The sequence below is a fragment of the Oncorhynchus mykiss genome, chromosome 26 (assembly GCF_057628025.1).
Source record: "Oncorhynchus mykiss isolate SJ-2025 chromosome 26, ASM5762802v1, whole genome shotgun sequence".
NCBI classification, from domain to species: Eukaryota; Metazoa; Chordata; class Actinopteri; order Salmoniformes; family Salmonidae; genus Oncorhynchus; species Oncorhynchus mykiss.
In genome coordinates this window covers 16,177,311-16,321,489 of record NC_143047.1, presented here as the reverse complement: position 1 = coordinate 16,321,489, position 144,179 = coordinate 16,177,311, and the positions used below count along the sequence as shown (strand labels likewise).

The following is a 144,179-nucleotide window of genomic DNA, read 5'->3' as shown; positions in this document are numbered from 1 at the left end:
TAAAGAACGAGAGACCACGGTGAGGAGACGGCGAGCGAGAGGCAGGAAGAAGAACAGAGAACACGATTGGTTTGCGTTACTAATTAATTTGGGATATCATTGTGTCTCCATTTCCTCGTTGTAAAACACTATTAGGCTGTATAGAGAGAGGAGGAAGAGCTGGAGAGAGGGAGAGAGAGAGAAGAGTAACAGAAACAGCCCATATCAAATACATCTTTCCCTTTTCTACTGTTTCCTTACCAACCGCCTTTACTTCTTTGTTTGACTGAAATGGTCTTTTTCTCACCGCCTGTGTCTCTCCAATCCCCGCTGCCTTATTTGTGAGAACACAGTTGACTGGCAACAAGCCGTAGGGAGGGGCTGGGAGCAACAGAAATTCTACCCAGGCGAACACTCAGGGAGATGTTAACACGGAGCCCTGGCACCTCGGTTGAAATGAGTTAGCCTCAGTTGATGTTTCAATGTTGATTAAGAGACACAGGAGGAAATAGGCTTCAACTCCGTTTAGTGTGCAGCAGCAGGTGCAGGTTGAGACATGCAGCAGTAGCAGTCTATCTCTGGAGGATCTGAGTGTATAGAAGTATATATTCTCTCTCTCCCTCTCTCTCTCTCTCTCTCTCCATTCGCTGTAACAGCCTCCCTGAGCATTTCATAGCTGCATATGCTACTGCTTAAAGCGCCTAGGAGATTTACACCATTGTCAGCCCACAAGGGTACAATCAGGAATAACCTTCCCATAAACCCTGCTGATGTGTCCATAGGTACAGTACAGCTAGGTGTTGCTAGTTGAGAGGGAGGGAGAGAGTGGGGGGGCTGTAAATAAAACAGACAGCAAATGAAAGAGGGAGGAGAGTGAGATTAATATTGAAAATGTGTGTGTGTGTTTGTGTGTACGCATATGCTTCTGTTTGTGTGTACGCATATGCTTCTGTGTGTGTGTGTGTGTGTGTACGCATATGCTTCTGTGTGTGTGTGTGTGTTTGTGTGTACGCATATGCTTCTGTGAGTGTGTGTGTGTGTGTGTGTGTGTGTGTGTGTGTGTGTGTGTGTGTGTGTGTGTGTGTGTGTGTGTGTGTGTGTGTGTGTGTGTGCGTGTGTGTGTGTGTGTTGGGCACAGCCTAGTGTGAGCCCACCTCTCTGTCTCTCTGCAGGTTACATAAGAGTGTGTGAACCCTTCAGGGGGACTCCCTCGCTGCTCCCTGACTTCTGTTCCTTACCTTACTTTCATGAAAATGTATTCCATTCGTTTATATTGATTGATCTATTTTGCAGATGGTCTTAACCGGGGTGACTACCAGAGTTTAGTGTATATATGCTCAGACCGTGGAGAGAAATCACTTTTTCATTCTGTTAGATTTATGGTGAAGTTATCTGACTTTATGGCTGGCTGGCTACACTGTATTTAGCCTGCCTGCCTCTGTCTACTATGAGGAGAAAAACAACGGTCCAACCAACACATTTCTCAGTAGCATGGTCAGTGATGGGAGCTGTATTGGTATGGATGCTGAGGTGTGACGTGAGCTATCTCTGTCTGGCAGTTAGCTCTGGCCTGTCTGTCTGCCTGTCTGCCTGCCTGTCTGTGTTGCTGCAGAGCATTAATCAGAGAGGCGCCTGCCTGCTGGCCCTGTCAGAGCCCTCCCACTGCCATAGACCCAGCAGTGGGGCGGCTCAACCCCCATCCTGAGCCCCCTGGGCTTTTAAAAGCCCCGTCTGTCTATCCACCACGTTGTGTCGCCACGCCGACAGCATCCCCTCGTCTCCCCATCAATCCCCCTGGCCAATCATGGCTCTCCGATCACACCCCGGCTCCCCAGCCAGTCAGCAGCTGCCCGACTTTGCCAGCCTGACAATCGCTTACCCCACCGCCTTCAAGTCTGTCAACTCTGAGCCTGTCAAATTACTGTCAGTGGGAGAGAGGGGAGGAAGGGGAGGAAGGAGAAGGAAGGGGAGGGCGGGGCACAGGGCTGGGGGGTAGGGGGCATACAGCCCTGACATACTTCACTCTCCCATCTCCAGCAGCACACTCTTTCACAGCCCCATCAACTCTTTCTCTCTCTTTCTCTGCCTCCGTCTCCTCTTCTCTCTCTCGCTCTCTCAGGTAACTCCCCTGGCCCCATCAACCCCACTCATCTGTACCCACCACCCCACCCTACAGCGCATGCCCTCCCCCCTCCGAGCACAGGCTCCACATCAATTTGATTCAGAAAAAAAGTAATGGGCAGAGAAACGAAATGACTTTCTAGGCCGTTGTGTGAAAGCGTGGCTCTCCTGCACGAGGCAATACCGCTGCAATTATCGGCACTCACAGAACCCCTTCACCAATGGATGAAGTTTTAATTCCAGGCCTGCAATAAAATGGATGCCCCAGATATCATGTTGAAATAACTCAATGTTTCAGACTTCCTATTCTGCAGTGCAGAGAGAGTAGCGTAGCAACGTGACTAACAGCGAGAGGAGCTGATGTGATGATGATGATGATGATGATGATGGGGAGGATTGATATTGACATGACACTAGCCATGAGGCTACAGCTGAGCCTGGGATCAACATGTTGCCAAGTCGGTCTTTAAGTTCACTGCCCTCCCAGTCCATCAAACTAGACACATTAACTCATCAGACACAGCCCTTCTGGCTATCGTGCAGTCTGCACCTGATGAACCAACCTCTACGGTACATTCCAGACTACAGCCTGCTATGCCTATACATCGGCACATCTTTTCCAAAGATCTATCCAAGTACACTATGCCCAGCTATGAAAATACGAGCTTGTTGCTGTGCTGCTGTTTGACTGAATAGAGGGTTTGTGGGTGGCTAGATCCAGAGTAACATGTGGGGTGGGGTGTGTGTTTGGGTGTCATGTGGGGTGACGTGCATGTGATGTGCAGTACCAATGGCAGCCCCAGTGGTTAAGGGGCCTGATCCCTTGTCCTCTGCCCTCCCTGGGGACACACAGTGTAATGACTAGAGCTGGCCCTGATTGGATGAGCAGGGGGAGTGTACCTGCTCTGCGTAGACGACAGCTCTGATAATTGGTGGAGGATTGGGAGTCATCTGGGCTGAGACGTGCCTGCCCTCCTGGCTGCCCGGCCCGCACTGCTCCTTCCATTAATGCCATTTTAATACTTCTGCCACCTTCTAATTTTAATCAGACCTTGAGGGCACAGGCGCACCGCTCCCCCTATCCCCACCCCCACCTCTGCTCAAGGGCAGGGGTCTCTGGCCCATCAGCAGCCAGATCCGCACCACTGACAACCCAGGAGGAGAGGACGGGAGGACAGGGAGGGAATTAAGCTTTCTACACCATGTTTAAGAAAAACTCAACAGGAGCGAGAGAGAGAGAGAGATAGAGCTGCTTTTTCTTGGCCTGCATGTCTCTTGTGGAGGGCTGGTCGATGGTTTAAGCAGTGGTAGCCAGGGTGTGTGGAGCAGGGAGTGGTAGCCAGGGTGTGTGGAGCAGGGAGTGGTAGCCAGGGTGTGTGGAGAAGGGAGTGGTAGCCAGGGTGTGTGAAGCACGGAGTGGAAGCCAGGGTGTGTGGAGCAGGGAGTGGAAGCCAGGGTGTGTGGGGCAGGGAGTGGTAGCCAGGGTGTGTGGAGGGGGGGGGTGGTAGCCAGGGTGTGTGGAGCAGGGAGTGGGGGCCAGGGTGTGTGGAGCAGGGAGTGGTAGCCAGGGTGTGTGGAGGGGGGGGGTGGTAGCCAGGGTGTGTGGAGCAGGGAGTGGTAGCCAGGGTGTGTGGAGAAGGGAGTGGTAGCCAGGGTGTGTGAAGCACGGAGTGGAAGCCAGGGTGTGTGGAGCAGGGAGTGGAAGCCAGGGTGTGTGGGGCAGGGAGTGGTAGCCAGGGTGTGTGGAGGGGGGGGGTGGTAGCCAGGGTGTGTGGAGCAGGGAGTGGGGGCCAGGGTGTGTGGAGCAGGGAGTGGTAGCCAGGGTGTGTGGAGCAGGGAGTGGTAGCCAGGGTGTGTGGAGCAGGGAGTGGGGGCCAGGGTGTGTGGAGCAGGGAGTGGTAGCCAGGGTGTGTGGAGGGGGGGGGGGGGGGGGGGGGGGTGGTAGCCAGGGTGTGTGGAGCAGGGAGTGGGGGCCAGGGTGTGTGGAGCAGGGAGTGGGGGCCAGGGTGTGTGGAGCAGGGAGTGGGGGCCAGGTTGTGTGGAGCAGGGAGTGTTAGCCAGGGTGTGTGGAGTAGGGAGTGGGGGCCAGGGTGTGTGGACCTGCTACAGTTAGGCAGCGACCGACGCAGGCAGGAGGTCAGGGCACGGCAGGATGGCCTTGCATGGGTTTATCACCACTTCCTGCAAGGCTCTGTCAGTCACAGCTTAGGGCTACACACTGACTGGCTGTGTGTGTGTGTGTGTGTGTGTGTGTGTGTGTGTGTGTGTGTGTGTGTGTGTGTGTGTGTGTGTGTGTGTGTGTGTGTGTGTGTGTGTGTGTGTGTGTGTGTGTGTGTGTGTGCGTGCGTGTGCGTGTGTGTGTGTGTACCTGAACAATCTGGGCCAGGCGAACATTGCATTATCGGCTGAGTGTTTCAGTTGTGCATGCTGATATTATGTGATTCACACTGGCATCTACGAAAAGCCCCAGGAAGCGGAACGGCTGTTCTTCTGCTTTTGTGTCCCTCTTCCTCACAGGGCTGGATACAGCAATCAGAGCAAAATGGCCGGAATACGCTGCTCTGTGTGTGTGTGTGTGTGTGTGTGTGTGTGTGTGTGTGTGTGTGTGTGTGTGTGTGTGTGTGTGCGTGTGTGTGTGTGTGTGTGTGTGTGTGTGTGTGTGTGTGTGTGTGTGTGTGTGTGTGTGTGTGTGTGGAGCCGAGGCTGATGCAACGTGCTGACCCCTCATTCTGCTGAGGTCCATTTGGCACAGAGAGATGACATCATCAGCCAGCCAGTCAGCCCAGGGCTGAGGGCCACAGCTGGGGATACTGCTGTAGTGGAGCCAGAGTCAGGGCTGATGCACACTAGCAGTCATAAATACACACAAAGATACACAGAAACCCACAAACACTTCTGAATAGAGACAGAAAAACACACACACATAACCACAGATGCACAAACAGTTTATAAAGACAGACAGACAGACAGACAGACAGACAGACAGACAGACAGACAGACAGACAGACAGACAGACAGACAGACAGACAGACAGACAGACAGACAGACAGACAGACAGACAGAAAGAAAGAACATGAATGCATATTGCAGATGCGTACACACACAAATTCACAAGCACACCTACTATGTTTGTGAAAAACTAATTGTGGATGTTTGTTGTGCATTCAGACAGGCCTCTTGTGTTCTCTGTCTCTGCCAGTGAATCCTGAAGGATATTGATGTTGGCATCCACACAGGGAGGATCAAGGCACTGGGATATTTTCAATCATTTGGTTATTTTCCATCATAAAAGCTCCTGAATAAAATCATATTAGGTTTTCCGAGGGTTGTGAGTGATAGCTGACTGCCTTAGTTTTTTTTCTCACTTACCCTCCTGCTGGTGCTGACACCTGGCGACACCCAGCACCAGACTCTCTCCCCACCCCCAGCATCTCTCCCCACCCCCAGCCTCTCTCCCCACCCCCACCCCCAGCCTCTCTCCCCTGTCCCAATCTCTCACCCCATCCCAAGCCTCTCTCCCCAGCCCAAGCCTCTCTTGCCAGCCCCAGCCTCTCTCCCCAGCCCCAGACTTTCTCCCCAGCCCCAGCCTCTCTCCCCAGCCCCAGACTTTCTCCCCAGCCCCAGCCTCTCTCCCCAGCCCAAACCTCTCTCCCAAACCCCATCCCCAGCCTCTCTCCCCTCCCCTAGCCTCCCTCCCCAGCCCCAGTTTCCCTCCCCCCAGTCTCTCTCCCCACCCCCAGCCTCTCTCCCCGGCCCAAGTCTCTCTCCCCACCCCCACCCCCAGCGTCTCTCCCCAGTCCCAGTCTCTCTCCCCAGCCCCAGCCTCTCTCCCAACCCCCAGCGTCTCTCCCCAGTCCCAGGCTCTCTCCCCACCCCCAGGCTCTCTCCCCACCCCCACCCCCAGCCTCTCTTCCCTGTCCCAATCTCTCACCCCATCCCAAGCCTCTCTCCCCAGCCCAAGCCTCTCTTGCCAGCCCAAGCCTCTCCCCCCAGCCCCAGCCTCTCTCCCCACGCCCCGGCCTCTCTCCCCAGCCCAAACCTCTCTCCCAACCCCCAGTGTCTCTCCCCAGTCCCAGGCTCTCTCCCCACCCCCAGCCTCTCTCCCCACCCCCACCCCCAGCCTCTCTCCCCTGTCCCAATCTCTCACCCCATCCCAAGCCTCTCTCCCCAGCCCAAGCCTCTCTTGCCAGCCCAAGCCTCTCCCCCCAGCCCCAGCCTCTCTCCCCACGCCCCAGCCTCTCTCCCCAGCCCAAACCTCTCTCCCAACCCCCACCCCCCGCCTCTCTCCCCACCCCCAGCCTCTCTCTCCAGCCCCGCCTCTCTCCCCACCCCCAGCCTCTCTCCCCAGCCCCAGCCCAGCCTCTCTCCCCAGCCCCAATCTCTCTCCCCACCCCCAGCGTCTCTCCCCAGTCCCACTCTCTCCCCAGCCCCAGTCTCTCTCCCCAGCCCCAGCGTCTCTCCCCAGTCCCACTCTCTCTCCCCAGCCTCAGGCTCTCTCCCCACCCCCAGCCTCTCTCCCCAGTCCCACTCTCTCCCCAGCCCCAGCCTCTCTCCCCAGCCCCAGACTTTCTCCCCAGCCCCAGCCTCTCTCCCCAGCCCAAACCTCTCTCCCAAACCCCATCCCCAGCCTCTCTCCCCTCCCCCAGCCTCTCTCCCCAGCCCCAGTTTCCCTCCCCCCAGCCTCTCTCCCCACCCCAAGCCTCTCTCCCCAGCCCAAGTCTCTCTCCCCACCCCACCCCCAGCCTCTAGCCCCAGCCCCAGCCTCTCTCCCCACCCCCACCCCCAGCCTCTCTCCCCACCCCCAGCGTCTCTCCCCACCCCCAGCGTCTCTCCCCAGCCCCAGTCTCTCTCCCCACCCCCAGCCTCTCTCCCCAGCCCCAGTTTCCCTCCCCCCAGCCTCTCTCCCCACCCCCAGCCTCTCTCCCTGGCCCAAGTCTCTCTCCCCACCCCCACCCCCAGCGTCTCTCCCCAGTCCCAGTCTCTCTCCCCAGCCCCAGCCTCTCTCCCAACCCCCAGCGTCTCTCCCAGGTCCCAGGCTCTCTCCCCAGCCCCGCCTCTCTCCCAACCCCCAGCGTCTCTCCCCAGTCCCAGGCTCTCTCCCCACCCCCAGCCTCTCTCCCCACCCCCAGCGTCTCTCCCCAGCCCCAGTCTCTCTCCCCACCCCCACCCCCAGCCTCGCCTCTCTCCCCACCCCCAGCCTCTCTCCCTACCCCCAGCCTCTCCCCATCCCCAGCCTCTCTCCCCACCCCCAGCCCCTCTCCCCATCCCCAGCCTCTCTCCCCACCCCCAACCTCTCTCCCCAGTCCCACTCTCTCTCCCCAGCCCCAGCTTCTCTCCCCAGCCCCAGACTTTCTCCCCAGCCCCAGCCTCTCTCCCCAGCCCAAACCTCTCTCCCAAACCCCATCCCCAGCCTCTCTCCCCTCCCCTAGCCTCTCTCCCTAGACCCAGTTTCCCTCCCCCCAGTCTCTCTCCCCACCCCCAGCCTCTCTCCCCGGCCCAAGTCTCTCTCCCCACCCCCAGCGTCTCTCCCCAGTCCCAGTCTCTCTCCCCAGCCCCAGCCTCTCTCCCAACCCCCAGCGTCTCTCCCCAGTCCCAGGCTCTCTCCCCACCCCCAGCCTCTCTCCCCAGCCCCAGACTCTCTACCCACCCCCAGCGTCTCTCCCCAGCCCCAGTCTCTCTCCCCACCCCCAGCCTCTCTGCCTACCCCCAGCCTCTCCCCATCCCCAGCTTCTCTCCCCACCCCCAGCCTCTCTCCCTATCCTCAGCCTCTCCCCATCCCCAGCCTCTCTCCCCAGCCCAAGTCTCTCTCCCCACCCCCACCCCCAGCCTCTCTCCCCAGCCCCAGCCTCTCTCCCCACTCCCAGCCTCTCTCCCTACCCCCAGCCTCTCCCCATCCCCAGCCTCTCTCCCCAGCCCAAGTCTCTCTCCCCACCCCCAGCCTCTCTCCCCAGCCCCAGCCTCTCTCCCCACCCCCATCCCCAGCCTTTCTCCCCACCCCCAGCGTCTCTCCCCAGTCCGAGTATCTCTCCCCAGCCCCAGCCTCTCTCCCCACCCCCAGCGTCTCTCCCCAGCCCCAGTCTCTCTCCCCACCCCCACCCCCAGCCTCGCCTCTCTCCCCACCCCCAGCCTCTCTCCCTACCTCCAGCCTCTCCCCATCCCCAGCCTCTCTCCCCACCCCCAGCCCCTCTCCCCATCCCCAGCCTCTCTCCCCACCCCCAGCCTCTCTCCCCAGTCCCACTCTCTCTCCCCAGCCCCAGCTTCTCTCCCCAGCCCCAGACTTTCTCCCCAGCCCCAGCCTCTCTCCCCACCCCCACCCCCAGCCTCTCTCCCCACCCCCAGCGTCTCTCCCCACCCCCAGCGTCTCTCCTCAGCCCCAGTCTCTCCCCCCAGCCCCAGTTTCCCTTCCCCAGCCTCTCTCCCCAACCCCACCCCCAGCCTCTCTCCACAGCCCTAGCCTCTCTCCCCACCCCCCACCCCCAGCCTCGCCTCTCTCCCCACCCCCATCCTCTTTCCCCACCTCCAGCCTCTCTCCCCAGCCCCGGTCTCTCTCCCCATCCCCAGCCTCGCTTCTCTCCCCACCCCCAGCCTCGCCTCTCTCCCCAGTCTCTCCTCTCTCCCCAGTCTCGTTTCTCTCCCCAGCCCCAGCCTCTCTCCCCACCCCCAGCCTCTCTCCCCACCCCCGGCCTCTCTCCCCAGTCACAGCTTAAGTGTTGCAGAACAGAAAAGACCGGGGTGGTGAACGAATTTTTAAAAAACACTACAAGTATCTCCTAATTAATCAGCTACACAAAGAAATGATAATAAGGTATTTGGCATGCTTCAGTGGTTGGAGCTGGGCTGGGTATAAATAACTCAGGGGTAGGGGAGAGATAGAGCCAGCGCGGCTTAGAACCCAGATAAAGGCTTTACTTCCATTACAGATGCTCAGGATCAGCAAGGAGCGCCAGGCCCACTCTGCTCTGCTCCACTCGGGATTCTGAGCACGACCATAACTTGTCAGTTCTGGAGAATGCTGTAATAGTCGCGTAATGGCAGCTTTTTTAAAAAAAGAAGCCGAGACACCAAGAACAAGAGGTGGGGGGTAGGTAGAATGGGGGGGGGGGGGGGGGGGGGGCAGCAGAAGGCAGGTCTGAAAGACGGTGTAAAAATGTCTGCAGATGGAGGGTGAAGCAACCATACATCCTCATTAGACCCCCCGTCTCTGTGGTGGCCGGCCCCTGGGCCCCGACAGGCACGCAAAAACAGCCAGCAACACAGCACAGCAGCCCTGGCTCTATCATCAAGACACACACACACAGGCATGCACATACACACACACACGCACGTTTCTTTCTTTCACTCTCATAGACGCACTCTCGCTTTATCTATCTGTCTCCTTTTATACACACATGCAAGTACACACTCTCTTACACACACTCCTTTCCCCCTTACATACAGAAACACACAGGGTAGCAAATCAATACACACTGTGAACAAAGACCTGGCACACACTGCTTGCCTGACTTCCTGTATCTGAACCAGGACAACAGTTAATGTCCCTTCAGATGTGGTTATAGTTGATCTACAACACAAGTCACTGCTCTAAGGACAGTTGGCAGACTACAGCGCTGTTAACAAAGAATCAATGGTCATTCCAGATAGTGCTAGAAGTTGTGTACCTGCATTCATTCCCTCTCATATTTTAACACACAAAACATCTCACTGAGAAAGTGTCACATCTTCATCTGTTATTGGCCGTCAGGCTCATACCTCTGCCCTGGTTAAAGCTCTCTGTGTTGGTCTGGTCTGCAGGAAGAATAGAATAAGAGGGAAAGATGAATAGGGTGATTCCAAACCATCGTAGCACGGAAATATTTTTGGGATCTCAGATGGTTCTGGCAATTCTCACATAACAACTTCATTGGGAGGCCGGATGTTTGACATGTTTCTTACATTTGTATCACAAACCACTTTTGAGAAAATCATGATGAAAGTGACCATTTTAAACCCTTTTTAATCCTATGATCTATGATCAGTTCATGATACAGAAAACATATTGGTATCACTACAGTGTGCTCTAACATATGCAGTACTTCTTGATTCTGAAATACACATTTTTGTACCTTCATTTATTCAACACTAACATTTTGTTCATTTTACATATTGTTTGGAACAATATACTCTACAAGTACATCACATTTCCAGAGTGGGCTCTTGACTAATTCTGAAGGTATGATCAATGGATCAGTGGAATTGCCCAAGATTGAGTTTGTACTGTATGCCCCATAGAGCACTCCCAGGCACAACGTATAAAACAGTCTGTCTGACAGGAGCTGTCTGTCTGTTAGGGGATTGGTTGTAACTCTGTCAATCAATACTCTGATTTGACAATAAGATAAGTTCAGTCTTGCACTGCTGTAGGATTTGAAATCCCTTATCTATCTCTACAGCATTGTGTTGGATGTAAGCATTGTGCTGGATGTAAGCATTGTGTTGGATGTAAGCATTGTGTTGGATGTTAGCATTGTGCTGGATGTAAGCATTGTGTTGGATGTAAGCATTGTGTTGGATGTTAGCATTGTGTTGGATGTAAGCATTGTGTTGGATGTTAGCATTGTGTTGGATGTAAGCATTGTGTTGGATGTTAGCATTGTGCTGGATGTAAGCATTGTGTTGGATGTAAGCATTGTGTTGGATGTTAGCATTGTGTTGGATGTAAGCATTGTGCTGGATGTAAGCATTGTGTTGGATGTAAGCATTGTGCTGGATGTAAGCATTGTGCTGGATGTAAGCATTGTGTTGGATGTAAGCATTGTGTGGATGTAATCATTGTGTTGGATGTAAGCATTGTGCTGGATGTAAGCATTGTGTTGGATGTTAGCATTGTGCTGTATGTAATCATTGTGTTGGATGTAAGCATTGTGTTGGATGTTAGCATTGTGTTGGATGTAAGCATTGTGCTGTATGTAAGCATTGTGTTGGTGTATGTCTGTTCTTGTCAGTATTTCTCATATTAACCACATATTCAATAAGAACGAGACATACAGCTTTAATCTTTCATCTTAGACTGGTAGAGCATTGGGTTTGATATACAGCTACAACTTTCTAGTTGCAAACTTCCTAGACTAGCATTAGAGCAAACAGCATGGAACATCATGGCTCTAGCAGTCTAGTCATTCTGATGACATCCCTCCCACTGTGTCTCAGCCCAGTGTGTGTCCAGCCCATCTACACAGACAGACAGACAGGCTATGGATGGCCCCACCACCATTACTGATGCAGCACCACGCTCTGCCTTGCGACAAATATAAACAGCCAGCTCGCTCTCTCTTTTCATCTGCTTCAGCCCCAGCTCAGCCATAATCTGCCATGGCCAAATCTATTTAGTCATGTAGCTCCTCTGATAGGTTGGCATGTAATTAACTCCCTGGCATACACCGTGGGTTGTCATTTGCATGGTAATAAATCTCCACTGCTTAACTGTAGGTTGGGAGACAGACAGACGTAGGCAGAGTTGTGTGCTCAGCTTCGGTAAACAGTCACATCTTCCACCTGAAGACACAGCAGCCGTATCAACTATTTCCGACGACTATCATTTTATCCGGGGAGGAATAATCAATATATTCAGTTGGCAGACAGTATTGATTAAACAATATGTTTAGTTTTATTAATGTATTTAAAGGTGGAAGAGCTGACTAATGAACCTTCAGACTATTGATTGTTAATGCAATGGTAAATCTGGAATGATACATTTATTTGGTTAAATAGCCCTCCTGCTATCTTTGAAACACTTCCTTTGGCTGACTTTATCAAACTGGAGTCACATCTTTCCTGGAGATTCCTCGCTCCAACCCAACAATGACTTATCTATCAGCCCTGACCACAAACACGAGACTGTGTGTGTGTGTGTGTTCATGATAATACATTGACTGGGCGTAAGTGTTTTCGTACATACAGTATGCCCTGTTGGTAGGTGTAGGGGTGTGTAGGTGATTATGTGCGTGCTAGTGTGTGTTTTGAGTGATGGATGAACAGTGTAAAGATTGCAGTCATTCGTCATGGTCCAGTAGCTCCATCAGGTATAATGAGTGTCCCGGGGTGACCTCAGGCCGTGGGTTCAGAGAGCTGATTAAACATCCCTCTGTGTCAGGGGACAGAGGCGCTAGCTATCCCCTCCGTCTTAATCGCACCTTCCCATCTAACCCCCATCCATCTCTATCACCCACCCCTGCACCCCTCCTCTCCTCACACAGATCACAGTCCAGGGAGCAGGGGGGAGAAAGGGGGACCAGGGGGGAGAAAATGGGAGCAGGGGGGAGAAAGGGGGACCAGGGGGGAGAAAGGGGGACCAGGGGGGAGAAAGGGGGTACTGTGGGGCCATCCACCAGGGGGGAGAAAGGGGGACCAGGGGGGAGCAGCCCCCTTCCTCTAACTTTAACACTGACATTTATTGTGTCTGTGAAACACATCAATCCTAGAGGATGTTCATGTTATTGCACAGCTAGCTAGATCATGATGAGTAGCAGGCTCTGTATTAGACAGGGGTGAGGGGATCAGTCATGTTGATAGGCAGATAGATAGGCAGACAGGCAGAAAGGCAGACAGGCAGACAGACAGCCAGACAACTGACAGGGTTATCTGACTGTGTTGTGTCTGATTTAGTCTGTCATAAGGTCCATACATTGTCCGCACTCTGTCCTGGTCTGGCAATCCCCACTCTGACAGCGGAGGCTGGAGTTTTCTGTCTGGAGTGGCGGAGCAGAGAGCAGAGCCGGAGACATGTCGTTAAGACGGGGTCACTGACAGACTGTTTTTAATCTGTTCTGTTCCACTTTGATCTAGGAGACTTCAGAGGAAGCTGCTCCAATCATCACATATACTATTTAAAGGGCTGCAATTAGGGGCCAAATAGCTGGACTATTTATCAGGGTCTTTCATGTTCCACCATTTTATTTTATGAAAGCCATCGATTGTCCCTGTGGTGCCTACGGAGCCTGGTCACCTATTGCCTGTTGTTGTGTTGCTCTGTGAATATAGGCAGGCCATTAATCCAACAGTGAGTAAGTGGAGAGAGTGCCCTGGAACAGTATCATTATATATATATATATATATATATATATATATATATATATATATGTATATATATATATATGAATATTTTGAGAAACAACAGATATTAGAAACAACTGAATTTTGGACAAGGGGTCCATGGAAAAAGTTCAGCGGTTGCAATACAATGTAATATTATTTATGCACAATTTATGACCCTGGGAGGCTCACTGGGATACTGATATCCACAGTACTCTATCAATGACACATTTTTCAACTCAATTGTTCTTGGGTTCCCCAAAAATGTTGTCTTGAACATAAACGCAGTGTAATTTAAGCTTTATACTGCAAAATGTTCTCACTGCCCCATGGCAAAAGGTGCATTTTCTTTTTTGAATGACAGAAAATTAGTTTTAAAAATGCAAAAAGACAAGGCCTTTAAAATGCTCTTTCCCAGGGCTTGAGACTTGATTAGTCTGACCATGCACTGCAGAATTCACAATAAAACTGCTTGTATGCTATTTTTATCACACTCTTAAAGCCCCATGCAGGCTTTTACATTTCATTTTTAAATCATCACTGTATGTAATAAATCAACCGCTTACCCCTTTATAGTAGGAAGATGCACATGCAAATAAAAGATGACTGGTCATTGGTCAGAATAATCAGATTAGATTGTGATGTCCTGCCTTGGCCAAAAACTTCCATCCCACCTGAACAGGCTGAAACTTACCCGTAAAGGGCATTGTCATACTCTTCACAATTTCAGAGTGTTATTTTGACCTCATAGTGTGGAAATAAAATGTAAAAAATAATGCACTGCCCCGTTTTACCTGCACTGCCCCTTTAAGTAGGAGTTGTGTTATGATATTATGAAGGGGGTCCCTGATGAATTTCCTCTCACAAAACAGGTCTCCAACACAAAAACTTTGTGAAATCCTGCTCTAATAGACGGACAGAGGGAGGACAGACGAGAGGACAGATGGACAGACGAGAGGACTGACGGAGGGCCTCTCCAACATAATCCATGTAGAGTCAGACATTCCCCACGGCAGCTGTCTAGGCCCCTTACTATTTTCTATCTTTACTGATGACCTGCCACTGGCACTGAGTAAAGCCTGTGTGTCTGTTTATGCTGATGACTGAACATTATACATGTCAGATACCACAGCAAGTGAAATCACTGCAACACTTAAAGAGCTGCAGCCAGTTTTAGAATGGGTGGCAAGTAATATGCTAGTCATAAATATTTCAAAAACTAAAAGCATTGTATTTGGGACAAATCATTCACTAAACCCTAAACCTCAACTATATCTTGTAATGAATAACGTGGAAATCGATCAAGCTGAGATGACTAAACTACTTGTTGTAACCCTGGATTGTAAACTGTCATTGTCCAAAGGTATTGGTTGATGCAACCATCACAAAGCACAACTCTGCTTTCTTGACATTGCTATCAACAAAACAAGTCCTACAAGCCCTAGTTTTGTCGCAACTGGACTACTGTCCAGTCATATAGTCAAGTGCCACAAAGAGGGACATAGTCAAATTACAGTTGGCTCAGAACAGAGCAGCACAGCTGGCAGGGAGAGCCAGCATTGATAATATGCATGTCAACCTCTCCTGGCTCAGGGTGGAGGAGAGATTGACTGCATCACTGCTTGTCCTTGTGAGAGGTATTGTCAGATTGAAATCACGAGATGTCTGTTATAGCAACTATTGCACAGCTCAGACACCCATGCATACCCCACACGTCATGCCACCAGAGGTCTCTTCACAGTCCAAGACAAACTACGGGAAAGGCACAGTACCACATAGAGGCATGGTTACATGGAACTCTATTCCACATCAAGTAACTCAGTCAAGCAGTGAAATCAGAAAAAAATACAAATAAAACGACACCTTATGGAACAGCGCGGACTGTGAAGACACACACACACACACACACAGGCACACACGCAGCATTCGCAAACACATGCTAACACACGCACTCTACACACACATCATTTTAATATTGATTTTCTATTGTAGATATGTTATTGTAGTGTAGTGTGTAATAATGTGTTGTGTCATGTACTGTTTTATTGTATGTAATTGTGATTGGACCCCACCCAGGAAGTGTAGATGCTGCCTTGGTAGCAGCTAATGAGGATCTGGAATCAATACCAAAAATTATATATATACAAACGTACACAAGAGACAGCCCAGTCGCCAAAAAGAATAGTGGCTAGTCAAAATGCCAGGAGCACCGGCTGGGCTTCTATGTTTGTTTTTAGGAGAGGCTGCATATTTTTTTTTACGCCCGGCTGGGGAGAGGAGGGAGCAAGCAGTACGCCAGGAGTGGAACAAATGGAGCCAGTGAGTTGTGTGTTATTTACAGATGGCTACAAACCAAAGAGTCTACACGCTACAGCTCAGCACAGACAGAGAAGAGAGAGGAGGCACATATACAGATCCACACGGAGATGTTCTAGAACCACAGGCCTATACAGTGCAACACAGGCACACACACAGAGTGAGGCCGACTCCAGCAGAGCAGGTTGGGAGGCTACAGGTCTGACCTCTCCTACAGAGAGATCATCAGGGCCTCCAACATTGCCGTGCAAATACAAAACCCTCTGCTCCCTACCATGAGATCGACAATGAGATGGGGGGGGGGGGGGGGGGAACAGAGAGAGAAACAGAGAGAGAGAAAGAGAGCGAGAAAGGGAGAAAGATATAGTAATGAGAGAGGAAGAGAGAACAAGAAAAAGAGAATGAGAAAGAGAGAACAAGAGAAAGAAAGAGAGTCTGTTTTCCACACATGAATGTGCAGGCTGGTTGCCGTGGAAACCCTAGCTGCATGGGATTATGAGCTGATTAGCTGGCCTCTTCCTTGTCCCCCTCTCACTAGGGTGTGTGTGTATGTTGTGACACGCTCGGGTGAACACACACACGCATGCACTTGGACACACACACACATCAGGAATGGTTGCCCACAGTCACCATCACAGGAGGCTGCTGAGGGGAGGACGGCTCATATTAATGGCCGGAACGGAGCAAACATGTGTTTAATGTATTTGATACCATTCCACCTATTCCGCTCCAGCCATTACCACGAGCCCGTCCTCCCCAATTAATGCGTCACCAACCTCCTGTGGTCACCATATCTATCTCTATGCCAATGTCTCAATCTCCGCCTCTCTGTTGGGCTCTCTCTGACTCTCTCTCTCTCCCTCTCTCTGTGTGTGTCTCTCTCTCTCTCTCTCTCTCTCTCTCTCTCTCTCTCTCTCTCTCTCTGTGTCTCTCTCTCCCTCTCTATCTCTGTGTGTGTCTCTCTCTGTGTTTGTGTCTCTCTGTGTGTGTCTCTGTGTGTGTGTATATGTGTCTCTCTCTGTGTGTGTGTCTCTCTCTCTCTCTCTCTCTCTCTCTCTCTCTCTCTTTCTCTCTCTCTCTCTCTCTCTCTCTCTCTCTCTCTCTGTGGCCTGCTAATCTGAGCCTTATCTCAGTCCACACCTCTGCTCACATTCCCTTTCCACAGCTCCTTATCTGCCATCACTGTCAATCAGAGCAGATCAGCCCCACTACCTACAGCTGAGCCCAGGCTACACCAGTCTCCCTCTGCCCTCTCTCCCTCTCACCCCCTCTCCCTCCATCCACGATCTATCCTTCATATCACCCAGCCAACGGCATTCAACACATGCAAGCACACAGACACACAAACACTCACTCTCTCTCTCTCTCTCTCTTTCTCTCTCTCAAAAACTCACATTCACAGGCATAAGCACACACACACTAAAAATAAAATCACCCATTAGGTCAGATCTAGGATGTTCCTCCTGCACAGTTCACCACGCCACTCCAATCACCCCGTCTGTCTGAGTGTCTACCTCCCACCCTGGGTTGAGTGTGATGATCCTCCACAACCCATAAACACACACAGACACACACACACACACAGACACACACATCACAGCCTGTCTAATCAGCATTACTAATCCACAGTGCAGCCCTGGCGGTTAGTTCACAAGCCTCAACCAGAGGGCAGCTGCTCCACAGGAAAAACACAAATCCCCTTTGGGCAGGATTAATATTTTTAGGTGCTAGTGCTTTTATGTGAGGGCAGGTGTGCTCTGGATCCCTAATGCTGAAGTAATTGTAGATAATGGAGTTTAAAGGACAGCTGCTGATGCGGGTTTAAGTGGGATTTGGGTAGAGAGTTATTGTGGAGGAAGCAGCGAATTGGGCGAAATGTTGGAGAGGTTTCGGAGAGAGAGAGAAGGAGGGAGGTGGAGGTTGGGGGTCTAACTGCCTGGGCTTATCAGACTAGAAGGATAGCGAGGGAGAGAGCGAACGAGAGATTGGCAGCAGAGAACTGGTCTATCTTCTAGGTCAGTGTTTTCCAACTCCAGTTCTCCAGAACCCCCAACAGCACACATTTTTATTGTAGCCCTGGACAAGCACACCTGGTTCAACTTGTCAACTAATCATCAAGCCCTCGATTAATTAAATCAGGTATGTTTGTACGGGGCTACCAACATGAAGCCCACATCCAGGCTGTATCACATCCGGCCGTGATTGGGAGTCCCATAGGGCGGCTCACAATTGGCCCAGCGTCGTCCGGGTTTGGCTGGGGTAAGCCGTCATTGTAAATTAGAATTTGTTCTTAACTGACTTACCTAGTTAAATAAAGGTTAAATAAAATAAAAACATTTTTAATTCTATAGTGTTTTATGGACTGTAGTATACTGTAATATTCACTGTAGTGTTTTTACGGACTGTAGTATACTGTAATATTTACTGTAGTGTTTTTACGGACTGTAGTATACTGTAATATTTACTGTAGTGTTTTATGCTGACATTACTGTAGTATTTAAAATGTTGTGTTAATTTATTATCTTTGACATCAGCAATGGGGGTTTTCTCCTTGAGGAATCCTACTGGACAAAACACAAAGAGCAAATGTTCCATAACCTGCTTGTACTGAGGTCTGAACAGATAGTTCAACACTTCTGCTCTCTTCTATAACCTGTAGGGAATACAATATATGGTCTATACTTGTAGGTTTCTCACTTATGGGAGTCACAAATTGGGATATATATATATATATGTATATATATATATATATATATATATATATATATATAATGTAGTATTTACTGTAGTGTTTTTGCAGACATTACCGTAGTATTTACTGTAGTGTTTTTGCAGACATTACCGTAGTATTTACTGTAGTGTTTTTGCAGACATTACCGTAGTATTTACTGTATTGTTTTTGCAGACATTACCGTAGTATTTACTGTAGTGTTTTTGCAGACATTACAGTAGTATTTACTGTAGTGTTTTTGCAGACATTACTGTAGTATTTACTGTAGTGTTTTTGCAGACATTACAGTAGTATTTACTGTAGTGTTTTTGCAGACATTACTGTAGTATTTACTGTAGTGTTTTTGCAGACATTACTGTAGTATTTACTGTAGTGTTTTTGCAGACATTACCGTAGTATTTACTGTAGTGTTTTTGGAGACATTACAGTAGTATTTACTGTAGTGTTTTAGCAGACATTACTGTAGTATTTACTGTAGTGTTTTTGCAGACATTACTGTAGTATTTACTGTAGTGTTTTTGCAGACATTACCATAGTATTTACTGTAGTGTTTTTGCAGACATTACTGTAGTATTTACTGTAGTGTTTTTGCAGACATTACCGTAGTATTTACTGTAGTGTTTTTGCAGACATTACCATAGTATTTACTGTAGTGTTTTTGCAGACATTACTGTAGTATTTACTGTAGTGTTTTTGCAGACATTACCGTAGTATTTACTGTAGTGTTTTTGCAGACATTACAGTAGTATTTACTGTAGTGTTTTAGCAGACATTACTGTAGTATTTACTGTAGTGTTTTTGCAGACATTACCATAGTATTTACTGTAGTGTTTTTGCAGACATTACTGTAGTATTTACTGTAGTGTTTTTGCAGACATTACCGTAGTATTTACTGTAGTGTTTTTGCAGACATTACTGTAGTATTTACTGTAGTGTTTTTGCAGACATTACTGTAGTATTTACTGTAGTGTTTTTGCAGACATTACCATAGTATTTACTGTAGTGTTTTTGCAGACATTACTGTAGTATTTACTGTAGTGTTTTTGCAGACATTACTGTAGTATTTACTGTAGTGTTTTTGCAGACATTACCATAGTATTTACTGTAGTGTTTTTGCAGACATTACTGTAGTATTTACTGTAGTGTTTTTGCAGACATTACTGTAGTATTTACTGTAGTGTTTTTGCAGACATTACTGTAGTATTTACTGTAGTGTTTTTGCAGACATTACTGTAGTATTTACTGTAGTGTTTTTGCAGACATTACAGTAGTATTTACTGTAGTGTTTTTGCAGACATTACTGTAGTATTTACTGTAGTGTTTTTGCAGACATTACAGTAGTATTTACTGTAGTGTTTTTGCAGACATTACTGTAGTATTTACTGTAGTGTTTTTGCAGACATTACCGTAGTATTTACTGTAGTGTTTTTGCAGACATTACTGTAGTATTTACTGTAGTGTTTTAGCAGACATTACTGTAATATTTACTGTAGTGTTTTTGCAGACATTACCGTAGTATTTACTGTAGTGTTTTTGCTTAGCATGTGACAAATGTACAATTGTTCTTAACGTTTAAACTGCAATTTTTGTTATCGTTTAAACGAGAAGAAATAATCCTAAATTGACGTGAATTCACAATTCAGATATGGCCCTGTGTATGACCCAATGATGTATATAAACCATTATAAAACCTCTAGGGGGCAATTCAATCTAGCGCAGTCCTGGCTACCTAACAGACAGACGACACCTTACTGCTGTCCCCCGCTCAGCAACGATGGTAGTTAATACCGTGTTAGGTTCTGTGCTGTGTCCCTCTCCTCCGTCTTCTCAGTTGTCAGTACATGGGACTTCATGTCCCTCTCCTCATAGAGGTCCAACAAGTTGTTGTTAATGCCAGCCACGTGAGTGTTTGAGAGCTCACGCTTTTTATTTGCAGAGCAATCACTGTACAATTGTTCCATTGAGGCCGTCACAGTTTTTCGATATGGCATCTTGTAGTCTGGTTCTAGATATACCATCAGGACAGTGAAGCCGACATTCCTTACCATTGACAATGGCTGCAATACAACTACAATCATTTCTGTAATCAGTGCTGTGATTCGTTCATTCTGTCCCTTATCGTAAGCATTGCACCTATACTGCCACTGTAGCTCATTCCACCTTGCAAAGTGTGCATGTATTTCCCCGCTGTCACGTTCTTCGTATAGATCAGACCAAGGCGCAGCATGGTATGCGTACATTCTTTATTATATATACAAAATAACAAAACGAAACATGAAGCTATACAAACGAGTGTTGACAGGCAACTACACATAGACAAGAACCCACCAACAATAAACAGCTGTCTCTGATTGAGAATCATATCAGGCCAATATAGAAACACAAAAACCCTAGACAACCCTAGACATACAAAAACCCTAGACAATACAAAAACTAGCGTACCCACCCTAGTCACACCCTGACCTAACCAAAATATAAAGAAAACGGAGATGTACAAACAAGTGTTGACAGGCAACTACACATAGACCAGAACCCACGAACACAAAAGGGAAAATGGCTACCTAAATATGATCCCCAATCAGAGACAACGATAAACAGCTGTCTTTGATTGAGAACCATATCAGGCCAACATAGAAATACAAAAATCCCTAGACCTACAACAACCCTAGACATACAAAAACCCTAGACAACCCTAGACATACAAAAACCCTAGATATACAAAAACCCTAGACAATACAAACTAGCGTACCCACCCTAGTCACGCCCTGACCTAACCAAAATATAAAGAAAACAGAGATAACTAAGGTCAGGGCGTGACACCCACCTTCTCATTTAACTTCTCAAAGTATTGCCATACAGGACTTTTCTGCTGTCACTTCCCTGTCTCACTCACGGACATGTTTCCAACTGTTAACCATGATGATCTTCGGAGCGCTTTATATTCGTTTTTGCGGACTGTAGGATTTACTGTAGTGTTTTTGCTGTCTGTATTACTATAGTTTTCTACAGTATACTACACAATTCTGTAGTAAGTACTACACATGATCAAGGGATACTACAGTGTGTAGTATAGTATTCTACAGTATGCTACAGTTTACTACATAATTCTATAGTGAGTACTGTAGTAGTTTCTAGCACTGTAGTATTCTTTCATGTGGGTACAACAGAAATGTGTGCTGTTAGTGTGCTGTCCTCGAGGACTGGATTTGGGAAACACTGTATGTGAGCAGTTTCTACCCAATCCTGCACCTGTGTGTGAGGCTGTGTGAGAGGGTTGGAGAGGGCAAGGAGTTGAATGACCAATTTGAGAATATAAGAAAGAAGGCATGACTCAATCTACAGCAGTGGTTCCCAAACTTTTTTGGTCACTGTACCACTAACTGAATTTTACTCTGCCTGGAGAACCCCTGAAGTACGCCCTCATGTACATTTTATCACTAACCCTATGGTCTCATGAGTCTTCTCAAGACCCTCTGTGGATAGACCAGGTACCACCCAGGGGTCCTAGTACCCCTGGTTGGGAACCACTGGCATACAGCCTTAACATCTACAGTATAATAGTCCAGGTCATATTGAATTGTCTCCCAAACAGCCCGTTTCTCCTTTTTTGTTACGGGCTTATTGCCTGTTGGAAAATTTGACGGAGAGAGAGTTGATATGGTAAACTCTCGGAAGGGGTGATGGAGAGAAGAAAGAAAGAGAATGAGTGAGTCACACAGCATAAAGAGGTAGAGATGAACATTATTTCGGAAGAAATAAGAAGAGGGAGAGTTGAGAAGGAGTTTAAAAGTGTGTGTGTGTTTGTGTGTGAGTGGTTCTGCAGTGAGCGTGCCGTAAAGGCGGCAGTACGGCCCACTTCCCCCGGCGTGGCACTCACACTTTATGAGGTGTGGAGGGGCCGTCTCCCTCGCCTCTCCACCTACTTTAATGATACAGTTTAAATGGAAGAGCTGGAGCTCAATCTGCCTGCACCAAGGACTCAGACGGCCCCTCCACACCCTCTCCGACTGGGACTGATGTAGAGGTAGCGGGGGGTGGATGCTAGAAGTATATACTGTAAATGTTTATGGGGCTGGGAAAGGAAGTGGAAGGCCAGGATGTGACAGCTAGGAGGTGGCTGTCACTACTGAGGAATCATCTCAGATCGGTGCTTTGGTTAGATCTAGTGGAGAGACAGCCAGGGTTCACCGTCACTCACACCTATCACTGTACCCCCTCAGGAGAAAACACTACCGTAATGCAATATTGATCTGACAATGTAGTGTGTGTGTGTGTGTGTGTGTGTGTGTGTGTGTGTGTGTGTGTGTGTGTGTGTGTGTGTGTGTGTGTTTGAATCAGCAGAGAGTTTGCACCCGTCTGTGTGTGTGTGTGTGTGTGTGTGTGTGTGTGTGTGTGTGTGTGTGTGTGTGTGTGTGTGTGTGTGTGTGTGTGTGTGTGTGTGTGTGTGTGTGTGTGTGTGTGAGAGAGTCAGTAATTGTGTGAGAGGGAGGGAGCCATTAATAAGCAAGAGGTGGGGTGTTAGCCTTGGTGCTATTTTCTATTTTGTGACACCTTGCTGTCATATCCCTGCAGTGTCCAGACTGCAGAGGAACCAGCCTGGGCTTGCAGTTTCCCTGACTGTGCTACTCTCTCCCCTTCTTTTCTCTATCTCTCCCTCCCCCTTCCTATATGTGTGTGTATATATACAGAGGTTTACATACACTCAATTAGTATTTTGTAGCATTGTCTTTAAATTGTTTAACTTGGGTCAAACATTTCAGGTAGCCTTCCACAAGCTAACCCACAATAGGTTGGGTGAATTTTGGACCATTCCTCCTGACAGAGCTGGGGTAACTGAGTCAGGTTTGTAGGCCTCCTTGATCGCACACGCTTTTTCAGTTCTGCCCACAAATGTTCTATAAGGTTGAGGTCAGGGCTTTGTGATGGCCACTCCAATACCTTGACTTTGTTGTCCTTAAGCCATTTTGACACATCTTTGGAGGTATGCTTGGGGTCATTGTCCATTTGGAAGACCCATTTGCGACCAAGCTTTAGCTTCCTGACTGATGTCTTGAGATGTTGCTTCAATATATCCACATCATTTTTCAGCCTCATGATGCCATCTATTTTGTGAAATGCACCAGTCCCTCCTACAGCAAAACACCCCCCACAACATGATGCTGCCACACCCGTGCATCAAGGTTGGGATGGTGTTCTTCGGTTTGCAAGCCTCCTCCTTTTTCCTCCAAACATAACGATGGTCATTATGGCCAAACAGTTCTATTTTTGTTTCATCAGACCAGAGGACATTTCTCCAAGATATGTGTTCCCATGTGCAGTTGCAAACCGTAGTCTGGCTTTTTTATGGAGGTTTTATAGCAGTGGCTTCTCCCTTGCTAAGCGGCCTTTCAGATTATATAGATATAGGACTTGTTTTACTGTGGATATAGATACTTTTGTACCTGTTTCCTCCAGCATCTTCACAGGGTCCTTTGCTGTTTCTCTGGGATTGATTTGCACTTTTCACACCAAAGTACATTCATCTCTAGGAGACAGAATACGTCTCCTTCCTGAGAGGTATGACGGCTACATGGTCCCATGGTGTTTATACTTGCGTACTATTGTTTGTACAGATGAACATGGCATTTGGAAATTGCTCCCAAAGATGAACCAGACTTGTGGAGGTCTACAATTTTTTTCTGAGGTCTTGGCTGATTTCTTTTGATTTTCCCATGATGTCAAGCAAAGAGGCACTGAGTTTGAAGGTAGGCCTAGAAATACATCCACAGGGACACCTCCAATTGACTCAAATGACGTCAATCAGCCTATCAGAAGCTTCTAAAGCCATGACATCATTTTCTGGAATTTTCCAAGCTGTTTTAATGCACAGTTAACTTAGTGTATGTAAACTTCTGACCCACTGGAATTATGATACGGTGAATTATAAATTAAACAATCTGTCTGTAAACATTTGTTGGAAAATTACTTGTCATGCAGATGTCCTAACCGACATGCCAAAACTATAGTTTGTTAACAATATTTTTTTTAGAATGGTTGAAAAACGAGTTTTAATGACTCCAAACTAAGTGTATGTAAACTTCCGATTTCAACTGTATGTAAACAAAAACACAAATACGGCCCAACAAAACAGAATGTCCTCTTGGACGGCAGCATGGGTAAGAGACATTGGCTAAGACTGAGAATTAGTCAATGAAAGAATGAGAATTTGAGAAATATATCCCATTCTTCTCCCTATCTTTTTATAAATGTCTGCTGACTGAAACAAGCACAGAGAAAATATAGCAATAATTAGTGGCAAGGCTATCTGATCACATCTGGCCTGTCTGTTCCTGTCTGCTTCTGTCTGCTCCTGTCCTCTTAGAGGATAAACAGAAGAGCATGACAGTGACAGGAACACTGGCTCCGCTCTGCTCTGAACAGCTCTGCTCTGGGCTAAACACAGAACAAAGACAGATGGAGGAGAGAGAAGAAGAGCAAGAGAGAGAGTGAGAGCAAGTGGTGAATTTGAAATAGAGAGATGGAGTAGGAGATAAAGACAGGGATGGAGTGATAGCAGGAAAGAGAAGAGAAGACAGAGAGTGATGGGAGTGAACGAGTAAGAGTGAGCAAGACATTGGGGAGAGAGTGTGTGTAAGAGAAGGGAATAGACAGAGTGAGAGAGAGAGAACAAGAGAAGGGAATAGACAGAGAGAGAGAGAGAGAGAGAGAGAGAGAGAACAAGAGAAGGGGATAGAGAGAGAGAGAGAACACGAGAAGGGAATAGACAGAGTGAGAGAGAGAGAGAGAGAGAGAGAGAGAAAGAAAGAAAGAAAGAAAGAAAGAAAGAAAGAAAGAAAGAAAGAGAAGGGGAGAGAGAGAGAGAAAGAGAGAGAGAGAGATAGATAGAGATGGGATAGAGAGAGAGAGAAGGGGATAGAGAGAGAGAAAACAAGAGAAGGGGATAGCGAGAGAGAGAAGGGGATAGAGAGAGAGAAAACAAGAGAAGGGGATAGAGAGAGAGAAAACAAGAGAAGGGGATAGAGAGAGAGAGAAGGGGATAGAGAGAGAGAAAACAAGAGAAGGGGATAGCGAGAGAGAGAACAAGAGAAGGGGAGAGAGAGAGAGAGAGAGGGAGAGGGAGAGGGAGAGAGAGAGAGAACAAGAGAAGGGGATAGACAGAGTGAGAGAGAGAGAGAGAGAGAGAGAGAGAAAGAAAGAAAGAAAGAAAGAAAGAAAGAAAGAAAGAAAGAAAGAGAAGGGGAGAGAGAGAGAGAAAGAGAGAGAGAGAGATAGATAGAGATGGGATAGAGAGAGAGAGAAGGGGATAGAGAGAGAGAAAACAAGAGAAGGGGATAGCGAGAGAGAGAAGGGGATAGAGAGAGAGAAAACAAGAGAAGGGGATAGAGAGAGAGAAAACAAGAGAAGGGGATAGAGAGAGAGAGAAGGGGATAGAGAGAGAGAAAACAAGAGAAGGGGATAGCGAGAGAGAGAACAAGAGAAGGGGAGAGAGAGAGAGAGAGAGGGAGAGGGAGAGGGAGAGAGAGAGAGAACAAGAGAAGGGGATAGAGAGATAGAACAAGAGAAGGGGCTAGAGAGAGAGAACAAGAGAAGGGGATAGAGAGAGAGAGAGAACAAGAGAAGGGGATAGAGAGAGAGAGAACAAGAGAAGGGGATAGAGAGATAGAGAACAAGAGAAGGGGATAGAGAGAGAGAGAGAACAAGAGAAGGGGATATATATATATATATATATATATATAGAGAGAGAGAGAGAGAGAGAGAGAGAGAGAGAGAGAGAGAGAGAGAGAACAAAAGAAGGGGATAGAGAGAGAGAACAAGAGAAGAGGATAGAGAGAGAGAGAACAAAAGAAGGGGATAGAGAGAGAGAGAGAACAAGAGAAGGGGATAGAGAGAGAGAGAGAGAGAGAGAGAGAACAAGAGAAGGGGATAGAGAGAGAGAGAACAAGAGAAGGGGATAGAGAGAGAGAGAGAGAGAGAGAGAGAGAGAGAGAGGGAGAACAAGAGAAGGGGATAGAGAGAGAGAGAGAGAGAGAGAGAGAGAGAGAGAGAGAGAGAGAGAGAGAGAACAGGATAAGGGGAAAGAGAGAGAACGAGAGAGAGAGAGAGAGAGAGAGAGAGAGAGAGAACAAGAGAAGGGGATAGGGAGAGAGAGAGAGAGAGAGAGAGAGAACAGGATAAGGGGTAAGAGAGAGAACAAGAGAAGGGGATAGAGAGAGAGAGAGAGAGAGAGAGAGAGAGAGAGAGAGAGAGAGAGAGAGAGGGAGAGAGAGAGAGAGAGAGAGAACAAGAGAAGGGGATAGAGAGAGAGAGAGAGAGAGAGAGAGAGAGAGAGAGAAAGAGAACAAGAGAAGGGGAAAGAGAGAGAGAGAGAGAGAGAGTGTGTGTGTGTGTGTGTGTGGTGCTATCCCAGTGCAGAACGCTGAGCTCAATGTGTGCAGACAGCAGTGTGGTCCAAAGTTCCAGGAGAGATGAAAGGTAAATACAGCTGTATCCTGGGCCCTCAGCATCACCTACACAGCTAATTTTGAAATTACAGCAGCAACAGTCTGACTACCCGTTCAATCACACACACACACACACACACACACACACACACACACACACACACACACACACACACACACACACACACACACACACACACACACACACACACACACACAGGCAGGCAGGCAAACTCACTATTCTAATACCATAGTCTACCCTATAAACTATTAATACCATATTCTACCCTATAAACTACTAATACCATATTCTACCCTATAAACTACTAATACCATATCCTACCCTGTAAACTACTGAAACCATTACTACCCTGTAAACTACTGATACCATATTCTACCCTGTAAACTACTAATGCCATACTCTACCCTATAAACTACTCATGCCATAAATCTACCCTATACTCTACTAATACCATAATCTACCCTATAAACTACTAATAACATATTCTACCTCATAAACTACTAATACCATATGCTACCCTATAAGCTACTAATACCATATTCTACCCTATACACTACTAATACCATATTCTACCCTATAAACTACTAATAACATATTCTACCCTATAAACTAATAATACCATATTCTACCCTATAAACTACTAATACCATAATCTACCCTGTAAACTACTAATACTATATGCTACCCTATAAACTACTAATACCATATCCTACCCTATAAACTACTAATACCAAATCCTACCCTATACACTACTAATACCATATTCTACCCGATGTAAGATTGCGCCCGGAGAGGAAGGCAGAAGTTTTACGCATCCCCAACCTATTGTGTTTTTTTGTTCGTTTATTTGCGTTGTTTGTAAGATATTTAACTTATTTTGTACATAATGTTGCCGCTACCATCTCTTACTACTGAAAATGACTTCTAGACATCAGGACTGCGATTACTCACCACGGACTGGCAGAATCCTTTTTTTCCTTTCACGACTGACAAGCCCGACGTGAAGGATGTACTGCTTTCTCGGGAACAGGTGCAGATCCCTGCGATTTGCGTGTAGAGGATGCTGAGAAAAAAGGGCCAAAGGGCAAGCTGCCTTCTGAAAATTCATAGGTGATCGAATAAACCCCACTTCCCTCCATTCTGCTAGCAAACGTGCAATCTTTGAAGAATAAAATCGACGAGCTACGTGGAAGATTATACTACCAACGGGACATTAAAAACTGTACATCTTATGCTTCACGGAGTCGTGGCTGAACGACAACGCTATCAACATACAGCTGGCTGGTTACACGCTATACCGGCAGGATAGAACAGCTGCATCTGGTAAAGTAAGGGGCGGTGGACTATGTATTTTTGTAAATAACAGCTGGTGCACGATATCTAAGGAAGTCTCGAGCTATTGCTCGCCTGATGTAGAGTATCTCATGATAAGCTGTAGACCACATTACCTACCTAGAGAGTTTTCATCTGTATTTTTCATAGCTGTTTAAATACTACCAGAGTCAGAGGCTGGCAATAAGACAGCACTGAATAAGCTGTATTCTGCCATAAGAAAACAAGAAAACACTCACGCAGAGGAGACGCTCCTAGTAGCCGGGGACTTTAATGCAGGGAAACTTAAATCTGTTATACCAAATTTCTATCAGCATGTTAAATGTGCAACCAGAGAAAAAATACTCCGGACCACCCTTGCCCTCCACGCTCTCCATAGCCCTCCACTTGGCAAATCTGACCATAATTCTAACCTCCTGATTCCTGCTTACAAGAAAAAAAATTAAAGCAGGAAGCACCAGTGACTAGATCAATAAAAAAGTGGTCAGATGAAGAAGGTGCTAAGCTACAGGACTGTTTTGCTAGCACAGACTGGAATATGTTCTGGGATTCCTCCGATGGCATTGAGGAGTACACCACATCAGTCATTGGCTTCATTAATAAGTGCATTGGTGACGTCGTGACCGCACAAACTACTAATACCATATGCTACCCTATAAACTACTAATACCATATGCTACCCTATAAACTACTAATACCATATTCTACCCTATAAACTACTAATACCATATTCTACCCTATACACTACTAATACCATATTCTACCCTAAAGTGACCCCAACCAGAAGCCATGGATTACAGGCAGCATCCGCACTGAGCTAAAGGCTAGAGCTGCCGCTTTCAAGGAGCAGGAAGCTTATAATAAATCCCGCAATGCCCTCCAACGAACCATCAAACAGGAAAAACATCAATACAGGATAAAATCGTACTACACCAGCTCTCTAGCTCCTCGGATGTGGCAGGGCTTGCAAACCATTACAGACTGCAAAGAGAAGCACAGCCGAGAGCTGCCCAGTGACACGAGCCTACCAGATGAGCTAAACTACTTCTGCTCGCTTCGAGGCAAATAACACTGAAACATACATGAGAGCACCAGTTGTTCCGGAAGATTGTGTTATTACGCTCTCAGCAGCCGATGTGAGTAAGACCTTTAAACAGGTTAACGTTCACAAGGCCGCAAGGCCAGACGGATTACTGCGAGCATGCGCTGACCAACTGGAAAGTGTCTTCACTGACATTTTCCACCTCTCCCTGTCCGAGTCTGTTTAACCAACATGCTTTAAGCAGACCACCATAGTGCCTGTGCCCAAGAACACTAAGGTAACCTGCCTAAATGACTACCTCATGTCTGTAGCCATGAAGTGCTTTGAAAAGCTGGTCATGGCTCACATAAACACCATTATCCCAGAAACCCTAGACCCAATCCAATTTGCATACTGCCCCAACAGATCCACAGATGATGCAGTATCTATTGCACTCCACACTGCACTTTCCCACCTGGACAAAAGGAACCCCTATGTGAGAATTCATTAACTACAGCTCAGTGTTCAACACCATAGTGCCCTCAAAGCTCATCAATAAGCTAAGGTCCCTAGGACTAAATACCTCCCTCTGCAACTGGATCCTGGACTTCCTGACGGACCGCCCCCAGGTGGTAAGGGTAGGTAACAACACATCCGCCACGCTGATCCTCAACACAGGGGCCCTCAGGGGTGCATGCTCAGTCCCCTCCTGTACTCCCTGTTCACACATGACTGCATGGCCAGGCATGACTCCGACACCATCATTAAATTTGCAGATGACACAGTGGTAGGCCTTATCACCGACAACGACGAGACAGCCTATAGTGAGGAGGTCAGAGACCTGGCCGTGTGGTGCCAGGATAGCAACCTCTCCCTCAACGTGATCAAGACAAAGGAAATGATTGTGGACAACAGGAAAAGGAGGACCAAGCACGCCCCCATTCTCATTGAGGGGGCTGCAGTGGAGCAGGTTGAGAGCCTCAAGTTCCTTGGTGTCCACATCACCAACAAACTAACATGGTCCAAGCACACCATGACAGTCATGAAGAGGGCACGACAAAACCTATTCCCCCTCAGGAGACTGACAAGATTTGGCATGGGTCCTCAGATCCTCAAAAGGTTCTACAGCTGCACCATCGAGAGCATGTCTGACTGGTTGCATCACTGCCTGGTACGGCAATTGCTCGGCCTCCGACAGCAAGGCACTCCAGAGAGTAGTGTGAACGGCCCTCTACTGGGGCCAAGCTTCCTGCCATCCACTAATACCAATACTAATACTACTAATACCATATTCTATCCTATACATTACTAATACCATATTCTACCCTATACACAACTAATACCATATTCTACCCTATAAACTACTAATACCATATTCTACCCTATACACTACTAATACCATATGCTACCCTATACACTACTAATACCATATTCTACCCTATACACTACTAATACCATATTCTACCCCATAAACTACACCTAAGACAGAGCAAACATCAACAACAGCCCAGGCTTATCTTCCATTAACACTTATCTTCCATTATCTAGAACAACACACAAGTTTAGATTGGAAAACAAAGTCATGCTAACACACAGTCTACACACGCAGTGGGAGGGGCCTTTGATTACACTTTAACTTTCAGCACTCTTCAAGTCTTTAATTAATTGGCATGTAAACAGCTGCAAGGTCACTTTCTTAAATGGAGGGGGAGATAAGAGGAGAGGAGGGGAGAGGAGCATGGCGCTGGGTGGAGTAGTTAATCCTTTAGACACGACGATGGAGGAGTTTGTCCTGGTGATGCTCCGTATTAATTATGCAAGCCCACTCCACTCCAGTGTGTCTACACGCTAGCTCCCTGATGACTCATCACTTTAGCACCTCACACTAACTTTAAAGCCACGCTGACGCCCTCCCTGTACAACGCCTGTACACAGGACAACACACAGCACATTTACTGTCCTGGCACAAATAAAAGCCTTATATCTCTTCTGCTTTCTGGGAGTGTGTGTGTGTTTGTCTGTGTGTGTTTGTCTGTGTGTGTGACCGTGTGTGTTTGAATCAGCAGAGAGTTTGCACCCGTCTGTGTGTGATTAACTGCACTGTTTGATGAGTCTGTCTGCTCTGTTCTGCTCTGTTCTGCTCGGTTCCTGCTTCTGCTGAACTCAGCAACACCACGTTTTTTTTTAACAAACAGGCGCAGATTGCCTTGATGTCTTTGGTGATTGCTAAAGTGTGCTGGGAATTCGAATGGGTTGGGCACTGACCTGGCCTGTCGGCACAGCATACCACAGTGCCACATAGCACAGTACAGCACAGTGCAGTACAGTACAGCACAGCACAGACAACACAGCACAGGGAGGCTCAGTAAAGAGTCACAGAAGAGGAAGAGCATGGGGAAGAAGAGGAGTGGGTGACTAGGTCTATCTGTCTTACGACACCACAGCATCCAGGCCCTTCCCATTACTATCCATCCCAGTGAAGCAGCAATGTTAACAATACTGTCCTCACATTTACCAGTTCTGCCTCATTAGAGCCTTGGAAGCAGATACATTAGAGCAGGCTGCCATGCACCAGTAGAGTTGGGTTCCGGCTCCACCTGTCAGCTACAAAGAATGTGGGGATGGGTGGTGGATGCGTGCATAAGGGGAGAGAAGCTGGGAGGGGTGTGTGAGGAGAGAGGAGAGAGGAGCTGGGAGGGGTGTGTGAGGAGAAATGAGCTGGGAGGGAGTGTGAGGAGAAAGGAACTGGGAGGGGTGTGAGGAGAAAGGAGCTGGGAGGGGTGTGTGAGGAGAGAGGAGCTGGGAGGGATGTGAGAGGAGAAAGGAGGGGTGTGTTTAGGAGAGAGGGGAAATGAGCTGGGAGGGGTGTGTGAGGGGAAAGGAGCTTGGAGGGGTGTGTGAGGAGAGAGGAGAGATGAGGTGTGTGTTTAGGACAGAGGAGAAAGGAGCTGGGAGGGGTGTGTGAGGAGAAAGGAGCTGGGAGGGGTGTGTTTAGGAGAGAGGAGAGAGGAACTGGGAGGAGTGTGTGAGGAGAGAAGAGCTGGGAGGGTTGTGTGAAGAGAAAGGAGAAAGGAGCTGGGAGAGGTGTGTGAGGAGAGAGGAGCTGGGAGGGGTTGTGAGGAGAGAGGAGCTGGGAGGGGTTGTGAGGAGAACGGAGAAAGGAGCTGGGAGGGTGTGTGAGGAGAAAGGAGCTGGGAGGGGTGTGTTTAGGAGAGAGGAGAGAGGAGCTGGGAGGGGTGTGTGAGGAGACAGGAGAGAGGAGCTGGGAGGGGTGTGTGAGGAGAGAGGAGCTGGGAGGGGTGTGTGAGGAGAGAGGAGAAAGGAGGTGTGTGTGAGGAGAGAGGAGGTGGGAGGGGTGTGTGAGGAGAGAGGAGCTGGGAGGGGTGTGTGAGGAGAGAGGAGCTGGGAGGGTTGTGTGAGGAGAGAGGAGAAAGGAGCTGGGAGGGGTGTGTGAGGAGAGAGGAGATGGGAGGGGTGTGTGAGAACTATGGCACTGCACATTCCTGAAAGGTAATTATGGCTTAGGTCACCTTCATTGTACCTGATACAGTCATTGATCATACAGTATATGCTTCCATACTAACAACCTGGCTTTGAAGTCTTTGGAGATTTGTAAAGTACTGAGAGGACAAATGGTTGCAGTTCTCGGTCCTGTTCTCTTTCCACTAAAGCTCTGTAGCCCTGCGGCCTTTAAAAAACACTATTTCTGCCTTTCATCTGTCCAGCGCCCATGGCCTGCCATCTTTACGCTCTGGTTAAGGGCAACTTCACTGTGACTGATGTTGCCCTCCTTCCAGTTGATTGTAAAAGGAGGCTCCCCATGCAGGCTGGTAGGAAGAACATTTGCACTCAGGAAGGTTGAAAATCCCATCAGATGGAACCAAATTAATTTGTAAGGCATAGTGTTCAGGACAGGGTTGCAAAATTCTGTGAACTTTAGATCAATTTTAGATCAATTCCCGGTTTACCAGAAAATCCTAGTTGGAGGATTATGGATATTCTGCTTATTCCCTCTTGATTTAGAAAATCCCCCAACTAGGATTTCAGGAAAAACCAGAGAATTTATTGAAAGTTACCAGAACAACCCTATTTCAGGAGCACTGGCATCATAATGGAAGACAATATGGAGTTCCATCCCTTCATTGTGATTCTATTCACTCTTTAAATCGGGAGGACGGCCGTAGTCAGGGCAGCAGTGTAGAAAATGGTTTCATCCCAGGGGGCTAAGAAAAAACACATTTTTAATTTCTCCTCTAAAGCGGCCGGGGAAAAGAGAGAAACCGATATAGATGTAATTGATGGTGTGGAGCCAGGCGGGCGGCTAGCCGGGGCAGCCATAGAAGACTTCCCTCAGTTTTCTCATATCTGGATCCAGGCCTTTTTTACTTTCTCATAACAGGAAAGGCTCGTGGGCACTGGAGGGTGACAAATCTTGCACAGAGGGCAAATTGACCAGCAACAGAACACAATTTGTCCTTTAAAAGAATGACGGGCCGGGCCCTGTATGGCTTCAGTAATTAGTTTAAGCTGCCTTGAGGCTGTGGTGTGGCGGTCCAGGGGTGGACCCTGTCGAAGGAAGCTTAGTGTGTCCTCTGATAAGATACGGTGATGCTGCGTCACAGACAGACAGCCTTACCCTGAATCCTGATGAGGCTCCGCCACTAAATATATCAATTAACACGTCTTTACATAGAGATAAAGAGGAATGTGAGCAGGGATTAGAGTTGAGGGGTGTCAATGATGTGTGTGTGTGTGTGTGTGTGTGTGTGTGTGTGTGTGTGTGTGTGTGTGTGTGTGTGTGTGTGTGTGTGTGTGTGTGTGTGTGTGTGTGTGTGTGTGTGTGTTTGTGTGTGTGTGTGTGTGTGTGTGTGTGAAGGGGAAGCTTAAACAAAGATGATGGGAAATGAGAGTGATGGAGTCTCCTACTGGCATGTTCTTACTGATATGTACAAAGACAAAGACTAAAATGTACACAGAGCTGTTCGGACAGCATCTGTATCGTAAAGCTGGGAGTGTCACAAACATGTATGAACTGGTCTGTGGAGCGTGTTTAGTGACATCCGACATCTCCCCCTGACCCATTTTTATGTTTGTGACACAGTAAAGACAATTTTCTCTGCCTTTCCTAGCCCCAAAAATATATCATAAATAAGAAGGGAAGAAACTACAGGGAAAACATTATATTCTGTTACTCAATTTAGTGGAAGCAGAACCTTCAGGCCCTTCGAAGTTTGAGGATAAACAGTTCTGAACTGCTGGGTGGGGAACCTTTCCTCCTTTCTACTTACCTCCCTGGCTAAAGTCAGACAGCGGTTGCGCTTGGCTGCCTGGTTATTAATAAAGGGGTCAGGTGCATGTGGAGCTCTCAGTCAGAAAGCAAGAAATGTGGATCTCTCTACAGACACCGCCACGCATGATGAAATGACAAGCATGAGGCTGGGGCAGCACCTCAACACACACATCAGCCAGACAAAAAGACAGGAGGAAGGTGGAGTGAGAGCTGTAGAGACAGAGAGAGAAAGAGGAAGGAGGAGTGAGAGCTGTAGAGACAGAGAGAGAAAGAGGAAGGTGGAGTGAGAGCTGTAGAGACAGAGAGAGAAAGAGGAAGGAGGAGTGAGTGCTGTAGAGACAGAGAGAGAAAGGTTGGGAGAAAGAGGAAGGAGGGAGGGGGATACGAGTCAAAGAGAAACGTATGGTATAGAAAGGAGGAGGATGAGAGTAAAATAGAAAGAGGTGCTGGGTCCTTTTCCGCAGCAGACTTTATAATTGGCTTTTGGGCTTACGTAGCGTCAATTAACAGGCCTGTTTCATCCTCCACCAGCAGCTAATTGGAGTAGAGGATGCATCCGCCACACGGCCTGGAAGGGAAAGAAGAAGAAGCGGCTTCTTTTCAAGATTCTACCGGCTCCAAAACAAGCGTGATGGGAGGCCATTTGGCAAACAGCGGAGAGATGTTCTGGAGCGTGTTTATAGGGAAAGGGGTAAATGAATCGGATCCGTGGAGAAATCATTCACAGAGATGACCTAACCTGTCCAAAGACCACACTGCATGCCCTACATTGGGGAACATGCTGAATGGGCATGTAAGCGTAACGCCCTATAAGCATTCCAGAGGAGGCTGTTTAGCCTCTGATGACATTACTGTAGAGTACACACTGACTCCTGCCTGGCAGATCATATCGACGGGACATAAAGACACCATGATGACACTTACATGTTGGTAATCACTAGATACAGTTGAAGTCGGAAGTTTACATACAACTTAACCAAATACATTTAAACTCAGTTTCACAATTCCTGATTTAATCCTAGTAATAATTCCCTGTCTTGGGTCAGTTAGGATCACCACTTTATTTTAAGAATGTGAAATGTCAGAATAATGTCTTTCATCACATTCCCAGTGGGTCAGAAGTTGACATTCACTCAAGTAGTATTTGGTAGCGTTGCCTTTAAATTGTTTAACATGGGTCAAACGTTTTGAGTAGCCTTCCACAAGCTTCCCACAATAAGTTGGGTGAATTTTGGCCCATTCCTCCTGACAGAGGTGGTGTAACAGAGTCAGGTTTGTAGGCCTCCTTGCTCGCACACACTTTTTCAGTTCTGCCCACAAATGTTCTATAGGATTGAGGTCAGGGCTTTGCGATGGCCACTCCAATACCTTGACTTTGTTGTCCTTATGCCATTTTGCCACGGCATGATAGTGCCATCCCCGTGCTTCATGGTTGGGATGTTGTTCTTCGGCTTGCAAGCCGCCCCCCTTTTCCTCCAAACATAACAATGGTCATTATGGCCAAACAGTTCTATTCTTGTTTCATCAGACCAGAGGACATTTCTCCAAAAAGTACGATCTTTGTCCCCGTGTTTAGTTGCCAACCGTGGTCTGGCTTTTTTATGGAGGTTTTATAGCAGTGGCTTCTCCCTTGCTAAGCGGCCTTTCAGATTATATAGATATAGGACTTGTTTTACTGTGGATATAGATACTTTTGTACCTGTTTCCTCCAGCATCTTCACAAGGTCCTTTGCTGTTTCTCTGGGATTGATTTGCACTTTTCGCACCAAAGTACATTCATCTCTAGGAGACAGAATACGTCTCCTTCCTGAGAGGTATGACGGCTGAGTGGTCCCATGGTGTTTATAATTGCGTGCAATTGTTTGTACAGATGAACATGGTACCTTCAGGCATTTGGAAATTGCTCCCAAGGATGAACCAGACTTGTGGAGATCTACAATTTTTTTATGAGTTCTTGGTTGATTTCTTTAGATTTTCCCATGATGTCAAACAAAGAGGCCCTGAGTTTGAAGGTAGGCCTTGAAATACATCCACAGGTACACCGCCAATTGACTCAAATTACGTCAATTAGCCTATCAGAAGCTTCTAAAACAATGACATAATTTTCTGGAATTTTCCAAGCTGTTTAAAGGCACAGTCAACTTAGTGTATGTAAACTTCTGACCTACTGGAATTCTGATACAGTGAATTATAAGTGAAATAATCTTTGTCTAAATAATTATGGGAAAAACTATAGTTTGTTAACATGAAATTTGTGGAGTGGTTCAAAAACGAGTTTTAATGACTCCAACCTAAGTGTATGTAAACTTCCGACTTCAACTGTATGTAAACAAAAACACAAATACGGCCCAACAAAACAGAATGTCCTCTTGGACGGCAGCATGGTTAAGAGACATTGACTAAGACTGAGAATTTGAGATTCCTCAGAATTTGAGATTCTCAGTCAATCTGCACGACACCTCTGGTGACTCCTTGCAGATCACACACATACCATCCCGTCCTCTTCCCCGTCTCCCCTCTCACTCTCCCAGCTCCAGAGAGTCCTCTTCTCAAACAGACTGACAATAATGATGGAAACATGGCACTTTGAACATCTACAGAGGAATTTGGAAAGCTCTTATCGTCCCTCACCTTCTGCCCTCAAAAGGCAATTCTCTTCAAGACAAGCCAGTGAGCCATATTGCTCTGGCCCTGCCTGTTTTGGTCCCTGGCAGACCGCAGACAAGGACTGGCCGGCATGATAGCCTTCATTCATCGAGTTCATGTGCAATTCAAGCCCTGTTTTTGGTCGACTGGTTTTATTTTCCAAAGGGCCTGCAACCTGCCTGATGATCCATTTTAAGGCCTGCACATTTAGGTTTCCTGACTGTTTGAGGCGCACGCATCCAGACTGCACAGTCAGGCCCGGAACAGCCAGCCCAGTCTGGACAGTCTGGAAGAGCAGGAGCATCATAGGGCTGCCGTGAAGGACCTCAGAAGGCCTGATAAAAAAAAACGTATGACGGTTGGCCTGCCACCTCACACAGCCTCTTTATTAAGGAGGGCAAGGGAAGGATGGGAGGATGGATCTCTATGTGGTTCTGCTGCAGATTGAAGGACTGACCTCTTGCTGGGAGCTATTCACTATAGTACAACTCACGTTTACCCAAATCTCATAACATTGGCCCTTATCCAGATGCGATTAAGGCAGGAACCTCTACAGCAGTGGTTCAAAAACTTTTTATAGCCCCGTACCCCTTCAAACATTCAACCTCCAGCTGCGTACCCCCTCTAGCACCAGGGTCAGCGCACTCTCAAATGTTGTTTTTTGCCATCATTGTAAGCCTGCCACACACACAATATACAATACATTTATTAAACATAAGAATGAGTGTGAGTTTTTGTCACAACCCGGCTCATGGAAAGTGACAAAGAGCTCTTATAGGACCAGGCACAAATAATAATATAATAATAATCAATAATTTTGCTCTTCATTCAGCCCTCTTACATATAAAATCTTGTTTGTTCATCGAAAATTGTAAATAACTCACCACCGGTTAATGAGAAGAGTGTGCTTGAAATGATGCACATAACTCTGCAATTTTGGGTTGTATTGGAAAGTCTGAGTCTGAAATCATTTTCCACACACAGTCTGTGCCTGTATTTAGTTGTCATGCTAGTGACGGCCAAGAATCCACTCTCACAAAGGTACGTGGTTGCAAAGGGCATCAGTGTTTTAACAGCGCGATTTGCCAAGGCAGGATACTCTGAGCGCAGCCCTATCCAGAAATCTGGCAGTGGCTTCTGATTAAATAAACATTTCACAGAACCTCTTGTTACAATTTCAATGAGGCTCTCTTGTTCAGATATCAGGACTGGAGGCAGGGCATGAAAAGGATAACGAATCCAGTTGTTTGTGTCATCCGTTTCGGAAATATACCTGCATAATTGTGCACCCAACTCCAGTGCTTCCATATATCACATTTGACATTTTCCGTAAGCTTGAGTTCATTTGCAATGATACATACAATGATGGAAAGACCTGTGTGTTGTCCTTGTTAATGCAGACAGAGATGAGCTCCATCTTCTTAATCATAGCCTGAATTTTGTCCCGCACATTGAATATACTGTAGTTGCGGAGAGTCCCTGTAATCCTAGATTCAGATCAGAAAAAACATCACCCAGATAGGCCAGTCGTATGAGAAACTCGTCATCATACAAGCGGTCAGACAAGTGAAAATTATGGTCAGTAAAGAAAACTTTATGCTCATCTCTCAATTACAAAAAACGTGCCAATATTTTGCCCCTTGATAACCAGCGCACTTCTGTATGTTGTAAAAGCGTCGCTTGTCGCTGCCCATATCATTGTATATTGCAGAAAATACACAAGAGTTCATGGGCCTTGCTTTAACAAAGTGAACCACTGCTTGCACGCGCGTTATCACTCCACTATGTCTCCCTGTCATAGCTTTTGCACCATCAGTACTGATACCAACATGAGCAGCAGCTACGTTTGGCTACATACATTAGTGGAATTCCCAGAAGAGAGTAACGGTTAAGGTGATTGGATGTTAACTATTTGACTAGCCTACATGTATTTGACATTGTGTTGTTATTTCGCTGAACACTAGATTGTTTAATTTTATTTTTGGCAGTTAAACAAGGCCACTCAGGTGAGAAAAAAATCTCACCCAAATCCATAGCCCCGTTGGAAAATATCAATGTTTGACAATGTGAAGGAAAAACAAAGTTACAAAGAAAATGTATTATTTTTTTTTTTAAGTGAATAAAAAATGAATTTGGCGTACCCCCGACGGCATTGCGTGTACCCCTGGGGGAATACCTGCACTACAGTATATAAACCAATCACAACAATCACCTCATTAGAAAGCAGTGAGAATTAAAAGACAAGAGGTGGTCTCAGAGGGACTCCATTACAGCAGTGTTAGTGGTGTGTGGAACGAACGCTCAATGTATTACCCAGGAGATCCAGACAGAGCACTGCAAACAGCTGACTAATCTACCACAGAGAAGCCCCCAGCCCCATCCACCTCTCCCCTGCCGCCCTCCCTGGGGACCAGGATGGATGCCCAGAGACTCTAACCAGGCTCTAACCAGGGAGAAGAGGGAGGGGATCTGGAGACATAGCAGGGGGCCCTCTCCTCTGCAGGGGCCACAGGCTGGATTCATTCAGACCTCTGATTCCCAGGATGTTATGTCTAGAACGATACATCCCCATGTACATACTGTACTGTATATAGACATAGGATCAGAAACATATCCAGCATACTGTAGGTCCTGGATGGGCTTATGTGTGTGTGTGTGTGTGTGTGTGTGTGTGTGTGTGTGTGTGTGTGTGTGTGTGTGTGTGTGTGTGTAAACATTTTGAGAGAGGACGAGAGGACAGAAAAAGGACAGGATGGACCATCATGCCTGTCTTATAAAAATATATATATAAATATTGTGAGCATAACACGTTGTGCAAGGCGTCAGTGTGGCTGACTTCAGTTCAGTATGTGTGAGTGAGTGTCTATGTGATGTGGTCGTGTTAAGAGTAGTAACATTAATGCAGACATGTCCCATGCCAGGCCCTGGACCCGGGGGCCCTAGCCTCTGACAGAGGGCAGATCAGGGGCACTTACCCCTGGCAGAGTCTTCTGTTCATGGAGGGCGCTCTGGGCCTTCAGTGCTGACTCTCTGGCGCAGTACGTTAGAAAGGCACATCCTGCAGAGAGGACAACACAGATGAGAAAGGAGAGACACACATCCTGCAGAGAGGACAACACAGATGAGAAAGGAGAGATACACATCCTGCAGAGAGGGCAACACAGATGAGAAAGGAGAGACACACATCCTGCAGAGAGGGCAACACAGATGAGAAAGGAGAGACGCACAGGGTTGATTATTACACGACAAATGACTGGATCACTGCACTCTAGGCTGCTACTGGTATACTGCAAAGTGCAAATAAAGGGTGATGTAAAATACAACCCCACTCTTTGAAGAGCTAAGGGAACATCCATAGCATTGTTCCTAGATCTGCATATTACCACTTGATGAATGATCACATTCATGATTGTTGAAGAAAGAGGACTAAATGTGCCTGGCATGCATTTCCTAGCGTCGCAATAATTAAAACCCTATGGTGATGAGCCCCAAACACTGACCCCTCACATCTCAGGAGACTCCTCTCAAAGATGGAAACCCCAACAACAATATATGAATGTCCATTAATAACTTCTGCACTAACAAAAATGTGACAGCTTTCATTAAAGGCTGAGTGGTTGTTCTGTTACACACTTGGTTGAGTTGACAGTGGGTGACCCCTTTCCGAAGAGTTTTGCACCGGGCAGCATAATTTCCCATTACGGCATGTCACACCTGCTGCCAAGACTCCCCATGGGAGAAGAGGGGCGCACACACACACATACACACTCACACATACACACTCACGCACACACGCACGCACGCTCGCACAAACAAACACACACACACACACACACACACACACAAACACACAGGACACAGACACAGCACCCATCACCCCTGAAACAGAGCCCTGCTCTCTGGCTCCTTGCCAAGAGAGCTCCCTTTCACTACAACCTTCATCCACCTCCACAACCAGGAAGTTACTCAAGAGGAGAAATCAGCTAAACGACACTGATGAAACAGCATGCCACACAGCAAACCCGCAAAAATAACGCTTTGAGAGCCTGGAAGGAATTAGCTCCTCGTCCTGTGTGACATTAAAGAACTGAGCTGAGGAGATGGGACTGGACCTCCTAGCAGGCATAACCCACAGCAGGCTAATGAGATAGAACCACTGGGACCGGTCTAGCCTGGCCCTCTAACCCCTTCTTATCATCCACCCGACCATTCAGTCAGGTCATCCTCAGTTTGGGGATGGATGTCATAGTTCATGGTTCCAGGAGATGTTTTTTTATCATCACATGATATAAGGGTTTTGAAATGTACAACAGATCAATGCACAAACTGGTGAGACTGTGGCACTTTATCAGAGTTCATGTAACACTTTAAATTGATTTGCTTCATCTAGGGAGTGAACCTAGTCATGCAAGACAGGAGCCAAGGCCTAAGTAGGGGGAGACTCAGCCTAACATAGTGGCTCACTGTTAATATTCAGGCCAGGCCAGCTACATGGCTACTTATGGTAGGTCCCAATAAGTCTCTCTTGGCCAAGGGGAATTGGAAGACTTCATGAAAGACTCAATATCCAATATATTGCTGGCTCAAGGAAGAACTTGGACCCGGGGGACCATGATAAAGGAGCACAATATGGATCAGACACGTTCAACTTGGTGGTGAACATGAAAAAGGATCACAATTACTGAGTGAGGCTGAGAGTGGGAGACAGCAGATGAGCCAGATGGGGATGCAGGAAGTGGAGGATGTTGCCATGGTTATAGAATGATTCTGAGGCTTGCTTGTTAGCGATGGCTGAAAGCAGTGGTAGGCTGATTCCACTGATGAGAAGGTTAAGTGGAGTGAAAATAATACTTTGGTAATCTTTTTCAAATTTGCTGCTGCACAATCATTTCTGAAAGGAACAAAAGTTCAATGAATTGCATTAAAGCGAAATTAACATGTAAGCCTAGAAAAGTGTATTGGAATAGGAGCTCCTTCCCTTGCATTATCATTTTTGACGTTTTACCCAAGAGCACTTCTGAACCATTTCCATGGATGTATTAACAGCTAATCTGTTAAACAGTATTTAGTAAATTACTCACTATGGAACACCATGCTTTACGAGCTAAATCAAGGGCTTCATCTCCTGACAACAAAGCGCTAGCTTCCATGCTAGATGAACTTATGGCAAAATAATGAATTCATCGCCTGTGAGTTTACTGGAGTACAAACAAAGTTGGATTTTATTCAGGATGACGTTTCCAAGCGAGTTACTGATCTTAAAAGATTTCGAGCTGAGTGCACAAAGCTTGGCGATAGAGTTGACAAATGTGAGGAGATGTCAACTCAGGGCCAAATCAGAATGGACCGGTTTGACTCGCTACCAGGACTTGCAACGTAGAGACAACATGAGAATAGCCAATATACTCAGCAAAAAAAGAAACGTCCCTTTTTCAGGACCCTGTCTTTCAAAGATAATTTGTAAAAATCCAAATAACTTCACAGATCTTCATTGTAAAGGGTTTAACACTGTTTCCCATGCTTGTTCAATGAACCATAAACAATTAATGAACATGTACCTGTGGAACGGTTGTTAAGACACTAACAGTTTACAGACGGTAGGCAATAAAGGTCACAGTTATGAAAACATAGGACACTAAAGAGGCCTTTCTACTGACTCTGAAAAACACCAAAAGAAAGATTCTCAGGGTCCCTGCTCATCTGCGTGAACGTGCCTTAGGCATGAGGACTGCAGATGTGGCCAGGGCAATAAATTACAATGTCCATACTGTGAGATGCCTAAGACAGCGCTACAGGGAGACAGGACGGATGGCTGATCGTCCTCAGAGTGGCAGACCACGTGTAACAACACCTGCATAGGATCGGTACATCTGAACTTCACACCTGCGGGACAGGTACAGGATGGCAACAACAATGGCCCGAGTTACACCAGGAATGCACAATCCCTCCATCAGTGCTCAGACTTCCCGCAATAGGCTGGACTGAGGGCTTGTAGGCCTATTGTAAGGCAGGTCCTCACCAGACATCACCGGCAAAAACATTGCCTATGGGCACAATCCCAGCGTCGCTGAACCAGACAGGACTGGCAAAAAGTGCACTTCACTGACAAGTCGCTGTTTTGTCTCACCTGGGGTGATGGTCGGATTCATGTTTATTGTCGAAGGAATGAGCGTTACACCGAGGCCTGTACTCTGGGGAGGGATCAATTTGGAGGTGGAGCGTCCGTCATGGTCTGGAGCGGTGTGTCACAGCATCATCGGACAGAGCTTGTTGTCATTGCAGGCAATCTCAACGCTGTGCGTTACAGGGAAGACATCCTCCTCCCTCATGTGGTACCCTTCCTTCAGGCTCATCCTGACATGACCCTCCAGCATGACAATGCCACCAGCCATACAGCTTGTTCTGTGCGTGATATCCTGCAAGACAGGAATGTCAGTGTTCTGCCATGTCCAGCGAAGAGCCTGGTTCTCAATCCCATTCAGCACGTCTGGGACCTGTTGGATCAGAGGGTGAGGGCTAGGGCCATTCCCTCCAGAAATGTCCGGGACTTGCAGTGCCTTGGTGGAAGAGTGGGGTAAACATCTCACAGCAAGAACTGGCAAATCTGGTGCAGTCCATGAGGAGGAGATGCACTGCAGTACTTAATGCAGCTGGTGACCACACCAGACACTGACTGTTACTTTTGATTTTGACCTCCCCTTTGTTCAGGGGGAGGGACACATTATTCCATTTCTGTTGGTCACATGTCTGTGGAACTTGTTCAGTTTATGTCTCAGTTGTTGAATCTTGTTATGTTCATACCAATATTTACACATGTTAATTAAGTTTGCTGAAATGAAAGTCAGTTGACAGCGAGAGGACGTTTCTTTTTTTGATGAGTTTGTCTCGGAAACGCGGATTCCACACATTTCTGCTGTGTCCTACACACTCAAACTCACTCGTGGTGCGGAAAACGTCACGTTCCAGTCCAAAGAAGACGCAGGGGATTTTCTCAATTTGCAGCGAGAGGTTGACGAAGATTAGCGGGTATGGATGTGTCGCAGGATAGTTTATATGATTGCCAGCATTCAGACTTGTTCTCCGGCTGGATTACTAACAAACTGACCAGTATGACTGTTCAGATTGATTTCGATTTTTTCACATACTACATCATACATCAGTACTAGCCTGGACTGAGTTGAAAACAGTAATGGAGAGAGCTGGCTAGAGCAAGAAGATGGACATGAGTGAAGACGGTCTGGACTATATTGTTAATGGCCGATCATTTACAGACTGATCATTCCTTGACTGTCAGAAACACAAAAAAGTTGATTTATTTGTAATGTGGCCACGACTGACACGGTATGTTCATTCAATAAAAATCCTCGACAGGGTCTGAGGATGGAACTATTGAAAGAGAATGAGTTATAATGTTGTTCAGGTTAACTCAGATAGGAGCTCTATAACCTAATCTTGATACAGTAGGTGTGACGCTCGTCGTTGGAATGAGGTGAGGACCAAAGCGCAGCGTGGTAAGTGTTCATCGTTATATTTATTAAACAGAGAGCACTCAACAAAATAACAAAGGAGAAACTAAACAGTTCTGAAAGGTGACATACACATAACAGAAAATAATCACCCACCAAACACAAATGGGAAAAGGCTACCTAAGTATGATTCTCAATCAGAGACAACTAACGACACCTGCCTCTGATTGAGAACCATACCAGGCCAAACGCAAAACACAACATAGAAAAAGGTACATAGACAACCCACCCAACTCACGCCCTGACCATACTAAAACAAAGATTTAACAAAAGAACTAAGGTCAGAACGTGACAGTAGGGATGCGATGGGGGAATTTTGTGCAGTGCTCCCTTGTTGTTATGAGACGTATTTTATCAGTGACTGTTCTGGAAAAATATGGTGCAGACGGTAGGATATCATACACTGAGTGTACGAAGTGAATGTACAAAATTGAGTTACATCCCCAATTTTCAGAACAGCCGCAATTCGTAGGAGCATGGAGTCTACAAGGTGTCGAAAGAGTTCCACAGGGACGCTGGTCCATGTTGACTCCAATGCTTCCCACAGTTGTGTCAAGTTGGCTGGATGTCCTTTGGGTGGTGGACCACTCTTGATACACACGGGAAACTGTTGAGCGTGAAAAACCCAGCAGCGTTGCAGTTCTTCTAGTAGGTGCTACCATACCCCGTTCAAAGGCACATAAATCTTTTGTCTTACCCATTCACCATCTGAATGGCACACATACACAATCCATGTCTCAATTGTCTCAAGGCTTAAAAATCCTTAACCTGTTTCCTCCCCTTCATCTACACTGATTGAAGTGGATTTAACAAGAGACATCAACAAGGGATCATAGCTTTCACCTGGATGTCATGGAAAGAGTAGTTACAATGTTCTGTACACTCAGAGTATATCAAAACGGTAATCTCAGGTAGGAAAATTGCTCCAACCCAGTATGATCCTACATGTGATAATCTAACGGAGTTTCTGGCAAATATTACAGATTTTTCTCTGATCATAGGTGCGGATATGAATGCCGTTTTATCAGCTTTGGACTGCTCTGGCCACGAATCTCAAACAGCTCCTGCACCTGTGTCAGTGGCATTTAACAACTTGGTCAAGGATTTTAATCTCACTGATATATTTCCATTTTTTCAATCCTACGTCTAGACAATTTTGTTTTTACTCTGCTAGACATACAGTACATGACACATTTTCAGTACATGTTGTACATGCAGTACAGAAGTACAGTATGTGGACACCCCTTCAAATTAGTGGATTTGACTATTTCAGCCACACCAGTTGGTGACAGGCGTATATATTGAGCACACAGCCATGCAACCACCATAGACAAACATTGGCAGTAGAATGACAAGCTCAGTGACTTTCAACGTGGCACCGACATGCCACCTTTCAAACAAGTCAGTTCATCAAATAGCTGCCCTGGTCAACTGTAAATAATGTTATTGTGAAGAGGAAACGGCTCAGCCGCGAAGTGGTAGGCAACACAAGCTCACAGAACGTGTGCTGAAGCGGTTGCATTACTCACTATTGAGTTCCAAACTGCCTCTGGAAGCTACGTCAGCACAAGAACTGTACATTGTGAGCTTCATGAAATGAGTGTCCATGGCCAAGCAGCTACACACAAGCTTAAGACCACCATGAGCAATGCCAATTGTTGGCTGGAGGGGTGTAAAGCTCGCTGCAATTGGACTCTGGAGCAGTGGAAATGCGTTCTCTGGAGTGATGAATCACGCTTCACCATCTGGCAGTCTGACGGACGAATCTGGATTTGGCAGATGCCAGGAGAAGGCTACCTGCCCGAATGCATAGTGCCAACTGTAAAGTTTGATGGAGGAGGAATAATGGTCTGGAACTGATTTTTTTGTGGCTGAATAGAAGCAAGTCCCCGCAGCAATGTTCCAACATCTAGTAGAAAGCCTTCCCAGAAGAGTGGAGGCTGTTACAGCAGCAAAGGGGGGACCAACTCCATATTAATGCTCATGACTTTGGAATGGTCAAACTAACGATTCCTGATACCTCTCAGAGCATCACGCTGGCGTTTCAATATAGAATTACTATTTGAAAAGTAACTAGATGTGTTCCTAACACAGAATGTTGGGTCTGTTGAAGATACCCATAGCCTAAGCAAGTCTATAAAGGGACTATCAGGAACTTCTCAGTTGTCATTTGTGTCTCACCTTAATAAAACCAGAATGAGAACAATTAACGAACTGTAAATATCTTTGGCTAAGCTGGAACAAGAACAACAAAACTCTTACTCTGATGACAAAAAGAAAAGAGTAGATGCAGTTAAAATGCAGTTAGAACGTAATTATTTGCTCAGACACAGGGCAGAATTCTTAAATCATCCAACCAGACATAACTATTATTTTAATGGGGCTAAACCAAGTCATCTTTTAACAATGAGACTCAGAAGCAGTTAGAAATGCTCTAATATTACAGCTATTAAAGCACAGAATGTCTTGTTAACTAATCCTTTGGAAATCAATGCAGAGTTTGGATCATTTTAATCTATGCCAGGAGTATTCAGCTCTTACCCTATGAGGTCCAGAGCCTGTTGTTTTTCTGTTCTACCTGATAATTAATTGCACCCACCTGGTGTCTGAGGTCTAAATGAGTCCCTAATTAGAGGGTAACAATGAAAGAACACAGTGTAACTGTCTTAAAGGTCCAGAGTTTAGTTTTAGGGCTCTATGCTCTATAAATCTGATATTACCTAGATATTCCTTACCTCTCCAACGAAGCATCACAATCCCTTGGGGAAGCCATTTCATTGGATGAACTTAAATAGGCACTAACAAATATGAAAAAAGGTACATCCCAGAATTCTACCTTGCCTTTTGGGATAAATTAGGCCTATTTCTACATGATTTGATTCTGACTTCTGTTGACAAGGGATCTTTTCACAATGGTGTAAACTGCAATGATTGTGGTACTTCTGAAGCATAATAAAGATCACACTCTAATAGGTAACTATAAACCTTTGTCATTGTTGTGCTCGGAAGTTAAATTGTATGCTAATGTTCTCTCAGCCCGTTTAGAATCCTATGTGACTACACTAGTGCATCACGATCAGACAGGGTTCATTAAAACTCGACTAGCCTTAGATAATCTGCATCGTTTATTACATGTTGTTCATGCCACTAATGACATTAGATCGCCATGCACCGTTCTCTCCTTGGATGCCGAGAAGGCGCTTGATAGGTCAGAGTGTGATTTTCTATGGTCGGTACTAGAGCGATTTAATTTAGGAACCGAGTTTATCAGCATGATTAAAGTTTTATATGCAAATCCTTCTGCCATGGTGACAACAGGGGCCAATTGCTCCACGCAATTCCCCGTATCCAGAGGCTGTCGCCAAGGATGCCCAATCTCGCCTTTGCTCTTCACCCTTTTCATCTAACTGCTAGCACAGAAAATCAAACAGCACCCCAAATGTTGAATAAAACCTCCCATCGCATATCCTTATATGTGGATGGCAAACTTCTGTGCACTGATAATGCTGTCTCTTAATTACCACACATACTCTCTACATTTGATTTTAGTGCCCTCTCTGGGTACAAAATGAACGAGACAAAATCAGCTATGATGTCATTAAGTTTAGGACTCACTCTGTCAATGGTACCCAATGACATCCCATTGGTAAAGAGCTTTAAATATCTGGGTATACTACATAGATATTTTCCTCAAAACATGGATTGAAATCATTTCCAAGAAATATATAAGTGAGTAGAAGCGTACCTCTCTAAATGTTTACAGCTTCCCAACTCTCTACAAGCTAAAATAACCATCATTAAGATGAATATTCTTCCCCAAATTATCTTTTTCTCTGCAATGATTACACTAGCTCCACCTCAGAAATACCTGGACAATATCTAGTCTTTAGTCTCTAAATTCATATGGAAAGGAGAGCGACCTCGAATTAAACTCTCCCGTATGCATCGTGACAAGGGAGATGGCGGGCTTTCTCTGCCTAATTTTAGTTTCAAGTTTTATTAGTGGTATGTACGGGATACGCGTGGTACACATCGTCCAACTAAATACTTACTTGCAGGTTCCTTCTCGACAATGCAACAACAGTAAGATAATAAAAAATAAGAAAAGATGAGAAACCAAACATAAAGTAAATGGCTCAGTAAAATAGCAGTTTAAGTTTTGGGCTTTGTGCTACACCCCCTGTCAACATGGTTTGATTCAAATGCTTTAGTCTCATGGAGACTATAGAAGAGAATTTGGCATTACCACCCAGACTTCAGGATCTTGTGTATTCTGCAGTGCCATTAAAACAAGCTAAATTACATTTTGGAACCCTAATTTCCTTCTTACTCACAACATTGCGCTTAGTAGTAAAGGAATTCTAACACAATACAGAAGTGGCATGCTCAGTCACCAAATTTCCACAATCATTCCCTTCTTTCTGGCAGTATCCCCTTTTCATTCACTCAATGGGAGGATAGGGGTGTTCATGTTTTGGATTATCTATTTAGAGATGAAGGTTTGCACACATTTGATGATCTTAGGGCTATATTTAAATTACATGGTACCTCTTCTTTATTTTATCTATGTTGAAGATCAGTGATTCCGGTGTATGGTGTCCCTTTGGGCTCATCCCTCCCACAACATGAACTACATAGAATTTTAGATAGACATGGTAATTCAAAGGGTTTGATCTGTATACGGTTGTCACGCCCTGACCTTAGAGAGCCTTTTTTATGTCTCTTTTTGGTTTGGTCAGGGTGTGATTTGGGTGGGCATTCTATGTTCTATTTTCTATGTTTTTGTATTGGGCTTGTGGTAATGGCTGGAGCGGAATCAGTGGAATGGTATCACATATACCAAACACTTGGTTTGATGCCATTCCATTCGCTCCGTTCGAGCCATTATAATGAGCCGTCCTCCCCTTAGCAGCCTCCACTGCTTTGGCTCCCTTATGCATATGTACTGAGAATGGCAAGGTTGTGGCAAGGTTGTGGCAAGGTTGTGGCAAGGTTGTGGATACATTTTGAAAAGAGGCATCCTCTGTCTTATCTGACGTACTTGATATCACTATACCTTGTTCCACCAAACCGTCATCACTTAATGATAATTCACCACTTATCTTGTCATTACAGCGAAGACGTAAAGATATTGGCACTAAGATGGCAACCTCCACATTCTTTGGCTATGTCCCATTGGATCCGCCCTTTTGTAGATATAATTTATTTACAACTATCCACTGCTAGGATCCATGGGGCTAGCCAGGCAACAATTGACAGCTGGTTATCTGCAGCTGAAACCATCAAACTACTACAGTGTGTATATTTCCCAACAGATTGCCTGTTACTCGTTAATTTTTTTGACTCGTGTGCAAAATTGTACCCAGCTGATTTTATCACAATTGCTTGATTTTGTTTTAAATTTCATGGCGATCAGGTTGGGTGGGTTGGGGTGGTCGCCAGGAGGAGTTGGATGGTGGGTTGATGCAGCTTGTGTATGGGCTATGTGGTCTATTCTACTGTAATTATATTTACCTACTGCATAACCATTCCTGCTGCTTTTTGGTATTGTCTGTGTTCCTTTGAAAATTAATACAATGTTGATCACAAAAAAGGAACAGGAGCCAATAAATGAAAAATACTGATTTTGTAATAAGAAATAGGCTTTTATTTCTAATGTTTCTACTGTTAACTTGTACATGTTAATTACAGCACAAAGACATTGCTGTCCTTCAGGCATTTTTTAATTACAATACATTGTGTTTACTTGCATCAAGTATTTTTAATTGACAAAACAACAAAACAAATTGCAATTCATTCATTAACATTGGTGTCATGTTCAATGAAAATTGCTATTCTTGGATTGCTTCTTTCTTAGATGTCTGATGCAGCAATGTTCTTCTGAAAACTATTACAAACTAATTTCCTAAAAGATAAACCTGCCTGCCTCAGCATAAGTGCTTAAATTCTCTAAATTAAAATAGTCAACTGAACCCAGCAACTGTGGGGTGTCTGTCTTTTATAGGCAGTGAGACGGTGAAGAGCAGAGACAGCAGCTACATCACTGTACACGGCCATGTTTGGTCCAGGGTAACAAAGACCTTCAGCTCGAATCGTTGCCCAATAGAACTGTGGCAGCATTCAACAGTGTGTGGGTATCTATCTATTTTCATGCAGTAAAACAGGGCCCTGTTTCCCTCACACACTCTCTATCTAATGATCAGAGAGGTCATCTGTGGACTGGCCTACACCCGTCATTCAACTGAGTACCTGCCAATCACTGTCACCCACCTGCTCCGTCACTGTGTGATTCATGTAAAGGTAGAACCAGCTGCCTGACCATGAGACTGCACATCTCACAGCAGTGCACTACACTCTAAACTAATGGCCACGTGTTAGCGCACAGACATGTTCCTGAAAGAGCAGTGGATTACAGACACAGTTATTAAAAGACTGTTAGGATGGCTTGCTCTTCTAGCTCTTTGCTTCACATTTGTAATGATGAGGCTTTTGGCAAGTTGAAAGATTGTTTCAGAGTTATAGTCCTTCTCTCTCTCTTGCTTTGACATTTAAATGCTTTTGTGGATTTTAAAGTAAAATTGTCAAAGGCATTTATAGCCAATTATACACTCTGGCCTGCCTGTTGGGGAGGGGAGAAGGAATGACAAACCTAAATTACTCTTAGCATCTCATCTCCCTAGCTGCGTGTGGTGGGGCTCCACAGAGTGCAATCCACCTCTCTGAGCTGCTGGAGAAGGAAGGAGCGAGTGATAGATAACGCTACTCAAGCAGAAGATTTGCCCCCCACCAATATCCAGCATGTCTGAACAATGGATGTGTTCCCAGACTGACACTAACCATTATGATAATGTGGGGCTCATAGGGAATGATTGATGCTAAGGCAGGTCAAGTAGCTCGACCTGGACAATGGCACTGCCACTCAAATACACTATCTGTATCCCATCCAATAGTGTCAAATACTGCATAGACTACACTGTCCAGTCCCCATAGACTACACTGTCCAGTCCTTACTCCCTATAGCATCCATAGGATTCACCCCATGACCAAAACACTGAATCACCATCAAATCCCCTTAACAAATCGCAGTGTCGACCAGAAGTGGGAAAAATAAGCTATTGTCACAAAAATGAATCCACAGTCAAACATTTAAATGAAAAACATGCTAAAAATGTGCTAATGTTTTCACCCCATTAACATTTGGGAAATGCATTACCACATAAATGGAACTTGAGGAATTTAAATGAAATTCACATTAGGCAGTAGAGAAATTTAAAAAGCCCAAAGTATTCATGACACACAGAACTGTTCAGGTTGATACCCCACAATCCACATGCATAAATCCTGAGTAACAGCATTACACCCCCCCCCCCCCCCCCCCCCCCAAAATCATGGGTAACAACAAATGATGGTGCAACCCTGTGTTAGATCACTCTGAGTATGAATGGTGTAGCAGAAGATGATCCATTAGTTGAATAATGAATTAATCATTAAGTCTAGACGGTGATGACACACTCCTTAACAACCTGAGGCATTTCAATGACGTATCTTTTGGTCTGAGGGAGGGGGTGTCACATTGCTGAAACAAAATGTGCTGAAGGCCTATGCATGGCCAATGTTGGTAGACTTCTACAACAGTATTGGCCTGCTAACATAGCCTACTATGCTTGTTAAGTCTAGGTTATGTGACAAGGTTATGGTTCAATATAGCCTGTGGCCTATTTGAATGCAACACACATTTAGTTGAATGTGACAGAGACATAAGAATAGGATACTTGTTTGTTCTTATGTTAATAGGTCGTTATCACGAGAATGTCACAATAAGGTACAGAGCGTTCAATTTGCCTGCTGGGGGGCAAGGAGACCCGCAGCTCCACTATAACTATTGACAACTGCGTTCCGTTTTCAAGGGATTGTTGAATAAATGTGAACTGTGAGCATTTTCTGTGAGCTAAGTCAGAACTACACATGTCCGATAATTCCATGCAACACAATTGTGCACATTCAGCTCTATCATCAGAGTTATACAGCATGCTTTTCGTGGGCTCTCCCTGTCAAGCAGCTGAAGGCCGCGTTTGCTGAAAAACTGTTAGCTGATAATGTTTACTTTGCAAACTACAGGTAGAAATTTTGTACAGTTGGCTAAACATAGTGCTAAGTAGACCTAATGTACTTTTTCTCCAAACAATGTAGACCTACCTAGTGAAGTAGGTCTACAAACTAACTTTCAGGGGATAAACCATATGGCTGTATATCCAAATATTGTTTGATTTGATTGCCATCTATAGTGGTGATGACAGTAGTCCGACTGACAGCTTTACCAGGATGAGGACTTGCCGATGTCAAGCTATTTCTAAAAGTCTCATCTCTGATGACACAATGTTGTTTGCTAGCTAGCTAGCTACATGCCAAATGGATAGGCTACCCTCACGTATCTGAAATTACATGATCAATTGATGTTTACTAAGCATGAAAAGCATGCAGTTACTGTATAAATCTGATGATAGAGCTAAATGTGGAATAATTGGAAATGTGTTGTTCTGACTATGCTCTTCAAGAGCTGATGATATTAAAACCAAATAGTTAAAACGTTTATTTAACAGTACCTTGAAAACAGCACGTAGTTGTCAATGGTATTAGCGGAGCTGGGGGTCTCCTTGCCCCCTAGCCCCCTAGCTGTCAAATCAAACTCTCTGCACCGTCCTGTGATGTCTTATTGATAACAACCTAGCCTTGCAAAAGTATTCATCCCCCTTGGCGTTTTTCCTATTTTGTTGCATTACAACCTATAATTTAAATTGATTTTTATTTTAGATTTCATGTAATAGACATACACAAAATAGTCCAAATTGGTGAAGTGAAATTTAAAAAATTACTTGTTTCATAAAACAACAACAAAAAACATGGACAAGTGGTGGGTGCATATGTACTCACCCCCTTTGCTATGAAGCCCCTAAATAAGATCTGGTGCCATCAATTAGATTCAGAAGTCAGATAATTAGTTAAATAAAGTCCACCTGTGTGCAATCTAAGTGTCACATGATCTGTCACATGATCTCTGTATATATACCCCTGTTCTGAAAGGCCCCAGAGTCTGCAACACCACCAAGCAAGGGTCACTACCAAGCAAGCGGCACCATGAAGACAAAGGAGCTCTCCAAACAGGTCAGGGACAAAGTCATGGAGAAGTACAGATCAGGGTTAAGTTATAAAAAAATATCTGAAACTTTGAACATCCCACAGAGCACCATTAAATCCATTATTAAAAAATGGAAAGAATATGGCACCACAACAAACTTGCCAAGAGAGGGCCGCCCACCAAAACTCATGGAGGGCATTAATCAGAGAGGCAACAAAGAGACAAAAGATAACCCTGAAGGAGCTGCAAAGCTCCACAGCGGAGATTGGAGTATCTGTCCATAGAACCACTTTAAGCTGTACACTCCACAGAGCTGGGCTTTATGGAAAAGTGGCCAGAAAAAAGCCATTGCTTAAACAAAAAAATAAGCAAACACATTTGGTGTTCACTAAAAGGCATGTGGGAGACTCCCCAAACATATGGAAGAAGGTACTCTGGTCAGAAGAGACTAAAATTGAGCTTTTTGGCCATCAAGGAAAACGCTATGTCTGGTGCAAAACCAACACCTCTCATCACCCCGAGAATACCATCCCCACAGTGAAACATGGTGGTGGCAGCATCATGCTGTGGGGATGTTTTTCATCGACAGGGACTGGGAAACTGGTCAGGATGGAAGGAATGATGGATGGCGCTAAATACAGATCAATTCTTCAGGGAAACCTGTTTCAGTCTTCCAGAGATTTGAGACGGGGACAGAGGTTCACCTTCTAGCAGGACAATGACCCTAACATTACTGCTAAAGCAACACTCAAGTGGTTTAAGGGGAAACATTTAAATGTCTTGGAATGGCCTAGTCAAAGCCCAGACCTCAATCCAATTGAGAATCTGTGGTATGACTTAAAGATTGCTGTCAGATAGCATAGGCAGAAGCTCTATAGAGATGAGATGACTTTGAATTAAATAATACCGTTTTTAAATAAAACAAATGTAATATGTAACAGCTGAAATATTTCATTAAAGTAAAGTAATATGAATAAACAATGGTTAATAAGTTATAGCGGAAATGGGCAGTCACTACCATCATGGGACTTTAATTAATTGCTGTATTGTGTGTTGTTACAGCATTTAACCCACATAATGTATATTACATTTAATGTTTAAAAAAATAATCTCAACTGAAATTGAAAACCATGATTATTGTTTAATAATCTAACCAAAACCGAACTGACCTCAAAAAGCACTAATCGCTCAGCACTAATATTAGGCAGCTCTCAGTGAAAGACAAAGTACAGCCGACAGATGTGCCTAAATATACACTGAGTGTACAAAACATTAGGAACACCTTCCTAATGTTGAGTTGCATCCACCTTTCCCCTCAGAACAGCCTCAATTCTTCGGGGCATGGACTCTACAAGGTGTCAAAAACGTTCCACAGGGATGCTGGCCCGTGTTGACTCCAACGCTTCCCACAGTTTTGTCAAGTTGGCTGGATGTCCTTTGGGTGGTAGACTATTCTTGCAGTTCTTGACACACTCAAACCTGTGCGCCTGGCACCTACTACCATACCCCCGTGCAAAGGCACTGTCTTACCCATTCACCCTCTGAATGGCACACATGCACGATCCATGTCTCAATTGTCTAAAGGCTTAAAAATCCTTCTTTAACCTGTCTCCTCCCCTTCATCTACACTGATTGAAGAGGATTTAGCAAGTGACATCAATAAGGGATCATAGCTTTCCCCTTGTCAGTCTATGTCATAGAAAGAGCATGTTTTGAATAGTCAGTGTATTTGCATGATTTTAGTGTAAGCTATTACAACTAACTAACCTGCTGACCAAAATAAATGTACACATACATGTTATTCAATCATTGCATCCACACTGCTCGCACACATCAACGAGCGTATGCGTAGCCAGACGCTAAAATAGAACTTGGTTCTATTTGCAAGTCCCGCATATACCCACGTGGGTGATTGAACGATGAACTGAGGTCCACACTCCAGTCAAATTGGTGGTGGTAATGCACCTTAAAATTGGTTGCCAACCGCCATATAAAGTCCAAAGAAGAAGAAGCCTGAAGGAGGAGAGATTACTAAAAACTGTCTCGGTTTAACCTTTTATTTGTGGATTTATTGTCAAAGTAGAGGACCTTGTGTATTTCAGGTAAAATAACAACCCAATGTTTATATCCCAGGACAAATTAGCTAGCAAAGGCAAGCTAGCTAGTTAAATTACAATGAATGTTTAATGCTTTTCCACCAAGCCCCAAATTAATATAGTTGGTTCAGAGTTCGTTTGATATTTCAACCTGCTTGTCCTGATCGCATCTGGTGTGGGTGGACAACATCAACACATTAGGATTTTGTACATTTCAAAACGCCCTCATATGAGCCCAAAGACCAATCACAATTGGAATAAGAAACAAAGCATGATGTGATTGGTTAAATCGGTTGCAGAAATGTTACCAATTGTTTTTGACATAGATTGACCAATAGACTAAATTAAGATTATGGACGATAAAATTATTGTAAACACAAATCCCAAATGTATTTCAAAAGTCTTACAATCAAATCGTTTTTATTACAAGGATGTACTATTTTATTTGAAGTCCGGCTTTTTTTTGTATAGCATGTTTCCTAAAATACGGAATCAACCATTTCTTATGAACTATGCATGCCTATTTTAAAGTAAAAACAAACTCACATGCCAGTTGTGAGTCTATAGAAATATATTTTATTTTCTGTAGGGAACATTTACAGCTTTTGACATATATCACAGGTGAGAAGACCATACGAGGGGAAAACTCATCCATAAAATGCATTTATGAAATCTTATTAGACAGCACGGATGTAGCCAACTCCCGCGCACTCCCAATGTGACTTTGAGTCGGTGGGTAGTAATACATAATATGTCCTACATTATAGGCTACTAGTACACCGGAGTGGCCTCGGCGGATGCTGATTTGACTGGGCAGACAGTTTGGCTTGTGAACAGGATTATCTTTCTTTAAACAAACAGCCCTAGAGCTTTGACATTCATGGTGTTCGAGGACAGGCGGACGTAAACAACACACGCATAGAGAATATTGTTTTAATCGACCATCATACTCGAAAGAGAAACGTGCATGTATGGGTCCAGCAGCAGTGATTGATAACTCACGGAAAAGGTGGCGCGCAGAGACCTTCAGGTCACGGCGTACTGCGAGACCTGGGAGCAGGACACTGCTGGGCGGATGCGCATTTCTGTGTCACGATTCCCTCTCTGTCTCTTTGCGGCTTGTAGGCTCATTGGCAATAGGACCAATTCATGTAAACGAGTAGCTTTAATTATATACTGCACTGTATGATTTAGCTGGCAGCGGTCCCACGACGAACCCAGCGCTGTACCTGTATTGCAGTGATTAGTGGAAGCGCGCTCTTCTGGAGAAGAGATTAGGGAAAGCATTAGAAGAGAGACTTTTGTTATAGCTTTACACACATATTTAAATGTCATCCCACATGAGGAAATTAAACACATTACATAACTGTAGGCTATATTAGACCTGCTTTTAGTAATAATACACATAGTATTTAAAATTAAATAATAATACCACTACTACTACTACTAATAATAATAATAACAATACCACTACTACTACTACTAATAATAATAACAATACCACTACTACTACTACTACTAATAATAATAATAATAACAATACCACTACTACTACTAATAATAATAATAATAATAATTATAATAATAATAATACATATCCTTTAAGTAACTTTTTAGTATTTGCTTTCGGTAGGTCTATAACACTAACACAAATAGACTACAACCTCGATTCTAAGACATAGCCTAAACTTCACAGGACATTGGGATGTTCTGTTGATATAGCCTACCGATAGACCACATTTTCAAACAATGGCAGCGAAATGTAACGGGTTTTAATATTAGTTAAGAAGTGAAACATAAAGACACCACTTGTATAATTAATCACATTTAGTCTGTATTCAACGCTCTGAAATAATTAGAACATGCCATGAGAGTATCGCTCCTGATCATTGTGGACAAGAAGGTGACGCGGCCGGGGAAAGCGCACGAGAGAGACCCCATGCTGTTCCCATGCCTCTGCTATGCCACATTGGTTGCTTTGTATTTCCCGGGACCCGCCCCCTGAACTGTCCTACACTACAATACTTGGCAGTGATCTAAACAGTTATTTTGGTCTCTTAATTACGTCTAAAACGTATACATTAGCCGTCTCAAAATGCCACATCAGCATCGTCACACAGCCCTAATAACTAACATCTCATGCCCAGTGGTGATTTCCGTCCTCCTTCTTCCGGAGCATCTTTTAGCCTATCTGTCTATGACGATCTAACTATCAGACACCGTGAAGCAAACAGACATTCCTTGTCCCACCCCTTAACTTGGAGCCCAGCACATGAGCGTCAATGTAAACATACACAGACATAGGCTACAAAGCAGTAGTATCCTAGCGGATGTTGGGTTGACACTTTGACAATTGACCCGCTCTCACTCTTTCGCACACGTGTGTGTGTGTGTGTGTGTGTGTGTGTGTGTACCGCAACAACCTACTACCTTGCAGGGAACTCCCACATGCCACAAACATCTACAATAATTACACTTTTTATGCTCTCCTTAGAGCCTCGAATACTTAATATATATATATATATATATATATATATATATATATATATATATATACTGTTTTTGAAAAGGGTGTTGCTGCGTGCATACGGAAGCAATGAAACGATACCAGAACCGACCTTTATGCATTCCCGTAAACCTGTCTTTCAGCACAGTGAGTTCGTATATCTTTCCGAATTCCTCAAAAAGGGGCTTCAGATCTTTCTCCTCCAGGTTTCTGGGAATCTGTCCGATAAACAGCTTGATGGCGTCGTGGTCCTTCATTGGAATGGTGTTCTGACCGATTGTGAGCCCGTTCATCCTGGCGGCGCTGTTCGTGGTGCTGAATCCATTCTCTTGCTGCACTCCGTTTGCAGTGACTGTAGCCATCTTTCCTAAATGGGCCGGCGGCTGGTCTCTCTCTCTCTCTCTCTTTCTCTCTCTCTCTCTCTCTCTCTCGCCCTTTCTCCCTTTCCCTCTCTCTCAAGTCAACTGCACACTCCCCCTACTTTATTTTTCTCTTCTTTCTCTCTCCCTGTCCCTCTCCCTTTGTAAAAGGTCTCTCTCTTCTTCTTTCTCCTTTCTCTCAATCTATCCTATTGCTTTGATTTCGCTTTATTTATGTTTGATGTATTTTCATTCCTCTTCCCGTTCTCAATCTGTTTCTTTCTCCCTGTGTCAGCTGCCACTCTGCCTAGTGACGTCAGCTCGTAGGCTTCTGACTAGACCCCTAGCTAATTTGCATAATAAACCTGGTTTAGCCAATTGGAGAGCAGAACGACCGAGAGCCCACAGGGTGTAGTGAGAATCCAAACATTTGTGTAAAGGGAAAGCTCGAGACTTTTAAGAGGAACAAAGACAGGAAACTTGCCGCTGTAGGCTACGTATTATATTGAATTCTGTAGATAATCATTCTCACAGGTAGCTTTGTTCTGGCTCATAGGAAAGACACATTTATATATGTGTGGGCTATTGTCTGCTGTGTTTTGATGTCGCGCGTTCAAAGTAAATATTGTATCTACATTCCTAACATGTTGCTGTCCATGGTACTGAATTGGCGCTACCGTTTAGTTTCAACAGCTTTTGGACTGATCTACGGGTTCTTTTCACCGCTTCCGAATCAACGGGGCTTTGGTAATACATATCCAAAATCCACATAACTTTGTGAAAATGTATATGCTGTCATATTAAGGTACAATTAATGTAGTTTTGCTTTCGGACATCATGGTTTATGAAAGGCTCAACTGTTTGGTCGTAATTAGGTCAGAGATCCTAAGTGGTGGTGATGTGTGCTATTATGGTAGAGATGAGATTATCGATTGGATGCTGAATGACTCCACTACTGTAAGGCTATTTTTGGTGGTGGAAAATATTCTAGAGAAGGATGTCACTATCTAGAAGGAATATATAACTAACTAATGGTTAACATTCAGACATGTATAGTTATATAGGCGCAGCAAATATTATTTGTTGGTCGGTCGTATATATATATATATATATATATATATGGTTTGTCAATTCAGTATTTAATACATATCCCAAGCATATCCTCTATGTTGAATGAAATCAAAACAGATCTTGCAGATGTTTTCATATTTGTCTCTTTATGGGAAGGTTATTCTCCTAGGTATGCAGGAATGTGGTTGTGGTTTGGGGAGAGGAGTGGTATTTAAAAGGCTCTAGTAACATCTGGCATTGCATTGCTTTGGTTAGCTTTAATTATTTATTTTCTATTTAATCACATCTTTGTAGATCGTTTTTAAAAAGATCCTGCAGAGTTTACATGCTGAAGGGGGTATAAAAGCACAACAGGCCCCCTTGTCAATACCATCAGAGGCATTCATTGCCATAAAGGCAGAGCTAATGTAGCATCAGTGTCGCCCTTTGGTTTTGTGATTTTTTTTGTTTCCTTCTTTTTGTCGTCTCTCAGTGGGGAACCTTGCCTGCACAGCTGTGAAGACTTCCAAACTGCTTGGCAGGGGAACAGACATGCAGGTACTGCTGCCTGGCTGCATGCTATCTCCTATTATGCTACTGCTGCTGCTGCTGCGTATACATCTTTTTGTTTGAGTGCGGGGAGGCGTCTCAGAAAGGTTGACAGGGTTCTCAGGCTTGTCGCTGCCAAGCCTCACCACCTGTACTGAAACGGAGGGAACCGACGTGCTTGGGCCTCTCACAGATGGAGTGCAGTCAGATGAGTTCCAAGCTGTGCTTGTGGAGGCATGTGAACTTTTCACAAAGAAAGAATGCACACAAGAAGAATATTATGTTTCCTCCAGGATTTTTCACACCTGAATACCCCATTTCCCTTCATCCCTTTTTCATGACAAACATTATTCACAACACATTCAAGGTGACTCGATGGAAAAGTCACAGGCAAGCTATTTGAAATATCTCCAACTAGACTCACTGCCTTGAATTTCCCAAATCAGAGATGGACAACCCTGGGAGTGTATAATGGTTTTAGAGGAAATGACCTCAGTGTGTTCATTATTAACCAATTAAACAGATCATGGGGAGTAGACGAGGTGTAATGCAGTCAGGCATGAACACATTTCACTGTCCATCTTGTAAGAATGAGTCAAATTGAAGATAGAAAAGAGCCATTGATATTCATGGAGTTCCTCTATGAGGTGTGACAGTATTTATGTGAATTTAGGAGTGGTATGGTAATCCTGGAGCTTTCTCCAACACACAGGCTCTATCTGTTGCTGGCTGCCTCAGGGAGGGGTAGTGCTGTCAGTGCACTGTTTTCCGATGCCCCAGGAGAGAAAATCACTCTCTCTGAAGCAATCATTTGCTTTCAAAACTTGACTTTCCTCAAAATTCATTCATTTGCCTGTGCACAATGGAAGTGGCAGTATACCACTTGTTGGTCCAGGCCTGGGCTGCGTATAGAGGGATTTTTTAGGCTTGGTTCATTTTCATTTATAAAGGCTGGATTACATCTCATTGATGAGGGACTTATATCCTTTATGGTGGGCGTCCTCTCTAGTGTTAGTGCCTGGCCGTTCCAGTGAATGCCAAGCAGGCATCTTGCATTGCACATTAAAGATTTGCAGTAAACAGAGGGAATGAATAAATGAGAGACAAACAAACAACAGGTCATGGAGACCGCCATGAGTCATCTTCTTCCTGGCAGCTAATGAATCCCACAATCCTCTCTGCCTGCCTGGTTCCCAGGAGTATGTTGTGCACTCAGGCATTTTGCTCTCTCTGTATGGTTACATTTCTCCATTTAACCATATCGGAATAGGCATTTTATTGTTGCATTATGTTCGATGTAACAAAGCGACTCCTCTTTTAAATGGTGAACAGACTCAGCTATATGAATACACTGCTGTTGTGTTATTGCAATGTCACAGTTTGGTGGAGAAAATCTCTCCCTCACACACACACACACACACGCACGCACGCTCGCACTCACACACACCGCTGTGAGTCAGATGAGGACAACATGGTCATCTACATAGTACTGTGAGGTGAGTAGTGAGTAGAATGGAGGACACACAGTCCATTCACACCCAACGGTGGGAGGGTTCCACTGAGGCATCACAGTAACAGTACTGACGTACAAGCAGCCAGCAGGATCACTGCCTGGCAAGCCCATTCACAGAGAACAAAGAATCATCACCATGTTTTTCTCTCAATGCCCAATATGTAGAAATAGGCATTGTATTCTGTTTGATGAAGGGTATGAGGAGAATGAGTCGGTGTTATGGTGACAGCTGGAGGTGAGGCGAACCAGAACTTTCAACAGCAGCATCACATAATGTTAATGGACTTCTTTACGGCGCCGAACGTACAGTTGTCATGGCAGTCTATTTTCACTTTGGTGGAGGCCCAGCAGGATCAGTGGCTCAGTGTGGTGTTTGAAGCTCACACCGATGAGATGAGTCACACGTATAGCAGCCCGGCTTCACAGAGCCCACTCAACTAGTTCACAAGCTGTTCTCGCTAGCTGCTGGCGCACATGTTGTTCGGCTTCCATCGTCTCCTCGCGTTTGGAGAGAGAGGGAAGAAAATAAACTTTTTTCACCAAATCTATTTTTCATTAGCTTTTAGCGCTTCTCTTGTATGAGATGTTTGATTTCAGCAGAGATGTCTCTCGAGCGGTGTATTGTAGTGCCGTGTAGTGAGTTCTGGTTGTGCTAAAGAGTAGCTTACAGACGTTTGAAAACCTTTGGTGGATCTTGCTTGGCAGGCATAGGAGCAGGCTTTACTTTGAATGCAGATGTAGAACCATGAGCAAAACGGTACTATTTCAAAAGCGTGTAAATGCATATTGTGGGGCGGAGCCACAATATTATGGAACGTTTTTTTGGTAGCACTTTATTTGGATAGTCCATCTGTAGATGCTCTACAGACTCACTAACATTTCAACTAACTATCTACTAACCCTAAACCTCTAATCCTAACCCTTATCCTAAACTTAACCGTTACCTTAACCCTAGCCCTAACCTTCAACCTTACCCCGTTAAAGTGTGACCGCTATTTTATTTCAATACATTTTCTACATTTACATTTTAAGTTTGGGAAAGGTTGATCATTCACATATCACAGCGTTCCTAAAGTCAGTAAGATAGTTCCAGTCTTGTCAATGTCAAGGTGAAGCACCAGTGGGTTGTAAACGTGGGATAACAATCTCCTTGGATGAGAGGCAAGTAAATATCCTCTTGCAAAGACATCAGAGAATGAAAGATAAACAGAGGGGGCCAAAGACTAAACGTACCCACATCACAATATGACTGAATTACGAATGTCTCCTCAGTCAGTATGTAGGATACTTTTCTCTGGAGGCTTCACAGAATCATCCATTTGGCTATTGGGCAGTGGTATAATGGGTGACTCAATCTGTCCTTGTGTGTGTGTGTGTGTGTGTGTGTGTGTGTGTGTGTGTGTGTGTGTGTGTGTGTGTGTGTGTGTGTGTGTGTGTGTGTGTGTGTGTGTGTGTGTGTGTGTGTGTAAACTGCAGCTCAGTCAGACCACTGTATGATTTACATAGATAAGTCTACCTGTTAGGATGCCTGTGTACCTCATGGGTTCAGTGCAGCATTGTGCAGTTCCTCTCATTTCATACCACACAGAATAACAGGACAATGTGCCATTACTGTATTTAGGCCTAGTTTATGTCAAATAGAAACGTTAGCTTTTCTCACAGTTAATACATTTTCCTCCTACAGAGTAGACCGATAGTGAGTTCAAGGTTGCACATGAATAAATCTGCAAAGAATTGGTACTGTATGTTTGGGGTGATACAGAGGTCAGTATACTGTATGGTTCTCTTATGCTAATGCTTGTTGGAATATTGAGATGTAGTATGGCCAGCTACAAGAGGTTTTAACTGTCACATTCTCAGGCCCTGTTACCCCTGCCAGCCAGTCATGTTGACCTCTGGCCAAACTCCTCTGGTCAACCTCCAACTACCATCAGGGGTTTTAATGGCTGTAAGGTCACTTCTGGCTATAAATACAAATGTATTAAGCGTTTCTGTATAATCATGTGCTAACATACCCATATGTATTTCCTGTGTATTTATACATATTCGTGTCTATTCATGGAGGTGACATGTTGTAGCTGAATTATTTTCCAGTCTACTCTGCTAGCCTCCCTCCACCGAGTCCCAGACAGAAGCAGGACTAATGTCTGGTCCAGTGGGTTCCTTGAAGATCTCCTGCAAGTTAATACATTCTGGGCCATCTGTTTCAACACACCTCCTTTCCATTACCATGTGCCCCCCTCCCTGGCCCACAGTCTAATTAACTTCGGTCCCTCTCCCTCTCCCCGTGCCCAGACTCAAACTGCCTCTCTGAGAGAAGGGGAGATGGAGAGAGAGAAAGAGAGACAGAGAGCATATTCCCCAATATTTGGAACGAAGGCCTGATCACCCCAATCCACAAAAGTGGAGACACTTTTGACCCCAATAACTACTGTGGGATATGAGTCAACAGCAACCTTGGGAAAATCCTCTGCATTATCATTAACAGCAGACTCGTACATTTCCTCAGTGAAAACAATGTACTGAACAAATGTCAAATTGGCTTTTTACCAAATTACCGTACGACAGACCACGTGTTCACCCTGCACACCCTAACTCGCAAACAAATACACCAAAACAAAGGCAAAGTCTACTCATGCTATATTGATTTCAAAAAGCCTTTGACTCAATTTGGCATGAGGGTCTGCTATACAAACTGATGGAAAGTGGTGTTGGGGGAAAAACATATGACATTCTAAAATCCATGTACACAAACAACAAGTGTACAGTTAAATATTTATTTCCAGAGGGCCGTGGGGTGAGACAGGGATGCAGCTTAAGCCCCATCCTCTTTAACATATATATCAACGAATTGGCGAGGGCACTACAACAGTCTGCAGCACCCGGCCTGACCCTACTAGAATCTGAAGTCATATTTCTACTGTTTGCTGATGATCTGGTGCTTCTGTCACCACAGACCTGGGTCCTGACAGTAAATCTCAGTAAGACAAAAATAATGGTGTTCCAAAAAAGGTCCAGTTGCCAGGACCACAAATACAAATTCCATATAGACACCGTTACCCTAGTGCACACAAAAAAAACTATACATACCTCGGACTAAACATCAGCACCACAGGTAACTTCCACAAAGCTGTGAACGATCTGAGAGACAAGGCAAGAAGGGCCTTATATGCCATCAAAAGGAACATAAAATTCAACATACCGATTAGGACCTGGCAAAAAATACTTGAATCAATTATATAAACCATTGCCCTTTATGGTTGTGAGGTCTTGGGTCTGCTCACCAACCAATAATTCACAAATGGGACAAACACCAAATTGAGACTCTGCATGCAGAATTCTGCAAAAATATTCTCTGTGTACAATGTAAAACACCAAATAATGCATGCATAATTATCAAAATCCAGAAAAGAGCCGTTCAATTCTACAACCACCTAAAAGAAAGCGATTCCCAAACCTTCTGTAGCAAAGCCATCACCTACAGAGAAATTAACCTGGAGAAGAGTCCCCTAAGCAAGCTGGTCCTGGGGCTCTGTTCACAAACACAAACAGACCCCACAGACCCCCAGGACAGCAACACAATTAGACCCAACCAAATCAATAGAAAACAGAAATATAATTACTTGACACATTGGAAAGAATTTACAAAAAAACTGAGCAAACTACAATTCTATTTGGCCCTAAACAGAGAGTACACAGTGGCAGAATACCTGACCACTGTCACTGATCCAAACTTAAGGAAAACTTTGACTATGTACAGACTCGGTAAGCATAGCCTTGTTATTGAGAAGGCCACCGTAGGCAGACCTGGCTCTAAAGAGAAAACAGGCTATGTGCTCACTGCCCACAAAATGAGGTGGAAACTGAGCTGCACTTCCAACCCATGTTTATGTTTATTTATTTTCCCTTTTGTACACCGTTACAACACTGTATATAGACACAATATGTCTTTATTATTTTGGAACCTCTGTGAGTTTAATGTTTACTGTTCATTTTTATTGTTTATTTCACTTTTGTTTATTATCTACTTCACTTGCTTTGGCAATGTTAACATATGTTTCCCATGCCAATAAAGCCATTGAATTGAATTGAACTGAGAGAGAGGGGCAGAGACTGAGATGGTGCATAAGAGAGAAAGGATAGGAGAAATATATATTCAGTCAACCTGGTGTTTTGAAGAGGACACATCTCTCAAGGCTACACTTGTTGTGGTCCACACTATTTTGAAAGACGTTTCATTGTTCGGGGACAATGTTATTAAATAGCATGTGTTGTCATGTATTGTCATGTTGTGTCTTGTTTCTGTCCTTTCTCTTCACCCTGTCTCCCTCTGCTGGTCGTACTAGGTTACCTCTTCTTCCCCTCTTTCCCCCAGCTGTTCCTTGTCTTCTCTGACTACCTCGTTCACCCCTTTTCCCACCTGTTCCCTTTTTCCCTCTGATTAGGTCTCTATATCTCTCTCTGTTTCTGCTCCTGTCTTTGTCGGATTCTCGTTTGTGTTACTCATGCCTGAACCAGACTATCGTCGTGTTTGCTGCAACCTTGTCCTGTCCTGTCGGAATCTGCATGTTCATCTAACCTTGTCCTGTCCTGTCGGAATCTGCCTGTCCATCTGAGCCTACGTGTGTTTCGTCATTAAAGAAACTCTGTTTTGTTAATTCGCTTTTGGGTCCTCATTCACGCACCTGACAGAAGAATCCGACCAAGAATGGACCCAGCGACTTCGGATCCTCTCCACTCAGCCGTCGAGATCCAGGGAGCGATGCTAGGCAGACACGAGCAGGAATTGTCTGCTGCTCGACATGCCGTTGAGACCCTGGCCACCCAAGTCTCCAACCTCACAGAACAGGTTCACCATCTCCGCCTCGATCCACCGGCCACTTCCAGGGCTTTCGAATCTCCGGAGCCCAGAATCAATAACCCGCCGTGTTACTCTGGGGAGCCCACTGAATGCCGCTCGTTCCTCACCCAGTGTGATATTGTGTTTTCTCTCCAGCCCAACACTTACTCCAGGAGCACTGCTCGTATCGCCTACGTCATATCTCTCCTTACTGGACGGGCTCGTGAGTGGGGCACGGCAATCTGGGAGGCAAGGGCTGAGTGTACTAACCAGTATCAGGACTTTAAGGAGGAGATGATACGGGTTTTTGATCGATCTGTTTTTGGGGAGGAGGCTTCCAGGGTCCTGTCTTCCCTATGTCAAGGTAATCGATCCATAACAGACTACTCTATTGAGTTTCGCACTCTTGCTGCCTCCAGTGGCTGGAACGAGCCGGCTTTGCTCGCTCGTTTTCTGGAGGGTCTCCGCGCAGAGGTAAAGGATGAGATTCTCTCCCGGGAGGTTCCTTCCAGCGTGGATTCCTTGATTGAACTCGCTATTCGCATTGAGCGACGGGTTGATCTTCGTCACCGAGCTCGTGGAAAGGAGCTCGCGTTCTCCGTTGCCCCCCTCTCCGCATCACTACCATCTTCCTCTGCCGGCTCGGGTGCTGAGCCTATGCAGCTGGGAGGTATCCGCATCTCGACTAAAGAGAGGGAACGGAGAATCACCAACCGCCTCTGTCTCTATTGCGGTTCCGCTGGTCATTTTGTCACTTCATGTCCAGTAAAAGCCAGAGCTCATCAGTAAGCGGAGGGCTACTGGTGAGCGCTACTACTCCTGTCTCTCCTTCAAGATCCTGCACTACCTTGTCGGTCCATCTACGCTGGACCGGTTCGTCAGCTTCCTGCAGTGCCCTGATAGACTCTGGGGCGGAGGGCTGTTTTATGGACGAGACCTGGGCTCGGGAACATGACATTCCTCTCAGACAGTTAAGGGAGTCCACGGCCTTGTTCGCCTTGGATGGTAGTCCTCTCCCCAGGATTCAGCGTGAGACGCTACCTTTAACCCTCACTGTCTCTGGTAATCATAGCGAAACCATTTCTTTTTTAATTTTTCGTTCACCTTTTACACCTGTTGTTTTGGGCCATCCCTGGCTAGTTTGTCATAATCCTTCTATTAATTGGTCTAGTAATTCTATCCTCTCCTGGAACGTCTCTTGTCATGTGAAATGTTTAATGTCTGCTATCCCTCCTGTTTCCTCTGTCTCTTCTTCACAGGAGGAGCCTGGTGATTTGACAGGGGTGCCGGAGGAATATCACGATCTGCGCACGGTGTTCAGTCGGTCCAGGGCCACCTCTCTTCCTCCACACCGGTCGTATGATTGTAGTATTGATCTCCTTCCGGGAACCACTCCCCCCCGGGGTAGACTATACTCTCTGTCGGCTCCCGAACGTAAGGCTCTCGAAGATTATTTGTCTGTAGCTCTTGCCGCCGGTACCATAGTCCCCTCCTCCTCTCCCGCCGGAGCGGGGTTTTTTTTTGTTAAGAAGAAGGACGGGTCCCTGCGCCCCTGCATAGATTATCGAGGGCTGAATGACATAACAGTGAAGAATCGTTATCCGCTTCCTCTTATGTCTTCAGCCTTCGAGATCCTGCAGGGAGCCAGGTTTTTCACTAAGTTGGACCTTCGTAACGCTTACCATCTCGTGCGCATCAGGGAGGGGGACGAGTGGAAGACAGCGTTTAACACTCCGTTAGGGCACTTTGAATACCGGGTTCTTCCTTTCGGCCTCGCTAACGCTCCAGCTGTCTTTCAGGCATTAGTCAATGATGTCCTGAGAGACATGCTGAACATCTTTGTTTTCGTTTACCTTGACGATATCCTGATTTTTTCACCGTCACTCCAGATTCATGTTCAGCACGTTCGACGTGTCCTCCAGCGCCTTTTAGAGAATTGTCTTTTTGTGAAGGCTGAGAAGTGCACTTTTTATGCCTCCTCCGTCACATTTCTCGGTTCTGTTATTTCCGCTGAAGGCATTAAGATGGATCCCGCTAAGGTCCAAGCTGTCATTGATTGGCCCGTCCCTAAGTCACGCGTCGAGCTGCAGCGCTTTCTCGGCTTCGCGAACTTCTATCGTCGTTTCATCCGTAATTTCGGTCAGGTGGCAGCTCCTCTCACAGCCCTTACTTCTGTCAAGACGTGCTTTAAGTGGTCCGTTTCCACCCAGGGAGCTTTTGATCTCCTCAAGAATCGTTTTACATCCGCACCTATCCTTGTTACACCTGACGTCTCTAGACAGTTCGTTGTCGAGGTTGACGCGTCAGAGGTGGGCGTGGGAGCCATTCTTTCTCAGCGCTCCCTCTCTGACGACAAGGTCCACCCTTGCGCGTATTTTTCTCATCGCCTGTCGCCGTCGGAACGTAACTATGATGTGGGAAACCGCGAACTGCTCGCCATCCGCTTAGCCCTAGGCGAATGGCGACAGTGGTTGGAGGGGGCGACCGTTCCTTTTGTCGTTTGGACCGACCATAGGAACCTTGAGTACATCCGTTCTGCCAAACGACTTAATGCGCGTCAGGCGCGCTGGGCGCTGTTTTTCGCTCGTTTCGAGTTCGTGATTTCTTATCGTCCGGGCTCTAAGAACACCAAGCCTGATGCTTTATCTCGTCTCTTCAGTTCTTCAGTAGCCTCCACTGACCCCGAGGGGATTCTCCCTGAGGGGCGTGTTGTCGGGTTGACTGTCTGGGGAATTGAGAGGCAGGTAAAGCAAGCACTCACTCACACCCCGTCGCCGCGCGCTTGTCCTAGGAACCTTCTTTTCGTTCCCGTTCCTACTCGTCTGGCCGTTCTTCAGTGGGCTCACTCTGCCAAGTTAGCCGGCCACCCTGGCGTTCGGGGTACGCTTGCTTCCATTCGCCAGCGTTTTTGGTGGCCCACCCGGGAGCTTGACACGCGTCGTTTCGTGGCTGCTTGTTCGGTCTGCGCGCAGACTAAGTCCGGTAACTCCCTCCTGCCGGCCGTCTCAGGCCGCTTCCCATTCCCTCTCGACCGTGATCTCACATCGCCTTGGATTTTGTCACCGGACTGCCTTCGTCAGCGGGGAAGACTGTTATTCTTACGGTTGTCGATAGGTTCTCTAAGGCGGCTCATTTTATTCCCCTTGCTAAGCTTCCTTCTGCTAAAGAGACGGCACAAATCATCATCGAGAATGTTTTCAGAATTCATGGCCTTCCGTCAGACGTCGTTTCGGACAGAGGTCCGCAATTCACGTCTCAATTTTGGAGGGAGTTTTGCCGTTTGATTCGGGCTTCCGTCAGTCTCTCTTCCGGCTTTCACCCCCAGTCTAACGGTCAAGCAGAACGGGCCAATCAGACTATTGGTCGCATCTTACGCAGTCTTTCTTTTCGCAACCCTGCGTCTTGGTCAGAACAGCTCCCCTGGGCAGAATACGCCCACAACTCGCTTCCTTCGTCTGCGACCGGGCTATCTCCTTTTCAGAGTAGCCTCGGGTACCAGCCTCCGCTGTTCTCATCTCAGTTCGCCGAGTCCAGCGTCCCCTCCGCTCAGGCTTTTGTCCAACGTTGCGAGCGCACCTGGAAGAGGGTCAGGTCTGCACTTTGCCGTTATAGGGCGCAGACTGTGAGAGCTGCTAATAAGCGTAGAACTAAGAGTCCTAGATATTGTCGCGGTCAGAGAGTTTGGCTCTCCACTCAGAACCTTCCCCTTAAGACAGCTTCTCGCAAGTTGACCCCGCGGTTCATTGGTCCGTTCCGTATTTCTCAGATCATTAATCCTGTCGCAGTGCGACTTCTTCTTCCGCGATATCTTCGTCGCGTCCACCCGGTCTTCCATGTCTCCTGTGTTAAGCCCGTTCTTCGCGCCCCCGCTCGTCTTCCCCCCCCCCCCCCCCATCCTTGTCGAGGGCGCACCTATCTACAGGGTCCGTAAGATTTTGGACATGCATCCTCGGGGCCGTGGTCATCAGTACCTAGTGGATTGGGAGGGGTACGGTCCTGAGGAGAGGAGTTGGGTTCCCTCTCGGGACGTGCTGGACCGTTCGCTGATCGATGATTTCCTCCGTTGCCACCAGGTTTCCTCCTCGAGTGCGCCAGGAGGCGCTCGGTGAGTGGGGGGGTACTGTCATGTATTGTCATGTTGTGTCTTGTTTCTGTCCTTTCTCTTCACCCTGTCTCCCTCTGCTGGTCGTACTAGGTTACCTCTTCTTCCCCTCTTTCCCCCAGCTGTTCCTTGTCTTCTCTGACTACCTCGTTCACCCCTTTTCCCACCTGTTCCCTTTTTCCCTCTGATTAGGTCTCTATATCTCTCTCTGTTTCTGCTCCTGTCTTTGTCGGATTCTCGTTTGTGTTACTCATGCCTGAACCAGACTATCGTCGTGTTTGCTGCAACCTTGTCCTGTCCTGTCGGAATCTGCATGTTCATCTAACCTTGTCCTGTCCTGTCGGAATCTGCCTGTCCATCTGAGCCTACGTGTGTTTCGTCATTAAAGAAACTCTGTTTTGTTAATTCGCTTTTGGGTCCTCATTCACGCACCTGACATGTGTGTGTGTGAAGGGTACTTAACACTTTGAACAAAGAGAGGGGACATTTGTGAGCCAGTTGTTTCACTGCTATTCGTAATAACCAACGCCTTCGTTAGGGGAGGAATACTAATTGTGGGGGGATGAATAAATGAAAAGCCACAGAACAATTGAAACAGAACAATTGAAAAATGGAGACATTCTCTGTGAAGAATAGACTCACAGAAAGAAGGCAAAGGGAAGTCACGAAAACTCATTTGATCTATTCACATTTATGCTATTCTCAAATAAACATGAAGACATGAATTTTCGTATTTTCTCTGGATCTATTCTTTTTGTAAAGAACTAAGATGTAAATGGATGTGCAAACCTGGGGTGGGAGTAAGAACAGAACCATATAGGGTTTTGAAAAAAGCTAGTAAAAAAATGTTGACCTCTTTAGATAATCGCGTGGTACAACCACTTTCAGCTTTTATTCCAGTTTAAATTATCTAATCTTTGTTTTGCCATTGATCTCTAAAAAGTCACTCAAAACATGTAAAAATGGGAGTTTTGCAATAAAATATACACAATTTGTCACCCAACAAGCTTAGTCGACAGTACTGTATGCTACCTTACCCCGGTTCAGCACCTCCATTAAAGATAAATGCAGATTTTATATGCAGCCACATTAAACTGTAATAGTCTAGGAGGAGATTATACCACTTTCAACAGCTGGCCTGTTGACTATGGAAGGAGGGTGTATACTGTAAGAGTTTTCTGACACCTTGTTGAAGAGTCTGGTATTTGCATGAATCCCATGCATATTATATCGTACAGACCGGTTGTCAACCTCGGGAAGTCTCTTCATGGGGAAGCATGGCAATAAGTTACTGCTGCTTGTCATATGCCAGCCTGGTTTGCTATTCATGTTTGTATGCAGGACCATTGTCTGTTGGCCCAGAGGGTATTCTGTTTGAGGGTGATTTCAGCTTTATGACGCAGACAGACAGAGAGAGCCTTTACAAATACTAGGGAGCAGGCAGAGCCTGAGCAAACACCTTCATCTCCTCTTCAAATTAATATTTCAATTCCCCTCCAAATTGAATATGTGAGATGCAAAAAGAGGAGAGGTGAGTATTTGCACATGACCATCAGTGGTGGGAGAGTAGGAGGAGGAGGGGGGATGATGAGGTGTTTAACACCTCTGAGGAGCCTATCAGGAAGGGCACGTCCCTCATTACCTGGTGTTTGAGAGAGATGCAGCTGCAGCATGTTAAGAGGCCCATTTCACCCAGACCTCCACCTGCATCAGAGAAGGGAGGGAGAAAATCTCTGACATGACCTCCAGCAAGGCGAGCGTGTTGGCAACCGCTGGAGACGGGGGTTGGAACGGATGGAGGAGAGGGGGATAAACACATGCCTCGCAATCAGCCATAAAATGCAACCTGGCAGCTATTGGGCTACGGCCTGAAGGGGGCCTCTCTCTACAGAACCAACTGAGGCCTGTGGAACAACACTGAGGGAAACTGAGAGAGGGAGGGGAGAGAGAGCGGGTGAGGAGAGAGATGGGGGAGAGGCGAGAGAGGGAGGGGAGAGAGAGCGGGTGAGGAGAGAGATGGGGGAGAGGCGAGAGAGGGGGTGAGGAGAGAGAGGGGGGAGAGGAGAGAGAGGACAGAGCGAGGGGGACAGAAGAGAGGGCACGCCACCTCACAGGGCTGTTTATTAATGTAATTAAACACAGGCTGGCTCTCACTACACCACTCCTGACCTCCACAGGAGAGAGAGAGAGAGAGAGAGAGAGAGAGAGAGAGAGAGAGAGAGGGGGGGGGGGGAGAGGTGGAGTGTTGTAACTGGGACAGGATATTGGAAGGATAAGGCAGGAAACAAGAGAGGACAGGCAGAGACAAAGGACAGGAAGAGAGTAAGATGTGACGTGATGAGAGAGAGGAGAGATGTGGACACAGAGGATGAGAACCAGGGACAGAAATAGAACAGGCAAATAAACAGATAGGATAGAAAGAAGATGCACGGGTGGAGAGTAGATCACAAACCAACAACAGAAGAAGACATGACAACAGAGAGCCACTGAGAGGTAAATAAGAGGTCAAATGGAGGGAGAGGGAAAGGGAGAGGGAGAAGGCCAGGGCAGATTGTGGCCTAGGGGCCTGTGTGAAATATGAAGAATGTCATGTAATCACATTAGACAAAGTGCACTTCTTTGTCTAATCACTTCCCGTCCTTCCTGTCTGTCCCTCTCTCCATCCGCTCACCTGTAGGCGGAGGGACCCAGTGAGGCAGACAGGGCGGCAGAGACGGGGCTGGGCTGTGAAAGGGTGGGGGGGATGTGAGAATGTTGAGTGGGGAGGGGGGTGACAGCTTGAAGCACACCCTGTCACGATCCATTTCTCGTCTCCACAGCCCACATTAGACGCATTGTCACAATAATTACATTTCTCTGTATTAATTGACGACTTGTAATGGAAATGTGAGCAGTCGGGGAATGTATCAAAGTACAACAACAACAATAGCAGAGGCAATAACAAAACAAATATCATCTGGACAAATGAGGGAGGGAATTAGACATGATTGATGAGTATTGGGGCCTCAGAGTCAGCCACACACTGCCTGTGTGCTCTGGGACTTCCAACACTGTGTATTTCACTGTCTGTGTGCTCTGGGACTTCTGACACTGTGCATTTCACTGGCTTGTGCGTGTGCGTGTGAGTGTACGTGCCTGAGATTATGTGCATTTGTCTGTTTGTAATGTGGGCTAAAGACTTAGCTCAGAGGGAAATTATACCAGCTAATGAGGAATTGGTAATCCACGGCAGAATTGAATTACCATGCAATAATACTTATTTCTATAACAAACAACAAACTGACGTTTTGAGGAGCTTAATCCCGTTCATCTGTAAGCTTTCCTTTTGTCATCAGTGGTTACACAAAATCATTTGAGCGTAGAAACACAGAATCATTACCTTATTGGCACGAAAGCCCATTTCTCTCACGTTCTACATGTTCAATGCAGTTGAATGTGACCCTATCTGTTATTCTAGTTCTAGCACTAGATTCAGCAGTCTGATCATAGGGACAGGTTCTGCAGAAGATTAACATAGTTGCAGAAAGTTTCTCAGGGACAGGGCCACATGTTTGACTGACTGACACCATTCCCACGTGGCTCGTCTCTATATAGGTAGAGTGGTTTAGGACTGTGAGCTGCTACCTTCTTTCAGCCTCTCAGCGAGGATGTGGGTTTGCAGGTTTGCAGTGCGTTGGAATGTCTATGTAGACAGGGGGACTTGAGTTCAGTGTGGCCCAGGGAGAGAGACGGTGACCAATGAGTGGAACATCTGGCTGGAGACAGGGGGCTGGAGACAGGGATAGGGACAGGATGGGAGTGGGGGTACACTTGTTTGGCACATCTCCTCTGTCCCAGCCTCTCTTGGAGCACAATCTCTCCTTCATTGTTTCTGGCATCTTTATCTGAGACTGACAGATGAATCTCACTCCCTCGGTACATGCTCACACAACTTGTGCCCACACACACGTGCGCACACACACACACACACACACACACACACACACACACACGCAAACACACGCACACATATCCATCCTTACTATTCTCTTGAATGCTTTGGAGAGAATGGGAAGCTGCGCAAACATGCCTGGCACTTATTCCAGGGTTCTGAGTGAAGCTCTAGCCACCACAGCAAATATTTCCCCCCACAGTTTAATCTTCCTCATAACCATGGCGATGCAGCCGAAGCCCTGGCGAGGGGAGGCTCAAGTGCTTTCAGCATGGCCAGGAAGCTCTCTCCCTGTCTCCCTGCCTGCTCCAGGAAACAGCTGCGTATTGGGGGGAAATGTGTGAGAGAGAAGGGACCCAGTCTGTCCCCGGGGAAAATTAAATGTAGATTTTGTGACATGGGCTCATTTTCTGCAGTCTGGAGCAGTCTGATAGGGCCTGACTGGAGGCTTATTTGATTTGTTTATTTCACAGCCTCGTGTGGTTCTCGGCAGCAATGTTCCTGGAACATTTGTTAGAGCATTAGGCACCCAGGTAATTAAAAGCTCAACAGTGAGCTGTGTGTATGTTGGCTTCACAACAATGTTCATAGTTGTGACACCTACACAAGAGGTGGAACAATCATCTTTTTTATTGCTGCCATGATTTGATGACTCCTGAGAGTGTCCTCTTCTCCAGCACGTCAGTGCCTCATCACTGTGAGATAGGGGGGTTTGAGGCTCTGCAGCAGGCAGCATCACATCAGGAATCACTCCTGAGTCACCCAGCACATCGTATTTCCTCATACAGTCTCGTACATGCCAGTGTGACTAACAACAGGAGACAAAAAACAGTAACAGCATGCACTCTTAGAATTAGGGGTGACTCGAAGAACCCTGGAGATCCTCAAGGAACTATCTGAAAGCCACACCTCCAATAAGCCACACCTCCAATAAGCCACACCTCCAATTGTCTGATATTAAAACGGTTATTAAAACGGTTCAACATTTAACCCGTCCCATTTTAAAAAGGTTCCTATTTGAACCTTTACAAAAGGGGTTTCTTTGAAATAACCTTTTCAGAGGGATTCCTCAAAGAACTTTGAATTGAAAAGGTGCCCCCATACTGGCAAACGTTTTGAACCCAAAAAGGTTTTTCAAGGCTCCTTTTCTTCTTAGAGTGTACAGTAGCGCACACACACACACACACACACACACACACACACACAGGAACAGTGAGGAAGAAAATGGAAAACAATGCATGATGGGAGGAAGGGTTTGGCAGCATCCCCTTCTGAATTCCATATCTCAGTCCTCAAGCACTGTGAAATTAGTATACAAATGAAGACTAGACTATTTTGCGATCTGGAGGCACAATTAGAAGTGACAATGGGCAAAGGGGGCCCAGCTCAGTAAAGGGGGCCCAGCTCAGTAAAGGGGGCCCAGCTCAATGCAATATCTACTGTATCTCTCCTACCAAACGGTTTGAAAAAAGCAAGTTTCACTCCCTCTGCCCTTCTCCTTCTGTCTGCACCCTCTCATTTGTCACATTTACAATGGAAACATCCAAATTTACAGATGCTATCAATTAATCACCTCCGGTCTAATTACAATCCAATTAACCTCTCTTTCTGTGCTCCCTGCCTGCTGCAGGATGGACGCTTCTCTGTCCCAGTTCCCTCCATACTCAATCACTAAGCACACATACACACACACACAGAAAGGAAGTGAGGGAGAGAGACTGGAAAGAAAATGAGAAAGAATGAGAGAGAGAGAGTGAGAGAGAGAGCAAGAGAGAGGGAATGAGACCACGAGCTGGAACCAGTGTCTCTCTGATGGGGAGACACAGGTGTGTCTTGTGAGAGAGAAGAGCTGGATGAGCACTATCAAGAGGAGGGAAGGATGTGTTCAATCTTTAGGCTTTGTTTTCCTCTGTCACCATGGGATACGGGAGGGAGTGTTGAGGGGAGGATGTGTATGTCTATACCAATCCTCTCACCCAGACCCCAACCACCATCACCTCCATCCCCTGCTCAATGCTCTAACCCAGATATACTCCATGACTATAGAGGGTGGATGTGTCTCCCCCTCAGTTCTAACCCAGATGGATATACACCATGACTATTACCTGAGTAGGCAGGCCGGGATTTACAGCGGGCTGTCAGCCGGGGCTTTTAACGCCACACTGGGGCTGTTTTACAGCTCTGCCCGAGGGCCCCAATCGGCTTTCAATTAGCAGGTGAGCTGCAGCCCTGCTACCAATCAATAGCCTAGTCCAGCCCAGCACACTGAAGCACAGGCAGGCTGGCTGACTGGATGGAGGGGACCCAGGGGCTGGCAGGGGGGAGTATAGGAGGGGCTAGGTAGACTCATGCCACAAAGCCAGAGGGCTGCAGACAGAAAGGGTCTGTCATTCTCTGTCTCCCCTCTCATTTTAAACTCAGTCTGCAACCTCCAGTGTGTCTCACTACTGAGAATACAAAACCGAGGGAAGGGAACTGAGGAACAGAGAAAGAAAAGACAGAATCTCTCTCTCTCTCTCTCTCTCTCTCTCTCTCTCTCTCTCTCTCATTCTCTCTCTCTCTCTCTCTCTCACTGCCAAGCCAGTGCATGGAATTACATGCAGCTCTTTCCTTGCATCACACTTGATTTTTGAAAGCGATGCTGTCATACCATTTCTGTTCTTATTCTGCTCACTTCAGCATTCTGTCTCTCCAAAGTCACAGCTCAGAAACAAAGAGAGGGAGAGCAGTAGAGTGTCTAAGGGATGAGGAGCTATGGAAAGAGGAATAAGGGAATAAAGGTCTCTTTGAACGCTCCACAGTGGTGGGGGTTGGGTTAGGGGAAAGGGTTTTGGAGGTTGTTGGGGGGTTGAGGTTGGGAGTGGGGCCAGGGTATGCCACCCTTCCACGCGGGGGAGCTTCAAGGGGGAGAGGCAACACGGGCGTCTTTGAAGGCACCTCAGCAGGGGGGTAAGAGTGTGTGTGTGTGTGTGTGTGTGTGTGTGTGTGTGTGTGTGTGTATGTGTGTGTGTGTGTGTGTGTGTGTGTGTGTGTGTGTGTGTGTGTGTAGAGGGAGGGAGGCCGTTGGTAGAGGAGCATGGTAGCTATACATCTCACTCTGAGCAGAGAGAACAGAGCTGGAAGGGGAGACAGGCAGCTCTTCCCTCCACACATCTCTGTTCAAAGGCGCCATCAAAGTCTGGCAGAAATGTCAGTGCTGTAGGCAGGGGACCGGCCTCTGAATGTCACTCCTTCTCAGGTCAGCACCGAGCGTGCCTGCCATGCTCCAGAGGAGGAAATCGAGAGAGGAAAAGTAGAGAAGGGATAGTGTCTGCGAGAGAGTGAAAGAGGGACAGAAAGTACATGGATACTCAGTCTATCATACAATATTTCTGTAATTAGAGAGAGGTTTCTGAGATAGGTTTGACACCTACAACATACTTGTTAACCACAACCGATCCCACAACTTTAGAGAACATTCCTTTCAGTCTTACTAGGTCATTTTCTAATGTTTTCTCTGAATGTTCCTGTGATGTGCAAAGGAATGTTTCCAAGAGACCTTTCCCTTCATGTCAATTAGAACTTACTCAGAATGTGGTTGCCATGTTCTCAGAACTTAAGATATGAATGTCCTAGACACAGTTTTCAGAGGTTTAGGAGAATATCCCATCAAAGCCCCACCAAACACACACAGGTATATGGTTGCCGTGTTCTCAGAATATAAGATAATGGGGCATCCCGAGTGGCGCAGCGGTCTGAGGTGTCCCCACAGACCCGGGTTCGATCCCGAACTGTGTCACAACCGGCTGTGATCGGCAGTTCCATAGGGCAGCGCACAATCCTCCCTAGGCACTTAAGTAGATGAAACAATTGCATAGGTGTAAGCAAAAGGGTGAATGCACTTTTAAGTAAATCTCAGTTTTGTTAAAAGTACACTCAAGAAAAAATGATTTTATTGATCACAGTGATTCAGGAGTATCTTTAAAACAGGTTAACACTCGCCACCAACATTCGACAACTACACTGAAAGCTCTTAAATGGCTGAAATAAGTCAATCAAATTAATTGTGAAAATAGTCAAATTAACCGATAAATGACACGGACATAGTGGCCTGGCAGAGTACCATGAACCAAGAGGTTGTGAGTTCAAATCCCAGGTGAGGACATGATATAAATTAACATGCACAATGTAATCATGTAATGTGAAATATGTCAGTTGAAAACACTATGTTAAAAGGCACTTTGTGTGAGTTTCCCTAACCTTGCCAACAGACAAAGAGCTACGAATGGATCAGTGGTTCACCAATCAGGGCCTTGATTGGCTCGTCGACAGTAACAAGGCGTGTAATTACATTTTTGGGGGAGGGGAAGAACTTTTCTTTGGAACCATCAGGCGACGTCCTGAGAACAGATATACAGAAATGTTCCAGCAACATTGCCATTAAAAGTGTCTTGAAAATGTAGTTCTTATGTTCTGAGAAGATGGCAACTATTTTCTGTGTGTTTGGTGGGATGTTGATGGAATATCCTCCTAACTCTCAGAAAACTGGACACATGAATGTTCTTGTAAATGTTCTCATGAAACACGTGTAGAACATTAAGATATTGTCTTTGAACGGTGTTATTGTATTTCTTTAAACAATACAAAACACACGCATACAAACGACAGCATCACACAAACATCCACTACATCACGCCCAGACCCACATATGCTCACACCACCATCTCAAGCCCCTCATCACTCTCTGCCACAGGGCCTCAAACTGCACCATTTTGTGGCTCTCCATCACCAACAAACTTTCAACATTTAGATAATTTGACATTTGACCTTTCCATTGTGTTAACGACAGACGATTGGTTGATTTCCAGTTTTTGTGTCAACGTTTGATTGACGAGAAGAGTATTGTCCAACCCATCGGGTATCTCACTGCACCCTCATACGCCATGTCTTGAAATATGCAGACAGATGGATTAAAAGTGAATTTACACTGTAATACTTCTGACAGCCAACTTTCTACCTCTGCCTGTCATTTTTGGTCTTCATAACGTTCCCAGAAGGCATGGATTACTGAGTAATTGTTAGTTTTACACTTAAAACATGACTCTGCTGTTATGCTGTAGAATTGTATTAAATTCTAAACTTACTTTGTACTGGATGAAGCATACATTTTCGTTAACTGTAATTGTGTTAGCTATGTTCCAACATTCCCTCCATCTTGTGCCAATATCAGTTATTTTTAAGTCTTGGTTCCAATAGGTTATATTTTTGTCTAAGAGATTATCAGTTGGATAGGCTACTGATCACATGAATATCCTTTTCTGACTCAAATAGGATTCCCTCAAGATTTCTCTGATGTACAAAAGATTTCAAAAGAAAATGATGTGAAACGTTTAAGTTCTACATTGTTCAATCCAAAATGGCTTTTTAATGTTGTCATGGAAATAAACGTCCTTTAAGGTTTTTCCATGCTTTTAGTTTTCTATGTGCACTAATTTATTGGTGAATTCTGAAAACCTATTCAAGGATTGTTCCATAGGGATGGGTTTTAGGGAGTGATTTTGGTTCTTGTAGAATATGTTTCATTTCCTCACATATTGTTAAAGTGTTCTTAACTATGAAGTTGTTAATGTTCTTAGCTTTATCCTTTGAAAAGTTGAGCATGCACATCTTCAATATGTATCCCATTGTTCCTCTTTAATACATTTAACTGTCACAAGGAAATGTCTTGGGTAGCGAGTTGATACAATGCCAAGTCTGGAAGGTTAAAACCACCCTCGGACTTAGGAAGATGTAACACTTTGTATTCTATGAATTTTATTTGCCCATATAAAGTCCGTTATGACCGAGTATACTTTTTTAAAGAATGTGGGGTAATTGGTATGACCGAGAACAAGTATAATAACTTTGGGAGCCATGTCATTCTGAAGAAGTTTATTCTACATGTTCGATTTATGGAAAGCTTGTTCCATTTAATTAATTAGGACTGCTTTCATATTATTGAGTAATGGGATGAAATAATCTTTATATATTTGTTGTTTGCTGTCACTTATTAAGCGTCCTAGGTATTTTATATATATTTTTGTGCTCCACTGAAAGGATTGCTGTAGATCATGAGTTATTGTCATTATTTCATTTTTTTCCACATACATTTTATATTCTGAGATTGTACAGTATTCTGAAAATATTTTTAGCAGGGGGGGGGGGGCAATGAGTTTTCAATATTGTTCAGGTATATCAGGAGATTGTCTGCAAATAAGTTTAGTTTATATTTATGTTTAACAATACTGATACCTGTTACGTTTGGGTCCTGTCCAAGTCTTTCTGTAAGCGGTTCAATTGCCAGTGCGAACAAGAGAGGGGGAGAGGACATTCCTGTTTTGTGTCCCTTTCTTCAGTATTATTTTTGTATGTTTTTGCTTTAGGACATTTACAGTGCGTTCGAAAAGTATTCAGACTCCTAGACTTTTTTCAAAATGTGTTACCTTACAGCCTTAATCTAAAATTGATTCAATCACCCCACCCCCCCTCATCAATCTATACACAATCTATACACAATCTATACACAATACCCCATAATGACAAAGCAAAAACAGGTTTCCAGAAAATGTTGCACGTTTTTAAAAAAAGAAGGAAAAAAAATGACTTATTTACATAAGTATTCAGACCCTTTGCTATGAGACTCCAAATTGAGCTCAGAGCTCAGGTGCATCATGTTTCCATTGATCATCATTGAGATGTTTCTACAACTTCCTTGGAGTCCACCTGTGGTAAATTCAATTGATTGGACTTAGAAAGGCATACACCTGTCTATATAAGGTCCAAGCCATGAGGTCGAAGGAATTGTCCTAGAGCTCCGAGACAGGATTGTGTCAAGGCACAGATCTGGGGAAGGGTACCAAAACATTTCTGCAGCATTGAAGGTCCCCAAGAACATAGTGGCCTCCATCATTCTTAAATATAAGACGTTTGTAATTACCAACTCTGCAGCACTCCACCAATCAGGCCTTTATGGTAGAGTGGCCAGACGGAAGCCACTCCTCAGTAAAAGGCACATGACCGCCAGCTTGGAGCTTGCCAAAAGGCACCTAAATGACTCTCAGACCATGAGAAACAAGATTCTCTGGTCTGATGAAACCAAGACTGAAGTCTTTGGTCTGAATGCCAAGCTTCACATCTAGAGGAAACCTGGCACCATCCCTACGGTGAAGCATGGTGGTGGCAGCATCATGCTGTGGGGATGTTTTTTAGCGGCAGGCACTGGGAGAATAGTCAGGATCGAGGGAAAGATGAACAGAGCAAAGTACATAGAGATCCTTGATAAAAACCTGCTCTAGAGCCCTCAGGACTACTTTACCATCGAGGACGACTTTGGAAACAAGCGTTTTAATTAACACTTTTAAGTTATCTCCTCTGGGTCTACATTGTACATTTTGTTGTATATATCTGTTACCCCAAATAAATTCAATTCAATTCAGAACCTCAGACCTGGGCGAAGGTTCACCTTCCAACAGGACAATGACACTAAGCACACAGCCAAGACAACAAAGGAGTGGCTTCGTGGACAAGTCTCTGGATGTCCTGTAGTGGCCCAGCCAGAGCCCGGACTTGAACCCGATCTAACATCTCTGGAGAGACCTGAAAATAGCTGTGCAGTGACGCTCCCCATCCAACCTGACAGAGCTTGAGAGGATCTGCAGAGAAGAATGGGAGAAACTACAGGTTTGCCAAGCTTGTAGCTTCATACCCAAGAAGACTTGAGGCTGTAATCACTGCCAAAGGTGCTTCAACAAAGTACTGAGTGTGAAAGGTCTGAATTCTTATGTGAATGTGATATTTCAGTTCAATATTAAATTGTTATCAATATTCAAATCTTATGGAAATGTGATATTTCAGTTTTTATTTTTAATGAGTTGGCTAAAAAAAATTATAGGGGCTCTACTTTGTCCCAATATGTTAAATACAATTCTATGGGAAAGCCTTCTTCTAATATAACAGATTTTTGCAATTATTTTTTGTCTGCTGATAGTTGCTTCAGGGTTGTTGAGTCTAAGAAGGCTGTAGGATCAGTTCCATTGTTGTTCAATTCTGATTTATATATATTTTCATATAATCGTGTTGTTGTTTCTAATTAACGCATCTGTATCTTTTAAGATTATAACTGGTTTTGCATGTATTCGTTTTGTGAGGTTTGCGAGATGCTTACCAGGTTTTTTGCCATTAAGAAATTCATGACATAGTTATATCAGATCATTCTCTGTTATCATGAGTAATTACACCAATAGAAAATATACCTAGCAAAAGAATATGGAGAATGAATAGAGCACATCTTGAAGACCCAAAATGTATTAAATGAATGAAAAAATAAAAACCTTTACCATTACAAATGTAGACATACAGAATAGAGAAAACTGGCCACTGATATAATTTGGGATGTTTTTAAGTAGTACATTAGGGGAACGATAATCTCATAGTCGGCAAAAATGTAATCTGAGTTAGAAATTAAAAATCCCATAAAAATCTTTACACGTTAAAGAAGAAAATAAATGGTCTGAAAGCAGTAATATGATAATTTACTTTTGAAAAGATCCAACAACACAGGTTAAACTCAAATAAAGCATGCTACTTGTCACGCCCTGGCCTTAGTATTCTGTGTTTTCTTTATTATTGGTTAGGCCAGGGTGTGACATGGGTGATTTATGTGTTTCGTCTTATCTAGGGTTTTTGTAGTCTATGGGGTTGTGTTCAGTTGAGTGTTCTAGGTAAGTCTATGGTTGCCTGGAGTGGTTCTCAATCAGAGGCAGGTGTTTATCGTTGTCTCTGATTGGGAACCATATTTAGGCAGCCATATTCTTTAGGTATCTGGTGGGTGATTGTTCTTGTCTCTGTGTTTTGCACCAGTTAGGACTGTTTCGGTTTTTCCACGTTTTCTTATTTTGTATAGCGTTCACCTTTTCATCTTTCATTAAAGATGTTTATAAATAACCACGCTGCATTTTGGTCCTCCTCTCCTTCCCAGGAAGAAAACCGTTACACTACTTAACCAAGTAAATTGTTGAGTGCATTTTTTTAAATAAAAATGTTGTAAATTCTTGAATATCTTTTCTTACTTTGAGAGAAAAAATAGTATTTTGTAGTTGGGAATAGTAATCTCCAGGTGTCCTGTAGATTATTTATAGAGATGATATTTTTAAGCCTTTTTGGAGTCTCCTTGAATTGTCCTTTTTTTTTGTTACTGCATCTGTCAGTGTTATTGAATGCATGATTTAGGTCGCCTGCTAAAATAATAGTTCCTGTCTGGATTTGATCTAATATAGCTGGAATTCTATCTAAAAAATACAGATTTGCCCCTGGTGGGATATACAATGAAATCAATGTGTATTTTTCACCATGTAAAGTACAATTCAACATTAGAAAACAGCCTTTGTGGTCCGGGTGCTGGCATTTAAGGGAAAAGGGTGTATTCTTATTTATCAGGATGCCTACACCTCTGCTGTTTCTACAGTAGATGGCAGCATAGGCCTCTCCAACCCAGCTCCTCTTTAAATATTGTCCACCTTGTCTGTTCTGTCTATAATTGAAGAAGCACATAAAACATTTTAGCAGATGAGAGCGGTGGACATTCCATGGAATGGGAGAGTCATAGTATAAACATGTAGTTATTATATACAGTACATGTATAGAGCGTGTGAGCTGAGCAAACATTTAAAAGAGAACACACCAAAAAAAATAAGTACAGTACTTCTTTGTACTTTGAGGCTCTGTGCCTTTTCACTCCTCTCCTAATGTACCAAAAGACTGTGGATTATGTCATTGTACCTACATTAGAGGAAGACTGTCACTTTAGTACTGTGGTCAGTTTGTATTACCTTGTACATTCAATTCAAGTATAGTGGCTGGTGGGGGTCTACATGGGGAGAGCGAGTCCACCGAAAGAATGAAGGGGGATGAATGGAGGCCCCACACACAGACGTGTCTGATGCCCTTTCCAGTCACCCCAACCCAATCCCCCGGATAGAGCCCCAATCCATTCTCACCAATAACAAACATTGGATCTTGGCTATAATGAAAACAAGGAATAATAAAGACCCGATATCCTCTCCTAATCTGTCCAGAACTCTTACTCAAATGAATACAATTACATTGTAATATAGTTAAATCCTTATTTTTCTCTCTTCCAATCCAAACCTTTTCTCCACCATTAAGATCTTACAGTGCCTTGCAAAAGTACTCATCCCCCTTGGCTTTTTTTCTTATTTTGTTGCATTACAACCTGTAATTGAAATTGATTTTTATTTGGATTTCATGTAATGGACATACACAAAATAGTCCAATTTGGTGAAGTGAAATTAAAAAAATAACTTGTTTAAAATTAAAACATTAAAAATGGAAAAGTGGTGCATGCTAATGTATTCACCCCCTTTGCTATGAAGCCCCTAAATAAGATCTGGTGCAACAAATTACCTTCAGAAGTCACATTATTAGTTAAATAAAGTCCACCTGTGTGCCACTAAGTGTCACATGATCTGTAACATGAGCTCAGTATATATACACCTGTTCTGAAAGGCATCAGAGTCTGCAACACCACTAAGCACCATGAAGACCAAGGAGCTCTCCAAACAGGTCAGGGACAATGTTGTGGAGAAGTACAGATCAGGGTTGGGTTATAAAAAAATATCAGAAACTTTGAACATCCCACAGAGCACCATTAAATCCATTATTACAAAATGTAAAGGATATGGCACCACAACAAACCTGCCAAGAAAGGGCCGCCCACCAAAACTCACGGACCAGGCATGGAGGGCATTAATCAGAGCGGCAACAAAGAGACCAAAGATAACCCTGACGGAGCTGCAAAGAGCCACAGCGGAGATGGGAGTATCTGTCCATAGGACCACTTTAAGCAATACACTCCACAGAGCTGGGCTTTACGGAAGAGTGGACAGAAAAAAAGCCATTGCTTAAAGAAAAAAATAAGCAAATACATTTGGTGTTCACTAAAAGGCATGTGGGAGACTCCCCAAACATATGGAAGAAGGAACTCTGGTCAGACTAAAATTGAGCTTTATGGCCATCAAGAAAAACGCTATGTCTGGCGCAAACCCAACACTTCTCATCATCCTGAGAATACCATCCACAGTGAAGCATAGTGGTGGCAGTATTATGCTGTGGGGATGTTTTTCACCAACAGGGACTGAGAAACTGGTCAGAATTGAAAGAATGATGGATGGCACTAAATACAGATCAATTCTTGAGGGAAACCTGTTTCAGTCTTCCAGAGATTTGAGACTGGGACAAACGTTCACCTTCCAGCAGGATAAAAGACCCTAAGCATACTGCTAAAGCAACACTCAAGTGTTTTAAGGGGAAACATTTAAATGTCTTGGAGTGGCCTAGTCAAAGCCCAGACCTCAATCCAATTGAGAATATGTGGTATGACTTAAAGATTGCTGTACCCCAGCGGAACCCATCCAACTTGAAGGATCTGGAGCAGTTTTTCCTTGAAGAATGGGCAAAAATCCCAGTGGCTAAATGTGCCAAGCTTATAGAGACATACCCCAAGAGACTTGCAGCTGTAATTGCTGAAGAAGGTGTCTCTACAAAGTATTGACTTTGGGGGGGTGAATAGTTATGCACGCTCAAGTTGTCTGTTTTTGTCTTATTTCTTGTTTGCATCTTCAAAGTGGTAGGCATGTTGTGTAAATCAAATGATATAATCTATTTTAATTCCAGGTTGTAAAGGCAAAAAAAAAAAGGTATATTCTGAGAACATGGGCACCATATTCTGGGTATGTTCTGTTTGACAACTCTAACGCCGAAACATGCAAACAAACGTTTCTCAGAAGGTTTTTGCTAGGCAGAAAGAAAGTTCCCCTAACTAACGGAAAACTGGACACTCAGACATTAGGGGGAACATTACGGGTAACATTACAAAAACATTTTCTCTCCCTGGAATCATAGCTGGAATGATGTTGTCAACAACCTCAGGTCATTGGGAGAGGAATGGCAATTGGGGAGTAGCAGTGGTTTGCTTGCAGATGATGTCTGCTGAAGCTCTTTAGGCAAAACATTCCAAATTCAATCAACATAGATAGACAATGTACTCTCTCTTTCTCTCTATTTCTCACACACACACACACACGCACACGCACACGCACACGTACACGCACACACCACACACACTTCCTCTCTCAGAGCAAGTCATGAAGGAGCTGTCAGATTACAGGAGGGTAATTGAATTTGGGAGTGCTATGGGGAGGGACCAGACAACACATCTTCCATTGCCTCCCCGGAGTGTCAGGAACAAGAGCAGGAGCTCAGGGGAAATTCCTGCCTTCTGATGGGGATTTCGTGAAGGGAGATTGTAGAGGGCAAAGGAGATGCAAGGTGGAGGCTGCGTCCCGCAATATGCACAGCTTTATTTGGAAACTAGTTCACAGGGGCAGCCTTCAGCGCGCTGCATTCACCAGAGAAAGACAGAGAAACACGCCAAGCAAGTCAACATGCACACAGAGAGAGGAGAGAGAACATAAGCATGACAGACAGAAAGAGGGAGAGAGATACGGAGAGGATCGTAAACAGCAAAAACAGACATGCAGAGAGAGGCACAATGCTGAGAAAGACAGAAAGACTGGGGGATGGATAGAGAGAGAGAGAGAGAGTGAGAGAGAGAGAGAGAGAGAGATATGGAGAGAAAGAGTTAGAGACAGATACAGAGAGAGAGTTAGAGACAGAGAGTCAGACACAGATACAGAGAGAGAGTTAGAGACTGAGACAAACCAAGACTTCACAAAATGGGACAAACACCAAATTGAGACTCTGCACGCAGAATTCTGCAAAAATATCCTCCGTGTACAACGTAGAACACCAAATAATGCATGCAGAGCAGAATTAGGCCGATACCCACTAATTATCAAAATCCAGAAAAGAGACGTTAAATTCTATAACCACCTAAAAGGAAGCGATTCCCAAACCTTCCATAACAAAGCCATCACCTACAGAGAGATGAACCTGGAGAAGAGTCCCCTAAGCAAGCTGGTCCTGGGGCTCTGTTCACAAACACAAACACACACACACCCTACAGAGCCCCAGGACAGCAACACAATTAGACCCAACCAAATCATGAGAAAACAAAACGATAATTACTTGACACATTGGAAAGAATTAACAAAAAAACAGAGCAAACTAGAATGCTATTTGGCCCTAAACAGAGAGTACACAGCGGCAGAATACCTGACCACTGTGACTGACCCAAAATTAAGAAAAGCTTTGACTATGGACAGACTCAGTGAGCATAGCCTTGCTATTGAGAAAGGCCGCCGTAGGCAGACATGGCTCTCAAGAGAAGACAGGTTATGTGCTCACTGCCCACAAAATTAGGTGGAAACTGAGCTGCACTTCCTAACCTCCTGCCCAATGTATGACCATATCAGAGAGACATATTTCCCTCAGATTACACAGATCCACAAAGAATTCGAAAACAAATCCAATTTTGATAAACTCCCATATCTACTGGGTGAAATTCCACAGTGTGCCATCACAGCAGCAAGATGTGTGACCTGTTGCCACGAGAAAAGGGCAACCAGTGAAGAACAAACACCATTGTAAATACAACCCATATTTATGCTTATTTATTTATCTTGTGTCCTTTAACCATTTGTACATTGTTAAAACACTGTATATATATAATATGACATTTGTAATGTCTGTATTGTTTTGAAACTTCTGTATGTGTAATGTTTACTGTTAAATTTTATTGTTTATTTCACTTTATATATTCACCTTATATATTATCTACCTCACTTGCTTTGGCAATGTTAACACATGTTTCCCATGCCAATAAAGCCCTTGAATTGAATTGAAAATTGACAGATACAGAGAGAGAGTTAGAGACAGATACAGAGAGAGAGTTAGAGACAGATACAGAGAGAGAGAGTTAGAAACAGAGAGTTAGAGACAGATACAGAGAGAGTTAGAGACAGAGAGTTAGAGACAGATACAGAGAGAGAGTTAGAGACAGAGAGTTAGAGACAGATACAGAGAGTTAGAGACAGATACAGAGAGAGAGTTAGAGACAGAGAGTTAGCGACAGATACAGAGAGAGAGTTAGATACAGAGAGTTAGAGACATATACAGAGAGAGAGTTAGAGACAGAGAGTTAGATACATATACAGAGAGAGTTAGAGACAGATACAGAGAGAGAGTTAGAGACAGAGAGTTAGAGACATATACAGAGAGAGAGTTAGAGACAGAGAGTTAGAGACAGATACAGAGAGAGTTAGAGACAGATACAGAGAGAGAGTTAGAGACAGAGAGTTAGAGGCAGAGAGTTAGAGACAGATACAGAGAGAGAGTTAGAGACAGAGAGTTAGAGACAGATACAGAGAGAGAGTTAGAGACAGATACAGAGAGAGAGTTAGAGACATGTATGTGTAATGTTTACTGTAATGTTTACTGTTAATTTTTATTGTTTATTTCACTTTATATATTCACTTTATATATTATCTACCTCACTTGCTTTGGCAATGTTAACACATGTTTCCCATGCCAATAAAGCCCTTGAATTGAATTTAATTGAATTGAGTTAGAGACAGAGAGTTAGAGACAGAGAAGGGAGAGGCAAGATCACCCTCCTTGAGTCCATCTGTCATTGATGAGCAGGCTCTCATACCACAGGAATTGACAAGTGACTGTTGGGATGGACAGAGTGATATACAGTGCAATACTATATGAAGAAGATTGGCAAGAATCAAATCAATGATTTTGTGAATGGCATGTTAATGGAACGTATGGCTTTCTCATTTCTCTCTTGAGGTTCTACAAGCTCTACAGTATGAAGTGAGGGGGCCGAGGTGGCACATTGACAGACAACAGACTTCCATTGGGTGTCCTGTCTCTCTCCAGACAGAAGCCTGGAGGCTAACTGAGCTGGAGCAGCTAACATGGAGGGTAGTTCAATCAGGGGAGAGCTAGCTAGCGTCTGTCTGTTTGCCAGGTGTGATGTTAGCAGACAGGGGATGTGATGTGTGGATGTCATTAAGTCTGTGAAGTGGAAATAATAAAGAATTAGGGTTGTCTCAGAAGACAGGAGAATTAATCCAAAATGAATTACATGAAGGACGAGGAGGACGAGGAGGAAAAATCCACATTAGCTTATTTCCTCTCCTCTCTGCTTCAAGCAAGATAGGGGCCAATTTCAACTATTTCTCTGAACCACGAAAAAATGTAATTAATAAATGAGAGAGCAAATAAAAACAGATAAATTAGTGACGATGTGGGGGGAGAGAGAGAAGGAGAGAGAGAGAGAGAGAGAGAAGGAGAGAGAGAAGGAGAGAGAGAGAAGGAGAGAGAGAAGGAGAGAGAGAGAGAGAAGGAGAGAGAGAAGGAGAGAGAGAAGAGGATAGTCAGACAGAGGATAGAAATAGAGAGAGAAGGAGAGAGAGAGAGAGAGAGAGCGAGAGAGAGAGAGAGAGCGAAGGATAGAGAGAAGGAGAGAGAGAAGAGGATAGTCAGACAGAGGATAGAAATAGAGAAGGAGAAGGAGAAGGAGGGGAGGAGATGGGCCATGGCAGAGGCAGTAGTCAAAGCCCTGTGGCTGCCAGATTGCCCTGGTCTTTTGTTCCTGGTGTTTTTCTGGAGAGGGCTGCCAGTGTTAGAGAGGCGGTGCTGCCGATTGTAATAAACGGCACTTGTAAATCACGGAGTAGAATTATACAGCATGCACATGGATCCATTCACCATCATGTGCAAAACGTGGCCAAAAACTCAAAGTGATAATTAAGACTTAGGGGGTGAATGGCAGAGACATTTGTGACAACGGAAAATGGCGTCTCCTGGCACTGGGGGAAACAGAAGGGCTCGGAGAGGCTGTGTGTCACAAAACATTACCCACGCAGCTGTTGGCTTTATGAGCAGAGCTGGTGTGCTCTTTCCCACCCCCTCACCCTTCTCTCTGGGTCGATATGCACAGTGGTGCTGTTCACTCCCAGTTTGTGACATTTTAAAGCAACATGTCCCCTTCTCACCTCACACTCCCCCTCAGGGAATAGACAGGGGAAAAGTGCAACAGCCCAATCATTTAAATCCACACACACACACACACACACACACACACACACACACACACACACACACACACACACACTCACTCACACACATCATATTACCAAGTAAAAGCCACCAATTCAATCTGAACATTGTTAAGGTTTCTAAGGGAACTGTACTGGTTGCTCCTTGTGTAATGCAGTGTCTTTGGGCTGGTCTTTGGGCTTGTGTGTGTGTGTGTGTGTGTGACTGCACTGTACTCTGCAATCACACCTGCAACCCTGTACATGTAACTAGTAACATGTAACTATTAACCAAATCTGCATGTGTGTGTGTGTGTGTGTGTGTGTGTGAATGTCTGTCCATTGTCCCCCCTGCACCAGAGTGCAGGTAGCGTAGACATATAGAGTCTGACTGGGAGGAAACCCTTAGCGCCCTGTTAAACCGGCAACCTCCTCTGTCACTCCTGTCTGCCGCCACTGCAGACAGGGGGCTGGAGCTGCAAGCGAAGAACCCGCGAGCTCAATAAAAGTGTGGGTGATTAAACAACTCCCCTTAATTGCTCCTTTTGTGCGGGAATCAAACGGTCACACTGATTACACAGGTATGGGAGGGGCAGAGAGCTGACCGTGCCGACGACGCCGACGAGAGGGCCAGACACCTCTGCTAACCCTCTGCCTGCCCTCACGTCTCACATCACCACCTTTTTATCCCACTAAACTAAACAACCAGCGTCTGTGTGATCTGATGTGTGTGTGTGTGTGTGTGTGTGTGTGTGTGTGTGTGTGTGTGTGTGTGTGTGTGTGTGTGTGTGTGTGTGTGTGTGTGCATGTGTGAGTATGTGTCTCTGGCAGGTAGGGAGAGCGAGGTAGAGAGACAGAGGAAGAGAGAGGGTTCTGAGGTGAGCGACACCAGAGCTCCCCACAGTGGACGGTTGTTGTATTGCAGCAGGCCAGCACAGTCCACACTCAGGGCTCTGAGCTAACAGCCAACTGGCCGTACTGCTGAGGGGACGAGCCAAACCCAGGGCATGTGTCCAAAGTGACGCAGCATGTGTAAGATCACAGCAGCATGGGAACCATACACATCATCTGCCAGTCACAGAAATGAAGACATTTCACTCAAACACAAGGCCCCGAACACAGCGCCTGTCAAATGGGTCAATATGAAAGGGAGGGGCTCAATTACTGTGCCCGCAAATACACACATTAAGTGCCTTTCAAGGGTCTGTAAGTACTTCACTGTAGTACTTCAATGCTCTCTCTCTCTCCACATTCACCACTTGTGAGACGCAGTTGCCATTTTGGTGCCAAAAACCCCATCATTTTAGAGTTTTGCAGTGGAGTGGCAGCGCCGGGCTCAGTCAGTTTCTACGGTCAGATTTAGAGAGTCAGAGTGGGAATTTGGCTGGAGAACAGGTCTTAACAACCCCTCTCTGAGGGAAAAGTGTTCCCTGCTGACGTCATATGAGCACCTACCTACCAACACCAAGCACAACAAACAGGTCTCCTGTTAATGCATTTGCCTGACCAAATCCCACAATTACTGGCATCACCACGATGCACCTGAGCACCGGAGTGGCTTCAGCCTATAAATGTCATTTTTCATTGATGAAGTTAGATGTTTAATAAAACTGCCATTGATAGTCACGGTCGTGAGACACACTGCTACAACAGTCGGCATGGTGGACAGTAGTCACGTCTGGGTAGTCAAACGGAGCGAGGACGCCCCCTGCAGTCTGCGAGACACCAGTGCATATTTTCATGTAACGTCGTACGGTAACAACACCCTTTCCGCTCCACCACGCAATCAACGACTCTCTAAACACTACGGAAAGAAAAGGAGGCAATTATTAAAATTGTGCAAAATCTTTATTCATTCCTTTCATCATATCTTTCCATCGTCGTCACCATCATGAACACACCACTGACAGAGAGGGACAAGAACAGATAGGGATCGGAATACAGTCACTCTTAATGGGGGGACAATAGGTATCAGCTGTCAACGGGCCTTACACACCGCAGCCAGAAGGAGCACTGGACAGTGAAGGCTGGGTAAGGTGTTTCCCCAGTCTTTTCATCTCTACAAACAATACTTGACTTGTGCAGATAGAGTCATTTCTCTCCCAACAGTACATTTCTCCTTCTCTGGTCCACATTTACATTTACAATACACTCTTGTTGTTGTTGTTCAACACCAACGACGCTCTGCATTTGTCCCCAGCACCTATTGCCAAGTCATGTTCAGTATGCATGTCCTAGTGAAGACATTTCACCATAAGGGACATTTAGTAGTTTAGTTTACTTTTACTCCAAATATAAATCTTTCTGTGGTTCCCTATCTTTCTACACACTAGACAGGTAGACCTTGAGACAGTCTGAGAGAGAGAGAGAGAGAGAGAGAGAGAGAGAGAGAGAGAGAGAGAACATACATTTTATCTGGGCTAGGCAAATGTTGAATAAGTGCAATGTCCAGTATAATGTACGATTGTACAGAAATTACGAATAACCCACACATACATACAGCTAATTGATAAACAGGGTAAATTATACACAGGGTTGCCGTTCCCCAAGGTAAACCGTAAATATGTAAGTAAAGCACAACAACATCCTGTTGGTAGAGCCATAGCCATATAATAACTCCATGTATTATATCTCTGAGTAGGGAGGGATAGTGTGCTGTAGGGCATGGATTCACCTGGGGTCACAGCCCTAGTCTCTCAGAGTGGGATGGACTGTACTTTATGGATCAAGTCACAAAGATAAGTCTATGGCCATGGCAGAACAGCTCCTCTTGTCAGTGTGATTTTCTCGAAGAATAGTGTTGCTATGGGTTTTGCATCATGCTCGCTCAGATTCAGCAGTCTAGGGGGCACCAGTATTCTCTGTGTCATCATTTTGACTCTCCGGTCTAATTTCCCTAAATGAAACGTCAGGAGAAGACAAGAAAAGGCTTTAGTCGACAGAGGGAGCAGGCTGTGGCTGTGTCTGTCTGTGACTAGTCTCTCCTGACAGACTGGTAACAACATTAGCCCGTGATGGATTCTCCTGTGCAACATACGATCATGTTGCTCAACCAGAGGGCTTCAGGTCCCTCTCTCTGGGCTATCTGAAGACAAACTGACCCACAACACTGCTTTGATCCGGGAGATAATTGCATCTTGGCCCGTTAATTTATGTCATTAGTCAAAGAATAGGAAATAAACGGATCACTGACATAATGCCTACAACAAACACAATAAAATAACACTTCTACATGCATGTAGATCCACCATTCAACACCCACAGGGGGGTGTAATAAACTAAACATGACTCGTTGTTCTTCTTCTTCTAGATATCCACAATGAGAACTGATGAATATAGATACACAGTCCAAAGGATTCTCCCATTTGCAGCTGATAAAAGAGAGTGGATGAGACTTGACAGTGGCTCAGGAGGAAATGAGAGACCAGGGGGCTGAAAGGGAAGTGAGTGTGTTCGTGCGCTTCAGCTCAGAGTGCGGGTGTGTGTGTGTGTGTGGCAAACCAGTCCAGCTAAGGTTTCCTTCATTCATCCCTGTGTTCTCCAGCACTATCTAGCCCACGGGTGTGGCTCACTGGAGCACAAAGGAGGAACTGTTACACAGGGAGAACAGAAAGCAGTGGAATATAAAGTGAGGAAAGGGAACGAGACTGTAGATATGAGGCGTAAAGATCATCAACCTCCCTCATCTGGTCTGAGTTTGTGTCTCCCAAATGTCTGTCTGTACTTATATCTTCAGTACAGACCTGTTCCTCCAAGGGCCCCCGGGGAGCCTCCATTAGCTGGAGTAGATCTGAGTGCCGATCACACGCATGATCTCCTTCTGCACCTTGGGCTCCTGGGTGTTGATGTTGGCATCTCCCACCTGGCCGTCCTCGTACCTGCAACACAGAGGGTGATCATTCACATCGGGTGAAACGATGTGTCTGTTAGCTGCCTGTCTTGCTGTGCGTCACGTAGAGTTCTAGGGGAACGATAAGAGTCGTGTTACTCACACGAAGAAGAAGCGCGTGCAAACGTGGTCGGACACAGGACACACCCAGATGTTGCCGTGCTTCTGCAGGTCCTTGGACGTGATCACTGAGACAGGCAGACAGCGAGACATGGAAGGGGTTAACAAAACACACCACAACACGACCAAGAACAATGGCTCAAATTGACCACGCTCGTCTGTACACGTCATGTGGTACAGTATTTACCTTCACAAAGGGCAATGCAGTTTAGATTCCGGCTCTGGAGAAACCTTGACTGGATAGGACGGCTCTGTGGAGGCAGCCAACACAGAGCATGATGTCATGCTCGGACACGTATCAACAGGGCAAATGGTTGTATGTCCTACGTGCATGAGTCTCTCACCATCAGACACTGCACCTGTGGAACGGTATTCATTCGGTTGTAACGCTGCACCAGCTCATCTTTGGTGGGCATGCGGTGCTGTCCTTTACCCATCCCTGAACACACACACACGGATGGGAACAAACGCAAAGCTGGTCAGAGCTGTACAGGATGCTGAGAACATGTCAACAGCTGAACGTACGTTGAGTTCTGTTGATGGAACAACAGGTGAGGATGGCATAGGGTCAGGGTATTGCTCAACCTTACTTAAAGATGGCTGCTTGCTTACCCAGTTAGACCTAGACACACATGCACACAAACCTAGATGATATCAGATGACTACATGATCACAGCACGGTGTGATATGCAATGCACAGAGCCAGACACATACAGACCAGACCAGCAGCCCCACAGTGGACACACAGGACAATGTAGTGCAGGGACAGCACAGGTAGGTGAACCCAACCCAAAGATGAAGATGGACTGTACCAGAGACAGAGACAAGTCAGCTGAACAGAGCAGACACAACCAACAGTTTGAAGGACGAGGGGTGAGAGAGACAGAGAAAAAGACAGAGACTGAGAGAGAGAGACAGAGAGAGAGACAGACAGACAGAGAGACAGACAGACAGCAGACAGAGTGATAGAAAGATAGAGAGACAGAGAGAGAGACAAAGACAGAGACAGAGAGAGACAAAGAGACAGAGAGACAAAGAGAGAGAGAGAGAGAGACAGAGAGAGAGACAGAGAGAAAGACAGCAAGATAGAGAGACAGAGAGAGAGACAGAGAGATAGAGAGAGAGAGAAAGCGAGAGAGAGAGAGAGAGAGAGAGACAGACAGAGAGAGAGACAGAGATACAGAGATACAGACAGACAGACAGACAGACAGAGAGAGAGAGATAGAGTGATATAAAGAGAGACAGAGAGAGAGAGACAGAGAGAGAAAGACAGCGAGATACAGAGACAGAGAGAGACAGAGAGAGAGAGAGAAAGAGAGAGAGAGAGAGAGAGAGAGAGAGAGAGAGAGAGAGAGAGAGAGAGAGAGAGCAGGCCTTGGCTTCCTACCTGAGTATCCAAAGGAAATGCTGGAGATGGGGCTGAGATATATACCCTTTCCATAGGCTGCACCATGCAGCTTGCGTTGAAAAGAGCAAGGGGAAGAATCACTGAGAGTCCACCAGCACCACACACTCACACACTCAAAGACACACTGCCAGAGGAACATACACTCAGAGACACACACGCTCATACACACACACACACACACACACACACACACACACACACACGAGAGACACCACCAGGTGAAGTGCAATAGAAGAAGACACCTGCCTAAAGTGCAATACATTGACTATTGTTGGACCCCATAGTCTCCTGTTCCACTACCCACTGAGACCTCATAAGATGTTTAGGTGAGGTAACAAATGTCCATGTTGAAGTCTTGTGTTGAACATTCATGTAAATCATCCATAAGGACGTGGTGCTGCATCAGAACGCACGGCGACAGAACAAGGTGAGGATGAGGAGGAAGAGGATGAAGAAGACGGGGAATGTTTGATGGACATCCATGGCAGAGCAGAGGGGGTTTCAGCTCCAGTGGAGAGGTGACACCCACAGAAATACTTTGTGAGAGTGGAGGGTGAACTGGATGGAGAAAGAAGAATCCCTTCTGAGTTTGGAAAACAGAACGAGGGCTAGGAGACAGAGACACAATGAGATTTGCTGTGCAAGCTGAAGGGGTGAGAGAATGAACAAACAAACGCTCAAGGTGAGGAGGAGGGAGAGAGAGAGAGCGAGGGATGCAGAACAAGGGGATGAAAGACGAGTCTTCAAAGATCTAACAACAAAGGTTCTATTACTGTAATATGCTCATAATAAACCACTCACTGACAACAAACACCCTGCTGACTTCTCCCATGCATACGGCATAATATAATAACAGGAAGGAGCGAGATGGCATGTTTCAAAGGTGCAGACATTATGAACCTTAAGACATAAAAATAGATTGTCATGCATGTGGTTTAATGTCTTGTACAGGGTCTTGAACTACCAGGAGGTTCAGCCATATACCGTACATATTAAACATCATTAGGATCAGCATAGAGGTAAATAAGAGAGACAGTATAGGTGATGACCGTTACTAACCTTCCTTGGATCCCTCACCCACTCACCTACTCACCCACTGTGGATCCTCATAGCGAAACAGACATGGGGCGGGGCAGCAGTCACAACCTCTGACCTAGTCTACTCAGTGCTCTTAGTGGTCTACCCAGGCAGCCACGCCTCCAGCCAGGCCGACTGGTAACCCCCAGCCCCCCAGCAGACAACACAGCCCCTCCGCCTCTCTATCAGGACAGGAAGAGGCGTGGCGTCCACTGCTGTCAGAGCAGGAAACAGGAAGTGCTCGACATATGCCAGGGGAAAATTACCGGTGGGCCTGGCAATACAATGAGAGAGAAACCTGGCATCCGTTACTGTCAAAATGGATCAGCTGGACAGCCAACCTGCACTGTGTGTGAGGAGGACAGACAGGCGCTGTCCAAGGGAGGATGCGTCTTAGTTCAGCCAACTGCTGGATCTACATACCTGCAGTTTGGTATAAGAGGCATTGACTAGTCCATTTCTCAGAACGGAGTGCCAGTTCTCTATATGGGAACCACTAGAGCAGGTGCAGGGAGAGAGAGAGATAAGGAGAGCTGTGAATACTGAACACTTCTTCCTCAAACAGGGCTAGTGCTTTCTAAAGGCTCCAACAACGCTGTGCAGAGATCGTTCAAAATGGAATTATTGCCACTTTTGCATGCCAACCATTTATAGACATATTGTTATACTGTACCTAAAGTAAAGCATTCATGCTCGTGAGATATCTACATCTTATTGGCAATGCAATACGTCTGTTTCCACTGTGTTTTTGGCTGATTGTATGGGATAGTAATTCTATTTTCTCACATTTTCTAAACTTGCCATGTTTGTTTGCTAAAAACAGCAGGATGGCTGAGGACCTACAGCACAAGAAGAGCTCAGAAATCTCCTGATATTACATCACCCCTCCTTCTCTTTTCAACAGCAGGATGTTACGAGAATAGAAGTCTCAGTGGGAATACATCAAACTGTACCGTCTCTCATCTCTTATTGTCCTCAAATAAACCCCAGGGGTGAAACAGGGTAGCCATGCTGTTATTCTTAGCAGAGACAAAGTTCAAGAGGAGTGGTCGTTGAATTTAATTCAGCTAGCTCCCTGAGGGACTGAGACAGTTCTGATTGCTTTGAGATGGTCTCATGCATGCTTCTGCTTCGTGCCTTTCGGCATGGCTGTCTGACTCTGTCTGTCGCTCACACTGATGTCTCTACATCAGGGACCCAGTACTGATGGGAAAACAGGGTGTGGTGTTTGCTCACTGTGCCGTCAGCTGGTGGATGCTGTAACTACCAGCTATGTGGGACTATATTATGTGTCTCTGTCTATAAGACGGCAGGTAGCCTAGCAGTTAGAGAGGCGACCCAGCAACCGGAGGGTTGCCAGTTTGAATCCTGGGTCTGACGTGAAAAAGAAAATCGGTGTGGAAGTGAGTTGGCACCCGGAGGATGCGGGTATCTAATCCTAAATGCGTTGCCTGCCATTGTACCCTTGAGCAAGGCACTTAACCACCCACAACAACTGCTCCATGGGCGCCCAGTGTGGCAACCCCCTGCTCCAACCTCTCCAACCTGTATGTTTGAGTGTCTTTGGGAGGGGATGGGATACATTTCGGTTGGACTTTGTGTACAATTTACGAATAAAGTTATCTCAAACTTAATAAAACATAGTACCTATTCTGTGGTTAAGGGGAGGTTGTTGCTGCCATATACTGTATTAGGGACCACTACAGGGGAGTGGCACCCTTAGGGGAGAGAGAGGGGACTCACTGGAAGGCAAAGGTGCTGCCGTAGAGCTTCTTGGCCGTGCGAAAGCGTGCCTCCTTGGCAGGCGGGCTGCTGAGTAACAGGAACTGGTGGGATGTGTGCATGAACTTCAGTTGCTATAGGACAGAGAGAGAGACGGAGGGAAGGAGAGAGAGAATAGAGAATCATGTACTGGAGAACACACGGCAACAGTTACGAGGAAGAGCAGACACCAGAGATCTGTGTTATTCATACCCTGCTCAGAGGCAGCTTGACGATATGGGATCGGTTACTGGATATGATCCTAGAGACGGAGAGAGGGAGAGAGAGGGAGAGAGGGAGAGAGGGAGAAAGAGGGAGAGAGGGAGAGAGAGGGAGAGAGGGAGAGAGAGGGAGGAGAGAGGATGGGATAGGGCGGGGAGAAGAAAAACAGGTTAGTGAAAGAGGCAGAACAAGGTTGGAGGTTTAGATTGCAGGAGGTGTAAGCAGAGACCTTCTACCTACCACTGTAGTAGAGGGTGAGCCAGGGGGTCCAGTTTGTCCATCTGTTTCTTAATCTCCAGATATGAGCCCTGGAAAAGACAGCTTTCATTATTTCACACCCCACTATCCTTTCGTCACTAGACTATCAGATCTAAATATGACAAGGAGACGATTCAACGCAACAACACATATATAGTCTCTTTTTTTACAGCCCAAGTCCAGCACAGGACTGCCCTTCCTTCATCCCAGCCTCCCCCAGCTTCAGTACCTGGGTCATCTCGCGGATGGACATGACACTGTCCAGTGCTTTTTGCAATCTCTCATAGTTCTTCTTCTGTGACCAGGGAGCAAGATGGAGCCACAGAGACAGGCGTCAGAAGGACAGGGAGAGAGACAAACATTGGATTAATACCTACAACCCATTCAATGAGCCCAAAGTAATGTTCTAGAATGTTATCACATATACCAGACAACATGTATCGTGGTGTGTAACCACAGCAACAGTAGTAACCTTTGGGTTGAAGGCCAGAGTCTTGGGGTCGTTGGGGTCGACCACAGACGGGTAGGGTTCAAAGATGATGCTTTTACGAGGAGACTCCAGAGCAGCCCGACACATAGCCACCAGCAGATCCACCACCTAGGCATCAACATGAAAGCCCATCAGTTATCACCACATAGACAGGGACAGACAGACCAGACAAGGGGATAGAGAAAGTGTGTGTGTTGTTAGTCAGGCAGTCACCTCTGCTCCAGTGGCCACCTCCTCTGCTGCTCCTGACATCACACCCAGAGTGTAGAAGGAGAACACACACAGCTCTCTAGTGCACACAGCTGGCTGCACACCCACACACACACACACACACACACACACACACACACACAGGGCAAGTGGTACACACACGTACACAAACAAACATCAATCTGAGTGGAACAGAGAAACTTGCTCATAACTGAATTGAAACGTTTACATTTTAACGTTCACTTCACACTGTATGTTTTCTGTAATGTGGTCTACCTTCAACATGGATCCGTTCTGAAAGACGTGCTGCTCGTCACAGACCACACAGTACTCATTGAGAGTGGGGATCCTCTGCTCCGAGTATTTCATTATCTGTCGGGAGACAAAACATGGTATTCCTGCTAATCACTCCCTCCTCTCCTCCAGCACCATGTATCACTATCCTATGATGACATCATCAGCTGACTTGGCCTCTTATCAACGCTTTAGTCTGTCACTTTACCCAGGGTTGAAACAAACCCATCATACACAGGCACATTAAATATAAAGATAAAACACTTCCTCATTTCAACTTTCATGAATCAAACAAACAGAGGTGGAGACCTTCTTTAAGCACACACTATGTCCTCTAACTCCTGTACGTGTGATTGACCCTTGATAGTCCTATCAGTGTTTGTGCTTTGGAGTTGTTTTGGAAGGACGTTCAGAGTGAACTAAAAGCCTATTTAGAGCCCTAGCTTTGTCCTTGAGGTCTTATCTACCTGTACTAAGAAGCCATACTCCAAGGTAGGGATGTTCTTGCAGTGTCCGCCCGCCTGGGATGAGAAAAACAATTCAATCAGCTGCCTCGTGGTAATCTGCGCTGGGGCCCTGGCCGCCGGGACAGCCACAGTCTGATGGGTACAGTGAAGACAAAGCATTATGGGACACGGCGCCAGCCATGGTCAGGTATGGGTAGGAAAAGGCTCAGGAAGGAAGGTAAGGTACAGGTAAGGTACAGTACTGTAGGTGTGTTGGTTGGGGGAGGGGAACATTCAAAGTTGTCAGGTAGTTCAAAGCGAGAAAACAATTAGATAGTGTGGATAATAGAATGGGGAAATAGTTGTTTGTTACGAGTAATGCTCTGAATTCATGCCCTTTCTGATATGGATGATGGATGATGTATTGTATTGTGTGACTGTTAGCTGTACGGTCACAGTGACGTTTTTAATGCAATAGAATACCCATCAACACACACATGTGCAATTTCATGAGGTGCAATAATTGGGCTCTGTGCAATACACTGCACAATTATTAGGCAAGTGAGTATTCTTATCTTATCATTATTTCTAAGCACATTTTCCAGCTCCGAACCATATCAACTTGAATGCTTATTGGATTGAATCATTTTCAGGTGATATGTATTTGCGTAATGAGGGAGGGTGTGGCGAAATGTGAATAACACCTTATATCAAGATATAATTATTAGGCAGCTTCATTACCTCAGGTAAAATGGGCCAAAAAAGAGATGTAACTGAGACTGAAAAGTCAAAAATGGTAAAATGCCTTTCAGACGGAAGCAACACTCTTGAAATAGCTCAACTATTGAGGCGTGACCACCGGACCATTAAACGTTTTGTTTGCGAATAGTAAACTGGGGGCGTAAAGAACGAGTGGAAAAGAAAAGGCACGAATGAACTGCAAAAGACTTGAGAAGAATTAAACATCAAGCTACCAGGAACCCATTATCCTCCAGTGCCACCATGTTCCAGAACTAAGAAGAATTAAACGTCAAGCTACCAGGAACCCATTATCCTCCAGTGCCACCATGTTCCAGAACTAAGAAGAATTAAACGTCAAGCTACCAGGAACCCATTATCCTCCAGTGCCACCATGTTCCAGAGCTGAGAAGAATTAAACGTCAAGCTACCAGGAACCCATTATCCTCCAGTGCCACCATGTTCCAGAGCTGAGAAGAATTAAACGTCAAGCTACCAGGAACCCATTATCCTCCAGTGCCACCATGTTCCAGAGCTGAGAAGAATTAAACGTCAAGCTACCAGGAACCCATTATCCTCCAGTGCCACCATGCTCCAGAGCTGAGAAGAATTAAACGTCAAGCTACCAGGAACCCATTATCCTCCAGTGCCACCATGTTCCAGAGCTGAGAAGAATTAAACGTCAAGCTACCAGGAACCCATTATCCTCCAGTGCCACCATGCTCCAGAGCTGAGAAGAATTAAACGTCAAGCTACCAGGAACCCATTATCCTCCAGTGCCACCATGTTCCAGAGCTGAGAAGAATTAAACGTCAAGCTACCAGGAACCCATTATCCTCCAGTGCCAATATGTTCCAGAGCTGAGAAGAATTAAACGTCAAGCTACCAGGAACCCATTATCCTACAGTGCCACCATGTTCCAGAGCTAAGAAGAATTAAACGTCAAGCTACCAGGAACCCATTGTCCTCCAGTGCCACCATGTTCCAGAGCTGAGAAGAATTAAACGTCAAGCTACCAGGAACCCATTATCCTCCAGTGCCACCATGTTCCAGAGCTGAGAAGAATTAAACGTCAAGCTACCAGGAACCCATTATCCTCCAGTGCCACCATGTTCCAGAGCTGAGAAAAATTAAATGTCAAGCTACCAGGAACCCATTATCCTCCAGTGCCACCATGTTCCAGAGCTGAGAAGAATTAAACGTCAAGCTACCAGGAACCCATTATCCTCCAGTGCCACCATGTTCCAGAGCTGAGAAGAATTAAACGTCAAGCTACCAGGAACCCATTATCCTCCAGTGCCATCATGTTCCAGAGCTGAGAAGAATTAAACGTCAAGCTACCAGGAACCCATTATCCTCCAGTGCCACCATGTTCCAGAGCTGAGAATAATTAAACGTCAAGCTACCAGGAACCCATTGTCCTCCAGTGCCACCATGTTCCAGAGCTGAGAAGAATTAAACGTCAAGCTACCAGGAACCCATTATCCTCCAGTGCCACCATGTTCCAGAACTGAGAAGAATTAAACGTCAAGCTACCAGGAACCCATTATCCTCCAGTGCCACCATGTTCCAGAGCTGAGAAGAATTAAACGTCAAGCTACCAGGAACCCATTATCCTCCAGTGCCACCATGTTCCAGAGCTGAGAATGATTAAACGTCAAGCTACCAGGAACCCATTATCCTTCAGTGCCATCATATTCCAGAACTGAGAAGAATTAAACGTCAAGCTACCAGGAACCCATTATCCTCCAGTGCCATCATATTGCAGAACTGAGAAGAATTAAACGTCAAGCTACCAGGAACCCATTAGCCTTCAGTGCCACCATATTCCAGAGCTGCAACCTACCAGAAGTACAAGGTGTCAAGTGCTCAGAGACATGGCCAAGGTCAAGAAGGCTGAAACACTACCACCACTGAATAAGATTCACAAGTTGAAGCATCAAGATTGGGCAAAGAAACACCTGAAGACAGATTTTTCTTGGGTTTTATGGACAGATGAAATGAGAGTGACTCTTCATGGACCAGATGGATGGGCCCGTGGCTGGATCAGTAATGGACACAGGCCACCACTTTGAGTCAGGCGCCAGCAAGGTGGAGGAGGGGTACTGGTATGGGCTGCTATCATTAAGGATGAGGTAGTTGGACCTTTTTGGGTTGAAGATGGACTGAAACTCAACTCTTAAACCTACTGCCAGTTTCTGGAACATTCTTTCTTCAAGCAGTGGTACAGGAAGAAGTCCTCAGCATTCAAGAAGGCCTTTATGCAGGACAATGCTCCATCACCTGCATCCAAGTACTCCACTGCTTGGCTAGCCAGCAAGGGCCTCATAGATGCCCGAATAATGATCTGGTCCCCTTCCTCACCTGACTTAAATCCTATTGAGAACTTCTCAAACTTGAGATTTACAGTGAGGGAAGACAATACACCTCTTTGAACAGAATTTGGGAGATCAAGAATCTGACAGACTCCATGGATGGTGGCTATATTGGTCACTGAATATTTTTGAAAGGCCCAAAATGTTATTTAATTGTCATTTTGTGTTACTTATTTGTTACAATTACTCTAAAAATTGAGAATAAACAAGTGAATTGGGAGAAATTATTTTTGTAAATTAGTTGCCTAATAATTGTGCACACATATATTTCCCTGAGAAAGACAAAACTCACTTTTCCTTTGTTAAACGTTCAGGTTGGAGGTTCAATAACATTTTGGATTGACTGAGAGCATTCTGTCTGTTCAACAATAACATTGTGTTGTCTGTGCTGATGTGTATAGGGGTAAGAGGGCCAGTCAGGACAGGGGTGTGTGATGGTGGTGGTGAGGGGAGGTGACCTCCGACCTGGCTGTTGGGGGGGTAGCTGAACAGCTCCCCCTTGGGGTTCTTCATGGTGCAGGAGATGGAGCGATTCATGAGCCGGGTCACCCTCAGCTCTGGAACACTCAGCTTCCCCTTCAGAACCGTGTCCTGGATCAGAGGGAAGCTGGGGGACCTGGGAACACACAGACACACAACCCAGAGACCATCAATGGATAGACCTGGAAGTATACAGCACATACACATACAGACAGTCATTCAGACACCTATGGAAGAAAATTATACAAACACGAAAGTTCAGAGCAACTAATTGGTGAGTATGTTTACATGCACACTAATAATTTGATATTAAGCTAATTATGGCAAATACTAGTTTGGCACTAGTCATGTAAACACCTTACTCTGATTATCTTATTCTGCGTAAGGTCAAGCAAAGTAAAAGCATAACCCAGTTAAAACACCTCCATTTTCTAGCAATCTAGGACATGTGAACACCTTTATTGGAGTGCCTGTGTTGTATTTGATCTGCGCGTGAGCTCCCTCGAGTGAAGTGAGTTCGGGAAAATGTCTTTAAAATAGTTTACACACACAAACTTTATATGTCCAAACTCAAATAGGCTTCCCAAAAATAACATGGTCCCCGTGATAGAATGTTAACTTTGATTGCCAATTTTCTACATTTTTCCATCAGGAAGCCTGTCCCTGTGTAGAGGATTGTAAGCGAAATTGTTCTTCTTGCAAACCATGTAAACGTTTTAATCTAAACATTACATTAAATCAGAGTATTCACAAGAACTGTTTTATTGAATGGATGTAAACATACCCATTGACTACTGAGATGACAGTGATGATGAAATCTGACCAGGATAGTGAATGTGAAGCTATAATAGTATCCGGGTCAGTACTAGAAACTGTAATAGGAGCCATACTTGGGGATGGGAGAGAAGATGCTGAGTCCTGCGCGGAACTTCTTAATGGTTCCCCCGGCCTTGAACCAGCTGTGTCTCTTCTCCTGCTGGGCCTTCAGGAACTCATTACTGAGGTGCTTCCACTGCTGGGACGTGAACGTACTCAGGATCCTACAGGGCAGACAGCACAACCAGTCACAATCACTGAATTCGGACGAAATTAGCAGATGTCATTGACTCTACTGGAAATTTAGGTACATAATATACACTAAATTACCAAAAGTATGTGGACACCTACTCGTCGAACATCTCATTCCAAAATCATGGGCATTAATATGGAGTTGGTCCCTCCCTTTCTGCTATAACAGCCTACAGTCTTGTTGGAACATTGCTGAGGGGACTTGCTTCCATTCAACCACATTGAGAATTAGTGAGATCGGGCACTGATATTGGGCGATAATGCCTGGCTCGCAATCGGTGCTCCAATTCATTCCAAAGATATTCGGTGGGGTTGAGGTCAGTCAAGTTCTTCCACGCCGATCTAGACAAACCATTTCTGTATTGACCCCGCTTTGGGCACAGGGGCATTGCCATGTTGAAACAGGAAAGGGCCTTCCCCAAAGTGTTGCCACAAAATTGGAAGCACAGAATTGTGGATGCTGTAGCGTTAAGATTTCCCTTCATTGGAACTAAGGGGCCTAACCCGAACCCTGAAAAACAGCCCCAGACCATTATTCCTCCTCCTTCAAACTTTACAGTTGGCACTGTGCATTCGGGTAGGTAGGGCTCTCCTGGCATCCACCAAACACAGATTTGTCCGTTGGACTGCCAGATGGTGAAGTGTGATTCATCACTCCAGAGAACGTGTTTCCACTGCTCCAGAGTCCAATGGTGGCGAGCTTTACACCACTCCAGTCGACAATTGTAATTGCGCATGGTGATCTTAGACTTGTTTGCGTCTGCTTGGCCATGGAAACCCATTTCCTGAAACTCCTGACGAACAGTTCTTGTGCTGACATTGCTTCCAGAGGCAGTTTGGAACTCAAATACTGAGTGTTGCAAACGAGGACAGACCATTTTTACGCGCTACACGCTTCAGCACTCTGTGGTCTCTGCGTTCTGTGGTCCCATTCTGTGGCCTACCAATTCGCGGCTGAGCCACTGTTGCTCGTAGACATTTCCACTGCACAATAACAGCACTTACCGTTGACCAGGGCAGCTCTCTAGGGCAGACAATTGAATGTCACTGAGCACTTCAGTAAGGCCATTCTACTGCCAATGTTTGTCTATGGAGATTGCATGGCGGTGTGCTCAATTTTATACACCTGTCAGCAATGGGTGTGGCTGAAGGGGCGTCCACATACTTTTGCATTGATAGTAGAAGTTGTATAGGTGTCATTGAAAATGGTGGAAATCTTGTGAAATTAGCGTAGGACCCATGGATTGCCTCTCTGAACCAGAATGTGAGGAATTGTGAGTGGCATGTGACTCGAGTAGGACTCACTTCTTGAGCTGCAGGCCCAGGCTGAAGCCCTCTTTATTGGAGGGCTGGAACACCTCCACTGACGGTTCTGAGAATAGATGACTCATTATTATGCAACACATAGGAGTGAAGAACTCAGCTCTGATTACACAAACACAGGCAGGCAAACGCATGCACACACACACACACACACGCACAGCCACTGGGGCTCTGCTCACCCGGTCCATCTAGGTACTGTGAGAGCGAGAAGCGCAGTCTCAGAATGATGGGCTCTGTTCGGATGACCTTCCAGGCTGTTGCCACCTCCTCCTGGAACAAACACATACACAAACACACACACACACATATGATATACACATACACTGTCTACTATGATGAATTGTAATACTGGAATGCCCATAGAAAATAAAATGAAAACTCACATCCAAGAAACTGATGTTAATCTGAAGGTCAATGTCCACATCATCAATGGTTCCATACTCTCTGAAAGAAGAAGAATAGCAAACATACAGATTTAATAATCACATAAACTGATCAGCTTTTCCATGCTAAGAAACTTGACATCTCAGTGGATCTGATGTTGTCTGGAGCAACGTATTTGCTAATCATGACAATAACAGTCAGTGGTCTTGGTTTCCAGACTTGGCTGTGGCGACTGTGTGTGTACTGTAGTACCTGACAGAGACAGCACTGTCGGTATAGATGTCCTTCACTGCCTCGATGTCTGCATCCAGTTGGGGATGTCGGTACAGGTCAGCAGCACAGCTCCCCTACAGGACGGGAGGGGCACAGGTCAGACCACTGAATTATCCATGGAGATGCTGCTGTAGCCTCCATTTACAGTAATATGAGCTAGCTCTGATACTCATGTATGAAATGACTGTAGTATTAGACAAGGCACAGGGCCAGTCCAGTTCTGCTGTCTCACAGGACTGTATCTGTGTGTCTCTCTATCTCTAGTTCCATCTTCTATCTGTCTCGTTATCACACACATATATCAGTGCCGACAAACAGGCTCTCATCTCTTGGTCGATGGTCTGAATCCAATGGAGAATAGGCTTTTAAAACCGGACTGAATTTACAGTACTTTCAAACCGAGCCTTTTAGAGATAACTTTTTGTAAAAAGCTGATTGAAAGATGAACATATTGTGTATGTCACATAGGATTTGATGTAATAAGATAACAGTTTCTGAGGACCACTACGGGGAGTTCTGAAGACCCCAAGTGATGATTCTGATTGTATTGGACCAAAGAGCCTAGCGGGCAAAACTGGTTGAAATGATGTCATTATGACATTTTGTCCGGTTTGCCCTCTGGGAGGGATAGGAGGCCTGGGAGGTTGTCATGACGGCTTGGGTACCTGGATCCCATAGAGGAACTGCTCCGACTCATTCTCCCCATCTGATTCCTCATCAGTCCAGGACTGGCCTTTGATGTCCTGCAGGCATACAGACAGATGTGAAACGCCATTCTAGTTATTATCGCTCCATCTCCCATCCTTTCTCTCTCTCTGTCCATTTAGCTGCCAGTTCTTCAAAGACTTCCAAATAAAGCTTTTGATGTCACGTCAAAGGGATGGACGGAGATCCATTTGGATAAACAAAGTACAACTAGACATGAAATAAGCCACAGATATTCAATACATTATTTGCAAAAACATGTACGACGATTCCCTATTATGTTTTTGTTTGGCTTAGTAGTTATCGACAGCAAGGCATCTCGCCTTATATATCTAATTAAATATCTACATACATCAGCCATTCCGACTGTATCTATTATGATAACTGCAGTCTGATGATAAACAGAGACTACAGTACTACGTCTATGATACTGCCATTGGATATGGTGTTATAAGAGTTTTCTCACCATTGGGTCTGTTGTTCATAGGGGTTTCTCAGACAGGGTTAGGCTTCTCCCATCCATCCATAACAGCTGAGCTCCATGTAGGTGGAGGGACTGAGGTTGAAGTCTGGCCTGGTCACTCGGACTTCCTCTCGAACCGTGGTACCTAATCATTTGGCATGAGAGACAGGTGGAACACGAACAATAATCTTACAGTAATGTCTCTTATTTCAGCATTTTTTACGAAGCATCTACCTTTAATAAACACAGCTTACTAACCAGTGATGCAATGACGTTTTCCGCATTGCCACTTCCTAATGGTGGCCTCCTTTTCCCCTTTTTCTTTCAATCATCTGCACTCCACCGTGCCATGTATCCTAGCAACAGCCACTTCTGCCGTCTGTCACCCTCCCATTAATCACAGTGAAGACAGAGAGTGTGTGGGAGAGAGAGGCTTTACGTGTTGTGCTTTGTGCACAATTTTATGTTTAGGTAATCTGAATATTCAACAGAATCTTCATCTAACCTTTTCAATCTGTGCACAAAAGGTAAGGAAAGGGCCGTCCATTTGATGAAATCACTTCATTGTATTACCTGCACTCTCAAGTTTAGGAATCGTCGTGCAAAAGATTTACCTGGCCGAATTAGGAGTTAAAGCCCGGGAGAGATATATTTCTCCCAGGGCATTTTTGACATTTTCTCAGCATCCTAAAATTGTGATATTTCAACAGAGCAATCATAATCAGTCATTAAGCTCTCAGACCTCACAATGACCTCAGAGGATGAGATCACTGTGCTAGATGGTACCAGGTGTGTACTTTTACAAACTGAATCTATGATATATCCCTAACAGCTCCTAACAAAAACATAATAGTGTTCCAGATTATACCGTACTTCCCTCCACATATTCCAGCTGCCATAGCTTTACATTCAGATGTAAACACATCAGACATTGTGTCCCCTAAGCTAAACACAACATGCACTGAGGGCAATACATAATGGTAATGGACTCCTGTCTACTGTATCGATGCTCATAGTTGAATACAGGTTGTTGGCACAGAACCCACTAATAAAATCACAACACATACACAGCCTGTGGCTGTTAGAGTCAACGACAAATCCAACGATGCCTCCTCTACCAGATACGTATGAGTCAATAAAAATGAAGAAACACTTTGTCTCTCTCTGTCTCTCTCTCTCCCACTCACCATTATCACCCCCCCTTCCTCCTCCTGTCCTCTCCCGCCTGCATTGCCATTTCCCGACCCCCTCTCGCCTCTCTCTGTCATCTCACATACAGATAGAGATGCAAACTGACCCCCTCCCCTCATCCCCTCAATGAGAATTAAACACACGCAGAGGCATGCAGCTTTCCCCCTCCCCCACCTCTCCTCCGGCTGACACGCTTACCTATACAGGAGCTGGAGATGGAGGATGGAGATGGAGGATGCTGTCCTTGGTCCTGATCCTTCTGATCCTTTCCCTCTTAAAGGGAACACCTGCTTTTATATCCTTGCTATGTCCCCCCTGAATGAAAAATGAAAATACAATTATTTAAAAAACAGCAGTGAGAATTGTAAATGCCAAAATGGCTGCCTCCCTCTCGCTCCCTGTCAGCATCAGCCTCTCTGCTTCCCGGTGGCTGCTCTATGTCTGTGTTTATCTATTGCAGATCTCAACTCATACTGACGTCTTATTTTTTGCCTGACAACACTGAGGGGCCTGAGCATGCTCAGTTGGAGCTAGCAGCTGGTCATGTGACTTGCAGCTGACTATGTTTCTGCTAAGGGGGAGAAGGGCGAGAGAAAAATGGAGGAACATGGCAGTCCTGTTAGTGCTGTGATGACTGTGTGTTTCTGAGTCTGTTTCTAAGTCTGTGCCTGTGTCTCTGCCAGAGCAATCACTTTTTGAGAAAGAAGTGCATGTCTATTGTCTGATATTATTTTAGGACCGTTCTGTCTGTTACGCTCATAAATCACCTATTCTAAAAGATGAAATGAAAAAAATATATAAAGTGAATCCTCAGGAACAAAACACATTCTAATTAACTCATGAAATGTAGAAGCAACGGAACAGTATTTTATGTATTGCAGTGTGTATTACAATTATAGAGCTGCATATTGTTTAGGAAATTGTACAGTGGCTGAGTCAGCGTCTGAGACAATGGCAATTAGCCTCTGTGCAACGGTCTTAATCAGTGTTTAGCCTGGTTAGCTCCCTGCATCGTGGTAAGTACTGACCAATATAACGGACAGATTAGGCTCTGGCTCTGCTGTGTGTCCACTCTTAGTAAGGAGTGATGTCTCTTTGCTGATGTGTTATGGCAGGAATTCCAAAGTGCAGTGACCCTTGTTAAGATTTTCTGCCTGAAGACAAATATAGGACATACAGAGCATTCGGAAAGTATTCAGGCCCCTTGACTTTTTCCACATTTTGTTACATTACAGCCTTATTCTAAAATGGATTAAACAAAATAATCTCACTAATCTACACACAACACCCCATAATGACAAAGCAAAAACAGGTTTCAGAAATTTTTGCAAGTTTAAGTATTCAACATAAGTATTCAGACCCTTTAATGATTTTCTTTTTTTCTCTCAACCTCTGACAGGTTGGTTGGATGGGGAGCGTTGCTGTACAGCTATTTTCAGGTCTCTCCAGAGATGTTAGATCGGGTTCAAGACTGGGCTCTGGCTGGGCCACTATAGGACATTCAGAGACTTGTTCCGAAGCCACTCCTCCGTTGTCTTGGCTGTGTGCTTAGTGTCGTTGTCCTGTTGGAAGGTGAACCTTCGTCCCAGTCTGAGGTCCTGAGCGCTCTGGGGCAGGTTTTCATCAAGGATCTCTCTGTACTTTGCTCTGTTCATCTTTCCCTCGATCCTGACTAGTCTCCAAAAACATCTCCACAGCATGATGTTGCCACCACCATGTTGCCAACACCGTCCTCCAGACGTGATGCTTGGCATTCAGGTCAAAGAGTTCAATCTTGGTTTCCTCAGACCAGAGAATCGTGTTTCCCATGGTCTGAGATTCCTTTAGGTGCCTTTTGACAAACTTGAAGTGGGCTGTCATGTGCCTTTTACTGAGGAGTCAGTGGCTTCCGTCTGGCCACTCTACAATAAAGGCCTGATTGGTGGAGTGCTGCAGAGATGGTTGTCCTTCTGGAAGGTTCTCCCATCTCCACAGAGGAACTCTGGTGCTCTGTCGGAGCTCAATTTCAAGTATCATAGCAAAGAGTCTGAATACTTATGTAAATAAGGTATTGATGTTTTTTTATTTTTAACACATTTGCGAACATTTTGATCATGGTATATTGTGTGTAGATTGATGAAGACATTTTTTATTTAATCCAAGGCAGTAACGTAACAAAATATGGAAAGAGGGAAAGGGTCTGAATACTTCACAAATGCACGAATGCACTACTTCAAGAGCCTATGGAGCCTATGGTGGGGGAGCATGCCATAATCATTTGATCTACTAAGTTCTACTGCACAGTGCACAGTGCATGACCATTTCAACAGAAAAAATTAGACAGGACAAGTGTACATACCTTCTCAGAGGATGGCTCTAGCTCCATGCATACAGGGGAGACTTGCCATAGACATAGAATAGATAGTTCTGCAGTGAATACTGCTGTTCTAGGTCTTTTTTTAAAATATAATCACTTCATTCAAAAATTATAAAAACTTGAAGATTTGACATTATATGAAAATAAACTATCATCATAGTCAGACAACATATATTTTCACAAATCAAAATACGAATATATCATAACAGCTCTCATCTAATATCTATACATCTATAGGATTTGACTGAGGATTTCACCAGGGTGAGGGCTATCTCACTGTACCTCATGACTGTGGTGTGTGAGACGATAATGCCCTGTGACAGGTGGGGGCTTTGCCAGTGTGGCCAGGTGATTGGGTTGGAGGGAATGTCCCTCACCTGGGCAGGTGTCCATTGGTCTGAGGGAGCAGAGCAGAGTGCAGGACACAGCCAGAGTCTGGCTGGGGCCAGGGAGAAGCCAACATGGGCAGTGGCAGCAGCTGCAGCAACGTTACCGTTGAGATCAGGTGAGGACTACTGTAGGAGGGGACAGAGAGGGAGGGGTTACATGACAGGACTGAATGCTGTACATGATGACATGTAGACAATCCCTACAGTTAGAACACTTCAACAGTGACAGCAGGTAGGAATTTGCCTCTAACTTGGCTTGATAAGGGTTAGACGGGACATGTAGTCTCTCTCCCATCTGTGATAAGAGGTTGCGTTGAGTAGGAATTCAACAATTCAGATTGAGTGAAAGGGTTTTTGTTTATATAACTACCCTACCAAAAATATATTGCATGATATAAAAGTAAGAGAAAATGTTAGAGGGAAACTATCAAAGGTTTGTGCTGGGAGAAGGAATATTCAACTGTAGTTTAGCCACAGTAAGCTAAGCCTCAGCTAAGCGCTTCTTCCTAATGAACACTAGAGGGAGCTGTTGATTATAAATGATCTCATTCTCAACTGTTATACCAAAGATACTGGCTCCTTCTTTTATCTGTGGTTATACTGGTGCTGCTGACAGACCCCTCTGAATTCCCTGAATGAAAAAGTGAACTGTTAAAGTGACATGTTGTGGAACTTGCCTTGCATGATAAATAATATTGTGATACAATTGTGATACAAAATAATATATTGTGTACAATTAAGTAAAATATCGTCGTCATCATCATCAGATACTATGTGTGTGGGTGAGAGGAGTGGAGACTGGAAAGGAGAGAAGTACTGATTTGTTTGAGAGTGAGATACAATCATTTTCTTACATATTTGTTACTTACACAATAATATAACCTTTCAGTCATGGTGCATCCCATGAGGCACTGCGGCTTCAGGATGTACGTGCATCTTTTGGTGTGTCTTTCCTGGGATTTTCACATCTCCAACCACCATGATGGGCATACATTTATGCAATTATTGACTATACAGTGAGATTGAGCATAGTGTCACTGAAATACAGGTAATTGAATATAAGACCCTATGGTACCCATTCCGATGTTCAAGAAATTATACCGCATCCCTGAGTCACATGTCTGCCCCATGCTTCAGAGATACTTCTCAGGTTCCTGATTGGACATCAGCGGTATCGCATCACCGCACTTTCATTATGTTCCTTTATGTAAACTTTCCCTTGGTTTATAGTTCCAAGCCCTAGGTTACCGGGTGTTTTTTTCTTCTTCAAAGAATACATCAGAAATCCTACATAAATACATTCTAAATAAGTATGAATTATTGAAACCATATATCTCGATTGAATGCATTATATCATTTGAATAGCGACTTACTTATTTATCGCGGATGGATACGTGATGGATCGGACAGAAAAATAGTTCCGGTTGAGTTTGGGAGATCACCTTGAGCAGCTGGGTGTAAGAGAAATACGTCAGTCTAGCAGTTGTTCATCGAAGTAAGGTGAGTCTCGTCACAAGATAGCTAGCTAATGACATGATGTACGTATGTTTTGCAGGACTTCTGTCACCAAATGGCCATTTTATTCATTTTTGACGCTCTCATATTCTATATTGCCAGCTGGTTTCTTTAGTGGCATAGTCCAGGCAATGGATGTATTCCCGAAATAGAACTGTCTAGATAGTAAGAGGTAATAGTAGTGGTCACTTTGAACCATCTTAAAACCGCAAACCATGTGGTGTTGTAGTTATACAAAGAATGGTGTCGTTTGTCAGTGACTAACTCAGTGTGATGCAGCTTTCTCAAGTTAACTATTCATACAGGTGAACTTACTACTTAATGACTTTTTCTGAGTGGTTATTTGTCGTGAACTAACATGGTTTCAGTCTAAAACATGTATTTTAAAGCGGGGATAATTGTAAAATACAAGTGCGTTTGTCTTGTCTTGCGTGGTGGGTGTGGTTGACCGATGAACTTGGAATTCCATTGGCCAGTTTCTCTTCGCAATATCTTAAAATCTTGAAAATGTGACGCAGAGATAGAAACGTGCCCTGTGGCGCATCAGTGGATGGATTGTACTGCAAACTGATGACTGCGACCATTCTCATGTTACCAACTTATTATTAAAACTACCGGTTAATTAATCAGATATGTGCGGTCCACCCAGCCTCCTGAACAAAACGGTTATTCGCACTGTGACTTGCAGTGGTCTGGTGTCCTTTTGTTAGAAATACGTCTACAACAAGCACCTTTACTGCTGTAGTGTGGCCTCACTGACATGTCAAACTATAGGGCCCTATAAAATCCGCGATACGGTGAACGCAGACAAAAAACATTTTTTTGATATGGCCCTAAATATGTCACAATGGATTGGCTTTGTTGACACTGGAAGGAGGGGGGAGTCAGTGCAACCTTCTAGAAAACCTCCCCTGCAGTGCCTGTTTATTGACTAGTCATGCATCAATACTATAGCTCTTTCTATCAGTTATTCTCCATCAAACTCCTGAACTTGGTCAGTTCCATTTCTCCCAGCTCCCAAATCAAATGGTCATGTAGGCCTTCCGTTTTTTGTTTTGATGAAGCCTGTCTAGATTAACTTGGAACAATTAGCAAATGTCACATCAGAAATGTATGCTTAGTCAGTCTCCGAACTAATTTAGGCTTCACATGAAGGTTTAGTGCTCCTCTTAAGTCTGGTTCGGACTATTCCTGAGATTCTCAGCCATTGTTATGTAATAGATTCTTCTGGCCCAGAGCCCTGTGTAGGAGGAAATACAAGCCACCCTGGCCCTATACTTTACACAGCATCAGCAAAGGTCACTGGAGGGAGCTGGTTTCTATTTTGTTGTGCTAGGGCATAGGAGCACTTCTCAGTAGGTGAGGAATATTGTGTTATCAGTGGGGACAGGAGAGGCTGGGCTATACTATGGTATGTCCCAACATAGTGCGTCTCGTAGGGGTGTGAGAGGCCTAGGTTATAATGTATACTTCAGTACCCTCTGGCAGTCTGCATAGCCAGAGTACTGGGGTGGGAGCACGTAGGCTGCAGGCCCCACAGTAAATGTCTAAAATACTCCCACTATGGTGTCACCTTTTAGTCATTTCCTGCTGTAACTTTCCAGAGTGTTAAATATCATGCAATAGCCCCTAACGGTGCACAGGGAGAATGACTGACTAGGCACCTCTTCCTCTGAAGTTTGTTCTCAATGAGGTGAACAACTACTCAGAATCCCCAGGTTGAAAACCCCAACTGACTCACTATTTTGCATAGCATACTCCCGGTCTCCTACTCAACTGCTATTGAGAGTTGAGTAAGAAGAAATATAGTGTTTTTGGGGTGTATGCCTACAGTGACTGCATCTGTTTTTCTGCATAGTCCTGATGTAGCTAGTGCTACTTCCATGCAGCCTGTCATGTATAGTGGTAGCCTTGCCTCCTGCTCTTAGCTATGTCTAGCAATGTGAGACTAGCATAGTGGCTACAGGTGCTGAGTAACGCTAGGCTGCAGCACAGTAGAACATGGATACTTTCTCCTGTGCAATGCAGCACAGAATGCAACGGTGTCACCCGACCAGTGACGTATGACTACTGCCACCCCATTGCAGCATGATGCAATGCACTAATCCCAGGCTAGCACTTTGTTTTCTACACAGGCTTACCCTGTGTTTATTATTAGAATATACATCCACCATTTTAGAGCCCTAGGGGTGATATGACCTAGTGCTGCCAACATCGTTTACCACAGCACACTGTCTCATGTATAGCCGCAGTATCAGGGCACACAGCCTGCTCCATGGATGCAGCAACCTGGACTGTCTACTGCAGCGCGTTATCCTCACTGAAGAGAATAGGATTTATTCCTGAGCCGTGCGTAGGCAGGCAAGTCACTCTACCAGGACTTCCTGCCTGTCCGGTTAGCTCTGCTGCTGTTCCTGCTGCGCGCTCAGTGGGGACCGGGGGGGTCACATGGGCTGGGCATCCTCTGGAGGTCTGTAGCAGCTACGTCCTTGTACGTCCACAGGAGGAACAGAAAGGTCTACTGGTACGTCACATAGCTGAATGACGAGACTGACTCAATGTAGCGCAGGGGGAGAGCTAGGCTTCTCGAGGTCACCAGTGTAGGTTTATAGGCTATGTAAGTGTCATCATGGCTGCTCCTAGGTTGTCATCTGTAAGGCAACGTCTGGCCATGTTGCCACTGCGCAGTGGAGACATCGCAGTGTGTGCATGGCATGCGTGTGTGAATTTGAGTGAGGGTGAGAGGCAGTATGTAGTCATGGAGAGTGGGGAAGCATATTTGGTTCCAGTGAGCAGTGCTGTTGGAAGGGTTTGGAGAGGATTGGTAGCAGCAGAGCAGCTCTAAAGTTAAACCTAAGTGACCCAGATGCATGTCTATTACTGGTGTGAGTCACTGGCCCCAGGTCAACCCTTTACATACTTTTCATCTTTGTCACAGGCATATGAATGGTGGCTCAGATTGACCTGGCATGGCCTTGGACTGTAGAGCATCTTTTGGTAATCCATCAGCCTAGCTGTGTTAGTCACAGGGTAGGGAGTGTTTCCTGAGGAAGCATAGCTGGGTCATGTCAGGACTCCACCAGAGGCTGTAGGATAGTTCCAAACTAGTCCCTGTTGATTTCATGGGAATAAAACCAAAGTAACCATATAAAAAGCAATTGTGTTATAAAGTGCCACTGTATGCATTTTGTAGCCTACGGAACTGTTTTCAATGTGCAAATGTTGAACTTGATATCTGCAACCTCTTGAGTTTGTTGCTGGTTACATAACCAGACCATCACATGTCTCACCCCCCCCCCCCCCCAAATAAAATCACTGTTAGGCTTCCTGCAGGCTGCTATAAATAGTGTTTTCCAGGGATAAGAATCAGGCTTCATTTGAGATGAGACATTGTATGATTTCTGTTCAGCAGCCTCTGTCTGGGGGCTAGCCCCTGCTGTCATGCTGTGTACGCAGTTGGGAGTCTGGAGAGAGCAGGATGTGACCGTGCTCACGTACAACACAAGGCTGCTGCCTTTGAGGCTCTGATGTCACTGAGCTGCTGCCTATTGGTTTTACTGCTCCTGTCTTCCTGTCACAATTCATTTACACACTGAAAGAGATGAGCTGTGTAGGCCTGGTTCTAGAGGGTAGCATGCCCTAAATAGTAGTGGGGTGGGGTGGGGGGGGTCGATAGTTACATATCAGGATATTGTAAAAAAAATAATATTGCAATATTATTTTTGTGCTAGTTGGCTGTACCTGCACCGAAACTCCAGTATTTTTCCTTCATAGCCTGTTCTCCATCCTTATTAAATAGGGAGCCAATTTGTTTTCATTCATTTTTTTTTCCCATGACTGAGCGCTTATTTTCTTATGGCTCTCTCGTCCCTCTGCAGCTGGCATATGGTGAGCAATATGTTTCCAACATCGAATCGCAAGAAAATCACAGTATCGACTTGCAATTCATATAGGATCGTGATAATATCCTAAGGTTCCAGGCAATTCCCAGCTCTGCTGAAATGGCCTACTTGCAGAGAGGAGAATCTGTAGCCATATGAATGAGAACAAGGAGGTTTTGGGGTGCAGAATACATTGGGTAATGCAAATGTTAGGCTAACAAATTTAGCCTCTGCTAATTCAAGCTAGGTGAGTAATTTTGAGGGGAAGTATGTGATTTGTGCTTTGCAGTAAGCAGGGCTACTGAGGAAGATAACATGCTCTCTCTGTCCCTATGCATCCTGCAGATTCTCATCTGTTTTTATGTAGTGTCTTAGAGGTCGGTAGACTAACAGATGTAGCCTATTAGAAAGCTTAGTATTTCCTAGAAGCTCCACCTTGAAGCAATCAGTGAGCGTGTTCTCTGTTCATGTGAGTTACTCTATAATTTACACTGGGTGAAAGTCAACTCTACACTGGTTAGTGTTTAGGCTAGTCCAGTTTGGTAACCCTGTCTTGTATCCAGGGCAGCCCTCCAGGGATCCCCCTTGTCATGCATACCTTCTGTCTGTGGTATGTTCGCTATCTATTGCCACATTCCTGGGTTACAACACAACCATGGCAACAGAGCCCCTGTCGCAGCTTGCAGAGTTGCCTCGGGACTCCGCTCCACCTTACACAAACAGAGCTACCTCATTGACTTTTTTAGCTTGCCCTAAAGCCATGGAGAATTTGGCCTGACCTACAGTACCTGTACAAAGAGCCTGTTTTGTTATACTGTCAAGACGGACACTAGAAAAGGGAAGTGTTTTGACTCTTGAGCAAGAGAACTTTATGGTGCTATGAAGTCACCTATTGGGTTTCATGCAGTCCTTTGCAAAATGTCCCCTTGTTTTCAACAGCTCTGTATAGAACCATGTTGAAAGTGATCTGTCCTGGGTTGGAGGAAGTAATGAAAGCACTGTGCCAGTCAGGGCTGCGGTTGCCATGACTTGCAAACAGCTCAATGTGCTTCTCAGTGAAAGAATGCTGTGGAATGTTACTGTAGCCCAGGCTATATTATAGATCAATCGTATTTAGGCCCATGTCTTTATTGTCTATGGTGCAGCCTGAGAACCAGCAGGGAAGGGTTTCAATCACTTTTTCAGATGTAGTCCTCTTTTGAATGGGTTCCTCATTCCACAAACAAACTTATTTGCACAGACGTCAGTTGATACAAAGCCACACACTGCCTCCAATAAGCTGTTGCGTGCTAATTCCTGAGGCTATACAGTGTTGTAGACTGGTGGATCTGAAGTTGATGCTTTCATGAACCAGTGTGGTCCTCTGTTTAATGTGGCAGTCCAGTCCATAACCTGATAATGCCCGAGATTGGCGACACTGAATTGAGTGAACCGTTAGCACCTTACTGTCTTAGTAGTATGCCCTTCATATTACCTCATCTCTCTCCTCCTCCAGGACTTCTTCAAAATCTGCCATCATGCCCGGTTCAAAGTCTCAAGACATGGGCTCTGCCTTCGTCCAGACGCAGCAGCTCGGCGCTGCCATGGCCGACACATTCCTGGAGCACCTGTGCCTGCTGGACATCGACTCTGAGCCCACCACCGCCCGCAACACTGGCATCATCTGCACTATTGGTCAGTGGCTACACACATTCTAGGCTAGGGCGGTATCCAGATGGTCTTACCTTCATACTGACCTTGTGCCATCTGGGATATTCGGTAATACCGGCACTGAACACAAGGGCTGCTATTTTCAAACTCAACTGAGCTTCTGTAATTCGAAGGTTAGCAATGCTAACAGGTATATGTAAAATCCCATAGAAAATGCTAACGACTGCATTGCCAAATGTCTGACCTAAACTATTTGGAGGACAGACAGCCATCTAGCTGAAGATGGGATAACTAGCTACTAAATTAGTAAACCAAATGCACAACTGCATAGCTTTTAGCACATTAACTTAATAGTTAGGAGATATCTAGATGGCAAACTTTTAGTATTTCCATACTGTAACTAGATCACCTGGCGTGTGCTGCACAACAGTGACTGACTCACAAAGCTACGGTCTTGTTGTGTGCTTGTAAACACCATGTGACTGGGGACTTCTGAGTTTCATAATGAAAAAATTAAGGTACAGGTGAAATTCTTAATCACAAATTAACTGCATGTATTTACTTAAAGTAGCTACAAATATTTAATGGCTTCAACAGTATTGAAAAACCATCCCGTGGCTATTTCCAAATACCCCGGTATACGGTATATCGCCACACACAATGGATGCTAGCTTTCAAATGTCTGTAGGCCTATACTATTTTTACATTGAAGACCCTCTACTATAGGATGATGCTGTGAAATACCTACTGTATGACATCACACTAGTGTGTGTGTGTGCGTACTGATGTTTAAACCCGACCTCTAACCCTTGTCTGTCATAACAGGGCCAGCCTCCCGCTCTGTGGACATGCTGAAGGAGATGATCAAGTCTGGGATGAACATCGCTCGCATGAACTTCTCTCATGGATCTCACGAGGTGGGTTCCCTAGCATGTCTAGATGTCTAGACTGCTGCAGTGGAGGATGATCAGACTGGATCCAGACCTAAACTGTATATATCTGAATAATAGTGAGAGGGGGGGGGAGTCAATAGTTACATATCAGGATATTATTTTCACTATGTATTGGTTTGACAATCTCTATTTTTGCACTATTTGCCTGAAACTGCACAAACGTCAGTATTTTTAATTCATAGCTTTTTTAAAATGGGGAGCAAATTTATTTTCAGTATTTATTTCCATGACTGATCAAAACAGGTTTTTCATTGCGCCCACTTGTCCCTCTGCAGCAGACCTATGGTGAGCAATATGTTTGAAACATTGAATTGCAATAAAATCACAGTAATGAATCGTGATGCATATCGTATCGGCACCAAAGTATTGTGATCATATCGCGATGCCCAGGCAATTCCCAGTTCTACTGAATAGCACAAACCCAGTCTGTTTTGATGAGCTTTATGTCAAGTTTGCTGCACCAAGGTATATTTTTTTAACAATAAATCAATACATCAGTACATGGGGGGGGGGGGGGGGTGTGTGGTGTGTGAGATATATCGATCTCTCACACACACGACAATTGGGCTAGGGGGTACAATATCACATTACACAAGGACCTTAAGGGACATGCATAGAATTGTAACAGCTTTTTTGTTGGTAGAGTATTTAATTGTCTTAAAATATAGTTCAATTTCTTTTTGTAAGAATGTGTGTAAATTTACATTTTGAATATGAAATTTGGCCAAAAGAATAATGAAATGAATTACATTGCTTCAACTTATTTCTATTGTAGGTAAATAATCCATGCAATACATCTCTCCATAATAGTGTGAAATATTCAATTATAAGTCTATTGATATATTTTAACAGATTCCTTACATGGAGACAATGCCAAAAAGATGCAACACTGTTTTGGGTGGTTAATTCAAATTGTGCCTTTTTCCAAAGGTGTTTTTCTTCAACTTCTTCATATAGTGGTTGGCAGGGTAATATTGATAAAATAACCACATTTAATGAAGTTCCTAAGTAGGTGTATATATATGTGTGTGGCATGATTCAAACTTTTTTCCAACAGATATTATCAATAAAACTGTTCCCAAAAGGTATGACATAAGGTATAGATGCAACACCCTGCTGAAACAACAAGGTTTGTATAGCTCTGTTGAATGGCCCAAAAGGGGAAAAAATATTTTTTTCCTACTGAGTCAACAGGGTTAACGGAAGGTAGGTTCTGAGGGTCAGGTCTTGACACGTTCCTGAATAATAAAGCAACACCTGAGGGAATGGCATCTAAAACAATTTCAAGGTCTTTAGGTGTTACAGGGATCTTATATAGTGATAAGAATTCCTTATAACTAAGTAAAAGACCCTCTTCATTTACCAGTTGGCTCACCAATAGGATATTACTTCAGAACCAATATTCTAAAAACAAAGCCGTATTTTTATACAATGTGTCCGGATTATTCCATATCTGTATGGATAAATTATGACTAAAATCTGACAAAGCAGTTTGACTGGAAGTTTGTCAATATTATAATTGCAAACCAACATGAAGTAAAGGCCACCAAAAGTAGAGAAGACATGCCGAGGAATTAAGTTCCACATAGAAGTGGGTCTTAGGAATTGATTTATCCAATTGATCTTAAGTATAATTGAAGTAAAGTGCAGAATTTAGCCCCCTGTACTCTTGTTCATTACATCTGTTTTTTTTCCTAATGTAATGGGTACGGTTTCTCCACAGAAATGTGAAAAGCATCTGGTTAATCTATTTGCTTATTTTACTGTTAAGTTGTAAAGAGAGCAGCACCTTGTCATCTTGTCTGTCTCCTGGCCCTCTACTGGCTGTACTGTGTCATGGAGGCTTATCAAAATGTTAGGAAGGGCACTTCCACATCTTTATAGCTTCATGAAATGACATTTCCTCTTGCTGAAACTAGACCTGGCTTCGTCTGACTAGATGCTCTTAAGTATATGCTGGACTGTAGTTATCTTGGTGTAATTTGGCACTGCTCTATTGGCTCCCTTTGATGCCAAGGCTGTTTGTGGTGATACAGTAACAGAAGTGCAGTATAACTGGGAAGGAGCGAATGGAAATGAAGCCCTGTGTGATTACCTACCAATTAAGTGCTTAGGTAAAGCTCAAGTTACGTTACCCAGATGGAGAAACGGCATGAGCCATCTGGGGCAGCTGTCTCCAAGGGCAATGCTAGCACTGCCACTCAATACCATTAGTGTAGTTGTAATGTACATGTGGACAGGCAGGTTGTAGTAGCATATTTAACTCTGTAAACTGTGTTCTCTTGCATAAATGTCCAGGTCATACTGTCTGTGAATAAGGTTTCATGTTAACCCCACGTGTTTACAATTGAAGGGTATTGCACTGTGGTGCCTAATCTGAATGGGGACTAGGCATAAATCAGGGGTTGACATTAAGCTCTCATGGGTACTTGCCCATCTGGCAAGTTGGGAGCAGTTTTCACATGCCTGAAGATTATGCGTACTTGTCCAAAATGTATTTGGTTTTACTTGCACATGCCGTAAATTTAATTGTCTTTCACTCCAACATGGGGGTATGAAATCAACTTTTTGGTGAACCAGCCATAGTGTCTGGTGAATTAAAGTTCTGCTGAATATAAACAAATATTTTAAATCACAGAACTACAACTTGCTTTTCTCTAACTTGCTGAGAAGAGGTATTCATGATGTGGATTATCAACTTTCTATAGTAGTCATGTGGATAGTGTTCTTTTTGGCAAACTATCCCTTCAATGATGAGGCTCGTGAGGGAGTTGCCTTTTCCACAAGCCTTTTTGTCATGGCAAATTTAATGAAACTGTAGACCCACTTCCTAGCTAGCACACTAGGCAGCAAAGTCAAATGAATATTCTGTCTAAACTGAAACATTTGAATTGTGAGGTGATTTCCTAAATGCAAGCGCCACTTGATCTGCAAGCACTCCACCGACTGACTGCAAGTGCCACTTGATCTGTGACTTGCGCTACTGACATGGGTACTTTGTCATTGGGAGTGGAGACATGCAGTTAACAGCATTAGAAAGAGCTTAAATTCACCAGATTTGGTTGGTGTTAAGTGGTTTTCCTTGTTTGATTTGTGAACTTTTGTGGGCAGTGGTTATTATTATTTTAAACTATACAGAGGGTAGCTAGATGTTTGACCTACTGGTAACAGTTGTCTAGACCATGTCCTTGATTGCGGTCATATTTCTCACGTTTATGCCCTGATACAGTATGTTGTCAGCTGATTATGCTCAGTTTTGTGACTCATTACACCTACACTAGGTGTCCACCCTCTGAGTTTTCCCATGCCTGGGCCATCTCACGTCGTCACTGAAATAAAATGTCAATGTCTGGCTGATGCGTTGTTGCTTTAGTATTTGTTAAAAGCCTGTTCAAAAAATGATTTCCTTTTTTCTAGATTATTTTTTTAAATTCTATTCTCTTCCACAGTACCACGGTGAGACCTTTAAGAATGTGCGTGAGGCCTGTGAGAGCTTTGAGGCCGGCAGCATCCACTACCGCCCCGTGGCCATCGCTCTGGACACCAAGGGACCTGAGATCAGGACTGGACTTATCAAGGGAGTGAGTAGAACCAACCAACTACCATGTTCCCAGCACTGGAAGCCCTATCCAATGTTTACTACATATTTTGTTGTACAAAATATTGAGTACAGATGTAGGATCTTAATTTGAGCCAGTTTGCTACAGCAGGAAAATAATACTGCAGCAACAGGAAATTAGGATTGTAGTTAATAGACATTTTGTAGGTGTTCCTTTTTTTTCTTAAGGCAAAATCAAGCCTGAAATTTTAGTGGAATTGCAAATTTCATAAGTCACCTTCAACCTCAAATATACAACAAGGTTTACATTTTACTGCATATTTTGGACTACTTCAAGCTTGAGATTGGTATGGTTAAAAAGGGTTAAAGATTCTTGACCAATTTCAAACTCCTTTTGCTTCATTGAGTGGTTAAACCCCCATAGTCGTGATTCCTATTGAGACTCATCCATGGTCCTGTGTGTCAGAGTGGCACGTCTGAGGTGGAGCTGAAGAAGGGCAACATGATCAAGTTGACCCTGGATGATGCCTATCAGGAGAACTGTGATGAAGACAATCTGTGGCTGGACTACAAGAACATCACCAGGGTGGTGGAGCTGGGCAGCAAGATCTACATCGACGATGGACTCGTGTCCCTCCAGGTCAAGGAGATCGGTGAGTTCATGTTTGGCTCCCACTTAAGAAGAGCTGAATAGACTAAAGAATATTCCTTTGTGGATCTATGAGCACAAGAATCCCCTCACTTACTGAACTTTTGGGTGGTTAGAGGATGGCCAGATGGAGTTTAATTCTTTATAGCCTGGAGATGTTAACACTGTCTCCTCTTCTATGTGTGTGTGTGTGTGTGTGTCCAGGTGAGGACTACCTGATGTGTGAGATTGAGAATGGAGGGACCCTGGGCAGTAAGAAGGGTGTGAACCTGCCTGGTGCTGCTGTGGACCTGCCTGCCGTCTCTGACAAGGACATCTCTGACCTGACCTTCGGCGTGGAGCAAGGAGTGGACATGGTGTTTGCCTCTTTCATCCGTAAAGCAGCCGACGTGCACGCTGTCAGGAAGGTGCTGGGAGAGAAGGGCAAAAACATCAAGATCATCAGCAAGCTGGAGAACCACGAGGGAGTTCGCAGGTCTGTGTGATGGCATTAAATGCACAGAAATACAAGCTGATTTTTGATCCTTGACTAGTAGAAATTGTGCTCGACTGGCCTGTGCCCACAATCCTTACCGTCACTCAATTGACATTAGAATAAATGGCATACAGTATGTCTTATCATAGTTTGTAACACGATAGGAATGTTAAATCCGACGTCTGAATCCGGTTTCCCGTCCCCTGTGCAGGTTTGATGAAATCATGGAAGCCAGTGATGGCATCATGGTTGCCCGTGGAGACCTGGGAATTGAGATCCCCACAGAGAAGGTGTTCCTGGCCCAGAAGATGATGATTGGCCGCTGCAACAGAGCCGGCAAGCCAATCACCTGCGCCACACAGGTCAGTTTAGTTGTGATACTTTTTAAATATTTTTTTAACAGGAGACATTTCTATTTCCACAGGCATGCTACAGTTTGTTGTGAAAGGTTGTCTGTTATTTCACTGTTGGTAGCCTGACATTGTGAACCCCTGTGCTTCCCACAGATGTTAGAGAGCATGATCAAGAAGCCAAGGCCCACCCGCGCTGAGGGCAGTGATGTGGCCAATGCCGTGCTGGATGGAGCTGACTGCATCATGCTGAGTGGAGAGACCGCCAAGGGAGACTACCCACTGGAGGCTGTCCGCACACAGCACATGGTGAGACATTGCCCCCTACAGTTACCCTCCAGTACTGTCCTTCAGTCTGGGTGTCATCAGCCCGGGACTACCTCTGGTCCTGACCTACACCGTATAGACCTATCAACAGCAGGTTCAGGGCTACTGAAAGTCATGTTGCTGATGACGTCCCATTCATTTCCACTTACACATTTATCATGTTTTAAGTCTTATGTGATGTTTGTCAGGGTCAGCAAAGCAATCTGGATTCAGACGGAGTTATATTGAGTCATAATGTTGTAATGATCCATAATGGTTTGCTCACTAGGTTTTAATAGTACAGAGTGTAGGACATGGGTGGAGAATCTGGCTGACGCTGCCCTCATTTCCTTCTACTCAGGCCTTTAACAGCTGACTCTGGTTCAGCTGCTGCACTCCTCTCTGGATGCAAGCAGGAGTGACTCAGCAGTCCTTGAGCAGCTGCCTATGAGTTCACTGCAGCACCATGTCCTTCACACTCTTAAACCTGTTTTCGCCTCTAAGAATGCATTGAGTTAACTGAAAGCACTGTCCTACACAAGGACTGACATTAGGCTCAGACTAACGCTGCCTCTTAACAGCTTCTCTTTTACGGTCTTTTTACGGAAGCTTTCTTCTTCGTTTAATTTCCTGTTCTACGATCTCTTCACATGTGTGACTGTACAAAGCATGCATGTTATAACACCAGTTGACTATAGTCATCTGCCCATCTCATAACCTCTAACCAGCTAACTAGTTTGAATGAGCAGTCAGTTTGGGTGGTATGCAGTATCAGAATGTAATTCTAACTATAGAATTACCATAGAATCATAAAATCAGTTTAGTGATGTGTAGCGGTGTTAGATGCCATAGCTACATGGACTGGCTGCGGTGGCCCATTGGATGTGTTTTTAACGTGTTTTGTTCTTGTCTCACTAAACTGCACTCTGACTAAACCCACATTTCTCTCCTTTCCCTCTGCCTACCTCCTCTCTCCGTCTCCTATTCCTTTCACCTTAACTTCCTACCCTCATCTCGTCTCCTATCACTCTTTCCTTATATCTGTCTGTCTGGTGTTCTCCCTGTCTGTCTGCTACATCTTGCCCTCGCCTGTGCCAGATCGCTCGCGAGGCAGAAGCAGCCATGTTCCATCGGCAGGTGTTCGAGGACCTGCGGCGCGCCGCACCACACTCCACCGACCCTGCCGAGGCTATCGCCATCGGAGCCGTGGAGGCCTCCTTTAAGATCTTGTCCTCTGCGTTCATTGTGCTCACTAACTCTGGAAGGTAGGCAGGTGGATGTAGCACGGCTGTTTGGGAGGGGGACTCAGGAGGTTTGTGAGAAGCCAGAGTAGGGAGAGACAGGGACTGAATGAAAGGGCATGGCACGTGTTTACAGGTCCTTACGGTCACAACAAACTGGAGACCACTGAAAGTTGACTCATTATAAGAATGGTCTATATATCTGGTAGTGCCTCTGATCGACAGCCAATGTTTTAGTCGTTACATCCACAACTCCGTAAATGAACTGGACCAGGACTAGATAGGCGTTTGCCATGCCTCTCAGGTGCAAGGCACGCCTCGTGGTGGTGTGACTGAGTGTAACCCTCGTTCCCCGGGCCCACCCTCGCACTCAGATTGCTCGGGAGGCTGAGGCAGCCACCTTTCAGACAGCTGTTTGAGGTGCTGCGACGCACCACCCGCCTGACCCGGGACCCCTCTGAGGCCGTGGCCTGTGGCGCAGTGGAGTCCTCATTCAAGTGCTGTGCTAGCGCCCTCGTCGTACTCACAAAGACAGGCAGGTAGGAGGAAGACTGGGAGGAGAGGGACGGGCAGGTAGGAGGAAGACTGCTGGGAGGAGAGGGACGGGCAGGTAGGAGGAAGACTGCTGGGAGGAGAGGGACGGGCAGGTAGGAGGAAGACTGCTGGGAGGAGAGGGACGGGCAGGTAGGAGGAAGACTGCTGGGAGGAGAGGGACGGGCAGGTAGGAGGAAGACTGCTGGGAGGAGAGGGACGGGCAGCAACAGATCAGGGACTTACAGAACATGCAACTCTGACCCTTAACATCCTGTTCCCCTACATTAGATTGGTTACCCTCTGTGGGCAGAGTGTTCCAGGGTGGGTGGAGACTGTAATATGAGCTGTAGAAGGGTGGGGGAGTGTTATGGGTTGTTCTAACAGAGGCCACTCTGTAGACAGATCTGTAGATGATGATAAATACAAGTAGAACACTATTCATGAAGAGTCCTCAACATTATTAGGAACACCTGCATTGGTAGAGCCATACAGTTTGTCAGGGTAGAAGGTTCTGCAGTCGTTATTGAGTTGTTCACTCTCACATCCACTGACCCTTTTTGACTGCTCAACCGTGACATTTTCCTAACTATTTTTAACTCTCATTGTGATGACTTTGTTTGACCAGTCTAGAGTGACTGTCTTTGTAACCCCCAACAGAACCGACAGGATGAAATGTTTAATTTTGACTGTGGCTTGTTTAATGTTCACATTGAGACATCCTTAGACTTAGTGTAGCCATATGCCTTGACGTCTCCCATTGACATCAATGCATATTTATTTTACTATAGTAGGTCCTCCACTAATCAAATCATTATTTTCCTAATATTTCAGAAATGCATTTTAAGTTCCAAATCTACCCCCTTTCTAGATTTTGTGTAGGCTTTGTTCAAGCCATATCTGCTGCCATTCCCATATCTGAAATGGGTGTGTCCTTGGCTGAAGGAGTCTGAGCTGTGTTGTCTGTGTGCAGGTCAGCCCACCTGATCTCCAGGTACAGGCCCCGCGCCCCCATCATTGCTGTGACCCGTAATGGTCAGACCGCCCGCCAGGCCCACCTGTATCGCGGGATCTTCCCAGTCTTCTACAACAAGCCTGCCCACGACGTCTGGGCCGAGGACGTCGACCTCAGGGTCAACTTCGCCATGGAAATGGGTGAGAGTCTGCAGCCATTAAATCTCTCTTCATGAGACGTAAGATCAACTGGACATCTATGGTATTTAGTGTTCACCAGAAGTGAAGGTCAGTCCGTCAGCTTCCAAACAGTCTAAACCACGGGTCTCCAACCTTTTGTAGCATGAAAATTGTATAAAATAATAATTCTAGTTTCAAATGGGCACACCAATCCTCACCCCTGCAACTCTTCCGTGTCATTAGCGTACAAGAGAAAATATTGTGCTGTTCTGTCAATATACCTGGTCAAATAATTAAGCAATAAGGCCTGAGGAGGTGTGTTATATGGCCTAGACTCCACGGCTAAGGGCTGTTCTTATGCACGCGGAGTGCCTGGACACGGCCCTTAGCCGTGGTATATTGGCCATTTATCACAAACCCTTGAGATGCCTTGCTATTATAAACTGGTTTCCAATGTAATTAGAGCAGTAAATACAATTTGTAATACCCGTGGTATATGGCTGTCAGCCAATCAACATTCAGGGCTTGAACCACCTAGTTTAATGGTTAATAAACCACTAAGGGGGCCCCTATAAAATATTTTTAGTTTCTTCTCCAAATTCTGTTTTATATTTAATTTCTTGGTTTTAGATTATTTTGTTTTTTACTGCATGCATTTGAGTCAACTCTGACAGACCCAGTTCAGAAGCCCAGCTCCATTAGCAGCATATTGTAATTTACAATGGAAAATGTGTGTATGCAACAAATGTTAGTGTGTCGTATCACACCGCATCAATTCATTCCTCGAATCATACAGAAGTAGTTTGAAACGAAACGTATCGGAGCCCGTGTATCTAGATGTGTATCGAATTGTCTTGAAAGGGAACGATGCACACCGATACTAACTTTCCTTGCTAGCTTACAGCTTCAGTTAAAATCAATTCACTACCCTAGAACTTTGTTTGTGATCATATGCAAAATATGCCTTTTTCAAAGCTGACTGTCACCAAACGTTCACTGGGTTAATCATCTTTCCCTCACGTCTCCCCCGCCGAAGTAACTGCATGTGCCTCATGAATGACAGTCTTAGAAACAGCTTGCACATTTAAAAGTAGAGTGCTGTTACGTTGCAAATGTTGATAAGTACAATAAAGTCCCGAAGGGAAGCTGTCACCTGTAGCCCCAGCAGACAAATTGAAATCAGCCAAAAGAAGCTCAACTCAAAGCATCCAGTGAGTAGGCCTAGGTTACGTCTTGATTTAGTGTCAATAGATTTACTATTCACATACCTTGATGTAGTTGGGTTGTTTTTACCCAAGTCAAATTGATTGTATAATTGCTTCATTAATGGCTGTCTCAAAAAAATATTCATTTTTAAACATTTCAAATGTAATATTGAACTCAATCTGCCCAAAGATTTGTAATTTCAGTGTTGTAGCCTGGTTTCTGTCTCCAAGTGCCATTCTCTGACTCTGGATAATCTCTTATTTCTTGCTCTGGTATTGCCGATGCTGGACCTGGTATGGTGTTGACAACTGCTCTTTGTTTCCCAGGAAAGGAGCGAGGGTTCTTCAAGGAGGGAGATGTGGTGATCGTCCTGACTGGTTGGCGCCCAGGCTCTGGCTACACTAACACCATGCGTGTGGTTGTGGTTCCTTGAATTATGACTACCCTCCTTTCCCCTTCTCACCCCTCCACTGTGTTCCCCTTGTCCTTCTGCTCACCACTCCCTGTCCCAACACCAGGGCTGACTTGTACATCCCCACAACAGTTTAAACTCACTGAAACAAACACCTGGTGGTGGCTTGACCAATAGGAAATCTCCTCCCCACGACAATCCACTCCTCTCCAGGGTTCCCCTCATGTAGGTGTGTTCTGTGCTCCCCCTGTACCCCAATCTCCAGGGTATCTGTATGCGCCCACCAGAAACGGCTGTATTTATTCACACAAACAAAACCATGTATCACTCTTACATTCAAACCAGACTGAAAGGTTGCAGAGCTATCGATCTGCGCGTCCCGGGCGCTTTGAGGGGGAGGCGGGGCACACCTGCTGTACTGTAACTTGTAAACAAAACACACACTCCCATTCCTATAACGCGAACAAAATGGCGGCGACCAGAAGCGAACAGCTTTTTATGACCCTGTCAGTTAAACTCTTCTCCCAAACAGCTCCTTGTAGTGTTGTCTGTATTTACATTGTGCACTGTATACTTGCTTTCTTTACACTCTCAATCTACTGTAGACGATGTTACATTCTGTTATACTTTTGTGAAAGGTGAATTTAAATTCTGGGCATCCAATACCACATATTTTGTCTAACATAGAGAAATCCTATAATGTATTGGGTGTCCATGTTAGTTTGACTACAGTATTTGTGTTGTGTGTTGAAGTATTCTTAAAGCCCTCACATTTATTTGTATTTTGGTCATATAACTAAGTTGGCACTTATGAACCACTGTATGTAGGCTGCTACATGGTTCTCTCAAATTAGTGCTGTATGAATTCAGTACTTTGAGGGTCTTTCAGAGGGCACTGGGGGGTAGATAAAGGGATGAGTTGGACATGCCCCCCCACAACCTCTTCATTCCTCCTGCACCTGCTCTCTTGTTCCTGTCGGTGATCTAGTGTGTGTCTAAATGTCCAACTGCTTCTTTGATTGTGATGGTAGGGTGTAAGGTCTAACAATGTTAACTGGTGTAATGAGTTGTCCTTCATGTCTGACTGGATTTCATTCATTAAAAGAGACGAGCACCTGTCTTGTTCCTGTCATGTTATTACGGCAGTCTTAAACCCAGCTATCCTCTTTAAGGTCACAGACCATTTGTGTACATGCCATCTCAGAACGGCTTGCCTCTTTTGCTGTGTTGGCGCTACTCACCACTGACGAACTGTTAACACTACAGTACATAGAATTTACACTCCACGTGCCTCAGTTCATTTGCTTAATGTGGTCTTAATACTTCAAGGACTCCATAGAATCTATGATATCAAGAAATTAGGGGAAGTTAATGAGTGTACTTGAAGCCAATTTCAGTGGGTAATTTTATTGAACAGAGGTAAGAAAGCGTTTGGTCACTGGCAGTCCTGACTGTAAACCACCCCCACCTGCCTGTGTGTCTCATCCATCACCTCAGCCAGGAGCAGAGTCTGCCTGGGATATCCTGGAGCTCTCCTTCAGGCCACGTACAAGAGAATCTCCAGAGGTTGTGTCTGACCGACTACGTCGTTCTAACAGTTTGCCAGGCGCCATCAGTGCAGATGTCTTCTGATGTAAGCTCTGCCTCGATAGGTACAACTGTCCTCTGAGGTACACTCACATAAAATGTCACATGCACTGAAAACAACCGGTATAGACTTTATTGCGCAATGTAAAGTAAAAAATATTTGCTAAATGAAAATAAACTCAATGTTTTGGTTTCATGAGCTTAAGTAAAACCCCAGAAAAATGTCCATACACACAAAGCTTATTTCTCTCATGCACATACAGTGCCTTGCAAAAGTATTCGGCCCCCTTGAACTTTGCGACCTTTTGCCACATTTCAGGCTTCAAACATAAAGATATAAAACTATTTTTTTGTGAAGAATCAACAAGTGGGACACAATCATTAAGTGGAACGACATTTATTGGATATTTCTAACTTTTTTTAACAAATCAAAAACTGAAAAATTGGGCGTGCAAAATTATTCAGCCCCTTTACTTTCAGTGCAGCAAACTCTCTCCAGAAGTTCAGTGAGGATCTCTGAATGATCCAATGTTGACCTAAATGACTAATGATGATAAATACAATCCACCTGTGTGTAATCAAGTCTCCGTATAAATGCACCTGCACTGTGATAGTCTCAGAGGTCAGTTAAAAGCGCAGAGAGCATCATGAAGAACAAGGAACACACCAGGCATGTCCGAGATACTGTTGTGAAGTTTAAAGCCGGATTTGGATACAAAAAGATTTCCCAAGCTTTAAACATCCCAAGGAGCACTGTGCAAGCAATAATATTGAAATGGAAGGAGTATCAGACCACTGCAAATCTACCAAGACCTGGCCGTTCCTCTAAACTTTCAGCTCATACAAGGAGAAGACTGATCAGAGAGGCAGCCAAGAGGCCCATGATCACTCTGGATGAACTGCAGAGATCTACAGCTGAGGTGGGAGACTGTCCATAGGACAACAATCAGTCGTATATTGCACAAATCTGGCCTTTATGGAAGAGTGGCAAGAAGAAAGCCATTTCTTAAAGATATCCATAAAAAGTGTTTAAAGTTTGCCACAAGCCACCTGGGAGACACACCAAACATGTGGAAGAAGGTGCTCTGGTCAGATGAAACCAAAATTGAACTTTTTGGCAACAATGCAAAACGTTATGTTTGGCGTAAAAGCAACACAGCTGAACACACCATCCCCACTGTCAAACATGGTGGTGGCAGCATCATGGTTTGGGCCTGCTTTTCTTCAGCAGGGACAGGGAAGATGGTTAAAATTGATGGGAAGATGGATGGAGCCAAATACAGGACCATTCTGGAAGAAAACCTGATGGAGTCTGCAAAAGACCTGAGACTGGGACGGAGATTTGTCTTCCAACAAGACAATGATCCAAAACATAAAGCAAAATATACAATGGAATGGTTCAAAAATAGACATATCCAGGTGTTAGAATGGCCAAGTCAAAGTCCAGACCTGAATCCAATCGAGAATCTGTGGAAAGAACTGAAAACTGCTGTTCACAAATGCTCTCCATCCAACCTCACTGAGCTCGAGCTGTTTTGCAAGGAGGAATGGGAAAACATTTCAGTCTCTCGGTGTGCAAAACTGATAGAGACATACCCCAAGCGACTTACAGCTGTAATCGCAGCAAAAGGTGGCGCTACAAAGTATTAACTTAAGGGGGCTGAATAATTTTGCACGCCCAATTTTTCAGTTTTTGATTTGTTAAAAAAGTTTGAAATATCCAATAAATGTCGTTCCACTTCATGATTGTGTCCCACTTGTTGTTGATTCTTCACAAAAAAATACAGTTTTATATCTTTATGTTTGAAGCCTGAAATGTGGCAAAAGGTTGCAAAGTTCAAGGGGGCCGAATACTTTCGCAAGGCACTGTATGTTTGCATTCATCCTTTGCCATGATAATCCATCCACCTGACAGGTGTGGCATATCAAGAAACTGATTAACCGGCATGATCTTTACAGATGCAACTTGTGCTGGGGACAAAGGGCCACTTAAATGTGCTGTGAGCAGTATCCTCTGTAGCACCTTAGTTGAAGGCTGAGCAGTTGCCATACCAAGCGGTGACACATCCAGTTAAGATGCTCTCAATGGTGGATCTGAGGGCCCATGCCAAATCTTTTCAGCCTTCTGAGGGTGAAGAGGTGTTGTCATGCCCTGTTCACAATTGTTGGTGTGTTTGGACACAGGGGAACTTGAAGCTCTCATCCCACTCCACAAGAGCCCCATCAATGTGAATGGGGGTGTGTCCGGCCCACCGTTTCCTGTAGTCCAAGATAAGCTCCTTTGTCTTGCCCACGTTGAGGGAAAGGTTGTTGACCTGGCACCACACTGCTCATCGTTGTCAGGGATTAGGCCTACCACCGGCAAACTTAATGATGGGGTTATGCGCGGCCATGCAGTTGTGGGTGAACAGTGAACATAAGATGGGACAGTGTGGCGGATGTGTTGTTACCTACCCTCACCACCTGGGGGAAGTCCAGGATCCAGTTGCAGAGGGAGGTGTATAGTCCCAAGCTCCTTACCTTAGTGATGAATTTGGATGGCACTATGGTGTTGAACTCTGAGCTGTAGTCAATGAACAGCATTCTCACAAGTGTTCCTTTTGTCCAGGTGGGGAAGGGCAGTGTGGAGTGCAATAGAGACTGCTCCATCTATGGATATGTTGGGGTGGTGTGCAAATCATCTCACAAATATTCTCTCTCCACACAAATATTTGTATTATTTCATGAAAAGGCCCATTGTTGAATTTTCCAGTGATTTGTTTTGTCTGTGGAGTAGTCTCGGGAAACATTACAAAGTCTTGAGGAAGCTGGATGTCAGAGAGACATGTCAAGGGCATTTCAGATGGTTTGCTGCCACCTTGTAAATGTATACTGAGTAAACAAGACATGAGTCTGTAACTGCTTCAACATTTAGGGGAGGTGGGGAGCAAGTTGAAAGGCAATCCATGTTGCACACATACATGGGGAATAATTGACCAAGAAAAAACAATAGAATAACTAAAGGACTAGTAGGATATCCCCAATGTCTAAAGGACTAGTAGGATATCCCCAATGTCTAAAGGACTAGTAGGATATCCCCAATGTCTAAAGGACTAGTAGGATATCCCCAATGTCTAAAGGACTAGTAGGATATCCCCAATAACTAAAGGACTAGTAGGATATCCCCAATGTCTAAAGGACTAGTAGGATATCCCCAATGTCTAAAGGACTAGTAGGATATCCCCAATGTCTAAAGGACTAGTAGGATATCCCCAATGTCTAAAGGACTAGTAGGATATCCCCAATAACTAAACGACTAGTAGGATATCCCCAATAACTAAAGGACTAGTAGGATATCCCCAATAACTAAAGGACTAGTAGGATATCCCCAATAACTAAACGACTAGTAGGATATCCCCAATGTCTAAAGGACTAGTAGGATATCCCCAATGTCTAAAGGACTAGTAGGATATCCCCAATGTCTAAAGGACTAGTAGGATATCCCCAATGTCTAAAGGACTAGTAGGATATCCCCAATGTCTAAAGGACTAGTAGGATATCCCCAATGTCTAAAGGACTAGTAGGATATCCCCAATAACTAAAGGACTAGTAGGATATCCCCAATGTCTAAAGGACTAGTAGGATATCCCCAATAACTAAAGGACTAGTAGGATATCCCCAATGTCTAAAGGACTAGTAGGATATCCCCAATGTCTAAAGGACTAGTAGGATATCCCCAATGTCTAAAGGACTAGTAGGATATCCCCAATGTCTAAAGGACTAGTAGGATATCCCCAATGTCTAAAGGACTAGTAGGATATCCCCAATGTCTAAAGGACTAGTAGGATATCCCCAATAACTAAAGGACTAGTAGGATATCCCCAATGTCTAAAGGACTAGTAGGATATCCCCAATAACTAAACGACTAGTAGGATATCCCCAATGTCTAAAGGACTAGTAGGATATCCCCAATGTCTAAAGGACTAGTAGGATATCCCCAATGTCTAAAGGACTAGTAGGATATCCCCAATGTCTAAAGGACTAGTAGGATATCCCCAATGTCTAAAGGACTAGTAGGATATCCCCAATGTCTAAAGGACTAGTAGGATATCCCCAATGTCTAAAGGACTAGTAGGATATCCCCAATAACTAAACGACTAGTAGGATATCCCCAATGTCTAAAGGACTAGTAGGATATCCCCAATAACTAAAGGACTAGTAGGATATCCCCAATAGGTAAACGACTAGTAGGATATCCCCAATAACTAAAGGACTAGTAGGATATCCCCAATAGGTAAACGACTAGTAGGATACCCCCAATAACTAAAGCACTAGTAGGATATCCCCAATGTCTAAAGGACTAGTAGGATATCCCCAATGTCTAAAGGACTAGTAGGATATCCCCAATAGGTAAATGACTAGTAGGATATCCCCAATAACTAAAGGACTAGTAGGATATCCCTAATAGGTAAAGACTAGTAGGATATCCCCAATAGGTAAACGACTAGTAGGATACCCCCAATAACTAAAGCACTAGTAGGATATCCCCAATAACTAAAGCACTAGTAGGATATCCCCAATAACTAAAGGACTAGTAGGATATCCCCAATAACTAAACGACTAGTAGAATACCCCCAATAACTAAAGCACTAGTAGGATATCCCCAATGTCTAAAGGACTAGTAGGATATCCCCAATAACTAAAGGACTAGTAGGATATCCCCAATAACTAAACGACTAGTAGGATATCCCCAATAACTAAAGGACTAGTAGGATATCCCCAATAGGTAAACGACTAGTAGGATATCCCCAATAACTAAAGCACTAGTAGGATATCCCCAATAACTAAAGCACTAGTATGATATCCCCAATAGGTAAAGCACTAGTAGGATACCCCCAATAGGTAAACGACTAGTAGGATATCCCCAATAACTAAAGCACTATTAGGATATCCCCAATAGGTAAAGCACTAGTAGGATATCCCCAATAGGTAAAGCACTAGTAGGATACCCCCAATAACTGAAGGACTAGTAGGATATCCCCAATAACTAAAGCACTAGTAGGATATCCCCAATAACTAAAGCACTAGTAGGATATCCCCAATAGGTAAAGACTAGTAGGATACCCCCAATAACTAAAGGACTAGTAGGATATCCCTAATAACTAAAGCACTAGTAGGATATCCCCAATAGGTAAACGACTAGTAGGATATCCCCAATAGGTAAAGCACTAGTAGGATACCCCCAATAGGTAAACGACTAGTAGGATATCCCCAATAACTAAAGCACTATTAGGATATCCCCAATAGGTAAAGCACTAGTAGGATATCCCCAATAGGTAAAGCACTAGTAGGATACCCCCAATAACTGAAGGACTAGTAGGATATCCCCAATAACTAAAGCACTAGTAGGATATCCCCAATAACTAAAGCACTAGTAGGATATCCCCAATAGGTAAAGACTAGTAGGATACCCCCAATAACTAAAGGACTAGTAGGATATCCCTAATAACTAAAGCACTAGTAGGATATCCCCAATAGGTAAACGACTAGTAGGATATCCCCAATAGGTAAACGACTAGTAGGATATCCCCAATAACTAAAGGACTAGTAGGATATCCTTAATAACTAAAGCACTAGTAGGATATCCCCAATAACTCATTGACTAGTAGGATATCCCTAATAACTAAAGGACTAGTAGGATATCCCCAATAGGTAAAGGACTAGTAGGATATCCCCAATAGCTAAGCACTAGTAGGATATCCCCAATAGGTAAAGCACTAGTAGGATATCCCCAATAACTAATTGACTAGTAGGATATCCCTAATAACTAAAGGACTAGTAGGATATCCCCAATAGGTAAAGGACTAGTAGGATATCCCCAATAGCTAAGCACTAGTAGGATATCCCCAGTAGGTAAACGACTAGTAGGATATCCCCAATAGCTAAGCACTAGTAGGATATCCCCAGTAGGTAAAGCACCAGTCTGCCTTTACAATCTTCACCTCACCCACCCCTCCCCGAGACAGCAGGCACTCAATCTCCAGAGAGGCTCAGAAGAAGCGGGTCCAGACTGCCTGGAGCATCAAGAGAGGAGGATGAGGAGGCGGAAGAGGGAGAGCACTATGGTTACACACAGACACTCACACGGGACAGCCTTCACCTGCGTGCTGTTGAAACACTGGTTGGGTATGTAACGTGGTCATAATGACACAGGTGTAACAGTCCGTATTACCTCCATGAAAAATACTTTGTTTGTCTTAGCAGAGGCCATCAGCTCTTACACCCCTCTGAGGTTCATGGCCATAGGCTTCTCACATAGCACATTCTTCTGGGCCTTCATGAAGAGCATGCCAACCGGCAGGGGGTATGGCTGGATGGTGCCCACATATACCACCTCTACCCACACACAAAATGCCATAATAAAATGCACTAATAAACACTGTTCTGATGCATATTACACACACTGAGAGGGACATTAAGCACCAGAGGTGATGGCTAGATTATGTTTGAGACAAAACACCGACCAATCTCTGGATCTCTGGCCAGTTCCTCATGGGGCGGCAGGGTAGCCTAGTGGTTAGAGCGTTGGGCTAGTAACCAGAAGGTTGCAAGTTCAAATCCCTGAGCTGACAAGGTACAAATCAGTCGTTCTGCACCTGAACAGGTAGTTAACCCACTGTTCCTAGGCCGTCATTGAAAATAAGAATTTGTTCTTGAACTGAAGGACTAGGTAAATAAAGGTAAAACATTTTTTTTAAATAGCTGCTTGAGGGATGCTGTGCTTCTTTGCAAACTCCTGAGCGTCCTGTAGTTTCCGAGCAGCAACAATCTAGGGTTGACAAAAGGGTGGGCTATTTCATTCACTCATTATTTTCAACATGTTTGTAGCCTATGACACTTTTAAATAAGGCACTTTCACATTTCTATATTACATTTCCTACATGTTCATTTAGTTAGAGTTTTACGGTAAGTCATCCATCTGTGTAGAGTATATCTTGCGGCATTAAACGAGATTGTAATGTCAGCAACTCAAAAAAATCATTACAATGGGCCACATTGTAACTGTTCCAATCTACTTAAAGTTAACTACATGAGTGCAGTGAAACCTTCTGATTTCTGATCATAAAACAGTTCAGATCATTCATGTTAATTTGAAACTCCACGCCAACGATAGCAAACTGAGGCTTGAACACGGCCACAATAAAGTATGTGGTGGTGGGTGTCACTGTCTACTGTAGTAAACGGGTACAAGTAACTGGTGGTCTCCGAGAGGGAGGGTTTTCAGTGCCTCTGTGAAATCATGATTTTACCGGTGCTACAGATCCCCCACCTGGTTGCCATATTGATGTCGACAACATGTAACTATTAGCCAGCAGGTGGAGACAGACTCTGTTTTGATTAAATTACGATATAGCGTCATTGACGCGAGTAACCAACCAGTAGTGTTCAGGAATATTACAAATACATCCGGGTATATCAAGCACACGTTATAAAACACCGGTGCTGCAGTAATGGACATTTACCAACAGATGGAATCAACGTGCCATTTTACACCCATAACAGACCGAGGTTTGGTGCTGATTGTTTTGTGTCTAATGAATCATTTATTTTCATATTTTGGATTAGGCCTTCAAATCACTTAAAATCTTTAATATAAAATATTTTAATTACTTTTAGATTACATTATTTCCTCATGTGCTGCTTGGTGTACTGAAACCTAAGAGCTGGCCAAGGTAGCCTATGTTGTCAAATGTGACATACATAAACTTGCTGATTCATCAGGCCTTGTTTCAACCCATGACCTTGGGAAGCAAAGTCATTGTTTACTCAGACAATAGTTTTATGGGGGTCCTACAATGTGTCTATGAGAATTCGTTTTTTCTCCAATTTGAATGTATTCTGACTGATAATCACCCTCTTAGGATGATCTTGTCACCTCATGAAATAAACCTCACCATGACAATCAGTGTCCTTTATTGAACCCATCAATCTTACACTTCACCGTGACAGACTGTAGCACTCTTAATTCAATCTGTCAGTCTTAGCAGCTCACAGTTGCTACTGATCAACTCAGGCTTCCTTGTCATCACCGTGTTCAAATTTGTCTCATATCAGCTGCAAGCTGTATAGGGCTAAGTCGTGAGGGGATCATTGTACACTCAGGGATTAATCCCTCCCTCCTGTCGTACACAGCTCTGTCCATGTCCAGACCCTGTGGCACAGGTCAGATTGACCATGGTCGAGTGGCGATTGAGGGGTGGTTATTGGCAGTCTTGATTGAAGACCATTCCCACCTGTTTCCTGCACTCATCCATAATCTCAGTGAGCAGGGCCGACTCGGACAGGGGCATTCTGGGGTTCTCCTTCAGTCCTGCTGAAGGAGAAATTGACTGACTGTATTGTAAGCAAAGATTCCGGTTGGAAGCAGCAGGTAAAAACAATGTTATTATTTATTTGGCTGTTTTTACTGTTTATTACCTAGGATATACCAACAGCATTGCAATTGGATTGTTGTTGTATATCTGTTCAAACAATCTCTCATCTTTGAACAGAGAAATTGTGTTTTTCTCTGGTAAGACCTTGCGAGCCACCATACCTTTGAGCGGGCACTGCCTGACTTCCTCAGCCTTGTAGCGCAGCCCAGTGCTGTTAGTGAAGTTCAGAGGTAAAGAGGGCTCAGGCAGGGGGTACTGTGTCATCTTCCCATTCACCTCCAGTGTGGTGGGACAATGCATGGGACCTAGAACCTGAGAGGACATGAAACAGCCATTATGTTTTATGTGTATACTTATCAGTATATGCATTAATCAATAATACATCTCAATGAAGTCTCAATCAGGGACATACTGTAGATCAGACATTGTTTAGCATTTGTTGGCTCTTTCGTCACTATATTACATTTCTCCTAAATGAAGATAAAACAGACTGGGACGTTTAAAGGTTGATTCAGTAGCAACATACCCTGATGGTGCCCGTTGTTCCGCTGATGGTGGCGTTGTTAGGCAGTGAAACAGTGATGGAGAAGAAACATAAAGCCAGCCTGTTCCTGGGAAACTTCATCACCACCATGGGCTCATCCATTCCTGGCAACCATCAACAAGTCAAACAGCAAGTTAGCCCTTTACACTTCAATAAAGAATGAATTATTGTCGTAGGCATAGTCAATACTGACCCCAATGCTAATCTGATCCTTGGGTTGTGCCCAATTCCAAACTCATTGTCCCTGTCCCACAATCTCTGGTTTACTTGACCAGTACTTGGCTTACATGACCAGTGCTAGCTTGTTAGCTGGCTAGCACACACAGGACATTTTGTACTACATGTAGGTGCCAAGATTAATACCTGAGTTGAGAAGAACTCCAGAGGCATGGATGGACTCTGGCCTCTCCCCGTTGAACACCATCAGCACAAACTGCAAGTTGTAGACCCCAATGTCCAGCAGTGCCTCCTCCCAGCTTCTTCTCCACCGAGCGGGGGATGTGAAGCTGAGGTGAGCCGAAAAAGGCCTTCATCAGCTTTACGTCGCCGTTGGCGTCCTCAGCCAGCCACCTGCGAACCTCCCTGTACAGTGGGAAACGGGACCAGATGGCCTGGGAGAGGACAGAGAGAGCCCATCACCTCACAGAGTGGACAGACAGTTCCTTTCTATACCTCAACTTGGTCATTTCTACAACAGCCCTCATATGATCAGCAAAATCCGTCCATACATTTGCCAGACCTTGGTTCAAATACATATGTAGTTGACAACTGGTATTTAAAATACTTTTTCTGTGTATTTGAGTATTTTCAAATACACAGCCCAAAACAAGCACTTTTATTTGAGTATTTGAATGGTTATTTGTAAAAAAACAAATAGTATTTGAGAGTATTTTCAAATACCTTTTTGAAATAATATATTAAAATGCCTGGGTTAAATGTATGGAAGTGTATTTCCAAATACATTAAAATATTTAACTACTTGTCTTTTCAAATAAAATATACCTTACTTTGAATGTACAGTATGTAAAAGTAATTTAGATATTTGAACCCAGGTCGGGTATTTACTACAGTAATGTGACAACAGTACAAATGGTGAGACTCAAGCAATAAATCATGTTAACAGACTGAGACACGTTGATGGAAACCCCAACTCTCATGGAGCCTTTCCCACACCTCCATGAGAAAGACGTTGGACTTCTTGGAGGCAGCAATGAGGTCCCCCACCTCCCTGGAGTTCATGGCGAAGGGCTTCTCACACAGCATGTTCTTCCCTGCCTGTAGTACCAGCAGGCCCAGGCGCCAGTGCTCCGTGTGCAGCACGTCCAGGTACATCATGTCTGCAGGGACAGTCACACAGTACACAGACTGGAGGCTGATTTTCAAACAGTTACGTCATTAAGCCATAATCTGTGGCTGCACAGACAGGCCCTCCAAGGCTGTTAACCCACCAATCTCTGCATCGCTGGCCAGCTCTTCATAGCTCCCATAGGCCTTGGGGATGCTGTGCTTCTTGGCAAACACCCGGGCACGCTCCAGACTCCTCGCAGCCACCGCCACTATCTGGAACGAGAGGGGAAAACACACAGACATTCATTACTTCTAGGCAAGCTGTCAGTGCCGATGGAGAGAGAGAGAGAGAGGCAGGAGGAAGAGAGACATCCAGTATGTGAATCACAATAGAATGTGTTTGTTTGGGTGGGTGGAGTGGAGTGGGGTGCCTGGTGGTCTCCAGGAGGGATGGTTTTCATGTCCACACTGAAGTCGTGGCTGATCTTCCCCGCGCTGCAGAGTCCCCACTGGGTCGCCATGTTGAACAGATGGTAGTTGGCAGGTTAGAGGGGCTGTGCCTGGGCCTCGGGTCAGAGCTGAGGAGAGCGGTTGTGACCTTGTGGAGCGCTGGGTAGTCAGATGTAGTGGAGCTCCACAGAGCTGGTAGCTTCACCCTGGAGAGCTGCTGCTGCATTTATATGCTGGAGAGGCTGGGAATGTCAGCTCTCCACTCCGCTGCCCCTCACACACACACACACACACACACACACACCCCCCTCGGAGGTTAATACAGTCATGTACTGCTGCTGCTGCTGATACAAGTCTCTTACAACCAGGCCAACACGGTTTATGCCGGTTGTCTCTGACAATCTGTAACAGAACAGTTCAATGGGATTCTTCAGCAACATTAGCATTATGGGGAACTAGACGGTTTAATGTGTACAGACATAACTCACCTTGCCCTCACATAATCACTGTCCCAAAACGCTGCAGGTCAACCCGGGGTAACTGGAACTATTAGGAAGGAGGTAGGGGACTGTTTTGTTCCCCACTAGGGAGGCGTTGATTAGCCTGCAAGGGCTTGACAGCAGCACAGGCCAATGGTTAAAATGGACCCCACTGGGACCACTGGTGTGAACAAGTAGGCTATGCAATGTTCACAAGCTCCCATAGGAAAACATAGTACATCCAAGCACAGCTGTTTAGCTGCTGGTCAACACACTGAGCTAGGATGACAATGGAAATGAGAGAGCTCTGTTGCCCTTATGCTAAATATTAAGCAGTTAGGAGGCTTGTTATTGTGTAAGATGCATTACCAGAACCGACCACTAGATGGCAACATGTTGTGCGTGTAGTTCAGGGATCCAGCAAAACTCTGAGAATTTCAAATGGTGTATTGTTGTGTGTCACGTTATAAAAGCATCATCAGGTATCAAACAAGTGTCAAGCAAAAATACAATTGTTGACATTTTTGGAAATGGCCATACCATCTTGATTAGAGAGAAACATACATTATTTTGTTTTCTAATTGTTGTGCAACTTATACCATTGTTTCAGATGTTGTTTCAGGTTGATGTATTTATGACTATTATCACTTTTTATATGATAAACATATGTCCCAATAACCCCAAAAATGTATATATATCTATATATTTTTTCCACATATTCATTACATAGTGTACTTCCTTCCTCTATCTTAATTCAATTTCAAACAGATACCTGAAGATTGGATTCAAATGAGAACATTGTCGGCAAACAATTCTCATTGTGATTTTATTTTTTATCAATGACTCTTACTTTGCTGGTCTGCTGCTTTGCCTTTGTGTCTCACTTCCACAGGCATTCTGGGAGCTGTGTGCCGTTGTCATAACGACAAGGTACCAGCTGGGCAATTTGTATGCAAATGGTATCAGGCTTGGCCTAATCTCCCTGCCTATACAACAGGACCTAGTTGCCATGGGAATGT

At 44.9% G+C, this 144,179-nt stretch overlaps 3 protein-coding genes and 1 pseudogene across 31 annotated transcripts in view; 1 reads left to right on the top strand and 3 right to left on the bottom strand.

The window, feature by feature from the left end:
* celf6 (CUGBP Elav-like family member 6) overlaps window positions 1–58,901 on the bottom strand; it is a 196,716-nt gene extending 137,815 nt beyond the window's left edge. For all 19 annotated transcript variants that reach the window (XM_090222271.1, XM_090222273.1, XM_090222281.1 and 16 more), the window contains exons 1-2: window positions 58,343–58,901; window positions 39,942–40,024 (exon numbers count right to left, since the gene is read on the bottom strand). In XM_090222271.1, coding sequence (XP_090078397.1) covers window positions 39,942–40,024; window positions 58,343–58,592 — 333 coding nt within the window. In that variant the 5' untranslated portion in view covers window positions 58,593–58,901. The remainder of the gene's footprint in view (window positions 1–39,941; window positions 40,025–58,342) is intronic.
* A 33,545-nt stretch (window positions 58,902–92,446) lies between these two features.
* LOC110506470 (protein mono-ADP-ribosyltransferase PARP6) lies at window positions 92,447–110,327 on the bottom strand. 10 transcript variants are annotated; one of them, XR_016492246.1, is made up of 23 exons: window positions 109,991–110,314; window positions 108,605–108,746; window positions 108,099–108,176; window positions 107,413–107,507; window positions 107,160–107,220; window positions 106,956–107,046; window positions 106,759–106,825; window positions 105,276–105,425; window positions 104,371–104,521; window positions 100,814–100,945; window positions 100,329–100,424; window positions 100,056–100,148; window positions 99,825–99,950; window positions 99,582–99,647; window positions 99,335–99,402; window positions 99,086–99,134; window positions 98,855–98,967; window positions 97,535–97,607; window positions 96,014–97,385; window positions 94,971–95,065; window positions 94,814–94,877; window positions 94,610–94,694; window positions 92,447–94,495 (listed from the first exon to the last, which is right to left on the bottom strand). XR_016492246.1 is itself a non-coding variant. In XM_036963640.2 (23 exons), the coding sequence occupies exons 2-23, from the start codon at window positions 108,605–108,607 to the stop codon at window positions 94,393–94,395; spliced, it is 1,929 nt and encodes a 642-aa protein (XP_036819535.1). In that variant the 5' UTR covers window positions 108,608–108,746; window positions 109,991–110,327; the 3' UTR covers window positions 92,447–94,392. The 10 variants fall into 10 exon arrangements, 7 of the variants coding, with proteins under 7 accessions (XP_036819535.1, XP_036819537.1, XP_036819538.1 ...); XR_016492247.1 differs by having other exon boundaries at window positions 99,582–99,644; window positions 109,991–110,295; XR_016492248.1 differs by having other exon boundaries at window positions 100,814–100,867; window positions 109,991–110,295.
* A 3,156-nt stretch (window positions 110,328–113,483) lies between these two features.
* On the top strand, window positions 113,484–131,515 carry LOC110506469 (pyruvate kinase PKM). Of its 2 annotated transcripts, none has more exons than XM_021586090.3 (11): window positions 113,484–114,037; window positions 119,429–119,607; window positions 120,409–120,500; window positions 123,986–124,117; window positions 124,562–124,748; window positions 124,949–125,219; window positions 125,431–125,581; window positions 125,726–125,878; window positions 126,974–127,140; window positions 128,621–128,802; window positions 130,314–131,515. In XM_021586090.3, exons 2-11 carry the CDS (start codon window positions 119,451–119,453, stop codon window positions 130,418–130,420), a joined length of 1,599 nt encoding a protein of 532 aa, XP_021441765.1. In that variant the 5' UTR covers window positions 113,484–114,037; window positions 119,429–119,450; the 3' UTR covers window positions 130,421–131,515. The 2 variants fall into 2 exon arrangements, with proteins under 2 accessions (XP_021441765.1, XP_090078375.1); XM_090222249.1 differs by lacking the exon at window positions 113,484–114,037 and adding an exon at window positions 115,692–116,576.
* Window positions 131,516–140,226: 8,711 nt separating this feature from the next.
* Window positions 140,227–142,903, bottom strand: LOC110506467 (trans-1,2-dihydrobenzene-1,2-diol dehydrogenase-like; annotated as a pseudogene).
* Between the last annotated feature and the right edge of the window lie 1,276 nt (window positions 142,904–144,179).

Coding starts and splice junctions, on each gene's coding strand:
- LOC110506470 (XM_036963640.2), bottom strand. Junction 107,508..108,098: donor AGTTCCTCTATGGGATCCAG/GTACCCAAGCCG, acceptor CCCGTCCTGTAG/GGGAGCTGTGCTGCTGACCT. Junction 104,522..105,275: donor ATCTTCTCTCCCATCCCCAA/GTATGGCTCCTA, acceptor GTGTGTTCCCAG/GTCCCCCAGCTTCCCTCTGA.
- LOC110506469 (XM_021586090.3), top strand. CDS start 119,451: ATGCCCGGTTCAAAGTCTCAAGACATGGGCTCTGCCTTCGTCCAGACG. Junction 120,501..123,985: donor TCTCTCATGGATCTCACGAG/GTGGGTTCCCTA, acceptor TCTCTTCCACAG/TACCACGGTGAGACCTTTAA. Junction 125,879..126,973: donor CTGTCCGCACACAGCACATG/GTGAGACATTGC, acceptor CGCCTGTGCCAG/ATCGCTCGCGAGGCAGAAGC.